Below are 144,179 nucleotides of genomic sequence, written 5' to 3' on the forward strand. Positions count from 1 at the left end.
AGAGTTAGAAATGTCGATGTGAGAGAAACATCAACCAGCTGCCTCTTGCAAACTCCCCCCACCCGCATTGGGGATGTGCCCACAAACAAGGTACATGCCCTTAACCGGAATCGAACCTGGGACCTTTCAGTCCACAGGCCGACGCTCTATCTGCTGAGCCAAACCGGTTTCGGCCACTCACTTTGTTTTTAAAGAAAAAATATATCTACAAAGACACAGACTAAAAGCTGATGAAGCTATGGTATGTAGTTGATGAGTTACAGGCAATTTTTATTTTCTTCTTGCTTGATATGTAATAAGAGAGAGAAAAAGATTAAAGAAAAAGAAAATGTGGGGGTCCCATTACCCTGCTCTAAAAAAAAAAAAAAAATTATCCTTTTCAGGTAAAATAATGGAGAGGTCACGAGGTGGAGGGTAAGACTGTCACCCATTTATCCTCCTAACTTTTTTTGTTTTAACATATTTTTTATTGGTTTCAGAGAGGGAGGGAGAGATAGAAACATCAGTGGTGAGAGAGAATCATTAATCAGCTGCCTCCTGCACTCCTCACACTCGGATTGAGCCTGCAACCCGGGCATGTGCCCTGACCAGGAATGGAATCACAACCTACTGGTTCACAGGTCAATGCTCAACCACTGAGCCACAGTGGCTGGGCCATTTTCTCTAGTTTTATAAGTTGCCTGCTGAAACTGCTTTCAGAATTTTTTTTTCATCTTTGAAGTTTTATTCTGAGGGTGATTTTCAAATTTTCAAAGTGATTAAGAGCCAGCTCTAAGGAAATTTTCCCAACGTTAGCTTAAAATGACAAATATATTTGTATGAGTTTGTAAGGGTCTTAAAACTGACTCAGAAATTTAATTAAAAAACACACACACACAAACAAAATAAGACAAACCCCAACCCAATTTCACCCAAGTGTTTGGGGACTTAATAGATATATTCTTTGAAGTCATTTAAAAGTATACAGTATGATGTTTTTAACATTCTGCAAACATTGTGTGTAATCCACTTTCTTATCTGGGCGGGTCTGAAATTTTATTGTATGGGGTAAAGAATTTAACAGCAATTCCTTGGGCTGCTTTAAACAATGTAATGAATACTATCAATTGAGTTTGTAAATACAAACCAGAAACTACCTAGATGCAGGCACTAATTTCGGGGAGCAGCTGCAGCAGGTGAATTTGGGCTTGGCCATTCACTCTCAGAAAGCCTGATAACCAGTCCTTTTCTGGAATCTGCAAATCACTTTCCATCTTTTCCGTGTGATCAGTGTCTTGCAAAGAAGTGCTTATCACAGCTCTGTGACGAATGCATTTCAACTATTCCCAGTCATATTTTCACTCAAAGAGTTTTGTCTCCATTTAGGTCCTCCCTCTCCCCTCCTCCCCAGGCCCCGGCCCGCCCCGCTCATAGATTTAGCTCCTGATTCCGTTGGCCCTCGGGCATTGAAACCTAATGAATGTCTCCAAAGCTCATTTAATACATACCACCACTTGCTCTGGATGCTCAGCGGGCGACACTGAATAAAGCCCAGGCGTCCACGTCCCCTGGTCTCAGGCGGGGTCCGGTGGTGACCAGATCCACGCGGGGAGACGAGGTACTGATGAGCTGGGGTGGCGTCCGGGGGTCACCCGGGCTCGTGGCCAACTGCCCATCTCCTCCGAGCGCCGGACACAGAGTTTGGGGTTTGCCTCTGGATGCTCCGGGACAGTTGAGTCCTTGCCCCGGGCCCAAGGGGATGGGATGGGGTTGGGGTGCGGTGGGTCCCGTGCGGAACTAGGTACCTGCGCTTCTCCGGGTGCGGGCTCCTCCCCGGGCTTATCCGGCGGGGCAGGCGCGCCACGCCTTCCGCCTCCCGCGGGCGCGGACCCCGGAGCCGGCGGAGCAGGGAGGAGCCGCTGCCCCGCGGCTCGCCCGGCCCAAGGCCCGAGGCGTGCATTTTGAATTGGTGTGTCCTTGTCCTGCGCTCTTCTCCTCGCCAATCGTCCCAGTTCGCCGATCGCTGCCCAGAGTTCCCGATCGAGACCCCAGGCCGGTGCCGCGCGCGTGAGTGCTGGGCGCGCGGAGGGCGCGCGGGGGAGAGGGGGCGGGAGGGGCTGTGGACCTCGGCCCTGGAAGGTCGTCTCCTGCTCGGCTTGGCTTTCCCACCAGGGACTGACCCGCCCGGGACTGATCCGAGTCTGTGGTTACAGACGGAGTGCCCAGCGCGCAGAAGGGGAGAGGGAGTCCAGGAGCTCTCGCCCGCGAGTGGGGGCTCTGGGGGAGGCAGCCTGGAGAGGAGACGGGAGGTTTGGGAGAAGCTTCCCGCTGGGAGGGCACAGGACACACGCCTGACGTCCTGGGAAGTAGGACCCGCTTCCTTAGCTCGCGCAGGGACTGTCTGGGCACTCATCCCTGCGGTTCTGTGAATGACTGTGAGTGCTCTGCCTCTGAGCACAGGGACCCTGAGATCCCAGCCCTGGAACTGCTGAGTGAGTGGTGACAGCCCTTTGGGATGCCAGTGGCTGGAAAGGTCAGTGGGTGTTGGAAAATAGAGAACTATTCAATTGAGATGACTAGTTTTTAATTAGTTTCTCGCGGTTTCATTTGAATAGGGAATTCACACTGCCTTTAAAAAACAAAACAAAACAAAAAACAAAACAACATGTGTTGCTGCAACAGATTCTGTGTGTAGTAATGTGTGTGAAGGGCCGGTTGGTAAAACTCTTGCCTTTCTCCAATTGTGTAGAGTTGATATCGGATAGATAAAAACTTGAGCATGGAAGTTACTGCAAGGTGGAAGAAAAGTGTGTTACTATTAGCACTTTAAGAGGGGTTAGCCAATATGGTGCTTTGTTTTTTCATATCTAGGACATAGAGTTGTTGTTTTTTTTCCAGTACTTTGGATGATTTGCTAAAGAGTTATTGAGCTCTCTTGTGTAATTCTTCTGAGGATAGTTTAATAATTAATTCCAAAGAGTTAACCAACTTATTACAATACTGATTAAAAATAATACAGAATAAAGGAAAATCATACAGAAAACTAGAAGACCAAAAAAGTTAGGTTGCAAATCCATCAAACAATTAAAATGCCTCCAGGGTTGCCAAGTTTCATTGTCTTCGCTAGTAGTGTTCATATACATAATTCCATTTTCAGATTCATAGTAACAGGTGTTTATTGGTCATCTTTGTTCCTGAGCCTGGGCATTCAGCAGGAGACCCCCCCCCCCCCCCCCCCCCCAGGCAGCACGGTCTTTTGCATCAAGTTAGTATTAAAACACACTTCCAGCCAAAATCTATTTCTGCATTTATTTATTAACCATCCATGAAGCAGTGGAGGTAGCACAAGTATTACAAATACAGCAGCTGGCAGTTACTGTGGGAGAGCACATAAAATGGACATGAACAACAGATCAAAGGACCCTACACAAATTCAGTTGTATCCCAAGACCATCAGTCACCGAATGCAATGAGGATGAAAGGGGAAACATACCAGGTCCTTAGGGAAGCTTTTCCTGGCACTTACTTCTTGTGTCAAACAAGGATGTGGAGGAGACGGAACCATGGCAGTGAGAGAGTATCGTGCATGCCCATCTGATAGTGCAAGCTAATGGTGCATTTTCTTGGACTGCTTGCTGTAGCTGTAATTTTCCTTACTCTAAAAACACTTGTTGGGTGCTAAGAAGGGCACACCCATGCTGCTGTTGAATGGTTTGGCATCCTTGGGGATAAATCTAAATTTTCTAGGGGGATAGGTGGATCTCATGTGCTTCAAATACTCTGTATTTAATCTCTGTCAAGGACTTTTGATAGACATTTGGCGACAGTTGAAAGCTATATCAAGTGGGGAGGTATATTCTGTGTTTTCTTACTGGGGCCAGGCCTGAGAACGTTTAGTAAAAATTAATGAACCCGAATGGCCATTCTCTCTATAGGATCTACAGGAAATTAAAGAGTATCCTTTAAGAAACCAGTTCTCAGTTTACTCCTGGATGTGCCTCAATAATTGGTAAAAGTGTCTGGATGACTTTAGTCTTACAGATTTTTGTGTGTGCGTGTGTGTGTGTGTGTGTGTGTGTGTTTAATTACTAACAGTTTTGTGAGATGTCATTCACAGATGATACAAAACACATATTTAAAGTACATAGTTTGTGAAACCATCACATTTTATTATCTTTCCCTTTAAAAATCCATTAGCAAGTAACTCCTTCTTCTCTTCATTGTTCCTCCCACCCCATTGTTTTTTAAAGTAGGTATTCTATTTCACTGGGAGGCTGTTAGAAAGTACATATAATCTTAGAGCCACAAAGTTGGCTTATTTATAGAGATAAATGAAATATTCAGAGTACTGTAACACTGAAAGTTAGTAGTTTAAATTAGGTGGATATGTGCGTGTAAAACAAAATTGCTGCTCCTGTCTTGATTTCAATGAAGAAGTTATGTTTTGGTGAGAAGGTAGAATAAAATCTTAGCAAAGTAGAAACGCTTTTGAATAAGGTTTCTTACACTTTTCTAATGCGGGTGAGGAAGAAACTTTCCTTTACCCTCAAGGTTCTCTTAGTTGACCTAATAACCAAATGAACATGAGAGAGATTAGCAAGAGAAAATAACCAAATTTAATAAATCTGTGTGGGAACCTCATACACATGAAAGAGTCAGAGACAGAAAGGTAACATCCTATATAATAAAAAGCTAATATGCAAATTGACTGAATGATGGAATGACCGGTCACTATGATGCACACTGACCACCAAGGGGTAGACAATCAACGCAGGAGCTGCCCCTTGGAGGTCAGTGCCCTCTCGCAGGAAGAGTGCTGCTTAGCCAGAAGCTGGTCTCACAGCCTCCTTGGCAGCACTAAGGACATCTGACTACTGGCTTAACAGAGAGCCGGCTAAGCATCAGCCAGACATTCCCGGAGGGCTCCAGGACTGTAAGAGGGTGCAGGCCGGGCTGAGGGACCCCCACTCAGTGCACAGGTTTCATGCACCTGGCCTCTAGTGGGTGTATAAGAAATTCTGAGTGAAATCCTTAGAGATAAAGTGCTTTTGGGTGATAAAGGGTCATTGCAGGAAGAACAGATGCTTAGTGAATTGAAGTTTGTCCTGCCCTATAGACAGGTCAAAAGAGGTTGTCTTTGATCATCTATTATTAAGTATGAGGAAGGCCTCTAATTCAAAATACTTTTTAAAAAATGTATTTGAAAGAGGAAGTGTGTGTGTATGAGAGAGAGAAACATTGATATTTTTTGTTACAGCTTACTTATATATTCATCAGTTGATTCTTATGTGTGCCCTGTCTAGGGATGGCACCTGCAATCTTGGTGTATTGGAATGACACCAAGGTCAAATTCTTATAGATAGTTCATGGAGGGGCGGAAGTTTCTCTTCTGCCAGACACAAAAGTTGCCTTTAACTCAAAACAATACAAGTACCTCAGAGGCACATCCTGGGGTAACTTGATCTGAACTTTCACATGATCATTTGCCCAATTCCTTTGGGCTAGGTCTTAGGCAGCTGTCATTTCACTGGCATTAAGTAGCTGTTATTTCACTGGTATTACGTTCTTTGTCAGCTGGAAGTTATAGGGCTTGGGGCCTTCTAGAGATTTCCACTTTTACTCCTCCCTCTGAAGCCACTGGAGGTGGGTGTCTTATAGGGAAAGAGGGGAGTGCTGAGAGGCACCCAAAGTTTGTACATGTCACAGAGGTATGCCTCTCTGCTTCGTCCTACACAGCCTGACCCTGTCTTCTCTATAATTCGTGATTATGCCAGACTAGTAGGAGAGAGTGTTAAGTGTGCTGACAACACTTAGTATTAATATCTGACCCGTCCCTGGGAATGGGAAAGACATTAAATTATTATCCTATTGTTAATAAATACCCTTCAATTGATCTTATTACATAAGTGTGCAGCCAGTGGAGTCATCACCTAGTAGAAGTGTAAAGACTTAGGATCTGATCCTACTAGGTCATAGTCTGCTCAGTAAAATGGAATGACTCAGCACAAGGTGTGAGGATCAAATGAGATCATACAGCTTTAGTATTGTTTGGAAACTATAAGATACTACCTCTATCTATCTTTTGCTATACAAACAATATATTAAATAAGTTATTTCAATATGCAATCAATTCACAATTATTATGAGCTATTTTACCTTCTTTTATTCATACTAAGTCTTCAAAATCTGGAATATATCCTACAGTTACTGCACATTTTAATTAGGACTGTCCGCATCTTAAGTGCTCAACAGGCACGTGTGATAATGGCTGCAGAATTGAGTAGCATGGGTCTCTGGGCATTAATTCATACAGTGATAGAAGTTGGTTTGGACAACGCCTTTTCCCCCCTGAAGATAATATATTTATACATGTGTCTCGTGCTTTTAATAACTTCTAACTTGTTTCTAATCCCTAACTCTTCTTAGTCAATGCAGAAAGAATAAAGTTTCAGGAAATTAAAAAACCTAGGAATTAATATTTGTTTATTATTTTGGTACATACCTGCAGTGGGCAAGGTCTACAGAGCTGAGTCTTATTTCTGCAAAATTGCCATCTGACTTTGATTTAAGATCTTTCTGTTTTATTTCTCTTGTTTAATAACATGGGAAGACTGTTACATGTCTTTTCAGTATACTGTATATGATAGTTACCTCGAATAAAATAGGTATACTTCAGAACCCATTAAGCAGTAGGCTCATTTTAGTTTAAAAATTGGATGGTATCATTTCAGTCACACTAAATCTAATAGTGCTATTGTTATCATGCCAAACCACTCACGCACTTGCATCTTGACTCTAAGCTAGGAGTAGGATCCATTTGGCACGTGCAGTGTTGATTTATGCCCAGATGTGATTAGCGATGTAGTGTCAGTTGGCCCATTCCAGTTGCTACTGCATAGGTCTCACTCCAGTTGCTAGTGTGTAGATCTGGCCTTGCCACTTAGCTGTTCTCTGCAAGTACAAACCACTCCTGTCCTTATTTCATAAATAGGTACATATCATCCCTGCACCCCAGCAGGATGTGATCCGTCTTTCCTCATAGACTGCCACCCCAACTCAGTGGTTACTTCAAGTGGCTTGAATTTTTCAGTAAAAACCATGTTGCTATCTTCTTCTCCCTCCATAATTTCTACCTGAAGCAGGAAGAGAACAGTCTACAAAACGTAAGCTTCCCGCTCTTACTTCCCTCTCAATGTGGTAGAGAGAGCCCCAAGTATTGGTTTTTAGGAGAAACTCACAACCGTCATATCATTTGAATTTCAGCCAAACATAAATATGCTAGATTAGAAAGAAAAATATGTTTTTGATGTGTTATCTTTTAGAAAACCATGCTTTTTTTAAGAATACATTTGGCAGTGACTGGGTTGTATAGCTCTTGATGAACAAGTTTTCTAGAACAAAGAAGGCATTTTAAGTCTCACATTACATTTCCCTTGTAAACATTCAAAAAATTGGCATTATTTTATTTAAAAAATTTTTTTTAGATTTATTAATAGTTGCAAAAAATAATATAGACCAGTGGTCAGCAAACTCATTAGTCAACAGAGCCAAATATCAACAGTATAATGATTGAAATTTCTTTTGAGAGCCAAATTTTTTAAACTTAAACTTCTTCTAATGCCACTTCTTCAAAATAGACTCGCCCAGGCCGTGGTATTTTGTGGAAGAGCCACACTCAAGGGGCCAAACAGACGCATGTGGCTCGTGAGCCACAGTTTGCTGACCACGGGTATAGAGAGTTCCTGAAATATTTTACAGTTATCAAAACTAATAGATTAACCTTGGTACCATGCTGGGACAATGTTAAATAAGCTGTAGACTTATTAGAATTTCACTGGTTTACACCATCCTTTTTCTGTTGACAATGTGATCTAGAATGTCATGTTGCATTTGATTGTTATACATCCTTAGTTTCCTTCACTCTGACAATGGCTCAACTTTCTGTTGTTTTTCATGACCTTGACACTCGTGAAGAATACTGATCAGTTATTTTATAGAATGTCCCTTGTGATGTTTTCTCATGATTAGATTGAGGTTCTGCATTTTGGGAAAAAGTAGCAGAAAATTCCAGTGAATTTATCCAGGTTACATGACATCTCATTACTGACACTAACCTTGCCAGGTTCCCAATGGAAAGTAGATATCTTGGGAGAGAAACTTAGAGTATGCAAATATCCTGTTTCTACTCAAACTTAAACTTGGATTATGCTAATATCGTGTTTCTCCTTCCTTCCTCCCTTCCTTCCTTCCTTCCTTCCTTCCTTCCTTCCTTCCTTCCTTCCTTCCTTCCTTCCTTTCCTCCTTTTCCTCCTCCTCCTCTTCCCCCTTCTTCTTCTTCTTCCTCTTCTTCTTCTTCTTCTTCTTCTTCTTCTTCTTCTTCTTCTTCTTCTTCTTCTTCTTCTTCTTCTTTTCTCTCTCTCTCTCTCTCTCTCTCTCTCTCTCTCTCTCTCTCTCTCTCTCTCTCTCTCTCTCTCGATTAGATGGTGGTTCTGCATTTTGGGAAAAAGTAGCAGAAAATTCCAGTGAATTTATCCAGGGTACATGACATAAGAAACCAAGATCTGGGCACCAGGTGTTCTATTGGAGTCACTTTGATCTTTTTAAGTTTAATAGATTTGTGACATAGGAAATGCATGTCCACAAAGAGGAGCAGTGCCTTTGATTTCAAACACTATGGAGGGTCTAATTGGTTGGGTTCAGTTTCTTATGGGAAAGAAAGAAATTTGGCAGGGTTTAGCATTTTTTTTCAAATGATGACCTATAAGTGCTTATAGAAGGAACAAAATGAACACATAATTTTTTATTTATTAGGCTCTTAAGAGAAAGTAGCCTCTTTAAAAAAAAAAAATCTGCTAGCTTAATTAAATTATATCCTGACTATTGGCTGAATAAATGTGAAGGGGAGATATGCCTAGGCCATATATTTGAAATGTGCTGTTAAGTTAAAAATGAAAATCCAAAGTGAGAGGCAACAAGCATTTATTTGAGACTCCAAAGAAGAGCTATTCTCCTAGCACTGATTTAGCAGAAATTTGAGTACCATTCTGATTAGGAGGTGAAGGCAAGAGATATTTATGAGGAAGGAAAGGAAAATAATTATATGTATAGAAAAAGGAATTTCTATAGGTGTAGAAAGCTACATAGTGAAGTGAATTCTAAAGAATAATAAAATAAGAAGATTGTCTTTCATTTTCAGTTCAGTAATCATGGTGTGTGCTTTCCAAACGGTTGTTTGTTTGGGATTTAAGGCTGCTTTGGGTCCAATCCAAAGGTTATTTTGCCAGTTTTAACACTGTAAAGGTTTGAGAAGTAAGATATATAAGGCACTTCCTCTGGGTTGGCAGCTCCAACTCCATTCTTCTTTTTGATAGAAACCTTTTCTTGCAAGCACCATTGATAGTCATCAGAAAGCAATACCAATCTATACTAATAAAAGCGTAGGTGGTGTCTCACCCTTGTGTCATCACAAGATGGCTCCCCATGTCATTACAAAATCAGGGGAGGGCAGTTGGGGTCGACCAAGCCAGCAGGGGAAAACAGTTGGGGGCAACCAGGCCAGCAGAGGAGGGCAGTTTGGGACAATTGGGCCAGCAGGAGAGGGCAGTTGAGGATGATTGGGCCGACAGGGGAGCAGTTAGGCTCAATCAGGCTGGCAGGGGGTCGGTTAGGAGGTGATCAGGGTGGCAGGCAGAAGCGGTTAGGAGCCAGCATTGTGAGAGGGATATCCGACTGCTGATTTCGGCCCGATCTCTGCCTAAACTGGCAGTCAGACATCCCTGAGGGGTCCCAGATTGGAGAGGGACAGACTAGGTTGAGGGACCCCCCCGACCCCCCAGTGCATGAATTTCATGCACCAGGTCTCTAGTTAGTTAATAAGAGGATTGCTCATCCTCATTGCTGGGAAGGCTCATGTCCATTCCCTGCACTTTTTACATGGGAGGGGAAATGGTTTTCCTAGGAGCCTTAGGCCACATTTGAGCAAATGGGCATGAGAACAGAGGAAGGCTTCATGTTCATGTCCCCTTAAGAACAAACATCTGTTGTTTTTGGAGGTTTCTCAGAGGAAGTTTCCTAAGTCTTAGCAATGATCTCAAAACGCTGAGCTCTGCCCTGCCAGTCTGGTTCAGTGGTTGAGTGTGATCCTATGTACCACGAGGTCACAGTTTGAATCCCAGTCAGAGCACGTGAAGAGGCAGCCAATCAATGATTCTCTCTCATCATTGCTGTTTCCATCTCTCTCTCTCCCTTCCTCTCTGAAATCAATTTTAAAAAATAAAAATAAAAGGGCCGAGTGAGAAGCAACAAGTATTTATTTGAGCCCCGAAAGAATAGCTGTCTGGCAGCACTGCTTCAGTCAGAAACCAGGTGGTGTTCTGATGTGGAGGTGAGGGCAAGAGGCATTTAGGAGAAAGGGAAAGGGTGTAATTGCATGATCAAAAGAAAGACATTTCTATGGGTGTTAATAAGCTAAGAAAGGAATTTCTATAGATGTAGACAAGCTAACATTCTGAAGTATGTTTTTAATTTTCAGTGGTGATGATGTCAGCTTCATTGTAAGCTTTTAAAACACAAGGTGTCTTCCCAAAATGTATACATACTTTAATAGCTGGTAGCTCAATTTTATTTTATTTAAAAAATATATATTTTATTGATTTTTTACAAAGAGGAAGGGAGAGGGATAGAGAGTTAGAAACATTGATGAGAAGAGAAACATCAAACAGCTGCTTCTTGCACACCCCCTACTGCGGGGATGTGCCTGCAACCAAGGTACATGCCCTTGACCAGAATTGAACCTGGGACCTTTCAGTCCACAGGTTGAGGCTCTATCCACTGAGCCAAACCGGTTAGGGCTGGTATTAAAACTGGGATTTTGCTGAAACCGGTTTGGCTCAGAGGATAGAGTGTCGCCCTATGGACTGAAAAGTCCCAGGTTCTCTTCCGGTCAAGGACATGTACCTTGGTTTCGGGCACATCCCCAGTAGGGAGTGTGCAGGAGGCAGCTGATGGGTGTTTCTCTCTCATCAATGTTTCTAACTATCTCTCTCCCTTATTCTCTGTAAAAAAAAAAAAAAAAAAAAAAAAAAAAAAAAAATCAATAAAATATATTTAAAAAAAACCCACACTGTGATTTTAAAATGAAATGTATTTTAAAAAACACTGCCTGTGTGATTTTTTAAAGTGTGTGTGTATACATTTCTTGGGGTCACCCTATGGTTGTTTGGAATACCATGTTTTAGGCCTAATCCAAAAGTGCCTTTGCCCAGTTTTAATACTCCAAAGGTCTGAGGAGGAAGACTATGTGAGGCAGTTCTTCTAGGATGACAGCACCAACTGCATTTTGAAGTGGCTCTGTTGATAATATTTTTTACCCAAGCATGAGTGTGTGGGCAGTTAGACGTGAGCAGATCGATGACCACAAGCAGGTATAGAAGGTCATCAGGGTGGGAAGACCTAGGTGCCTAGCAACAGGCAAAACTGGGAAAACGAGAACCTGTGCTCCACAGTAACCTTTCCTCCCTAGCATACTGCTGGTCACGTGGTTCAGACCCTTCCCTGACCTTTCCTCCCCTGGCTTGCCAATACCTTGGTGTTTTGATTATCCTTGCTTTGTAGCACAGCTTTACGTCAGGTGGTGTGATACCTCCAGCAAGGTTTTGTTCCCTCCCCCTCTCCCCCCCAAGGATTGCTTTGGCTATTTGGGGTCTTTTGTGGTTTTATAGAAATGTGATGACATTTTTGTCCTATTTAAAAAGAAACCATTGGGATTTCCACGGGGATTGCATTAAGTCTGTATATCCCTTTGGGTAATGTGATTACTTTGAGTTTTAAAAATTAAAACCATGTTTATTGAAGTTTTTCACATCACAAGCCTGTTCACAAGCTGTTAAGTTCATCTAATTTCTTTAAGAGAAATTAGATGAACTTAACCATTTTTAAAATTCATTTTAGAGAGAGGAAGGGAGAGAGAAGGTGGGGGAGGGAAGGAGAGAGAGAAATATCAATGTGATGTTCCTCATGTGCTCTGACCAGGGATTAAATCTGAAGCTTGGGCACGTGCCCTGACTGGGAACCTAACCCCGCCACCTGTTGGTTTGCTGGATTGACGCTCCAGCTAATTAAGCCACACTGGCCAGGGTTACCCTCATATCTCTTAAAGGGGCCTTTTGTAACTTCTTTAATGAAACATTTTTTAAAGTTTGTTTATAAATTTAATGCTCAAGTTTTTTGTCTGTTTTTCTCTTCTCCTCCTCCTCCTTCTTCTTCTTCTTCTTCTTCTTCTTCTTCTTCTTCTTCTTCTTCTTCTTCTTCTTCTTCTTCTTCTTCTTTATTGATTCTTAGAGACAAAGGAAGGGGAAAAAAGAGAGAAACATTGATGTGGGAGTGAAACGTCCATTGGCTTCCTCCTACACAACCCCCACTAGGGATGGAAACGGCAACCCAGGCCTGTGCCCTGACCAGGACTCTAGCCTGCAGCCCTTTGGTGCAGGGGGTGCCCAGCAGACTGAGCCACGCCAGCCAGGCCTAACACTCAGTTTCCGAATTCAGTTCTTTAACTATTTCACTATTGGTTTTCTTTTCTTAATTATTTTAATAATTAGTTAAGCATCTTTCCGAAACTTAAGTATACTCACCCATTAAGGAAATATTTTGTCCTCCCAAACAATTTTGGAATTTGTCTTCTTAGCTGATTGAAGGAGCATAACCACTAGTGATACTAGTGCCTGGAACTGCAGCTATAAATGCAGAGAAACTTTTCTAGTCCCTGACTGTCTGGCTAAGGCCCTTTTTGTAACCAAAAGTCATAAACTCTAAAATTAAAAAAGGCAACAACAACAACAAAAAACAAACCAACAACAACAACCAAAAAACATAGGATGAAGGTGGTCATGTAATCTGTCCCTGATCTTGAGTCAGATCATGATATACAATACTTTTCAAGCTAGACAAGTTTAACTCCTGCTTCATGACTCTGTAAAAATATATATTTTTATTGATTTCAGAGAGGAAGCGAGAGAGAGAGAGAGAGAGAGAGAGAGAGAGAGAGAGAGAGAGAAACATTAATGATAAGATAGAATCATTGATCGGCTGCTTCTGCACACCTCCTACTGGGGATCGAGCCCACAACCTGGGCATGTGCCCTTGGCTGGAATTGAACCTGGGACCCTTCAGTCCACAGGCTGACACTTTGTCCACTAAGCCAAACTAGCTAGGGCCCTGCTTCATGACTTTTAAGTAATTTTCATACCCTTCTTATTGACTTACTAGTGACCTGGTGCATGGATTCATGCACATTGAAAGGAAATTAATTAGAAGATGGCCAGTGAGGCGGGACCAGGCAAGAAGGGCCCAATATGCCCTGGAGCCAACCTCTCGCGGTCCCTCCCTGGCTGGCCGCACCTGGGGTGGCACCAGGGCTGCAAAGGCATCTGCGGAGTGAGAGGGGTCCCTCTGACAGGTGGGGTCCCTTGGCCTGGCCTGTGGGGACCGGGCTAAAACTGGCTCTCTGGCATCCCCTGAGGAGTCCCAGAGTGCAAGGGGGCATCTGCAAAGCTGCTGTCTTACAGGGTGTGGAATGTAAATGCAAGTGTGCAATAAACCAGATTCAGGGCCAACAGTGCCCCAGCAACAACATAACCCATGGTCGAAGGTGGAATCCTGTGGCCCCTCGAGGAATCAGGCTCCCTCCTCTCTGGTTTCCAGGTGCGTCACCTGAGAACCACTGTTGCCAAGTCACTGAAGCTTAGCAGCTCCCGCGTTGAGCATCTGCCTTCTGGTAGTCATTGTGCATCATAGCAACCAGTTGGACAGAGGGAAGGACAGTTATATATGCTACCCAATGTAGGAAGATTCCTACAACAGGGCTTCCTCCTGTGGTCGATACCCTGCCTGCTTCCCTCCTTTCTCTCCAGCTCTGCCTGTTTCCCTCCCTTCTCCCCCACCCCACTTGCTTCCCTTCCTTTTCTGCCATCCCTCTTGCTTGCTTCTCCACCGCTTTGCTCCCTTCTGCAGCGCTTGCCTTCTTTCTACACTGTCTTCAGTCTTCACACTGGCCTGGATATGCAAATTATCCACCATCTTAGTTGGGATAATTTGCATACTCATTCTGATTGGCTGGTGGGCGTGGCTTATGGACAGCAAAAGTATGGTTAATTTTTATGTTTCTCTTTTATTAGATAGGATGCACACACACATACACACACACACACTAGAGGCCCAATGCATGAAATTTGTGCACTGATGGGGGGGGGTGTTCCTCAGACCAGCCTGTGCCCTCTATCAGTCAGACATCCTCGTGGGCTGCAGGTCTAAACTGTCAGTTGGACATCCTTAGTGCTGCCATGGAGGCTGGGAGAGGCTCCTGCATTTGCCAGCCATGAGTCTGGCTTCTGGCTGAACGACATTCTCCCTGTGAGAGCGCACTGACCACCAGGGAGCAGCTCCTGTGTTGAGCATCTGCCCCCTGATGGTAAGTGCACGTCATAGCAACTGGTTGTTCAGCCGATTTGCATATTAGACTTTTATTATATAGGATGGATTAGATATTTAATTGAATCTAATTGTGGTGTATGCATTCATAGTTTGTCTGCCTCCCTAATGTGGGTTCTAAGATTGTTCTTTTCACAGGGATATGGGTTGCTCATTGGAAATAGATCTCTTTATTTCAGTGCAGTTTAAAATGGACTTATTAATTATAACTTTATAACTAATGTTAATAATATCTCTTATTGTTAATAATGTTAACAATAATTTATGTTAATAATATCTCTTACTGAATTCAGTATATCCAAAATATTTTTACTTATACATACAATCACTATAAAAATATTTCCATTATTTTTAATTAGAATATGATTATCAAATAACATTAGTTTTAGGTATACAACATACTGAGCCAATAATTACATGTATTGTGAAATGATCACCACAATAAGTCTAGTTAATATCCATCACCACATAGTTATAAGTTTTTCTTTTCTCGTGCTGAGAACTTTAAAGATCTCTTAAACCATTTTCAAACATATAATACAGTATTGTTAGCTATACTTACCCTGCTGCACATTACATCTGTAGGACTTATTTCTGTTATAACTGGAAGTTTGTAACAAGACGGACTATAAACTTATTGTTGCTTTTCTCTCTACAGTATGATGGACGCTCTCCCGATGACTTCCGGAACTTACCGAGTTGTTATCCCCATGTCACAAACAAACAGCGATGGCCTCCCCAGGACCACCCCCAAAGACCCGAAGACACTTCCTGAGGGAGCCGTGTTAAGTTTCCATAACATCTGCTACCGAGTAAAAGTGAAGAGTGGATTTCTACTTAATCGAAAAACAGTTGAGAAAGAAATACTGACGAATATCAAGTATGTGCCTGAACATTTGTTTATATTGCTTTGTTGACAGCAGTGAGCTCCACAGGTTTAGCCTAATGCAAGTACAGGTGCTATGGACATTTCTATATATGCCCCTATACCAGACACATGCTTTCATTTGTTTTCTTCAACTGGGAATGAAATAGTTGGATTGATGAGGGAAATGAGACATTTTGGGGGGGCTAGCAATCTGAATCTGTGCCATTAACCTAATGCATATTCTTTTTTTTTTCTTCTTCTTTTTTTTTTTTTTTTTTTTTTAATAAATATACAGAGAGGAAGGGAGAGGGATAGAGAGCTAGAAACATCGATGAGAGAGATACATCGACCAGCTGCCTCCTGCACAACCCCTAATGGGGATTTGCCTACAACCAACGTACATGCCCTTGACCGGAATCAAACCTGGGACCCTTCAGTCTGCAGACCGATGCTCTATCCACTGAGCCAAACCGGTTTCGGCCTAATGCATATTCTTATTAGCCTATAGTTTAGCCAGTGCCCCTTTAATTGTCTGGTCCTGCAAGACTTGTTTACTCCCATTTTTGAGAGATCATAAACCATCCCAGGCGGAGTTATCAGTGCTGATGCCAGGCCAGACCTTTAGTTGTGATCTCAAGGCCCCAGCACATGGGGCTCTTTAAGAACTTGCAAAGGGCACTGGAAAACCCAGTATTTGGAAGACAAAGGACCAGAGAACATATAAAAAGGGACAGCTTCCTCCATGTCATTGCTCTGAATTTTAATATATATATTTAATTTTTAAAGGAATAACCAAACTTTTTAAAATGGTTGTACCATGTGCATCAACTTTTGTTTGAGAAACTGAATAACTAATGTGTCATTTAAGCTTTTCTTGAGTAAGCCTTGTGGTTTACTGGGAAGAGGCCTGGGTGTGTGACTTGGCAACTTCCTGACTGCAGGGATAGAATTGTAATCTCTGTCTTCAATATTTTAACCTCTGAAATGAAAGATCTGTCACTATACTTTATGAGCCAGACACTTTAGCTGCTTATGCCCTTTTGATGTCCTTTATGTTCTAGAAATAAGAATCAGGAATTTGAAAGATAACATATTGTGAAAGTACTGTGGTTTTCAAATAGACTTCTTTTAAATGAGTGGCCTGTTCATTCAGTCATTTATTATCTATAACAATTTACCTAATGTTTTCCCGCATTATACAGACAGACAGAAACTATTTAAATACAAGAAAACTCTAGTTTAGCTTAAGTTATGCAGTGGAGATCCAGCATGATAGGATTTAGGGTCCAAATTAATATAACACTGTGATTTTCATTTTCTTCTTCCATCAACGAATTTATCGTGTGGTGGCAGAGTGAGGAGGGAGAGGAGAAAGGAATCTATTGGGACCACATATCTCTATTCTTTCACAGGAAACAGCCATGAGGATTGTTTGCGTTTTTCTGATTTCTTGAGAATTGAGCCCGATTCTTCCTCTCTGTGGAGTGGGGAGTGCATCTAGGTTTCTCGGACACCATGGCCTATGTGTTTTGTTCAGTTAGTGTGTGTGTTTGATGGGGGAAATAATTATTCCTGGATAAAACAAGCACTTTTTCTAGCTCTCTGAGACTGGAGGAGTGGTTATAAGAGCCCTTTGGCCAGGTATGGCCTCCAACCTGTGTAGAATCACATGCTTCTCATGTTTTCCTGATGTGTTTTATGGGATTGTGGCCTTTTCTGTCAGAAGCAGACAACTGCTCCTGGGAGGCTAGGAGATGACGAGAAGGGGAGGAAAGTTTTGCTTGTGGGCAGGGAAGAAAGAACAGGGACCTGGGGTTGGTTGAGTGGCGGAGAGGTAGGGGCTGTGTGGAGTTGATAGAACTTTCTTCACGCGGCAGCACACACTGTCAAGCCTACTTCCTTGTTGCTTTGTTGTATTGGTTAAAACCCTGACCAGGAAAATAAGGAGAGGTAGATAGTCACAAAGTCTTATCTTTTGCTACTTGCCTAGATAAAAGTGACTGACCTTGGGTTTTTAAAAAATCCTCACCTGAGCTGAGGACATGTTCACTGATTGAAGAGAGAGGAAAGGAGGGAGAGCGAGAGTGAGAGCCAGAGAGTGAGAGAGAGGAAGAAAAAAGGAAAGAGAGAGAGAGAGAGAGAGAGAGAGAGAGAGAGAGAGAGAGAGAGAGAGAGAGAGAGAGAGAGGAATGGAGGGAGGGAGGGAGAGGGAGAGAGGAAAGGAGGAAGGAAGGAAGGAAGGAAGGAAGGAAGGAAGGAAGGAAGGAAGGAAGGAAGGAAGGAAGGAAGGAATAAATCTGTTGCCTCCCAGGGATTGAACCCCTAATTTTTTTAGTATACAGGACAATGTTCTAACTATCTGAGCTACCTGCCCATGGCTGACTGATCTTTTTGAAAGCTGACACTTTTTTTGTAGAACATAATAGTCAAGAAAATGTTGGCCACTTCAGAATTTGTGCTTAAGTAGAAGGTAACACATATTTGAGTATGTGCAGGTTGAATGCATTTCAAATGGAGTATACATTTATCTTGTTTATGGTTTAGAGCTAGTATATTAGGAGCTAAATATCCTAAAATTGTCATATGTTTAAGACTTCATAATGTTTTTATGGTTCAATGGTATGCATTCTGCAATGCACAAGTTATCTTTATGTGCATTGTTGTGTTAATAAAAACTCAAGTCAAAACTACTTTTATATATGTACCAGTATAATTTTTTATTTTTTGATTATTGTTTACATACAATATTATCTTAGTTTCAGGGGTACAACCTAGTGATCGGACACTTATATACCTTAGGAAGTGATTGCCCTGATAAGTCTCATAGAGCATTAGCATTGTCTTGCTTATTCTATTTCTGGCTTAGACATCCAAGAGAAAGTTCATTTCTTTTATTCAATGTTGTGTTTCTAATTTTTCTCCTATCTGCTGGTTTCAACTAAACAGAGCTACTGAGATGGGAGAAAGGTTGTTCTCATTTATCCTATTTTTCAACTTTCTTTTGGTAGTACCGCCACCATTCACAATAGTAATAATATTTTACAAAAGCTGACGAAAAGCTAGATTTTTGTTTTTCCTTTGGACATATTATAATTTCACTTTTAGAACTAAATAGCCAGAACCTGATGTCCTCCGTGGAGGGAAGAAGATAAAAATCTGACAATGAGAATTCTAAAAGGTGAGATTTTTACTACCTCATCCAAAATCATTCTGTTATGCTTACTTTGTGTCCATACCTAGCATTTGGGGTTTTTCTCACCAATGTTGAAGATCTATAGAAAAAAAAAGTCCATTCCAATAGATGTTCATATCATATAGTCTTCAAGGAAAGTCATTATACTATTGGGAGATTTTTAAAATTAATAATTTATTTTGCAATAATTTCAAATGTAACCATTAGGGGAACATAACCCTTTTACCCAGATTCCCCACCTGTTAACATTTCACCACAATTTGCTAGTCATTTTATATATTAGATAATTCATTGTCATTAGCTTTTGAGAGCTGTCCGTACCCTGCTCTATTATTCCTAACTCCTCCAGTTCTGTTTTTCAGAAGTAAGGGCCCTCTCCTATGTAACCTCTCAGCCATTGTCTGAGTGGTTGCTAAGCCTCGTAATAGTTGCAGTGGTGAGTCCTTAGGGGCCGTTGGCCACCATGCTCTTCACATAGCAGACTGACCATCACATCATGTCTTCTCAGTCTCATCCAACCTGGTATTTTCCTGTCTCTCTCCAGTTGACTTAATTAATCCTCACCTGAAGGCATGTTTATATTGATTTTTAGACTGAACTGAAGAGAGAGAGAGAGAGAGAGAGAGAGAGAGAGAGAGAGAGAGAGAGAGAGAGAAACATTGATATGTTTCCTCCTCTATGCACTCCGACCAGGGCTCAAACCTGCAACTTAGGTATGTACCCTGACCAGGAATCGAACCAGAAACCTTTTGGTGAATGGGACTGCGCTCCAACCACCTGAGCCACCGGGCCAAGGCTGATGTTAATCTTGATTATCTGGTCATGCTGGTATCTGCCAGCTTTCCCCACAATGCCACCATTTTCCCCTATGTAAGTAATACATATTTTAAGGGGAGTTACCCTGACAATATTCCAAAACCCTATTTTTCATAAAACCTGAACTCACCAGCTTCAGTCCTTTTGATGTCTTTGGCCTGAGTGAGCAATAACTGTCACTGTAATAGTTTCCAAAGTGTGATTTTTTATTTTCATCTTGCTGTTCTGTGCAGATTAGTTTGCCTTCTACTAAAAGGGAAACTCACTGTTCTTCAGCTCTTCATTCATTTATTTATTTTAGTATAGACTCATGGATTATTATTATATTCAGTACTATCCAATAATAACATGTTATCATTGTTAATCTTGATAATGTTATTATTTCTGATTTGATCAGTGGGAGACCTTTCAAGGTAGGTTCTGCATTTTATTTTTTTAATAATTCATTCTTTTGACACATCCTCTAGAGTATTTTGTTGGCACAATAAGAAGTTCCAGACTCTCTGTACTTACTCCACCTGGTTCCTTTTTGTGAAGTTTTGCATTTACTAACTGAGATCTGGGTGTTTGGAGTGTTCGTTGGTATTGGGATGGCATAGTTTCTGGGCCTTCTCAGTGGACACACCTAGGGAACATATGTATGTATACATGGATATACACATCTAAACCTTTTTATATCTGTCTGTATATAGATCAAAACCCATGACCTCCAATTCTGATCTAATATCCTAGAGTTATTTCTATATTTCCATGTTTGTAAAGCATCTTCTCAAAAAACGAAAAACCTGACTCTCACTATTCTAATAACCTAAATGATTTGTTCAGTTTATATATATATATATATATATATATATATATATATATATATATATAGAGAGAGAGAGAGAGAGAGAGAGAGAGAGAGAGAGAGAGAGAGAGAGAGAGAGAACAATGACACACCAGTCTATGAGAGAGATATCAATCAATTGCCTCCCATATATGTGCTGACTAAGAATCGAATTGGCAACCTTTCGGTGCCCAGGACCATGCTCCAACCAACTGAAATATTCTGGCCAAGCCTCAGTCAATTTCCTGGTTCCTTAATATAAGCAAATCTCCTCATCCTCCAGCTGTTTCCTCTCTTCCTCCCACCTCCTTTTGTAGCCCAGGATCTTGGGTGCTGGCCATGGCTGCTCCTCCTCCCAGCACTTCTAGCACTTTCACGTTAAGAGGGGAGGTAAAGTCTAATAGAAATGACTGATGCATTATGTGAACATGATATAATAGGTAGGGGATGTACTAAGTTTTCTTTCCAGTCAGTGTGCCTATTTTCTATAACTTTTTTTGTACTTCTTATTTAAAAAAAAAAAAACAAAAAAAAAAACCATTTGGTTTTCCTATAAGTAATTATTTCTAAAAATGCAAAGACTCATTTACTCAACTGATTTTTTTAATCTTTATTGTTGAAAGTATTGCATATGTCCCCTTCCTCCCCACCCCCCCATTGATCCTTCTAGATTCACCTCCCTGTTGTCTGTGTCCATGGCTTATGCATACATGACCACAAGGTCTTTGGTTGATCACTTCCCACCACCCACTCATCCACCCACCCCTGCCTCCTCTTTGAGATTCCCTATTCTGTTCTATGCTTCTGTGTCTCTGGATCTATTTTGTTGGTTAGTTTATTTTTCATTTATTCAACTGATTTTTAATATCTGTTAGGAGTCTGATATTGTGCAAGCTTCTAGTGACAGAGGTATGTGCTCTGTCTCTGCAGCTTTCTAGTCCAGTGGGGATTCGGGCAACTAAAACACTTTACTGTGTTGTTCTGTGATGCAGGGATTAAGAGACATGGAAGCCACCACTCTAAATTGGAGGGCCAGGACCATGGGGAGAGAGAAAGTAGAGATTGTATGTGAGTGAGTGTGTGTGTGTGTTGGGGGTGGAGGGGGCGGTAGTGTAGGGAGGGAAGATGCTCCAAGCTCTGGGGATGCCATTGACTTCTCACCATTAAATGAGATTTACCATTATTCACTAAGATGCAATACATATAATAGGAATCCTGTAGCTAGGTTTTATTTTATGTATTCAATATTCTATGCATACTATGGGGTGGTGGTGAAAGAAGATGACACAGTTCTTGTTGCAAGGTTTTACAATATAATGAGGGAGACTTTGGGGTACATAAATGCTATATAAATCAATAAAGAAGGGTGGGGAATAGGCTTTGAAGGAGGGTGGGGTGGGGCAACAAGGGAATTGTAGACTATGGACTAGAACAGGTCAGCAAACTTTTTATGACAGTGAATATTTTCAGTGTGATGGGTCACACATGTGTGTTGTAACTACTCAGCTCTGTCACTGTAGCAGGAAAGCAGCCATAGACATAAATGGGCGAGTGCGGCTCTGTTCCACTAACACTTTGTTTTTGAAAATAGAAAACATGACCACCTGTAGTTTGCTGATCCCTGGACTAGAATGTAGAATCCAAAAGGGTTAGACCTTTCATTTTTTAAAAAAAATATAGGTATTTTACTGATTTTACACAGAGAGGAATTGAGAGGGATAGAGAATTAGAAACGTTGATGAGAGAGAAACATCGACCAGCTGCCTCTTGCACACCCCGCAATGGGGATGTGCCCACAACCAAGGTACATGCCCTTGACCGGATTCGAACCCGGGACCTTTCAGTCCACAAGCCGATGCTCCATCCACTGAGCCAAACAGGTTTTGGTAGAGACCTTTCAGTTGTAATGTTTATTGATTTTTAGAGAGAGAGAAAGGGAGAGGAAGAGAGAGAAATATTGATGTGAGAGTAAAACATCAATCAGCTGCCTCTTCCATGCCCTCTACTTTGGATAGAGCCTGCATCCTAGCCTGTGCCCTGATTGGAAATCGAACAGGTAACCTTTTGGTGCATGGGATGTGCCCAGCCAACTGAGCCACACCAGCCAGGGCTGGCTTATTCTGACCTCTGACCCATGTCCTAGAAGAGTGTCTTCTACACACATAGACACTGAATAGTTGTGTTGAGTGACTGGAGGGAGAATCAGCCACTGCTCCAAACCGGGACTCTTGCAGTTAGGATTGTCCATTGTTTTTTGTAATGCTAGGGTTTAGTGCCAAAGGAAGCCAACTGGGTTATGCAAAAATTCTTGGTCGTAGAACGCTCACATTGTCTTTTGAGTTAATCGTTTAGGATTGCTTGGTCTTTATTTGAGTAGATATTTTTAAAACCTGGAAAGGTTTTCTGGCAATGAAATCTTAGTGAGTAACAAGTTTATCTCTGGTCACAGTGCGTAGGTAGCTATCGATGCAGAAGGTACATGAAGAGCTATAGGTAAATGCATTTTGAAAGTTCACTCAACCATTAGTATGTTTTATTATATATCAGAGGGGAAATGCCATGAAAAGAATCAGATATTTTTCTGTTGTAGAGCTTGTTTCTGCTTTACCTAACTCATTGCATCTGTCCAATGTTTCAGTGAGAGGTACCTCAGTTAATGAGCAAAGTAGGAGGTAAATTTCCCCCTAGCACCCACCAGGCATTTTACACTCGTGACAGTTCCCGCACAATAGGCAGGCAGTTCTGCGGTCCTCCCGGACTGGAGGACTGGAGCCCTGAGCACAGCTGCACTGTGATATCTATCATCCAATGACAGCTGTATATCGTAGTATTTGCCCTGTGAAAGTCACCGTCTGGGCATGAAATCGCCTTCTGCTTTGCATCTTCCACTGGGCTAGATACTGGATTCTCTGGAGAGTAAATTATGATTTACCTACCAATTCCACAGACATTGAGTGTGGACATGAGTTGTTTTTTTTTTTTTTTTTTGGTGTGTGTGTGTGTGTGTGTGTGTGTGTGTGTGTGTGTGTGTTTTAAATACATTTTCATTGATTTCAGAGAGAAAGGGGGAGGGAGAGATAGAAACATCAATGATGAGAGAGAACCCTTGATTGGCTGCCTCCTGCATGCCCTCTACTGGGAATTGAGACCGAAACCCGGGATGTGCCCTTGACTGGAATTGAACCCAGGACACTTCAGTCTGCAGGCTGATGCTCTATTCACTGAGCCAAACCAGCTAGGGCGACGCCAGGGTTTTGAAAGGCCTTCCTCATTCCTCCATTTCAATCTGCCTGTGTAACTGTGGTGGACCTACTCTTCCTTCTCTTTACTCCAGTGAATTCTCCTTTCCATTCTACTGGTGACCTTCAGGGTTAAATTACATGTTTGTGTTCTTCCTGAGTCTCAGCACAGTCAACCCTTCATTAGTTTTATAAAAACTTATATTTATTATTGAAAGTATTACAGATATCTCTATTTTTGTCACCCATTGACCCATTCTCCCCCCCCCCCCCCAGGCCTTCACCACACTATTGTCTGTGTCCATGGGCTATGCATATATACATATAAGTTCTTTGGTTAATCTCTTCCCATTCCCCTCCCCATCCCCCTCCTTTCCTCTGTGATTCTTCAGTCTGTTCCATGCTCCCATGTCTCTGAATCTATATTGTTCGTCAGTTTGTTTTGTTTATTAGATTCCACATGTAAGTGAGAAGATGTGCTACTTGTCTTTCTCTGACTGGCTGTTTCACTCAGCGTAATACTCTCCAGGTCCCTCCATGCTGTCTCAAACGGAAGTGGAATTCACTTCAGCAGAGTTTGGAGCCTGCCAATATCTCCCTGTGGATACATTGCTTGTGGAGCTTATTGGATCCTGCTCTGTTGTCCTGTGACGCTGGCTACTGAGTTTATTGATTTTGGCCCTCTTTGGAAGGTCTCTGGTGCTGGCCAATGATAGACTCTATTTGTGGCTGGCCCCAAGTACCCTTTGGAGCTACCAGTGATCCACAGCTTGTGGCTCCCTCTGCTGGGGCTGAGTGTGCGTGGCAAGGACTGAGCTGTGCACCAAGGCCTGCTTTTCCTATTTTAGGGCCCAGAAGTATGTAACAAAGACTCAAAACACCCAGAGATCCACCTCTGCCTGCAGACTGATTGATTGTTAGTCTCTAAATGAACCTCAGGCTGTAGAGTAGACCCCAGCAGGGCAAAAACTCCCTTGAGGTGGGATGAACCAGTTTCCAGTGGGTGGGGCAATCACTTCCTTGCAGGCAAAAGGTGCAATGCTTTGAAAGCTCTCCTGAGAGAGATGGTTTCTGTGACTCGGGGGAATGACTCAGCCTAGAGATCCTGGCAGCTGTCCTCTCAGCTCTCTCTCCAGTCTCCTCACACAGCTCTAGTCCACTCTGCCCTCCCTCTGCTAGAGCCCAAGATGATGAGTGGCTGAAAACAAAATTTAGTGTATTGGCCCTATAAGGTAGTGCCTGCGTTTCTAGTCATCTCTCAGAACCCCTAGTGCTTTTCACAGCCAGATGTTATATGGGCACCTTTCCCAGGTTTGTTACTCTGGGCTGGGGAGCTCAGATTGGGGTTTTAGACCCCAGACTTCTCAGAGAAAACCCCCCACATCTGAGATATCAAGCTCTAGAACTTCAGCTGCTGCCTGTGAGAGCCCAGCCAGCCCATTTTTGCTTCTGCACTTCCTACCAATCTCTATGCGTCCTCCTTAGTTATACGGCTTCTATCCAGCTAGTCTTCAATTGGTTATTCAAGATGATTTTTCCATATTTTAGTTGTAATTCCAGCTTGGTCCAGGGAGAATGTCAGTGTAGCTTCCACTTAATGCGGAAACAAGGTGGGGGCGTTGGCTGCGGAGGAGTGAGGCGAAAATCCGCCTTCCGCCATCCGCCGAAGAAGTCGGGTCGTGGGCGGTGGCCAGCGCGCCTCGGAGACTCGTGCTTGCTTCTTTGCTTCCTTCTGCCTGTGCTGCTGCGTCGGCCTTCCGCCTCCGCCTCCTCCTCCGCCGCCTCCGCTCTCCTGGCCTCTTCTTCCCTCCTCCTCCTCCTCCTCCTCCTCTCCTCCTCCTCCTCCTCATGCTTCTTCTTCCTCCTTCTCTTTCTCCTTCTCCTTCTCCTCCTCCTCCTCCTCCTCCTCCTCCTCTTCCTTCTTTTTTTAAATACCTTCCTACTTTCTATTAGAATATTTCCTACCCACAAACATCTATGTAATTTGTTCAGAACACGCAGTGTCCACATTATGTCTGTACATCCTTAAAAGTCATCGCCAATAGAAAATAGTGTCTCCCATTTTGAAACTGAGAATTTTCCATTCTAATTACCTGAAACTTTGAAGAAAGAAAATGATGGATTTGGAGGGCATATGTTCAATTTTTACAATTGAATTAAGAATTTTGTGAGCATTAAGAACTGATAAGGTTTTCTTTTCAATAGCTGATGTGCTTTTTCTAGCCATTGAATTTCTACTTCCATTACATTGTTTTGATATTTGACTAGATTTGAGCAGTGAGAGCATTAATCCTGGTTGTTCTAGAAATCCATGTAGAACTTGAGTAGGTAGCAAATAATTATCATTTAACACTACTCAAGACCTGTGATGGACTTTATATTGTGTTAAGAGAAGTAAGCATCACAGATGTTTTGCCAGAATCTTTTACTTCAAGGAAACTTGAAAGTTTGTGTGTCCTTTTCCAAAAAGTATAAATAGTTTAGACAATAAATCCAAAGGAATTAAAGGGACCTGAGCCATTTTTTTTTCCTACAGATGCTGACTAGGGATGACATCCTTTGTTTACTAGATTTCTGTTAACAGTTTGCTTTCTTTTTCCTTTGTAAGTTTGTTTGTGCTTGTTTTCTGTTTTATTTCATCACCTTTCATGGAGTACATTTAATGCGGACTCTAAATTTTTAGAACTAGTTTTAAAAGGAACCAGTAAATCAGTCTGTTTCTGCATTTGCAGTGGGATCATGAGACCTGGCCTCAACGCCATTCTGGGACCCACAGGTGGAGGCAAATCTTCGTGAGTATAACAGAGTATCAGGAAGCTTTCCCTTTGTGGTTTCAATGTGCTTTTAAAGATCACTTTTATGAGGGCAGGTGTTAATTGAATATTTGCTGCATGTCTGGTCTGGGTCTAGGCACTGTGGCTCACACGCAGTTGTGCCAGCTGTGGTTCTGTCCTGAGGAGCAGGAAGTCTTAGGAGGTCAGCTTTACTAACAGGATGTGACGGGTCATGGCATACAGCTGTCATGTATGGTGTGAACTAATGAGGAGGAAAAGGAAGGGGATGACTTGAAAGTGAAGAGATGGAGACAAAGGCATAAGTGAAGACTAACATCTCAGCTAAAGGAGCACATTGCCGAGGTTGGGACCCAAACGTCAGGCAGCTTGGAGGACTGTGCAGCATCAGCTAACAGTGCATTTTTTTATTTTTTATTTATTTATTTATTTTTTATGTATGGGGGCTTTATTGTAGCAGAGTTAAAAAAAAAAAAAAAGGAAGTTAAGAATTAAAAAAAATATATATAATTAGAGTTAGACCTTAGACTTTTTTTTATTAGTTAATTTTCTAACTTGAGTGGAATTTCCATTCAGAATGGATGAGAGATACAGCCTGAGTTAAAGAGAAACACTCACCATTATGTCCTTTTATAGGTTGTTAGATGTCTTAGCTGCAAGGAAAGATCCGAAGGGATTATCTGGAGATGTTTTGATAAATGGAGCACCCCAAACTGCCAATTTCAAATGCAACTCAGGTTATGTGGTGCAAGTAAGTATTTGTGGATTTTCATTTTAGATTTCTCCTGTCTGGACAAGTGCCTTGGCCAGGTCTCCTGGTCCCACTGCTCAGCGTGCCTCCCACTGGTTACACAATATGAGCATAGAACCAACTTTATTTCAGCTATTTATAATCTCCCATAAAATGATATTACATGAAAAGGCAAGGAGAGTCTAGAATATGACCCCTATAAGTTCAATCATATCAATTCTAGTTGTCATATTCCCAAAAGACTCTGTTATACTTTTTCCCCTGCCTTTCCCTCTCTCCCTGCCCTAGCTTAGAAAGAAATTTTGTCAAAGCCTTGTATAAGGCAGTCTGGAAATGTCAGCTAGTAGTAGCCGTAATTACCTGTGTTCTCTTCGGCTGTACAGATAGGGAATGAGAATTATTCCATCAGGGTTTGCAGCTCTCTGAATATGGAGTTATTGGTATAATTTGTGTAATTACAAGTTTATCATTGGCTAGAACTTTCCCTCAGGCATGTTGTTCTTGTGGATTAAGTTGTGTATACTGAAGACTGATGGTACTAGAAAAGACATGATATATTTTGTTAAAAATGACATTTTGCCTTCAGGATGATGTTGTGATGGGAACTCTGACAGTGAGAGAAAATTTACAGTTCTCAGCAGCTCTTCGCCTTCCATCAACTATGAAGAATCATGAAAAGAACGAACGGATAAACAAGGTCATTCAAGAGTTAGGTCTGGCTAAAGTGGCAGATTCCAAGGTAAAGTGGAAACAATTGATGGTGTCATTCCCAGCAAGTAGGACTTCCCCTGTGTGGGTAGTGTCACTATTATTCAGAAGTTTCCTATAATGTGTGTGGCCAAAGTGGCTGCTTTCTGTAAGAAAAGCGACTAGTTACATAATATGAAGGTGGAAATTAGCCAGGAAAAGAAATTTTTAAAACGATTGAATCCTGGAGGTGAAGTGTGGGCTGGTATGTAAAAGTGTTCTTGCAAAGACTACATGTCCCTTCCCTTGATGACAGTGCTGGCTCCTCCCCCACACTAATTGTGTAAGTCCTGACTCATTCATTATGTTTCCTAACTTTCACTTTTTTGTTTTCTCTCCTCGACCCCTCCTTTTTTTTTTCTTTTTAGCTATTCTTCCTCTCTTCCTCCAGGAACTTTATTCTGTTGCCTTGAAGGTATATTTCTAGAATTCATAAATGACTAAAATCCCAGGGTTCTTGCTCTATATGTTTCACTTGGCTGTAATTTGGCTTTTTAAATAATCTTCAGTCAAATTAGTGTTTATTTCTCATTGGTGTAGCAGCCAACTTGTTTTCCTAACGCCTTTCTTTTGCAGGACACTTTGTCTCCCATCCCTCCCCCCTCTCTTCCTCTCTCTATTCCTTCTGTTAGGGTTTCTCACACACTGTCATGTGCTGGGCTCCCTTGGCTTTCATAGGTAACAGCTCTGGGCAAGAGAGACAAAAGTGGCTCCCTGTATGGGTTGTGCAGGATCAGGAAGGAGGGATAAGATGAGTGAGGGAATGATTTACAGGAAGACTGGCTGGAAGACACTTGAGGCTTTGGATGAAGATGAGCATTTCAGGCGGTCATGGCTCTAGTTCCCTCCCTTACTTAGAGGTCATGAAAATGGGGTATTCCGCTGGCTGCTGCTTCATCTGATGCTTTCAGTCTTCTATGTAAAGTGAATTTTGGAAGAATAAGTATGAGCAGCTACCATGCACCACTTATTTTTGTTTTGTGAGTGATTGGGTTCACCTTTTGGGGGCTCTGTCTTTCCACTAAGGTGCTTTCCTACCGTTACCTTTAGGCCATCATCACCTGAGTTCCTTGCCTGGATTTCCATAGAAATAAGTTGAAGGCAGTTATTCTCTTCCTTAAAATAAACTTATCAAATTGACTGAAATAATACATAAAAGAATGTTACAACTTTTATGAAATTGTAAACACAACAGAAATGTAGAGAGAATAGTCTGATTGCTATAGTTATGACATGATTGTAGTGTAATTAATATACTGGTGTGATTACCAATAACTAGATTTCCCAGTTGTTAACATCTTTTTTTCAGGAATGTGTTTAGCTTTTTATTTCTGAAATATTTTAAAGACAATTATGAATATCACATTTCACCCCTGAATTCTTATTATGCTTTATTTATTTACTTATTTGTTTGTAATCCTCAACCCAGGACATGTGGAGAGAGAGAGAGAGAAAGAGAGAGAATGAGTTATCAATGTGAGAGAAAGCATTGGTTGATTGCCTTCAGTACGTGCCCGACTGGATTCAAACCTGCAGTGCTTTGGTGCATAGGACTGTGCTCCAACCCACTGAGCCACTCTGGCCAGGCATCTTTTTAAAAAGGACATTTGCCTATATTACTGCAATACCATTATCAACTAACACAATTAAAATCTTAATATCACCTATGTAGAGCCCACCTTTTCCAATTATCTTTAAATTTACTTTATAGCTCCATTTTTTAATAGGATATAATCAAGGGCATGAGTAGCATGTGATTATTATCTCTTTGAAGACTCTTACTATGAGTTGTTTCCCACCTCCTGCCTCACCCAACCCTTCCTGCTCCTCCACCATACACAGTGGCGCTGACTGGTTTAAAAAACTGAGCCAGTCACCTGCCTTCGGAATTTGTCTGAAAGAATGAGTCAGGAATTTTGTGATGTGTTAAGAGTATAGATAGGGTCAGTTTGAGATGCCTTACGGTGATTTTAGAGGTGCTAATGTGGATGGTAGAAAGTGACCATCCGTATTAGCTGCCAAGGCCTAGCTTTTTAGTCCACTTGAGGACTTTTTTGGTGGGGGGAGAAAGAAAGGGGCATAAGGCTAATAATATATTATAGATGCTTTCACCTGTTCCTTTCCTATCTTTATTGTCCTTTGTCGATTGTGATTTCACTATGTCAGGGCCATGTCTTTAAGTTCTAACTTAGGATCTTAAAACAAATATTTGTCTTGATAAGGAACGTATAGAACTGTTGACAGCATGTGAGTGTTATCAGGCTAAGCCACATACCAAGTCTACACTGAGCCTCAGTTTACTTGTGTAATTAAAGAGAAACCTACCTCTTCTCCAAGATGCTCATTTACTTGCTGTTCAGAATGAATGAGGACATGAGACAAAGTGCCTCTTACAGGGTTGGCACATGTTAGCAGCTCAACAAACCATAGTGCCTGTGGTTGTTTTTGTTAATAATGATAACATTTGTGTGTTAGGTTGGAACTCAGTTTACTCGTGGTGTGTCTGGAGGAGAAAGAAAAAGGACTAGTATTGGGATGGAGCTTATTACCGATCCATCCATCTTGTTCCTGGATGAGCCCACAACTGGTTTAGACTCGAGCACAGCTAATGCTGTCCTTCTGCTCCTAAAGAGGTAAGCGCTATGGGAACATTGTTCCTATATTCATCCAACATAATACTATGTACCAGGTATTAATCTTGGTGCAGGGGATTCAGCGGTGAGCTCAACACAAACATTTCTCCCTTCTTTGTTGGAGGGGATCATTCAATTAGCAAATATAAGCATTTCAAGAAAAATGAAGCAGGGTAAGAATATAGGGAAGACTGATGTGCTGATGTGGTGGTGGTGGGAAGTGCTGTATTACATAGCAGGATGGTCAGGGAAGATGTGCCATATGAGCTGTGAGTGAGGTCTGGATATTGAGGAAGAGAGTTCTCATTGGAGGGAACAGCCAGTGGCACTGAGTTGACCAGTGGCCTTGACTAGGATGTTTGACTAGGATGGTAGGGGTGAGATGGTAAGAAGTGGGTGGATTCTAGATTTATTTTCAAGATAGAACCAACAGGATTGGCTCATGAAGTGGACATGGGATGTGATTATTGAGAATGATATATGATTTGGGGCCTGAACAATGAAAGATTGGAGTGAAAAGAATGGAATTTCCTTTAACCAAGAAAAAAGACTGTGGGAAGATCAGTTAGTAGACATTTCAAAAGTTAAGTTGTTAACATCTTTTTTTTTTTTTTTTTTTACATTAGTTTTTTTTTAAATTAAGTTTCAATCTTAGAGAAAAGTTCTAACATTGTGCAAAGAAATCTCATGTTCTTACATCAATTCCCCAACTCCAAACAACAGAGACACAACCCTCCCAGCCAGGAAGTCACATCGATGCTGTTCCCACCACCCAAACCATAGACTCTAGACTTCAGCAGCTGTCCTAGAAGTGTCTCTTTTCCTTTCTCTCTTAGATTCCTTTGAAGGAATACTCTTTCCTAAGCTTTTTCTCTGTCTTCCTTGCCTCTCATGTCCTTATCTGTCTTCGAGAATAGAGTACATTTCATAGGACACAGGCATCTTTCCCTTGTTGGAGAGCTCTAACCCAGTCTTTCTCAAGCTCCACAGTGCACACTGATCACTTGGGGTCTCGTTAAAATGCAGATTCTGTCTCCACAGCTCAGAGGTGGAGCCCAAGATTCTCCATTTCTAATTGGAGGTACTATTGCCGGTACTAGTGGTGCTCAGAACACACTTAGAGGAGCAAGGCTCTCACCACAGTCCACGCCCCTGCTTCCTTTACTGGCTCCTTTTGGCCTCCTGACTGAAGTTTCAGCTTCTGATTAAGGGGATTCATCCTGCACCGTCCCTTCCACCCCCCCCCTTTTTTTAAGAGAACATTTATTAATCTGGGTACAGTGAAACAAGAGATGGCTTAGGAGAGAAGAAGCAATAGGAGAGCCTAAATGGGGCTTCTTTGGCTCCCTGGTGAAGTTATGAAATGAGCCGAGGTGAGGCTGCTCTTGGCTCACCGAAAAGTCAGGAAAAGGGCCTTAGAGACAGGTTCAGGGGTTTGGCTGTCTGCTGTTCCTCTGGTTGCAAGTCCCACGGGGGCTCTCAGAGTTTAAAAAGGTAAAAGGTATGCACCAGAAAGGAGGGCATAGGTGTGCTTCAAGAAGGGCACTTGCATAGGCTTATTTTTTGATGCATTCTCTGTAGTTAGCTTCTCTTCACTCCTCAGTTCAACTTTGTAATGACACCAAATCACTTGCAGTTTTCTTTCTTTTTTTTTCTTTTTTAAGTTTTCTTAATAGACCTTGCCATTGCACGCTTTGTCCTCCATGTTCCTTCAGCTTGACTATACTTTCTCTTTTGTTGTGGCTTATTCCTGTTGGCCCCTTGACAGTATCTCACATCATCTTCAAACTGGGTTATAGTCTCCCATTTTGCTTCCCAGGAACACTTAGCTATTTTTATTCCATGTTGTATTGAAATGATTGATTTACTGACCTGATCCTTTTTGAGACAGAACAAACATGTACACATTGCTAGCATATACCCTGTTTTCCCGAAAATAAGACAGTGTCTTATATTAATTTTTTCTCCCAAAGTTGTGCTAGATCTTATTTTCAGGGGATGTCTTATCTTTCCATGCGCTAGGTCTTATTTTCGGAGGATGTCTTATTTTCGGGGAAACACGGTAGTAGGTACTTAGAAAATGCTTCAATTGAAGTGATCCTATATAATAAAAGGGTAATATGCAAATTGACCCTAAAGACTGCTTGACCAGTTACTATGAGGCACACTGATCACCGCACACTGGCGGTGGGGGGTGGGATGGGGGTAGGCAGCACCAGGATAAGGCCCCCACCCCACTGGTTGCCCCATACACAGAGGGTGACCCATGGTGGGGGCGGGGGCAGCAAGTGGGCAGGAACAGCTGACTTCTCAGTCCCTCCTCCCTGCCAGTAGGCTCCAATCACCCAATGGCAAACAGGGAACTGGGGATGGATTGTGGGGGGTGGGGGTAGGGTAGGGCCAGCTGCCAGCAGCCAGGGAAGATGGCCCTGACAGCAGTCCAGGCCTAGGGACTATTCCCACACATGAATTTTGTGCACCAGGACTCTAGTTCTATTAATAAAATACTTTTACTTATGATAACTTTTGAGTAGTACTTTTGGCCTTTGTTTCTTTGACACGTAAGTAATAAATCCTGTGTAAAGGCCAACAAATCCCAGCTCTGCCCCTTATCAACTATGACACCTGGGGCCAGCTGCTTAACCCTTTAGACTTTATCTGTAAAATGAAGGTTATAAGACTATTGGTACTATCAGTACTGCCTTATTATCTTGTAACAAGATTGTGAAAGTTCAGGTGAGTTTACCTATAAATATTTAAAAAGATATAGGAAGTGTTCAGTAATGTTAATTTTACTATTAGGACAGAATAATGAACACCAGCTTCTATAATATATTGATAGAAACAGGAGACTTCAGTAATCAATGAGAACGGGGCATACAACTATTGTTTTAATATTTAGCCCATAATAAGCTGTCATACTGGAACATACTTACAAGTTACCTGAGTGTTTAAAATATAGATTCCCTAGACCCAACAGGTCTTGGAAGACTGTCCAGAAATCTGCAGTTTTAATGTTCTAGTGGATTCTAGACCATTCATGGGACACACTTTAAGAAACATTATTCCTGAGTGAAGGTGGGTCTTCGGTTGTGGACTCTGAGTGGACCCTGCCTGGATGGCTGCAGTAGTTGTAGGGGGAGACCTCGAGCCCTGAGCGCATCTTTCCCAAACAGATTGAGGAACTAGGGCCACACCAGGGCCCTACAGAAAGCACTGGAGTTTGGAGCAGGGAGGAGCCCGAGGAAAAGCCAGAAGAGACCAGGACAGGCCCAGACGGCTACTCCTCCCAGCCCCTGAACCAAGATCCTGAACCAGAGGAGGTGCAGCTGGCACCAGCCGGGGATGGAGAAGATGTAGTTGCTGATATCCAGGATCAGAAAGAGGTCCTGGGGCTTTATTTGCCAGATCCATTGTTAGAAAGCAAGGCAGATGAGGGAGCTACAGCACTGAGCCACCACAGCTCTATTCCCATGAACCCAGAACACGTAGAGCTGGTGAAAGGGAGGCTGGCTGGATTAACCCTGCCTGCACCAGGAGCAACTGCCTGGGGTGGGGAGCCACAGGCACCCAGGAGAAGACATGGAACAGAAGACCCTCTAAGCCTGGCAGCATCCCCTTCCTGGAAGTGACCACCTTGGATGCTGCCTAGACCCTGTAGCCCAGACCGGCACCAGCACAGGACTGAACACATCCCTGGTTCCATCCTCCCTGTCTGCCTTTCCACATCAAGGCAAATCAAGACTCGTCAGAGACCCACTTTACTCCGTTCTGTACATATGGGGACATCAGTGCAAGCCCAACCCACTATAGCATGCATCACTCTGGAGAATGAAGCACCCTATGTACATACACACACAAAAAAGGAAAGAAAGAAAGAAGTAAAAAAAAGAAAGAAAAAAAAAAAGAGAGAAAGAGAGAAAAAGAAACTTTAGTCTTTCATAACAGGGTTGAATATAAATCCCTTACCTATCAGAGAGATAATATGAGATATGACGTTAGTATGAGAAAATTAAGTTGAACCAGGAAGAAATTAGCTAAAGGTAGGAATAAACTTTTTTTTTTTTTTTTTTTTTTTTTTGCTAACATGCAATATTTAGATGTTGAATGACTCATTATTTTCTCACTTTTACCTTAGGATGTCTAAACAGGGACGAACCATCATCTTCTCCATTCATCAGCCTCGTTATTCCATCTTCAAGTTGTTTGATAGCCTCACCTTATTGGCCTCAGGAAAAATGATGTTCCATGGGCCTGCTCAGGAGGCCTTGGGATACTTTGCATCAGCTGGTATGTTTGCCTTCTCATGCAGTGAGATCCTTCATTAATAGAATCCTGAAAGAGAGTGGAGGAAGTGGTCAGAATGCTGCTTCATCTTTGAGTAGAGATAACATGGATTCCACCACTCCAGACCATCTTTGGTCAGTTTGGTGAATTTGTCTTCATTTTGCACTACTGGCTTGTCATTTAGGTCTCTTTTTTGTCCTGTTTGAATATGCATGCATACTTTTGTATGTATAGGTCTACTTCTGCTGAACCTGTAACTGTTCTGCTTCCCAGCTCTAGTGTCCATTTCCTAACAGTTCAATATATTAGCCTCATAATCAGTTATTAATCTAATTGAACATTTTTGGAAAGTCCTAATACCGCCCTTTCCCCCTAAATCATTTGTCTTCTTATCCATATATATAATAGATCAAGCTGTGTAATTTTCCCCCTGTATGGGATATTGGTCTGCTTTTACAATATGAGGATTTATGGAGATGCTGCTTAATTTTGTAGTAACATTTGATAGAAGATTTAGTCTTTGAGTGGATATGAGTGACTTACCAATCAATGGAATAACTACTTCTGAGTCTTACTTTAATGGACCAATATTTCTGACAGTTCTGGGTTGCCTGGTTCTATTTCAGATGACAAGGTATAATTATTATTTTAGTTTTAAAATATATTTTTATTGATTTCAGAGAGGAATGGAGAATATAAAAAAATCAATGATGAGAGAGAATCATTGGTCAGCTGCCCTACAACTGGGGGTCGAGCCCACACCCAAGCATATACCCTGACCAGGAATCAAACCATGACCACCTGGTTCATATGTCGATGCTCAATCACTGAGCAATGCTGGCCTGGCTATAATTATTATTTTTTATGGCTCATGAAATCTGCTTCATTTTAGAAATATTTTGTATTATTATAGATGATGCTCTATGACCCTAACTGTAGTTTTAAATATTCCCTAGCTATCTTTCAAAAATTGTTTTTGTATAATTTCTGTTACTTAAAATCAAGGATACTTGGGTCGGGGATTGTAGGGGAGCTGAATCTGAGAGAAGACTATAGACCAAGTGGAGTTCAGAGGAACAGGCACAAGAAGTGAAGGTAAAGCATTCAGGTGTGCCATGCTGGGCACGTCCTCTTGAGAGTGCTGCTCTGGTGATTTGTTCTCTTTGCTGGAACTATAGCAGCAGAGGGGTAATAATTTGCACCTGAGTTTAGTAGGTGGTGAAGCAATCATTGCTAAAGTGGGTACTGGCATTCAGGTAGTCACTAGCTGATCCCAGAGAGCAGAACACACTCTTGGCTTCTCCCAAACACAGTCCTGCCATGCCTTAGTTGCCTTTGCATGTTGCCTTGTTTTAGTACAAGTTGCAGCTTTTTTTTTTTTTTCTTCTCTCTTTATTTTCAACATATATATTGTTTTTCTTGTTTGCCTGGATTGCCTTCTTCTGTAGGTCACCACTGTGAGCCCTATAATAACCCTGCTGACTTCTTCCTGGATGTCATTAATGGAGACTCCTCTGCTGTGGTATTAAACAGAGAGGTCAGAGATGGTGAAGGTAAGTGCATCTGTCAAGACTCACAGATTATTGCCTAATTGAACTGCCTGAAGTTCAACAGTATGGCAGCTCATTGAAAGTTTTGTGAATTGAAATAACTAATGCTGCCTTATACCAGTTGTCTTAATCCACTTGAGTTGTTGCAACAAGAATAACACAGGCTAGTTGGCTTAAACAACAGTCATTTATTTCTCACAGTTCAGGTGCTAGAAGTTTGTTGTCTGTTGGGGACCTAGGGCCTGGTTAATAGCTGGACTACCATCTCCTTGTGGCCCACATGGTGGAAGTAGGGAGGGGACTCTTTTAAAAGGGCACTAATCTCATTCATGAGGGCTCCACCCTCATGACCTAAACACTTCTCAAAGTCCCTACCTTCAAATAACATCACTTTTGGGATAGAGTTTTAGTATATACATTTTTGGTGAACACATGTGTTCAGTCTTTAGCATCAGCCAACACAGATTTTGTTTTCTATGAGTGCTGTGATATGATAGTGTCAGTTCTAAGGGGAGTTTTCATAAAAAAAAAAATAAGCTCATTTTTTAATACAGTGTTTTGAAAGAAGAAACTTAGCTACTTATGCATTTGCACATAGTAGAAAGCAGGGACCAGGCTTTATATTAAGAAATATAGCTCTCTCTGGTAAGATTTTTATTTTAAAAGAATCAAAGTACAAATATTATAGTTATCAGTAGGTTTGCTGTATCTATAAGTTTATGAAAGTAGTTGGAAATTAACTATTTTTCTAATGTGTAAAGCAATGACAGGTCTAATAATTTTATGTTTAAACTTATAATTGAGGTGTTAGGGAAAAATCCAAGAAACGGATTTCAGGAAAATGGCTAAATCAGTTATTTTGTTAATGTTTTCCCTCTGTCCATTTTTATTCCAAGTCAAGGAGATGGAAGAGGCTCCCAAGTCAGATAAGCCACTCATAGAAAAACTAGCTGAGTTTTATGTCAACTCCTCCTTCTTCAGAGAAACGAAAGCTGAGTTAGATCAACTCTCAGGGGGTCAGAAACAGAAGAAGAAGAGCGTAGCCTTCAAGGAGATCACCTACGCCACCTCCTTCTGTCATCAACTCAGATGGGTTTCCAAGCGTTCCTTCAAAAACTTATTGGGTAATCCCCAGGCCTCCATAGCTCAGGTAACCTGACATATTCTTCGAATTATGCTGTGAAATGCTCATCTGGTATAATCTATTGCAAATTATACTTATGTTCTGCCCTACACTTACACCTCACTCCATTTAGGATATGGAAATAGTCAATAGAATAAATAGTTTATTAAATTATTAGTTTAAAAAAAAGTTTAGTTTTTAACTGTGGATAACTTTTGTTTTTTTTTAGTGTTTTCTTTTTCCTACCTAATTCAGATATTTTGTTGATTTAGACAAGCTATAAAAGGTCATCTTTGTAAAAAATTTCTCCCCCCTTCCCAAAATGGTGAATTAAAGGAATAATTTAGCCATATTTGTGGTTTCCTGCTAGCTGCACACATTCATTCCTGATTTATTCAATAAGATCTTATTGATCACGTGAAGCATTTAGCAGTTTGTACACAGTAGTGAGCAAAATGGGTAAAAATAAAGTCCCTGCATACTTTCTTTTGAGGAGAGACAGCTATTAAACTCATACAGAAATAACTTATACACTGAGTGGCCAGATTATTATGTTCTCTAAATGCATAATAATCTGGCCACTCAGTGTGTATGTAGAGGCCTGGTGCATGAATTTGTGCATGGGTTGGGTCTGGCCAGCCTGGCCAGGGGGAGGGGACATGGGTGGTTGGCTAGCCTGCCTGCTGGCTGAACTCCTGGTCAAAGGGATAATTTGCATATTAGCCTTTTATTATACAGGATATACACTGAGTGGCCAGATTATTATGTGTTCAGAGATCATAATAATCTGGCCACTCAATGTATAGCATGGCAGGAGGAAGAGTGGGCCATGGAGGAAGTCTTAGCAGGTAAGAGAAGAAAGGAAGAGAGAGAGAAGGAAAGGAGAGGGGGAAGGAGAGAGAGGGGAGAGGGGATGGTTTGCATTTTAAATCAGGTGATCAGGGAAGCCTTCACCTGGATGTCAGTGAGTGCACCTGAGTGTGGGAGGGGCCGCCACTGTCTCGCAGGGGTCCTCAAACTTTTTAAAGTGGGGGCCAGATCACGGTCCCTCAGAGAGCTGGAGGGCCGGACTATATGAACTACTAATTCCTACTGTAACACCTTGGCTGCGCTCACTGCCCAAAAAACCTGGCGGGCCGGATCAGACTCCTCTGCAGGCCAGATGTGGCCCACGGGCCGTAGTTTGAAGACGCCTGGAAGGGACTGTGTGCAAATGCTTTTATATATATATTCTCACCTGAGGTCTAAAGAGAGAGAAAGAGATAGATGGGGGGTGTGGGGGCAGGAGAGATGTGTGTGTGTGTGAGAGAGAGATGTGTGAGAGAAACATTGATAGGTTGCCTTCCAGATGTGTCAACTAAGAATGGAAACTGCCATCTGAGTATGGGCCCTAACTGGGAATCAAACCATCAACACTTCACTTCACAGGACAACACTTCAGCCAACTGAGCCACACTGGCTAAGGTCAATTGCTGTTCCTTATCACTCATCTACATTTTGGGATTCTATTCTAGGAGAGCACTAGACACCTAAATTGTTTTGCAATGAATACAAAGGTAGTAAGCAAACTTGACTTCCACTAAATAAGGCTATTCATTGTCAGATTAAATTTCTCTTTATTAAGGTGAAATAATGTTCCTTTCGTCTTTGGGCTGGTGCTGTTGATAGTTGTTGATTATTACTCCTTTATAGTTTTTGTTATTCTTAAGCCCACTGTCATATAAAACCCTAGTATTTCTAGGTTTTTTTTCTAAGAAAAAAGATCTTAGAGAACTATTTTTGTTAATTTATTATCCATTATGGAATTTCTGTTCACTGCCTACAGATGATACATAGCTGGCCTTTATGAACCATTACTGACTATTTACCACATACACCATAATTTTTCTATTTCAGTACTGTTACCCTTTAAACATTAATACCGAGAGCCTCGATCCCTCTTTGAGATGTATTGCTAATTGCTCCGGATGTTTTTGTTATTTGGCCCTTCTGTCAGAACATGAGCACTTTTGTCTACTATCAACCAAGGGTAAATGTCTATTTTTTTTAGAGTGAATGTGATGTCATTTGGAAATAAGTCTGGTGAATCAGGTCAACCTGATTACTCAATGGTCAACAGTGAGACGCTGTAATGTAGGTCATTCTTTAGTGTGATTTACGCATCATATTTTTTTTACTTGGAAAATAGCTTCAATTTCTTTTGCCTCTAAAAGTGTTTTTAGGTGTCTTGTCCACATCATATATATGGCAGCTCTGGGCAGGGCGTGATTGGAGTGTGGAGCTATTTCTGCTATACCACGATTCCACATCTTCTGGTGCTAGGCTCCCTCAGCTGCAAACCCCAGGCCTAGTACTTCCAGGTCACATGCTCAGCCTATTTGCCTCCTCAGTCAACTCAGTTCCACAAAGTGAATTCTAACAATGTTCAGAGCCCTGGCAATCTCATAGAATAAGGACAGAACCTTGCCTCTCTGAGCATCTGATGGAGGAAGGGGGCGGGCAGGCAGGGAAGTACAGCTCTTGTTCAGATTTGTGAATACTGGAATATTAGCATAGGGCAGGAGTAGGCAAACCTTTTTTATAAGGACCAGACAGTGAATGTTTTAGGCTTTGCAGGCCATGTGGTCTTTGTGTCATGAAGTCAACTGCCATTTTAGAGAGAAAGCAGCCATAATAATTCATAAACAAATGAGAATGGCTGTGCTCCAATTAAACTATTTGTAGATATTGAGATTTGAATTTTCCAGAAATTTTATGTGTCAAAAATATGTTTCTCTCTTGGTTCAACAGTTAAAGATGGTAAAGCCATAGCTGGTTTGGCTCAGCACATAGAGCATCTGCCTGCTGACTAAAGGGTCCTGGGTTTGATTTTGGTCAAGAGCAGATGCCCGGATTGCAGGCTCAATCCCTAGTGGGGGGTGTGCAGGAAGAACCTAATCAACGATTCTCTCTCATCATCGATGTTTCTCTCTTTCCTCTCTCCCTTCCTCTCTGAAACCAACCTATAATAATAAAAGCATAATATGCTAATTAGAACAACTTTCCCGACAAGGCCGGGGCTTCGAGAGCCGAGGCAGCCACTGTGGCTGCCAGGGCTGAGCCCCTTGCATGACTTTCGTGCATAGGGTCTCTAGTTAAAATATGTTTTGTAAAAATTGTAAAAACTGCTGTCATCTCATGGACTGAACAGAAATTAGCTCTCTGACCCCCTAGTTTTGGGTTTTAAACTTGCATGTACGTCATTTGCTTCTCTAAGTGTTTGAATATTTATTTATCTATAAAAATGTTTTATGGCTTCCTGCTGATAAATCTTACAGCAATCTTACAGCTGTACTTAGGTTTGATCTAGTCATTTAAACTATTCAGACTTTGCCTCTGATAATGCATTTAACCATTGGTTGTATTTGGAAGATCTTGGACTGAATAAATTGTCTGTATGAGAAGATTTAATGTTCATTTAATTTGCCTAGGTTGTTCTGATCAAACCTATTTGAAAAGCATTATCATATCTCTTGGAGATTCATTATTTCTATAAGTATATTAAATATTTGACTTTGGATTATTTTCTGTAGTTTTGGCCATAAACATCCCTCAGAGCTTAGCTTGAGAGATGCTGGTAATACATTTGAACAAAGATGGAATCACACATGTGGGGGATTTTATTCTTATATATCTAAAGTAGAGGCCACATACACAGATACACAGGGTCTCTGCGTGTTTCATAGTGCAGCATGTTTATTTTCTGTTTTCTTTTTCTTAACACAAGAATGAATCATGTAGATGCTTTAAAATTAAATTAAATATAAAAGATAGAAAACATCCTAATGATAACATTGATAATGTGTTTGTATAAAATATCAAGTTTGAATGCAAAAGAAACAAAGCATGTGGAGTGGCCAGTTTAAAAGTCAGAATATTCTTAAAGTAGCACTGTGTGAAACTACAGACTTGTATACATGCTCATGCATACGTGTTGATACATCATCATCTGTTTTGGAAGCTTGATCTGTTCACACGAAGTACAATATTTTCTGAAGATAATTAAAACATGCCAGGGTGAAATATTTTGGTCAAATTTCGTATTAGCAATGGAATTTTTAAAGGACGTCTCTAACCATATTCTTTCCAGACTGTAGTCTTAACAAATCAGCCTTCACAGATCCTGGCCCTGTTCTCCAACTTGGTTTGCTCTAGACCTAGAGTGTGTTTGACAAGTTACTTCAAGTCGGATAGCATTGCACAGATGTAGGACTGAGATTTTTTTTTTAACTTTGAAGGTTTCAAGATACCTAGTGGGATATTTTCTTTTGATGATTGTTTCTTATCTTTTATAGTTAATATAATTTTAATTTTTCCCCCAATATAAAATAGAGGCCACATACACAGATATGTGGACAGGGTCTCTGCGTGTTTCATAGTGCAACATATTTATTTTCTGTTTTATCCATTGCTTATAGACATGTCCATATGAGACATTATTTTTAGTCTTAAGAACAGCAGTGATGTTTATCCATACTTCTTAGAACTCATCAAACGGACTAAGTGAAGGCAGTGAGAGTGGGAAAGGATCGCAGCTTAGTTCTACACTGGGAGCTGTGGGCCCTAAGGGCCGTGGCTGCTGGAGAAGCAGTGACAGGAGAACAGTAATGGAAGCACTTGGTGCCCTCAGGGAAAGCTGGCCGAGGGCCTTGTTGACAGTGACAACGCGTTTTTCCCTGCAGGATGGAGACTCCCCTGGGTAGGAAAGGCGGTGCCCCGCTTACCCGACTTCCTAAAGGAGCGAGATCCCATTGTTATAAATGTTTCTATGTGTGCTTTAGAGGTTATATTTGTTTTTAATGCTAAGAATAAAGATATCCTGTTTTCACTTAAACCTCTTGAAATATTATAAAACAATGAGTGTTCACTAGTACAGAAGTTGAGAGTTCAGGCCAGAACGCTTAGCCACTTGAATTTTATTTTCCTCCCCCAACGATGTGCTAGATGCGTGCACTGTTCTCTGGTCTCAGGTGCATTCCCGGGCCCAGCAGCCTGAACGGGCCCTGAACTGGCAGTGCCTGGGAGCTCCCAGAGGAATCCAGCTTCTCCAGTGGTCTCCTTCCTTCTCCTTCAGTCTCCCCAACAACAGATATATTATTTTAGTTTTCATTTAGAAGGTGGCCTAATAGCATACACTGTTTTATATTTTCCCAAGAACTTTGGTCAAGCCATTTAAAGTGTCTATTTTAATGGAGTGAGTTGCTCCCATAGCCGTATATATTTGTAATAATAAATGGTGTGCTACGTTTTTTACCTTTCATTGAAACTCTTCTCTCTTTTTGAAAAGATAATCGTAACAGTTATCCTGGGACTGGTCATAGGTGCCATTTTCTATGATCTAAAAAATGACCCTACAGGAATCCAGAACAGGTAAGAACATTTGGATCTTGGCTTTGAAAAGTGCTACTGCTTATTCTAAGGTAATGAAAATCCATTAGGAATTTGAATTTCAGACAAATTCAAGATGAATTGACAAGTAGGGTAAGTCAGTGAGTTGAAAACTGTGTGGAAGGCTTGATTTTTCTCTCTATATAGTGGTAAAAAGTACAGAACATAAAGTTTACCCTCTTGTCCAGCTCTAGGTATGCAATTCAGTGACATTAATTTCATTCACATTGTTGTGCAGTCACCACCATCCAATATCAGAACTTTTTCCCATATTCCCAAAGAGACTCTCTACCCTCATTGAACAGTTCCGACCCGCCTGAATTTGACGATTGTGGGTATCTCATATAAGTGTATTATACAGTATCTGTCCTTGGTGATTGGCTTATTTCCCTTAGCATAATATCTTCAAGGTTCATCCATGCTGTAGCCTGTGTCACAATTTCTTCCCTTTAAAGGCTGAATAATATACCTTTGGTAATGTTTTGTTTACTTGTTTTATTCGCCACATTTTGTTTATTCATTTATCTTTCCATGGAGATATGGACAGATTCTACCTTTTGGCGGCTGTGAAAATTGTTGCTATGAACATGGGTGTTTAAGTAAATATCTGTTTGAGTCTCTGCTTTCAATTCTTTTGGATATATACTTAGAAGTGGAGTTATTAGATAATTTCATAATTCTATTTTTTTTTTTTGAGACACTGCCATTCTCTTTTCTCCTGCACTATTTTGAATTTCTACCAGCAGTGCACAGGTATTGCAAAATTTCTCCCCAACCAGGTCTACACTTGTTATTTATTTATTTATTTATTTATTTATTTATTTATTTATTTATTGTGTGTGTGTGTGTGTGTGTGTGTGTGTGTGTGATTTTTATTTCATTGTTATTTTTGTCATTTCTCCTCCTCCCCCATTATAATAACCACCCTAATTGGTTGAATTTGTATCTCTTTGTGGTTTTAATTTGCATTTCCCTAGTGATTAGTGATGCTGAGCATTTTTTCATGTGGTTTTTGGCCTTTTATATATCTGCTTTGGGAAAATGCTTACTCAAGCCATTTGCCCATTTTTTAATTGGATGTTTTTATTGTTGATCTGGCTATTAACCCCTTACCAGATATAAATTTGCAAATATATTTTCCCATTCTGTTGGTTATTTGTTGATAGTGTTTCTTGATACATACAATTTTAAATTTTCTCTTAGTCTAGTTTATCTATTTGTTAGTTTTTCTGGTAGTACTGGTCCATCGGTGCCTGACCCATTCTCTGGAGATTGGACCTGCAGGACTTCTCAGGGAGTGGCTGCCGCTGGGCAGTGGGCTGCTGGGAGAAGTCTGTCAGCTGCATGGCGCTCCCACTGTGGGAGCACAGTGACCACCAGGGGGCAGCTCTTGCATTGAGCGTCTGCCCCTGGTGGTCAGTGTGCATGATAGTGACCAGTTGTTTCTATCTTTCCAGTTGTTAGGTCGCTTAGAATTTTATATATATAGGTTATTGGTGGTAAAGAAAATGAGTATTATCTATAGACTCTTTGTTTCTGGGGTTGTACCCTTGGATTTACATAATATGCCACTTCCTCTCTTAGTTTCAACTGGCATCCTTAATGTTAATTAAATTGTTTGGTCATAACAGGGAAGCCCAACCAACACTGTTTCAGGTGTGTTGACATGCTTTTGTAACATTTATATTGTTACCAAAGGGTAGATAAACTGAGCACTTTCCTTTTTTAGACCTTTATTACTTTACTGAGAGAGATTTGCTTTTATTTTGAGCTCATTGGAAAGCGTGCTGGCAGCGGGTTGTCCAGGATAATACAAAGGTTCTTCTGACGGCTGTTTGGTGAATGTATATAAGGAGGGATTGCTAGAGATGTCACTCCACTCTTCCATTTTGCATCCTCAGTTCCTTCTTTGCTTTAAAAAGCCACTAATAGAGGCCTTAAACTTTTGCAGGCTTTACTTGACTATTTCTCTGTTAATGCATTAGGATGGTACTTGTGTTTTTGTTGGTGGTAGCATTTTGTGACCTAGGTAATCATCACCTTGGCTGCCATAACATAGAACCACAGACTGAATGGGTTAAACAACAGAAATTTATTTCTTAAAATGAAAGGGGGGGGGGGGAATTTAAGCTTTGTAAAAAAAAATAATAATAATAAAAATTATTTCTTACAATTCTGGAGATTTGGGTGCCAGGATGATCAGTGTCTGATGAGGGCCCTCTTTCTGCTTCCTGCCTCCCTGCTAAGACCTGGCATGGCACAGAGAGCTCTGATGTCTCCCCCTTTTGTTCTCCGGGCACTTATCTTGTCATGAGGGACCTCCCCCATGACTTCATCTAAATTTGATCCCCTTCTAAAGATGTCACCTTTAAATATCATTACTTTGAGGACTTCAACATAGGTATTTGGGAAAGACACTTCAATCCATGGCAACCTAGGGCTGTGAATTTGAGGCACCGCTGTGGAAACAGTGAGATGGGGAGAGACTTGTGGGGACTCATACGTCCCTCCCCTCACTGTTTAATTTGAACAGTTGTTTAACATTTATCATGTGAGGAAACAGTTCAGCAGGAATGATCTAAGGACGTGTAGTTGACGCAGTGCTCCTTCCCCTTCTCTCCCCGCAGAGCTGGGGTGCTCTTCTTCCTCACCACCAACCAGTGTTTCAGCAGTATCACGGCCGTGGAGCTCTTCGTGGTGGAGAAGAAGCTCTTCATGTGAGTGTGTCTGTTCCGGGGAGGGCGCTGTGCAGTGTCAGGGCTGGTGATCAATCTGGTCACGTCCAGAAGTGGCCACGGATTGGTCCCTGGGGATTACCAGTGTTCATTGAGGAAAAGCAGTCCATGGCTGGGAGAGAAATGATGGGAGCAAGGGGAAAAGGAGTTTAAAGATTAGGGTGTGGCTGCAAAGACAAATGGTACAGAGAATGCAAGAGACAGAGGCTGAAAAGGATCTTTTGTTTTAGCAAATAAGAAGTCAGGAGCACCTTCACAAGAAAAGTTTGAGAGGCTCAGTAGAAAGAAGGTAGTGGTTTAAATTGTAAATTGAAGAGGGGGAAGTAAAATTGACCAAGAATACAGACCGAGCCTAGCCCTCAATGGAAGGGAGGATGGAAGAGCCTGAGGCATCAGGTTTGTTTCTCGTGTTTTTCCAAGTGGGAAGAGATTTGCCCATATTTACAAGCTGGAGGAAAGGAACTGTAAGAGAGGGAGAGAATGAAGTTTGTGGAAAAGTTTGGACCCAACGGAGGAGGATGTCAAGAAGAGGAGGCTGACTAGGTCTTCTCTGGGGAGAAAACAGGATTTGATAGCTGGAAGTTGGGAGGTATGATCATTGAAGGAACAAGTGCCATGTGTTTTTCATCATGAGAATGGAAGGAGAAGGTTTAGTGACCAGAAACTCTACTTGGCGTGTGAGGAGAATAGCAGCACCACCTTCTTCATAGTCAGAAGTGGGGAGAAAGCAAAGCATGCGTGACCACTGAGATCAGCTACTGAAGTTCTTTTTCTAGGAACCCAGAGTCGGAGGAGAGGGAAGAGATGCAGAATGTGTTACCTGGAGTGGCGTCCTGAGGGCAAAGTGGGCGGCATTTGGAGGGAATTCTGGAATGAGGAGAGGGGTCCTTGCACAGAGCTCTTGGGAGCCATGTCCCAGAGGAGGCGTGCCCTTGAGGAGGTGCTGATGCTGACTGGGGAAGGTGGTGGGCTAGCCTGGAGGAGGTGAGAAGCTGTAGTTGTTAGACCCCTGCTGGCTGCAGCAATCAGGACAGCAAATGGTTTTAACATCCGGCCTATGCCTTCTTAAACTAAAGTGGGATGCATGGTGTGTATTTTTTGTTTTTTAGGCATGAATATATCAGTGGATACTACAGGGTGTCATCTTATTTCTTTGGGAAACTCCTATCTGATTTACTGCCGATGAGGATGATACCAAGTGTTATATTTACTTGTATAACATACTTCTTGTTAGGTAAGCAATAAGATAATAATTATATTTCTGTACTCTTGGATGTGAAAGGAAGCTAATTTCTTTTTGCAAATATATATATATATATATATATATATATATATATATATATATATATATATATATATTTATTTATTTTTGGACAGAGCACTATAGGACAAGATCCACTGATTGAGTTTAAGCCTCCATTTTACAAATAAAGGGTGTGCCATAAACAATTGGGCATAGAACCTGGATATTCAGCTTTTGATTAATATTCTGTGGCTGCTCCAATATCATATACAATATAGTGTAGGACCCGTAATAGTGCCCCATTATAGCTTATGCAGTAGATTTAACCCCATCCCCAATCTCAAGCGCCGTGGTATTTGTCTCAGAGACCTGGGTTCTGGCAGCACTCCCTCAGAGAGTGGCACTCCTGGGAGGTCATGAGGTCCTGATCTCCCAGTTTCTTCACAGTCACTGTTACAGCAAACGGTGAGGAATGTGGTGATGTCTCTGGGGAAAGCATGTGCTCTTGACAAGGCTCCTTCTCAGGAGAAGGCAGTAGGATTCTGGCCAGGTGTGTAGCCTCCAGCCTTCCACCTCAGGCTCTCAGAAATTGGTAATAATTGTACAACAGGGAGCACAGGTTTTATGTTGTAATGAGCTCGTGCAATAATATAAAAAAGAAAATGAAATCGCTCTGTACAGTTATATGGGGGACAAGGAAATTGGTGAGTCAGGGTAGTTGTTGGATAGAGAATGAACTTTTCATTCTGATAACTGTTTTTCAAAATATTTGCATTTTAAGCAATTCCCAATGCACAGGGAACTACTGGTAGGCAGTTGGATTAACCTCCTCTTTCCTTCCTAAGGATTGAAACCGAAGGCAGAGGCTTTCTTCATCATGATGTTTTCCCTTGCCATGGTTGCTTATGCGGCCAGTTCTATGGCACTGGCCATAGCAGCAGGTCAGAGTGTGGTATCCATAGCAACCCTTCTCATGACCATCTCCTTTGTGTTTATGATGGTAAGTAGGAACTGTGCTTCTCTGAGAAGCAATTATTTGCCCTCATTCCTTCCCAAAAGTTTACCTGTTATAACCTGCTTTGAGACTCTTAGCTTTAAGGAAGCCATATATTAATATATAACTTATATTAGAGAATGTACCATAGTTTTTTCAACCTTGCTCAGCCTTTTTTTGCTACTATTCTAGTCTAGTTACTATAACTTTAGCTAACATGTTTTTATAAGTAAGATTTTAAAAGATGCTTCTTGGTGACATACATGGAAACCTTGATGACTCAGAACCTCAAAACCAGAAAAGTATTTTTTATTTTCTTTTTTAATTCTCACCCAGAAATGAGGGGAAGTAGGGGGAGAGAGGAGGGAGGGAGGGAGGGAGGGAGGGAGGGAGGGAGAGAGAGAGAGAGAGAGAGAGAGAGAGAGAGAGAGAGAGAGGGAGAGAGAGAGAGAGAGAGAGAGAGAGAGAGAGAGAGAGAGAGAGAGAGAGAGAGAGAGAGAGACTGGTTGACTCCCACACTCTCCCTGACCTGGGCAGGGGATGGAACCTGCAACTGAGGTTCCTTGACTGGGAATTGAACAGGCATTCCTTTGGTCCATGGGTCAACACTCTAACCACCTAGCCAAACTGGTCAGGGCAAAACCAGAAAAACGTTGATTGGAAGATTCCCTCATAGAAATGGCAGGTTCGTTGCATGTGCTGGTGTTAGAGAAGTGCTGGCTTGTTTCCCCAGCAGCAAGAGGGTTTGTTTGGACCAAATACTTTCCAAGGGAGAAGCTAAGCTCCATGAGAAATAGAACATTCTGTGTGGCATTGGTCCCTCCTCTATTTTGAAAAGGAGTGTTTTAAAAATAGTGAAATATTCCAAAGTCCACATAATACTAGGTCCCCTCCTTTCTTAACATTCTCTTATAGCAATATATTTCTGGTTACCTTTTTTTTTTTTTTAATGGTTACTTAATACTAATCTTACATGCCCTAACTTTTGCATAGGTGAAGAGAACCATTTAGTACAGCGATTTTCAACAGGTGTGCTATTAAAGGCACAATGGTGTGATGCAAGAATTTTTACAACATGTAATACCTGACTATTTAGTTAGGGGCACTGACCTCTTTTCCCTTAGCCTGTCAAGTAAAAAAATGAAAACAGCCAACACAACAATACCTATCCAGTGTGAATGAATCAAAATTATACCTGTTTTTTTGTGTGTGTGTCAGATAGGCAAAAAAAAAAAAAAAAAAATGACATATTTTTGGTGTGCCACAGGATTTTAAAACTTAGTTTACTAGTATATGTGCCATGAAATGAAGAAAAAAAAAAAAAAAAGGTGGTAAATTGCTGAGTTAGCACATTTCCCCATATGTAAAACAGGAGCACTTAGCCTATTTACTTACTGCATGAATCCTTTTTGCTAGAGTTAGGAGTAGATGTCTTGAAAAAATTGTAAATAGCATAGTCTAACCATTGAAAACTACCAATCTAAACATTATTGAGAAAGTGATAAACCTTGCACAATTTTCCTATATGTCATCCAATAAATGAAATATATTTTGCCTTGGCTGGTGTGGTTAAATGGTTATAGTGTCAACCTGTACATTGAAGGTTGTAAGTTCAATCCCTGCCCATGGTTGACTTATATAGAACTTTTAAAACCACATATAAAATTTATTTTACTGGGAGATGTTATATACTGAACACTTGGTTAAAGCAAGTTAAAAAATGTGGCCCTAACCAATTTTTCTCAGTGGTTAAAGTGCTGGCCTGTGGACTGAAGGGTCTGGGGTTTGATTCTGGTCAAGGGGACATACCTTAATTGCAGGCTCGATCCCTGTTCCCAGTAGGGGCATGTGTCTCTCTCACATTGATGTTTCTTGTCTCTCTCCCTCCCTTCCACTCTCTCTAAAAAATCAGTGGGGAAAAAATGTTCTCAGATGAGGAATAACAACAACAAAAATGTAGTCACACTAACTCATTGTCCTTGTTATGCACCACATCCAGAGTGCCAGTTAGGAGAAGTTCTATATGAACCTCTTTTTATGTAGCCATCTCTTCCTGGAATGGTCCTTCTTCGGTCTCCATGGTAATACTACTTTTGGTATCTTTAAATGAAAGTATTGATCATATTTTATGCTGCAGCTTGCCACTTTATATCTAAGCTTTGGATTATTTTTAAACACCCATTGTAAACCCCAAATTCTTCCTAAAGTCACTTGGAGATAGAATGCAAACCCTGGGAATCAGAGAGCTTACTGTGTTAGGGAAGGATAGGGGCCAGCAGGTGCTCAGGACACATTCTGGTGTGTCCATTGGTGGGAACATGGCGGTTGCATCATTACAACAGTCAGGACCGTGGGCCTTCCATGGTGTGCTGTTACAGAGAGAGTGAAAGCCTCGGCAATTAACGATCTCCCAATTCAATGAAACATAGATACGTTGTCATTCCTTCACAACCACAAACAGCCTCAGCTTAGAGAGGAATACACATGCAAGAGGGACATGGTAAGTCTTTAGAGTAATGGAAAGAATTTCAAGAAAGCATTGGCCTTAGCAGAAATGTCTCCAGGGCTGTAGGGGATGAGAGCGGTAAGCTTTAGAATCCATGACATCACTCCACCCGTTCTGACTGCTGGGGTTTTCTCTTGCAGATATTTTCAGGGCTGTTGGTCAATCTCACAACCATTGTGCCTTGGCTCTCATGGCTGCAGTACTTGAGCATTCCTCGGTACGGCTACGCGGTAAGTTCTCGTCTGTCCCTGTGGCTGGCCTATTGTTCCCACGCTGGGGACAAGCAGAATGAAGCCTGACCACCTCACGCCCCCAGACTTGGCTTTCCTGCATGAGGGAGGGGAAGGGTGGGGAGATAACTCATGCTGAAGCAGGAAGATTGACCAATTGATGTAAAAAGTGTTGGTTTTCAGTTCAGTAACAAAATGAGAGGATGGGAGCCTAGACTACATTTTGTTTTTCTAGACTCCATATTTTATATTGCAAGGGAAATTAAAAAACAACAGCAAACAAACCAAGACCACATATTCATAGCTATTATTGGTTTTAGAATCTAACTCCAATGAACACTGTCTTAATATAGTATAATTGAGTTTCAACTCCCAAGAATTACAACTGGTTTTGATTAAAACAAACAAGGACAACACAAAAGATGTAACCATAAATTAACAACTGTCACTGAGAACCATTGTATCATTTTAGTGTTTTGGGTTATAACACTGGGGAGCGGAGGAGGGTGCCAAAGGTCTTCCCTGTTTGCCAAGTACTTTATTTCCTTTGTGTTAGAAGCCAAAATGTTAACCATAGGCCTCTTGAATACCAGGGACAATCGTTTTAGCTGCTCTGGTGTGGCAAAGACTGAATGTGAAGCTTGGTTTGTTTTCAGAAATAATAAAGAGTTAAACTAGGAGGATGGGATGGTGATAATTCTTTGGAAACTTTGAAATTCAAACCTGTTTACCTTGCCTGTTTCCCCTGGTGTTATAGGCTCTGCAGTATAATGAATTTTTGGGACTAAACTTCTGCCCGGGAGTCAATGTCACAGCAAATAACACCTGTGACTTTGCAACGTAAGTGACGCGTTTGGTTGCTGTGTGGTGCAGTGTGATGGAGAAAGGCCACTGGGCTGAGCTGGTATGAGTCCTTTCAGGGACACTGGCCTAGGAGAGCAGATGCCCTCAAAGTGAAAGGAGAGACCCTAAGTCAGTGTTTCCCAAACTTCTCTCATGATGAGAATCATCTGGTGGAGTTGTTAAAATACAGATTCCTGAATCCCAACTAAGAAGTGCTAAACTAGAATTTTTGGGAACATATAGGTAAAATAGTATACTTAACTAGTGCTCTAAGTATACAATTTTGTTCCCCAAAATTCTAAGCTTAGAGCACTAGTTAAATATATAATTTTACCTATATGTTCCCAAAAATTCTAAGCTTAGAGCACTAGTTAAGTATACAATTTTACCTATATGTTCCCAAAAATTCTAAGCTTAAGAATTCCTAGAAGTAATGGGCGTGGGAAATGATTTCTGGAGGTAAAGGAAGAACCTTTGGAGTTTGGGAGTAAGGAAGCTAATGGTAACATGCAATTATAATACATGTAACATATAAACTACGTGCTAATTGTTTATGTTATCAATTAGGCTTCTATGGACAGTAGGCTATTGATAGTCACATTTTGGGGGAGTCTAGTTATACGTGGATTATTGACTGTGCATGGGGGGGGGGGGGTTAGCGTTTCTAACCCCACATTGTTCAGGGGTCAACTGTATTGACCGGAAGCCTGTAGGGAGGAAGAGGAAGTTTCTTTTTCCTGTCTAAGCCTCTCTTTTGATCTGGGTGTGACATTTTTCAAAACTGCTCCATTCCAGGAGTCACACAGCAATGGTGCCAGACAATAACGGTGGCTGTTATGTTTAGTACCAGGTGCTGCTCTAACCCGTGGCAGGGCTCCTCCTTCCTGCTCTCCAGCTTCCACCGAGGCCTCACCTGATCACTGGGCCTGCGGTGTGTCCTGTAGCTGAGCGTCTGCCAGGCTCATCCCGGTCTCTGTCCCAGAGCTGACGGAATGTGATTGTCAGGAAGCCCTCCCCAACCTCTTTTCCTGGTTCTGGGATTCTGAGCCTGCGTTCCTTTGTGTGGCTGATTTGTGGGGAATGAGTTCTATAAAGAGCCTCGATGGTGTTTGTAAGGGCCTGCGTGTTATCTGTTAAAGCGGAGGATTTCCCTTTCAGGAGCAAGTGAAAATGTACTTAAACATTTCCGCCCTTGAAGAGAGCAGCTTCCTATTGTAGATTGGGAGCTGAATGAATCTTGAGAGGATAGCAACTTGGTTCAAAGTGTGAGCTGGCGGACTTGGCCAAGTTCCTTAAACCTTAGTCTCTTCATCTTTTGAATGTGTATCATATCCACCCCACTGAGTTGTTTCAGGGATTAAGTAAACTGTTATATGCAGGTTGCCTACCATGGTAGCTAGCAGAATTGTAAGTACTCATTGGCTGTTACCTAATAAGTATGAAGTGATACTTTTTTTAAGACTTAGGAACGTATAGGATTCTTTTAACTAAGGAACAGCAAAAATATTGAATAAAATTGGGCAGATAAAAATGCAGTCATATTCCTTTCTGTTCCATTTCAGATGTACTGGAGAAGAATACTTGGAAAAACAGGGCATCAATCTCTCACCTTGGGGCATGTGGCAGAATCACGTAGCCTTGGCATGCATGATCGTTATCTTCCTTGCAATTGCCTACCTAAAATTGCTATTTCTTAAAAAATTTACTTAAATTTATTTTGAATGTACATGTTGTATCTATACATTAAAAAGAGCATCTTGACTTATGTATTCAATGAATTTGTTTGGTGTCTTTTCATTTGCCATCGTATTATGTTCAGCCAAAATTGTTTCCAAAAGAAAGCATTATAGAAATCACAGTGAGCTGAATTGTACACGAAATAACCCGTCATTAACTAGTGGTACTAGAGGCCTGGTGCACAAATTTGTGCACGTTGTGGGAAGGGGGGGAGTGGGAGGTTGGCTGGCAGCTCTGAGGAGGGAACCAGCCCTTGGCCCCCCTGGGAAAGGGGCCATGTCTGCTGCTACCCAGGCCTGGTTCTCTGTCCTAGCCCAGGGCCCAGATAGGGTTGGGAGAGGAGGCAAAGGTCACCAGGCCGGATACAGAAGGAATGATGCCGGATGCTACTGCCGCCCTTCCACCACATGGTTCCCTGCCTCCCCCCTTCTTCCCTCACTACTGCAGGGGGCAGCCCCCTGGGAAGGGAAAGGATGGGCGCGAGATAAACCCTTGTGTCAAGGGCTGACTTTTAATAGATTGTAGTGAGGGAGCTGCTCTGCTATGTACGAAACCCTAACCCAGAAGCAGGTTGTCTGTGAATGGTTTAGCACCAAGGGCCGATGGGGGCCATCCGGCCAGGGGGAGGGACCATGGGCGGTTGGCTAGTCACAGGAGGTTGGCTGTGGGAGGGCACTGACCTCCAGAGAGCAGCTTCTGCGTTCAGCGTCTGCCCCCTGGTAGTCAGTGGGCATCATAGTGAGTAGACTGGTTGTTCAGTCTAAGGGTCATGTAGGCATATATATATAATGTTATAATGTGCTGTTTGTTCATCTTGTTAGACAATAACTACAGGGGAGAAATCTAGTTTAATTAACTGACCTAAAAAAATAATTGAATTCTAGCCTGGCCAGTATGGTTCTGTGGTTGAGTTTTGATCTATGAACCAGGAGGTCATGGTTCAATTCCTAGTCAGGGCACATGCCTGGGTTGTAGGCTCAATCCTCAGTAGGGTGCATGCAGGAGGCAGCCAATGATTCTCTCATCATTGATATTTCTATCTCTCCTTCTAACTTTCTGCTCTGAAGTCAACAAAAACGTATTTTTAAAGAATTGCATGCTAGAAACCCATTACAAGTCATTAATATCTGTTAGTAGTTTACTCATCTTTTAACTGTAATAGGTGTGCCAATTGCCCTCCAGCTTCAATATGATATGAATCTATGCCATACTACCTAATAAAAGGGTAGTATGCAAATTAACCATCACTCCATCACAAAGATGGTGGCACCTATAGCCACAAGATAACGGCACCCCGTCCTCTCAGCCTTGGCAAAGTCCCCCAGTCCTGCGGGGAGCTGGGGAGGCCACTGAAAGCGGGCAGCAGGAGTGGCCTGGTGGAATGCTTGCTTCGTTGTGTCTGAGATGAGGCGTGTTCCATGCCCAGCCATGGATGGGCCCCTGGGCTGCAGAGAGCTTCTGGGCAGCTGGTGTGGAGCAGCCAGACCCCGCAGAAAGCTACTGGCACATGGATTTGTGCACAGGGCTACTAAGTTATTTAATAAATAAGAAATAAATGTATTGATGCTGTAGTGAAAGTATGAAATCTAAACAATGTTGGAAAATCCTAGTGTTACTTATAGGGTAAAAAACCCATTATGAAGAAAAAAAAGCTTTGATAAGCCTTGAAAGGTTAGTAGAACTTACTGAGATTTCTCTGTATGGGTTTTACTCAACATGATGCCATCTGCCACTTAGTCACTTTGAGATCCAGAAATCAGTGATTGCGTTGGTCATTGCTGTCAGGAGAGGCTAGATTTGACTATTACAGAAGGGGCAAATTCACAGAGGTACCTTGGGGTTTCCATGTCCCATGTTTACAGTAAACAGGCAATCCAAACAACCACAGCCTGGAAAAGGACAAAGAACTTTGAGCCCTCGGCAAAGACGAAGTGGATTATCACGGCAGGCGAGCAGCTGTATACAGCTGGAGCTCTGGCCAAAATTGAGGGAACTCTGGAAAGGCCAGGAGAGGAAAGATGCGACGTAATTATGGCCTTGTGACAAGCAGTGGCAACGGGACTCACTGGTTCCACTAACCGTCCTGTGATCTGTTTTCTAGAGATTATAGCTGGCTTCCCTCAATTCAAAAAGTCCAGAGTAGACTTAATGTGGGCATGAGTGGGTGGATAAAGCAGATTCTTTTGGTGCTCTGTGTCGTATCTCCTCTGCACCTCTGACTTCGATTACAGCTGTGTTCAAGCAACAGAAATCCCTTCACTTTTCTGCTTAAGGCCTTCTCCAAAACTGAAAGAACCTGCTTGGCTGAGGGCAAGCATAGCCTGAAAATGCAGCTGTTAATACCTCAGGGAAACCCCTCAACTGTGAGGGGTTGGGGACAACAGACAAATGCCCAGCTTTATGTTCTCCAGAGAGGGGGTTGTGGGAGGCATTTCATGGTGTTGTCATAGGTGGAATTGAGCTCTTATCGCCTATAGGGCAACTTCAACCACACACCTGTGTTCTGGCATTTCCTCCTTCCCTGGCTGTTTCCTATTCCAGGTTCCTGGTATCACCTCGCAAGCAAACTACCTGAACTCAGGTTCTTGGTTTTTCTTGTAAAGGAACACCAACGGAAACACATTTCCATTAGACCAGAAATAAGACCAGCATATCTACTATCACTGCTATTGTCCCACATGACACTGTCCTTATTTATAAATGAGCTGGCCTTCTACATAGAAAACCCCAACAGTCAATACAGAATCTATTAGAGCTTGCAAAGGGTGTGATATGGAAAATAAATTGATAAAAATTAGTAATTTTCTGCTAGATCAACAATAACCAACTAGAAAATAGAGTGGAAAAAAAGATTCTGTGCATAGCAGCAATAAAGCCATATTAAAGAATATATAAGATCTTAATGAAATTTTAAGAAACACTTAAAAGGATAGGAAGTTCTGAATAAATAGAGTCATGTTTGTGATATTGTAAAATGTCAGTTCTCCCCAAACTAATCAATAAATTCAATGCAATTTCTATTAAATTTCAGGGGGACTTTTTTTCTCCACCCTCCCGCACTCCCAGGAACCCCAAATTTATTCTAACAGATCCATATGGGATAACAAAGGTTCCCCAAAATAGCTTAGTCAATTTTGAAAAAAGAAAAAATTTTTAAAAGGCCTATGAGGAGACCACATATGAAAAACAACACATACAATGACAATACAAATTGTTATGCAGGAACATTCAGAAATGGGTATAACAGACTAAAGACTTAAAAAATAGACACATACAAGTATTGATAAAACTGGTTAATTATAAGGAGAAAAATACTGGTGAACCTTATTCAAAGTTACTTGTAAAATATATTAGATGTGAAAGGTTAGACTGTAAATTTAATAAATAAAAGTTCGTGATCTTGTAAAGGTCTCCGTAAGACTCCCAAACTCAATAAAACTAAATGAATAAATTGATTTTACTATATTAAAAAACTAGGAAACACTGACAAAGTTATCAGTTGGATGAGAGATATTAATGAAATGCAAAACTGGTAAGGGATTAATACTTAAACCATAGGAGGAAATTTTGCCAATCAACAAAAGACCTTGACCCAGTGGAAAAATAGGCAATGAATGAAAACATACTTGTTTCCCATTAGATCACAGTGTAAGGTTTTAAAGTGTTATTAGAAAATTTACAAAAAGAGAAACAAAAATGTTGAATAACTATAAGGGGATGTTTAAACTCATTAATGAGGAATCAGATAAAGGCAAAACAACATGAGACCTCACTTTAAAACCATTCCATTTACAAAGACTAGGAAGCTAGGCGGCACCAGTGCTGGTGAGGATGTGGACAAAAGTGGTACTCGTGCATGTAGTGGAATGTAGACTGGTGCCATCTTTCTGAAGAGCCATGTGTTCTGGGTAAAATTAAATATTTGTATACCTGGGACCCAGGACTCCAACTCCTGTTACATACCCACTGAGAAGTCATGAAAAGTCAATAAGAGAATTAGGTACAGAGATTTCGAAGTAGAAATAGTAGAGCCAACCCTTCATTATAGGAATGCAAAACTAAAATGTGGTGGCTGCACACTAGGAAATACTACACAGCCATCATAATAACCCATTAGAGGTGTATGCTAAAGAAGAAATAGTTGTTGATCATGTTGTTAGACATGAAAAGAGAAGATACCTTTGTCAAAGTCTAAGCCTTTATTATTAACCTCGTGGCAAAAGGCAGACTACCCAACTGCTTCGACTTAGGAAACAGACAACTCTTACATCTGCTTTTATATCAAGTCTTTATTAGGAAGTAAAGTGCTCAGTAATACACATTAATGCAATTCTCAATTGTTAAGAGACACCTGCGTAAGTAACATCTTTTTAATAATATTAATATAAAGGGAAGATAGGAGAGGGATGAGGAGGGAATTCTCCATGACTAAATAAGAAAAGAAAAAAATGTAACTGAGGGGTAATAGGAGAGAATTTTGCAGAAGAAATGAAAAACAATATAACAGTAACTATCATAAAAGACTCTCTAGTGACCATAATTCATATATGGCACGTGGTCAATACACATGGATACCACATAATGGCTGCACTTCAAATTGAAGTTTGTTTACATGTAACAACATGGTACACATACATAAATACATACACTCGCTCTCCCTGGAACGCAAACTTTAGTACCGAGTAATCAAGGGCTTGGTGTAGTTAGAACACGGAAATACAGGCGAAGATGAAGCCATGGGAAATAACTGTTCCAGAAACCCAGTGTGTATCACCTCTATGGCAGCCAGCTTAGAAAGGTTTGCTGCTGTTTTCTTTGAAGATTGGACTGACACATTCTACCAATTAATTGGACTGACACAGCATGGGGATTAAAATACTGAATTAAAAAACAGGCCTCTCTTCTATTCTCCTAGGAAGTTTTTCACCAGTACTGTATTCTCTCTTGCTTGTCCCATTAGCTCTCAAAAGGTCATCTTACTCAAGACTTTTCAAAAATAAGATTTTTATTTTTTATTGAGAACTAGATTTCTTCCCCATTAATTTGGTAAGATGCTCTCCCAATGAAAAAACAAGCCCTCTCTGGTTTGGCTCAGTGAATAGAGCACCAGCCTCCAGACTGAAGGTTCCCGGGTTTGATTCTAGTCACGAGCACGTGCCTAGGGTTACAGATGGGATCCCCAGCAGGGGGGTGCAGGAAGCAGCCGATCAATGATTCTCTTTCATCATTGATGTTTCTATTTCTCTCTCCCTCTTCTTTCCTCTCTAAAATCAATACAAATATATTAAAAACAAAAACAAACAAACAAACAAAAACCCAAACTACTGTAAAATCAAACTTTGGCTGATACTTTCTGTTAATGGGCGAACTTTCAATACGAAAAACTCCATTTCATAAAATTGAGCTCCATGTAGAGTACACATCCTAGGTTGGAAATACAGGTCAAGAGCATTTGAGTTCTGTATTCTTAAAATAGTACACAATGTACACTTTAGTTTTATAATATATTTATATGAATTTCATCACTCCCTTAAAATTTTGTTTAAAATGAACATATTTACTACAAATTTCAGTACTAACTAAACAATTTCATAAGCGGTTCTTCCTAGATTAGTTGCAACATTACTTTCAGTGGCAAATAAGTTGAGCCATATGGAAAAGAGAATATATAGTAAGTCTTTATATTAAATTAATTATTAGAAACAGTTGAACATAGTGAAGGCTCCTTCTAATTCTCCTTTGTTAAGTCTGAGAAGACATTTTAACCCATAGTTGATCTTTGGGGTTTCATGCAGCTCATTTCAAATGGGAGAAAAATAGTGTAAAAACTAAGTAAAACAGTTATTCCCAAAGACATTAGATATGATAAAAGAACAAAAAGCACAGAATTCCATATTTATCTGAACCATTCATACATATTGTAGCATAATGACTACATATCCATTCTATGTTTTGGAGTTCTTTTCCAGCCTGTCCTTTAGAAAAATTTACCCCAGGAAGGTAGTTGAAATAAAAGGCTCCTTTATTAAAAAAAAAAAAAAAATCTATATATTATATTAAGCCCATGAGCCAAGTTTGAGTGGGAAGGAATGCCCCTAGTTTCCCTTCACACACTGGGCTAAAACGACAATACTGACTTGTGATTAGTTTAAAAGGCAACTTCATTGTCATTTGAGAAGACTCAGTTGTGGTACCAAGTGAGTATACCACTTCTTAAACTTTACAGAGACTTTTTTTTTAATGTACTCAATATTTACACCTAATTACTTAAATGAGTAAAAAAAAAAAAAAAAAAATCTTCTTTGGTCCATGGGCAAAGTTGATTTAAAATAAATTAAAGTGCAGAAGAATTAACAATTGATCACAATGACAAATATCACGTGCTGGTCAGGGCATATAAATACAGCAGGTCCTGGAATAAAGTCGTTTTATTATTAATGTTTACGCTGTGGGAACATAACTCTTGCTTATGTCAATTAGCCTGTGGTAAAATTGGTTTCATTGTATTTTGTTTCACCACAGTTCCAAGAACCGACCCATGACGTTAAGTGAGGACTTACTGCAGTAACCTTGCAATGTCCATTCAGGAAGCCACCTGCTCACCTGTTGGAAACACATTTGCTAACACACACCCTACACGTGCATATTGGAACTCCCGTTTCCACCCGAGCCTTCCATTCCTTCTGTAGACTGAGAGGAAGAAGGGCGGGAGCTTCTGGGGTGAGGCTGACCATTTAGTCCCACGGGAGTGCCTAAGCCGTGACTTATTTGGGAAGCTGCATCATCGGATTCCCAGCGTTCCAACTCTTCACGCACTAGCCGTTCCATCTGTTCCCTGTGGATTTCACTCTCACGACCCAGTCTTTCATCCTAATAAGGAAAAAAGAAACCGGGAAGTTAGGGATGCATATTCTCTCTCTCTTTTTTCTAATCCTTACCCGAGGATATGTTTTTTAATTGCTTTGTAAGAGAGAGAGAGGGAGAGAGAGAGAGAGAGAGAAAGAGAGAGAGAGAAACAGAGAGAGAGAGAGAGAAACAGAGAGAGAGAGAGAGAAACAGAGAGAGAAACACTGATTGGTTGTCTCCCAACCAGGTATCAGACCTGCAACCTTTTGGTGCATTGGATGATGCTTCAGCCAATGAGCCACACCAGCCAGGCACTGATGGGTATTCTTGTACATAGATATTGTCTTAGGAAATTTGGTGATCAAGTAATCTGTTTGTAATTAGGTATGTCTGGAGATTTAAAACATATAACAATTCTTAGTTACTACAGTAACTTCTTTGCTTAATTTTTTTTTTTTTTTTTTTTAATGCTCATCCTTTCAATCTTCCTTCTGCTTTTCTGTAACTTTCAAAGCTTTTGTAATAAGCAAATTTATACTGGGAGGGAAATCACCAAATTAGTTTTTTGTTTTGTTTTTTATTATTTATCATCGGTAGTATTACATATATCTCCCATTTCCCCCCCATAACCCCCCTCCTATCTCCTATCCACCCCCTCAGGTCTTCACTACCCTATTGCCCATGTCCATGGGCTATGCATATAAATTCTTTCATTTGGTGTGGCTCAATGGTTGAGCATCAACCTATGAACCAGGAGGTCATGGTTCAATTCCCAGTCAGGGCACATGCCTCGGTTGTGGGCTTGAATCCCAGGGGGGTGAGGACAGGAGGCAGCCGATTGTTGTTTCCCTCTCATCAATTGATGTTTCTTTCTCTCTCTCCTTCTCCCTTCATCTCTGAAATTAAAGACAAAAGTGTATTTAAAGCGCAGACAGCTTGTCTCAGTGGTTGAAAGTCGACCTATGAATCAGGATGTCAAAGTTCGATTCCCTGTCAGGGCACACGCCTGGCTTGTGGGCTTAATCCCGTGTGAGGTGTGCAATGAAGCAGCTGATCAGTGATTCTCTTTTGCTTAATTTTACCATCCACTGATGTGATGGCAGGACCATCAGTGTGTGAAGTATTAAGAAAGTAACACCTCTAGATTATCGTTTGATATGCATTGATCTGCAGTATGGAGATCACGAAACCTCCCTGATTAAAAGGGGTACATATTATAATTACCCTAATGTTGTAGACATCAGACTTACCTCGGCCACTCCGTCCAGCAGTCTTCCCAGCACTTCCCTTCTCTTCAGTTTGGCGCGCTCCATGATCTCCAGCTTCACTATCACAGCATCGATCTTGGACACGATGCTGCCGATGGAGTGCTCCATGCGGTCCACTCGTCTCACCAGGCTGCAGAAAACCACACAAAGTCACCTGGTGCTGCTATCTTTCCGGCTCAGTTTGCTTTTCAAATGGAAGTGTTAAGATTTCTTTTTCTTCAGCAATATGATAATTTGAAACTTTTGCCAAGTAGTCTCAACCTTTAGAGATGAACTCTCATACATTGCTGGTGGGAGTGCTAACTGGCACAACTTTTCAATAAGGTGGCATTGTATTAGAAGTCCTAAAAATGTATGCCTACCTTCTATTCAGATATTCCACTTTTGAAAACTTTCTAAAGAAAATAATTAAGCAGCCTGGCCAGTGTGACTCAGTGGTTGAGTGTTGTCGACCCATGAACCAGGTCGTGGTTCAATCCCTAGTCAGGGTACATACCCGCATTATGGGCTGGATCCCTAGTAGGAGTGTGCAGGAGGCAGCTAATTGATTATTCTCTCTTATTGATATTTCTATCTCTCTCCCTCTCCCTTTCTCTTTGAAATCAATAAAAAACATACTTAAAATATATATAATTTATCATATGTATAATTTTTGGCTACCAGGATATTCAGTATAGTTCTGCTTATTAATAGTGGGTCATTGAAAAATTTGGGAACCCTCGAAGGCTCTTTTCCCACATTACATTATTACATTAGACAGTAGATTACTTAAGCCCTAGCCGGTTTGGTTCAATGGAGAGTCAGCCTCTGGACTGAAAGGTCCTGGGTTTGATTCTGGTCAAGGACATGTACCTCAGTTGCAGGCTGCCCCTAGTTCATGCCTGTTCCAGGCACGTGCAAGAGGCAACCAATTGATGTGCTTCTCTCACATCAATATTTCTCTCTGTCTTTCCCTCTCTCTTCCACTCTAAAAAAATCAATGGAAAAATATCCTCAGTGAGGGTTAAAAATAAATAATTCATCTATATAGTAGACTCTAAGGAGACATCAGAAATTATATTCTGAATAAATACTTAATGAAATGGAATGATGTTCACAATATATTAAGTAAACAAAGCAGTTAGAAAATAGTATATTCACTTATGCCCCCATTGTTTTTGAATAAATAAAATGCTATGAATCCTTAAAAAAATAAGTAGGAAACAACTGGAATGGTGGCATGAGGGCTCTGTAGGCCCTCTCTTCAGTGAAATAACCATAACTATTGAATACTATTTAAAATGTTTTTAATTTCTGAAAATTTCTTAAGAACACAGAGCAAATAAAGAAGCATTCAAGGCAATCCATGAGATGTCAGTAAGGAGAGTGAGAGTCTGTGACACCTGAGGCACACGCTGCTCCATCTCACCTGCCCCCAGCTCCGTGGGACAGAAGCACCATTCTTGGTGGGAGGGTCAGAGGACACAGGGCTCTCTCCCCTGAGATCCCAGTGGAGAGCTACAGTATCTCCAGGGAAGAGGCAGGTTGTCAGCATTTCTCATCCCATGTTTCCACTCAAAATCCATGTTTTAGAAGCTCTGATCCAGGCCAAGAGCAGCTAACTATCATATAAGGCTCTTTTCCCACATCTAATAATGGAGACTGGTCACTTCATGAGATCAACAAAGGAAACTATTCACCAGCTAGTTTACCAGAGAGAACCAGGGAAGGAGACAGCTAAAGACTGGCCTCAAAATTTACCTCTCAAAGGGGCCTGAATTTAATAAGACTGTAGAGCAATTTACATCCCGAGGCATCATTGAAAACAATAGACCAATCAGCCAACAATCAGTGGAACCTAAGAGATGGAAGTGATATCAGCAGAGGCAGAGGCTTGACAGAGAATCAGGGAAAGACCAGGAGAGCCCTGCTCGAACCAGACTTCCCAGGATGCCAGGGCGCCCCGCCGGGCTGTGGCCTCTGAGAAGCAGCGTCAGAGGCTTCACACGTAAAGACAGGCTATGCTGCTGGCCTGATCTCCCACTAAACAGCAACAGAAACACATCCTGGAGGAAGGAGAATTAGGACCCAGAGTTTCTGTAATGTTATTTAATATCTTTAGTTTTCAAAAAAAAAAAAAATTATGAGACAAAGAAACATAAAAATGTGACCATATATAGGGGGGTAGGGTGGGGGGGAGGCAACAGAAAAGGCTTTGATAGACTTAGTAGACAGAGTTCAAAGTAGCTATCATAAATATATTCAAAAACTAAAGGAAATCGTGCTTAAAGAAATAAAAGACCATAGGATGTCATTGTCTTATCAAATAGAGAATATCAATAAAGCGATGGAGATTATTGAAAAGAGCCAAACAGAAATTCTGGAGTTGAAAAGTACAACCCATTAAATGAAACAATTCATTAGAGAGTCTCAACAGTAGATTTCAAACTGCAGAAGAAAGAACCATGAACTTTAAGGTGGGTAGAAAAGATGCAATCTGAAGAACAGAGAGAAAAAAGAATGAAGAAAAATGAACAGAGCCTAAGAAAAATGTGGAATACCATTAAGCACCTCAACACACACAATACATGGAAAGGAGAGAGGAAAGGAGCAGTAAAATGTCTGAACACCTTACTAAATTTTATGGAAATCTTACACATTTAAGAAGCTTAATAAACATCAGGTAGGATAGCTGCAAAGGGATACATACGCAAGTATATCATAGTAAAAATACTGAAAAATAAAGACAAAGGAAAAATCTTGAAAGCAGCAAGAGAAAAATATTTGTCACATACAGGGGGACCTCAGTAAGGTTAACAGCTATCTTTTCATCTGAAACAATAGAGGCCAGAAATAAATAAAAGTAAAATAAAAAATATTCCTTGATCAATGAATACTGAGAGAATCCATGCAAGCAGGCCTGCTTTAGAAGAGATACTAAAGGAGTTCTGTAACCTGAAAGCAAGTGATCCCAGACAGTACTGTAATTATAATTTTCATGAAAAAACAAAGACCACTGGTAAAGGTAATTATGTAACTAATAGAGTCCCAGTGCATGAAATTCGTGCACAAGGGGAGGGGACTCCTCAGCCTGGCCTGCACCCTCTCCAATCCGGGACTCCTCAGAGGATGTCCAATTGCTGGAAGTTGGGCAGCCCTCTTGCAATCCCGGACTGCTGACTCTTAACTTCTTGCCCGCCTACCTGCCTGATCACCCCTAACTGCCCTCCCTGGCTGGCCTGATCTCCCCCTAACTGCCTTCCCCTACTGGCCTGATCTTCCCTAACCACCTCTGCCTTTGCCCCCACCACCATGGCTTTGTCCAGAAGGATGTCTGGAAGATGTCGGGTCTAATTAGCATATTACCCTCTTATTAGTATAGATACAGGGCAGTATAAATTCATAGTTTCCTCCTTTTTCTCTTAACTGATTTAAAAAAGCAACAGTACAAGACAGATGTACATAACATAAATGCCCTAGTGCATTTGATAATAATGGGACAAAGGAGGTGGGTCAGAGCCACGTTGTATGGCAATGCCTTTATACTTACACTTGAAACTCTTCGTAAGAAACCCCACTGGAGATGCTTCCTCTCCTTCTAGAGCTGTGCCCACTGTCTTCATCGTCCTCCTCCTCGGAGTCGTCCAGGCTTCGTGGGAAACTCCTGCTGCTCATGGGACGTGGCAAAGAGCTGTGATCCAAGTCCAGGTCCTCCTAAAGAAATGGGGCCAGTGAGCTTCACCCAAGACTTGGACCAATGAGAAATGGGCATGTGCCATTTACCTCTGGTTTCTCTGTGGCTCACACCAGACTGAAATTCCCACACTCTGTAATTTCATGCATTGGCAAGTTTTCAAAACAGATTTTAATTACCAGTGAGGAGTTAAGTTGTTTTTTGGACAAGAAAGAACATAGAAAAAGTGAATGAAGAAATATACCCCTTTTCATGAAAGATAACCCATTTAATAGATACAACGTAGGAAAGATATAATCTCAGAATAAAGATTTGGCTAAATACAGTCTATAAAAACTGTACTCTTTGTCTTCTTGTTCACATTTCACTATGATTGGTAGTTTTTCACCTCATGGTACTCTTCTGTGGAGCAGCATTGAGAAATCACTCTTCTATACTATCTTCTCATAGGAAAATGACTTTTATGTTTAACATGCACCTTCATTCTTTGTACCTCAATTACCATCTATTGTTTAACCATTTATTTTTAAAGTTCACATTAAATTTTAACCTATTTTTTATTATAAAAGGCCATGTCGATTTACTTTTAATAGTTTAATAAATATTCAACTAGAAGGCAGCTCTTTTATTTTAAATGTTAATTTGAAGAGTAACTAATTTTATATCTCCTAAGAAATATTCCTCCCATCCCTTCTCTCATGAACATTGTGAAATAGGAAACTAGTCGTTTTTCTCTTTTCAAGTTCATTATTAGAAAATTTAGGGCCAAATCTGTAGCCCAACTGTAATAAGCATATGTGTTATTATGGAATGCTTTTTTAGCTTCATTTATAGTCTAGTTTTATATTTTACTTTTGTTTTGCCTCATTCTTCTTCTTTTTTTTTTTTTTACATATATGCTAACTTATTACATTTTAATATATTATCGTGTTATATATTCTTGTTGGAATAAGAATATATTCCAACAATATGGTACTAATACATAAAGTGGAGAGAGAGAGAGAGAGATTGATTCAGTAACCCACTACTTCATATGGTGTCTGAAATATCATGGGTGCTCAATCAAAGCATGTTCTCCTAAACTTAACCCACCCTCTCCTTTTCCAAGTCATCTCTCATCTGCTGGTGTTCATGCTCAGTCAGCTCCTGGTCTCCATCTTGGTCGTACTTTGTGAAGATTGCCTCAATCTCTGCATCAGTATGGCCCTTCCTGAAATGATCAAGAGGTTACAGATGAACTCATTCACCTACATGGTCCATTCACCCCAACACAGAGAAAACAAAATACAGGGAAGAAAGGAGAAATTGCTGGATTGGGGACAGTCCTCCTTTTATAATATGCTCCAGGAAGACACCCACCGCTGGGAAAAAGTGTCTCTATGAGTTCTTAGGCCAGGGATACCCTTTTCCTCAAGAATGTATCTTTACATGAGGAACTCTCCAGGCCCTCAGAAAGTCTGATTCTCACCCTTTGAGATCCTGTCGAAGTTCATCAAAGTTTAACTTGCCTCCCCCTTGCCGCAGACTCTCTGAAATGTCATCCACAGTATTTCTTCTTAGTCTTAGTTTGACCAAGGCTTTATGGTAGCCCTGTTGAAAAAAAAAAACAAAAAACATTTAGCTGAGTGCATTCTCCTTTTGCATTTGCTTCACATTCAATTTACTGAAACCCGGCACAGCGCTGGATGTAAGTTGGCCACTCAACAAGTATGTGTTGAATAAATGAATAAGGGATGTATCTTGAGTTTTCTATAAAACTCTTTTGGAAGAATCATAAGGAAAAAGATAGGGTCTTTCAGTAAATCAAAAGAACTAAGCATCTTTTGCTTATATGAGAATGAAAGTTTAGGTTATAGAAATGAAACTCAGCACGTTTCTTAGCTTTCTGCCTCAGAATACTAGGTATGTGCAACAGTTCTTAAGACTACTGAGGGCCCAGCTGGCATGGCTCAGTGGTTGAGTATGAACCAGGAGGTCACAGTTTGATTCCCAGTCAGGGCACATGGCCAGGTTGAAGGCTCATTCCCCATGTGGGGTGTGTGGAAGGCAGCTGATTGATGGTGATTCTCATCATTGATGTCTCTTTCTCTCACTCTCTCCTCCTCTCTGAAATCAATAATAATAATAATAATAATAAAATACTGAGGAACCTGAGTTATAAGTTGTTTATTTTCTGTTATCTCATAGTAATTTCTTATATATGTGTGTGTGTGTGTGTGTGTGTGTGTGTATGTGTGTGTGTATTTTTTATTTCAGTAAAATGTGGAAGTGGATTTTTCATTAATAAACTACAGGCAGACTTTGCTTTGCACTATAGTGCAGGACTGTGAAATGACCATGCAAGTTCAAACTATACAAAGTAAGGTTAATAATCAACAGGAAAAATTATGATTGCTCCATGACCTTTAAGTCTTTTTGTCAAACATTAAAAGCTCCTTTAGTGTTGGCTATAAAGTCACAGAAGCATTTAAAAATAAAATAAAATGAATGTTTATTTACTACATTCAAATGTAAAATATTAGAAACATTTCAAAATCAAAGTGTTTTATTTCTTTGTAAAAAATGTATTCTAAAACTTTCTGAATCACAATGTCATATAGCCCTCTCTTATCCAGTGGACCTCAATGTAGCGATTTCAATGATCCCTCCCAAAGGGGCCCCCTTTCTGAGTGGAAGATTCGACTCAGCGTGTGGCAGCTCCATAGACTGTGATGGTGAATATTCCCACAAATCAAATATGATGAGTGGACACTCCCCAAAATTGCTTTTACTGAATATTTGGGTAGCCAGGCCAGTGAGGACCAAGATAAAAGCTGATCACTTCAAAGTCAGAGGTGCTCTGAATAAAACAAATTAAAATTTTACTCGGTCCAAAGGGCAGGAAAAGAAGCTAACCACCCTGAACATCTCAGAATTGGGTATCTTTTATTGCATATATGAGAAGAACAGTGTGATTTACACTGCAACTTATTTCCATAATGGCACTCTGGGACACAAAAGAATTAATTAAGTTCCAGATTCTTAGAGGCATCTCAACTGTTCACTTTGAACAGTTCATATTAAGTTACTGAATGCAGAATGCGCTAGAACTGTCTCTTCCTATCCAAATAAAACAAGCTCCTCTTACCATATGCAGTCTTTTGAATGGCTAAAGGGCATATGCTATGACTCAGCACAACAGCTATGTGATCTTGGACCTGTGTTACATCCTCCCTAGGGTGTGGGTATCAGCAATCAATTGACATAGCTGTCATCAGATATAAATAACAACATATTATATGTAAAGTAATTAGCATTGTATTGTGGGGGTTCAGAACAAGTCACCCCAAAATATACCTCTGTGGTACACAGATTGTTTTGAACTAAAGGCAACTTTAGCCACAGATGCAAGAGAAACTTCTGACCTTCCCTTAACTATCCAGAAGAACTTGAATTGGGAGCCTTGCCCTTAATAAGCAATTATCTGAGATAAACACCTTTGGCCTGTCTACAGGACAGCATCGACTTCTATTTACTAAGCATTTGCTCTTATCATCCTGCAATGACAGCTGACGCCTCCAAGGCACCTTACATCATTTGTAGCTCAGAAATGTCTTGTACACCCAAGCTTCTATCTCCATGCTCCATGTTTCTGTCTCTGAACCTCTTGTGCATGTGAAGTTTCTGATTCTCATTTATATGAGATTCCCATAAATATAATATATAAATAAATATATATTAATTGTTTAAAATATTCTTCTTCTTATATATATATATATTCATATATTTATTGATTTTTAAGAGGAAGGAAGAGGAAGAGAGAGAAATATCAATGACAAGAATCATTGATCGGCTGCTTCCTGCACGCCTCCTACTGGGGATCGAGCCTGCAACCTGGGCACGTGCCATTGAAAGGAATCAAACCTGGGACCCTTCGGTCCACAGGCCAATGCTCTATCCACTGAGCCAAATAAGTGAGGGCTACTCATGTATATTTTAGATTTGGTTATTTTCTCTTGCTATCTGTTTCAGGCAGAAGAGCTGAGGGTGGAGGAGAGTTCCTTCCTCTCCCACAGCTGGCGCTGTGAGCAGGATGGACTCAGGGCTGGGACCCCGCACTCCCCGCGAGGCTGCTGCAGACGAGGAGTTCCTGGAGAGTCTCACAGGTAAGGGTTATGCCAGGTAAGGGTTATGCCCGGTAAGGGTTATCTCAGGTAAGGGTTCTTACCATACTGGTACACTCCCAGATCTCCTTCTGTAGGATCTGGTTGAAGCAAGAACGGTGAGAAACTTTTTCTCTCTTTTAAATTCATATTGGCAGAAGAAAATATCTGTTAAACTAGTTTCTTAGAGAAGCGATTCTTGGTTATTTGGTGGGTATCCAAGGTTTTGTTTTTCTCTTTCTCTGTCTGATTTCTCTCAATTTGTCTTGTTATTTGTCCTAAGAATGTGGCCTTATGACAAGTGAAAGAACTTTCTCTCCGGCTCTACCACCCAGAGGGTGCGCTTGCCAAAGTGCACCTTGCTCTCTATTCAGCCAAGACCAGCTCTCCAGGGAGTTTGCTGTATCTTTTTGCTGACTCAGGCTATAATTACATCAAAAGAATATGAAAATGTAAGAATTGATAAGATTATTGAAACTGGAATTTTAAAATAAGCTTTATGTTTAAAAAAAGTTAGGTAAACTCTAATTGATTGCATCTCCTTTATCTGAGTGCAGGATGGAAGCAGACACTGTCTCACCGGGGAGCTGGGACATGAAGCTGTCTGTTCTTTCGTGTGACTATCAGAGAAAAAGACTCCATAAGTTAGTAACCTTTGTGCCCTCTTGGGTCCACAGAATTGTTTAGTACTGCCAGATATATTTACTCTTTGTCCCAACTGAACCCTAACAAGATATCTGAAAGGACTTGAATTTTTTATCAGAAGTTTAGTCAAATTAGCTTGACTGGAATGGCTCAGTGGTTGAGCGTTGACATAAGAACCAAGAGGTCATGGTTTGATTCCTGGTCAGGGCACATGCCTGTAGGCTCAACCCCCAATGGGGGTGTGCAGGAGGCAGCCAATCAATGATTCTCTCTCATTATTGATGTTTCTATCTATCTCTTTCTCCCTTACTCTCTAAAATTAGTAAAAATATATTTTTAAAAAAAAGAAATTTAGTCAAATTAGAAACTAATGTCAGAACCTAATAAGAATTTTTAAGAAATTATTCTGAGCCCTTTCCTAAGGTAAAATAAAACTATGCACACAGAGGGAAAGAAGCAAATTAGGAATCATGTAATTAGGTAGGCCAACTTAAGTTATAGACAAATTTTTGAGAGCAATTGTTCTTATCTTACAAATTTTTGTGAAGCCAGAAATGCAGCTCTAGAAGAAGTTCAAAGCCCAGTTATCTTTATAGTCCACATTTCCTGAGGCTGAAGAGAAAAAAGGAAGACTAGATGCTTTTGAAAGCACAAACTGCTTCTCTGGCTCCAAGGCTTCCTTGCAAAAGACATATGAATCTTAAGTGCTTTCTCCACAAAAATTAGTAAGAAAAAGCTTTAGCTTTCTAGAAGGGTAACCTTAATTTACTAGTATTCTGCCAGAAAAAGAGTTGGACCCATCTGTTCCTTTACATGATCTTATCTGTTTTTCTCTTTCTCTGTCTGATTTCTCTCAATTTGTCTTGTTATTTGTCCTAAGAATGTGGCCTTTGTAGTTTTACAATGAAGACTAGAAGGTTCTTCTCCATGCCTGTTTGTATGTTCATGTATGTGTGTGGCCTTTTCTCCCTCTGGATGATATTGTTAGTGTGGTTAGTGTGTGTGTGTGTAATATTTGATTAAATTTCTTTTAAAAAAAATATATTTTGTACAGAGAGGAAGGGAGAGAGATAGAGCTAGAAACATTGATGAAAGAGTCATTGATCAGCTGCCTCTTGCACACCCCCCACTGAGGATATGCCCGCAACCAAGGTACATGCCCTTGACCAGAATCGAACCCGGGACCCTTCAGTCCGCAGGCCAACGCTCTATCCACTGAGCCAAACCGGTTTCGGCATATTTGACTAAATTTCTGATCAAATATTTATTAAAAAAAAAAAAAAAAAAAAAAAAAATATATATATATATATATATATATATATAATTTTAAATTGGCGTAAACAAGCATTTATATGAGAATTCTCAAAAAAAATCTCAAAAAAAATCAGTAGTTCTCTCTCATCAATGTTTCTATCTCTCTATCCCTCTACTTTCCTCTACCACTAAAAATCAATAAAACATATTTAGAAAAAGAAACATTAATTAGTGAACATGCCTTTACCAAATTTTGCTTTTTATTATAGAGGAACTAAAGATAATTGGGTTTATTGTTTTGTGCCCCATTGAAATAATTTGTGCTGAGAGAGAGAGAGAAATTAATGTGCTAAAAAATATCAATCTAAAAAAAAAGATACTGGTATGGCAGTTTGCAATTGCTTCCTAGTTTTAACTAGAAATTAAAGTTTTTAAAAGTTAAGAATTCTAATATATGTGATTAAACAAAAAAATTAAAAATAGAGAAAACAAACTATACACAAGAAAAATTGACATGTACTGGCTTTGAAAAATAGTAGAAGATATGGAGATATATTTTTGAAGGAATTTTGCCCTAAAGTGAGGCCATTGTTTCAGAATGAAAGAGAGGAAAAAGAGAACAAAAATAATGTAAAAAGAAATCTTGAGAAACCATATTTCTTGTGTGGTCAAGCTGAACAAGACTGAAATAAATCTAATCAAGAAAGTAAATTTAAATAGCAAAAGTAAGCTGATGCAAAACTAGATTTTCTCTCTCTGCTAAAAATGATTATTGGTTTGCTACTAATGCTGTGAAAAACTTTTATGCCTAGCAAACAAAGATTCTGTTGTTTTATCAAATAATTTTCTGTTTTATACTGTCTTAATAGGGTCCTCTATTATTAAAAAAAACCACAAACAAAACTGTATATCCTTAACAATGAGAACTATCGATATGTTTTGCTAAGAATCGTGGAAATTCTGTATTTGTCTTTGAAATCTTGTATTGCCATTTTTGGTTAAATGGGTAATTAAGTATTGTTTCATAATGATTTTCTTATCCTACTTAGTCAAATATCCAAACCTTTTGATACACTTTGACAAACTTCCCAAAATTTAAATTATAAACAGATTCTCAGCCTGGGAATCCAGAAGGGAATGCCTCGAAATATTTGTTTTCACTCCTTACAAAGAGCTATAATTAGGCTTATTTTGGTGTGTTGAAATTACAAGGGAAGCATTGCCAAATTGGAAATAATATTAAGCATTCTTTATGTTGTATTTGTACGTGTTATAAGTGTTCCAGAAATTATGTGAGATTCCTGGAAATCTAAGATGTCCTGGCATAAAGTATCTGTCATCAAAATTGAGTGGCACATTAAAACAACTTAACTTGATTTCTGTCAGACTGTGGCAAATGGGGATGGAATTCATGCCGTTCCTGCAAACATGGCCCCTCATTGCCAGACCTTTGCCATCCTGATACTTAACACGGAAATAGTCTACCCTGAGCCAGAAACATCGTGATGGCTAAACAATGGACATGAACTTCTCTGAATTATGACAGACCCTATGGACCCTATTACCCTTGATTATCAGGCAAGGTTGAGAGAACTCACGAAAAAGCTGGTGCCAGCCAGAACAAGTTTAATTGCATAGGACTGAATAAATTGCTGAAAATGGTTATACTTCTTATGACTTTTTTGTTTGAAATTTTGCTTTTAAACTTTTTGTTTTCCAGATGAAAGGACACTTATTTCTCTAAAACCACCTCTGATTAGCACTTGGCAAATTGTACTTTTGTAAGCAATATTGAATACATACATTTCTCCTTACCTGATCCCCCCAGCACTTAGAGAAACTCTTGATAAGTATTTTTATTTTCAGGACAATATGGTTATTTGCATAAATTCAATAAGAACCTGTTCTCTTTATAATAGGACACAAATGGAAACTGGTTTTCTTACCAAGACTTTGAATGGGATGTCTTATTTAAGAGAGACATGCATATGACCAGACAGCTTTAAAGAATAAAGATTGAAAAAAAACAATAATTAAGATTGACTTATGGAAGCCAATGAAAACACTTGGAAATATTGACCTGGTACTTTGCTTTCATGGTTTCCAGCAGCATTTCCATGTGAGTAAAGAATGTCACTTCTCAGCAGGTATAGGAACCTCAGGATATTTTGGGGACCTTGAGAAAAGAGAAACTCACCCAAACCTGTAGGTATTGCAGGGAACACCTGATGGCAGGTATTTCCCTTGGCTTTTTTTGGCCTTGAGAGGTCTTTTTTAAATTCAATCTGAAGATTCTTTATGAAAAATTCCAGCAAAGCAGATTTAAAAGAGTCTATGAGGGTAATAATTATTCTTGCTGGGCTTATACAAATAATCAAGCCACATTTGTTGAAGGTAGATTCATTTTTCAAATAAATTAGTCTTAATTTGGCTATCTTTGGTAAAAATGAGTGATAAGAAATTATGTTGCAATAGAAACTATAATATACCTTTATGGGTATTAGACTTTATGGGATTAGATTCTAGTATTGCTCATTGACTCCTCCCCCCCCTCCCACCTTGGGAAACTGCTTTATTTACCAAACAGGCCTAAAATAAGAACATGAATGACAAGCCTTTGGGAATGTGGGAAAGCTGGCTCTTGGGGACCCATGTGTGAAGCCCAGGCAACCAAGCAGAGGCCTGAAGGAGGGCTGGATGTGTGAGGGGGACCTAAAATTTGAACTTTTAGGTCCAATTTCTTGCTGCCCCCACAGCTGTCCTGAGGCTGAGCTTTCCATTTCTTCTGTTTGGCAGCATGCTCAGCCACCATGTCACTAAAGTCTTCCTTCTCCACTTGTGTCTGCTGCTCCCTTACATGCTCCTCATACTTCTGGGTCATGGCCATGCTCTAACTCTTCAGATGACGCCCCTCGTACCCGCTGGGGCTTTTTCTTCTTCTTTTGGTTCAGATACTTCCGGTTTTTCTCTTTTTTTTTTTTTTTGGATATGGACACAGTCTTCCTCAGTCTTTGATGCTGATTGGCCCAGGGATGAGCGTGTGTCTGTTTCCATTTCCTCATCCTCCAGTTGAGAGTTCATCTCTTCCTGGCAGCTCTCTTTTCGCTGCAGGATCTTTTCCAAAGCCTGGGGGGGGGGGGTCTTGGGGCCCACCGAGGGGTCATTCATCTCTCTGTTCTCATCTCCAAGGGTTGCTGGGGGACCACGAGGCCAGGGAACCGGGGCCCCCATTGGCAAAACAGCAGGAGTGGGGCCCACTGGAGCAGCAACTTGAGGACCCAGAGGAGTGGGAATGCCCATTTGGTCCATGTCTTGTGGGGGTTGAGGCACTGGGCTGCCTGTCTTGGCAATCTCCTGCTGCTGTTCCTGCTCCAGTAGCACAGCTGCCTGCTTCTGCTGCACCAAGAGCTCATGGTTCCTTCAGTGAATGACCTCCCTGCTGCTTGCCGCGCTCCTCTTGCTGCACCAACAAAGCTGCCTGCCTCTGCAACGGCTTCAGCCACTCCTCCTCTGACAACGCCACAGGCTCACCCACACCGAGAGGCTGCGGGGCCCCAAGTTTGGTGGGTGGGGTCTAACTGCCACAGGAAAAACAAGGCCAAGGCCAGGTGGAGGTGGTGGAGGAAGCTGCAGAGGGGGTAGGCCCATGGGTGGTGGCGGCATCAGAATCCCAGTGAGCTGTGCTGACATGGGAGGGGGAGCTGCTTTGTCCCCATCTCCACCCTCTTAGAACCGGCGATTCAGTACAATACCAGTCTGGCCGGTATAGCTCTCTAGCCGTTCCACCAGCTCCTCCCGACTCCCTGCTCGGATCAGAGCTGCGATCTCTGCCAGTTTGGCCTGAAGCTCCTGGGCAGCCCAGGCGCCATAGTGATCAGGACGTGGCGGTGGCGGCGGCTGCAGCTCTCCTTTGGGAGGCTCCGGGTGCTCAGCCGCCGTCTTAGCAGCAGCAAGGCGCGCCTCATTGACTTTTTAAAAATTGAATATTCTGGGGTGACAATGGTTGAAATGATACAGGTTTCAGGCGCACAATTCTATAATACATTATCTGCATATTGTATTGTGTGCTCACCACCCCACTCACTGCTCAATGACTTCTGAGTTTTTAAATTGTTCTACCCAAACTGGGTTGGATCTGGAATTTTTCTAGTTTTCTTTGTTGGAGGACTGGCGACAGAATGTTATCAGCTTTCTTAAATACTTTGCTGCAATCCTCCAAACTATCATTTTCATTTTCTCACCCTTAAACTTGTAAGTATTGAGAATGAAAACTGCCCTTTTCCAACACCACGCAGGCTAACGTGGGACAACGTGAAGTAAACTTCGGAGATATCACCAAGGCAGCTCATGTCTAGACAATCTCCATGCCCATTGTAAAGAGATCGCCAGAGACATTCAGACTGCAGACCAGAGAATCTATCAGATTATAAGTGCCTGTCTTCACTCCATCTGAGGATGACTGGAGGCAGACAGCTAGAAATCTTCTTGGCTGCCTGCCTACAGACTCAGAAACTGGGATTATAGTCCGCTCGCATCATTGACATTTGTTGGTGCGTGTTTTTTTTCTTTGTTTCCATAGAGATGTCTCTTATGAAACAATTGACTGCTTGTGCCACGGGCTTCACTTTGGGAGCCCACCTGCATCACCGCCTCCGGAAATGAGACAGGGCTGTTTCCCTGAACTGAGCTTTTCTCAAGATGGAGGCTGGCTTAATGAGACGCAGAACCACCTACCAACCCAACTTCTGGAGTGTGAACTATCCAGGGAAGTTTCAGAGAAGAAGACTATGAGGGTTCAGAATGAGTCACAAGAGAAACGTCTACCCCTTCCTTAATTACCTAGAAGAACCTTAATTAGGGGCCTTGCCCATAATGAGCAATTATTTGAGATAATGAATAATTATTAGAGATACCTTTTGACCAATCTATAGGGCAGAACAAACTTGTATTTACTAAACATCTACTCTTCCTGCAATGACCCTTTGAGGCTCTTAAGGCACTTTAGACAGACTTGAGCAGAGCAAGGACAATGGGCCAGGGACAGAAAGTCACCTGAGTGGAAGGCCCCAGGTGCCTGGCAAAGGACAACTGTAGGGTGGAACCTTGCCCCCAGGGTGACCTTTCCACTCCTAGCATACCATTGGTCAAGCATATTGCTTGGACCCGCTGACTTTTCCTCCCCAGAGATAACATCGAGGCCTCAGTGGTATTTCAGCCCCAAGCTCAGAATAGCAGCAAAACCAGACCACTGACCCTGTGGCTGACCTCCGAACCAGCTGCTCTGACTAGTCACCCCTGTGCTGACACTGACTAATCCCTCAGTGGAGACTGAAAGGACACACCTGGAAAGCTGCTGAACATTCTATTAAGATCTTCCCCTGGGACCTCCCCTAAAATCTCCACCCTTACAGCTGAGGACCCAGAGGCTCCCTCCTGATAGCAGGCCTGCGCCTTTCTCTTCCACTCCCCCACCCCAGGCTCTTTACCCTTACCTTCTCTATTCCCAAGCTCCAAGGGCCCTTCCTTCACCTTTATAACTTGTTTTCTAAGCCCGTTTCTTCTATGAATTACTTCTTCCACCTCTTTGATTTTATAAATAAATATAGTCTTGTTGTTTGAGTCTTGGCTCTGAATTCTTCCCTAGCCAGAACTCAAGTACTGAGGTTGCTGAACTCAGATCCAGTCTGACCCCACAGATCTAACACCTGGTGCCATTCCCACTGCCTACCACATACCTCTTTGGATTCAGCTTTCAGAATGTATTTTGCACCCATGTTCCTGTTAGAGTCACCGGAGAAGGAATACACGAGGCCAAAGTGGTCGGGGATTATACATGTATTAGGTCATCTGGAGATCAGATGGGCTGAGTCCCCAAATGGCACCAGCAGCCAGAGACTGGACAGTCAGAGGTTTTAAAGGCAGGGTTTTTAGGCGGGAATTTTCTGGGCAGTCCGGGTCCTGGGCAAGTCCGGAGGAGAAAGATAATGGTCTCAGCAAATGGAATGTGGTCTAAGCAAAAAGGTATGTCGGTTATGAAGTGGTCTAAAGGTCAGTTCCCAGGGGAGGGATACGGTATAGATTCAATTATTTGATCAGACCTAAGTTACCTTTCTATCTCTGAACATCTCCTGCATGTGGGGGTCTCTGACTCTCTCATGTATATGGGGTTCCCGTACGTATGTATATATTAAATTTGGTTATTTTCTCTCGTTATCTATGCTTGTCTATTTGATTACTAGACTAGGCAGAAGATTCAGAAAATTTGTTCCTCTACCACAGTGTTTATTATAAGAATGGAAAAGTATTATTATTACTGCTGTTGTTATTGTAGTGATTTTCAATAGTGAAAGGATCCCAGTTGGTCTAATGGTTTGTGAGCTCAGGAATGTGGTTGATGGATAGTTAAACTCTCTGAGGCAAACTCAGAAGTGACTGGATCCATTATGTCCATGGCAGGGTATGTAGTGCAGCTCTTTCTCTTTGTGGGAAGAGGGAGCAGATTCAGTGCATTGTGAACACTGCTCGTCGTCTTCTTGTATAACCAGTATGAAGTGAGCATCTTCTCTATGTCTTGGCGAGTTACCACAATCCTTTCTTAATATGGGCCAGTTACCAATATTTTATCCTTGGCACTTTTAATGTTGTAAAATACTGGCAAAAGTTTCTTTAATGGGAAGTTTTGTTTTGTTTTGTTTTTTGTTGTTTGTTTTTTCCAGTGCCACTTCCTCTGAGACATTTTCATTCCTTATGTCGCAATCACTTTTCTCATTTACGCTGATAAATTTGCCTTCACTAAGTTATTTCCGCTGCATCTCTCAAATGGTAGCAGTGAGAATCCCACGGCCAGCTACTTGTTTCTTCTATAAACCGTTGCACTTGTTTTGATTTTCATGTCTAGTATTATCATTCTTCCTCTCTCTGCTATACTTTCATCTTTGCTGGCTCATTCTCTCTTTCAATTGTTCTCTTTTCATAAAAGGTCACATGATTTATCACTGGAAGATAAGGAAGCAACACAACTACATGTTTTGTGAGTGAACTGAATAGCAGACCCTCAGCGACTGAACCGAGACTTGGCGAAAAGTGAGGTATTTGGTCACTGACCAGACTGCACATCTGTTATTTACGCAACCATCTGTAGTGAAGTTTGCACTTTATACCATTACTCACAATTATTATACTGTGATAACTGCAAGTGAAGTTTATACATTATGTTCTTAGTCAATATGCTGTGATAAATGAAAATTGAACTGTGTTGAGAGGTTGGTGTTATTTAACCAAAGTAATTGGTGTTTATGCATATCAGAACAAACATGCAAAGTGAGCACTGCTTGCATAAATCCAAGAGATTTGCTAAAATACCATCACCTGTTATGCAAAATTCAGGATAATAAAAATCTTAGGTCCCACCCATTGGACTCTATTTTAAAAAGGGGAAGTTCTCTGTTACAACAGGATTCACAGACAACATAGTCCTATGGCTTAAACCAACAGAAGGGGAGCCACTGTTCTGAGCAAAATGAAGTTAGGTAACAAGCTGTGAACTTTGGATGCAGTCATTTGTTGTTGCTTTAAACCAAGTCAAGAAGTCATATTGAGAAGAACAAAACTGCCCAACGTTCCTGTTATTTAAGGGCCTTTTATTTAACAATCAAACACTTCCTGAGAGGGTGGATAACTGAAAGTTCTCATGCCCTTAGGCTGTGGCCTTCCGCCAAGGATCTTCCCCTCGGACTATTTCACAACTTCTTCCGAAGGCCAAGGATAAAGGGAGAATGAACTACAGGCACGTTTCCTTTTTTAAAATTGTAATTAAGATCTAGAAAGTGGAAATGTCTTTATAATCTTTCAGTTTATTCTGAATTCTGAGTCTGAAAGTGAGAGCCAACTAGAGGAGGTTTCAAAACAAAGGGAACAAAACCAGATTGAGAATTTAACTCTGGGGGATTAAAGTATTTAAATCCAAGCTAGCAGTGTATCAATCTCTATCTCCAAAAACACTTAAATTATTCCTATAATATAGCAACCTACTCTTTATTTTAAACAATGACAACTTATTAATATTGATTTGGAAATATGGCTGAGACAATGATTATTTTATGTAGAAAACAAAACAATTCTGAGAATTAGGGCTTATCATACCTTTCTGATAAGATCTGAGAGTTCCATTTCAGCTTTCTGTTGAGCCAAATCAGATTTCACTTCAGAGTAAGTGTCATTGATGATGGCCAAGAACATATTCTGTTTGTAAATCAAAGGAAAGTTGAGGTTTAAATAGCTACCTAAATGTATTTTGTAAATAATCCAATCTTTGATACTGCCATTTTGTTCATCATTTTTAGAAAACAATTTGCTGTCTTAAGAAGTCACAAATTAATAGTTTTGCTACCATATTGTTTGGGAAAATTATTTCTTCAATGAAGTTATGCCAAAAGAAAATGTGACATTTTCTTACTTACAAAACCATATATTGTGATGTATTTTGAAAAAAGAGACAAGAATGAAATACAACAAAATATTAATGTATCTAACTATGAATGGAGGGATTATTTTATTATTTTCTTTATGTATATTCTCTATATTTTTTATTTGACATAAATTATTTGGTGTGAAGAACTCTAAAACAGCTCTTCAAATTTCAACAGTCCACATAGACAAGTGAAATTCTATGCTTATGCCAGATATTGCTATATAATATCATTTGAGATTTACAGAAGATAGAAGAGTTAAAAAGATCTTCGCAAATAGGAATATGGTAAGTGTAGTAAGAAGATAGTCAAGAAAAGCTTAATGGACAAGGCAGACTTTGGAGTAAAGCAAACTTGGGTTATGAACTTGGCATTGCTAAGACTGTTCAAATTTTCTAATCTTCATTTTAAAATGTATTTATGTTAATAAAATGGGAGAAATAATACTATCTCCTCTACATATTTGTTGTAAGGATTAATGAGATAATCTATTGTAAAGTATCCAGAGACAGGGCCTAATGTCTGGTGCTACGTAATTTATAGTTATTATTATTCAGTAATAATCCATTTTCCTGACTTTTCCCTTCCCCAGTATAATGGTTTGCTTATATTTTCAACACCTGTTTCCAACAGATTTTCTGGAAACACTGTACCCAGTTGATTAGGTCCTTCCTTTGTTTTTCCTTTTTAGCACGTAACTATGATTTGTAACTATAGAATTGTGTGAGTGTTTTTGTTTTCCCTACAAGTTTATGGGGTCTTCATGATGGCAGGGTTGGGCTCTATTTTCCTAACCACTGCCTGGAATACGGTGGTTCAGTAAATATTTATTGTACGATTGAGGAATGAACAAATGAGAGCACTATTATTCGAATGGATTTTAATGGGCTACTAAATTGCTACGAATTAAGGAGGAATATTGTTTAAGATTCTGCAGCAGAAATGAGAATAGGATATAGAAATCACATAAGTTCCTGGCTTAAGGCTCAATTCCAAGGGCAGGCAGTTGTAGTAGGAATAACATCTCCCACCTCTCCTTTTCAATCTGGGCATCTGATGTTTTATTTTTGTTTCCAAATGGCTGTTACCTAAAACCTAAAAATGTATTAGCTGAAGTGGATTAAAATGTGCATCCTCTGAAGAGATTTAAAAAATTGGGAAGTGGCTGAGAAAGGCTTTTGGAGGTGTGGGAAGAGGAAGTTCACCCTTCTCTCCATCCTGTCTCACAAGGATGTTGGAGTCTTTCCCTGTGGATGACGGGGCTTTTGCTTTCTGCCTCAGCTGGGCCACCTCACACCAATGTGGCTTCTTGTTAACAGGGGCAATAAATCAACACCTGGCCTTCATCTCAGAAAGGTGGCCAACACTGCACTTAGCTTGTCATTCCCATAAAAAAATAAAAGTTTTGTATTGACAGTAGCCTCCCCTCTGTTTGGGGGCTGGGGACAGGGTAGGGAGAGCAATTTTTGTGTGTGTAGTAATACAAAAAATTATTTTAGTGTAAAGAAAAAAAAAACTAAGTGTTTCTTGTCATGTTCTCGCAATCGGTCTGATAAAGTGATGGAATAATTTAGAAGGTGCTGTCTACTGGAGGACAACATTCAAGCAAGTCCACGCTGAGGCATTTCTACTTGCCACAGTCATGTCCCTCACTTGGCTGACCAACATACGAAGAAAACTTAGGTGGCCTGAAGTCAACTATAGGTCACTGCAGAACTCTCAACTCCTGGTTTTGTTTTCTGAGAAGACATTTAGGGATTCAGATGTTCCAGAATTCAAAGTACTAGCAATGTTAGAGAGAAAGAAAGGCTTACTTTTTCCTCTATTTTTTCACTCTTTAATATATAATAAGAAGGAGAAACTTAAGAGGCTCAGTTAAAAAGTAATCGCAGTATATGCATACAGCAAGATACAAATGAGCTTGCATGATATTCCTGACTCTTCAGTTTTATTAAAATACGTCTAATTCTCACTCAGTAAATACTATATACTTAACCACTAAGGACCTGGTCCAGCTCTGGAGATATTACACTTAATTACTGAGTCTTATACAAAGAATCTTTATAAAATCCATTTAAAGCAAAAACAGTTTCATTTTCTTAAGATGATGGTTGATGTGAGGAATCTTTAAATGTTAAGTGTTTAAACGAAAAAATACCCAATGCCTAAGTTAAACTAACTTAATTTTTTCTTAGTAGAATAGACAAATAAATGTACAGATGTTAAATGAAGAACAAAATGTCTTTTAAAAAATCCTAATTAGCTTAAGACAAAATGACAAGAATGTTAATTTGTACCAAATCAAGAGAATAAACAAATATCTTTGAATATATTTTTTCAAGCAGTTTCCATACATTGTTAGATTTAGTCTCTAGGTATGCTAAATATGAGTAAATGAAAGTAAAATATCTTGACAAGCAATGATTCACTCAAATATTACTCTTGACATACTGGATCTAGTTTGCTTAGTCAGTTCCTCTTTTTTAAACAGAAGAGAGAGAGAAATGCCAAGTCATGTTAGCAAATGACCACGAAAAGCTGATGTTTGTGTTAACAAAGCATGTGAGGAAGTATAGTCTACTTTTTAGGCAAAGCATTATTTTAAGTAACTGTATAAATTTGCACTGGATCTATATTTTTCCTTGAATAGACATTATTATCTATCTATAGTTAGATAAATGAAAATCCATGGAAAAGGTATTTGGTGAAGACTTAAAACTGTAAAGCAAAGACAAATAAAATAAAATAAAATAAAATAAAATAAAATAAAATATGATTTATAATACCCACATTTTTCTACTTCCTGAGATTAAAAAAAAAAAAATGATAGGGAATAGAGTGTAGAGAAAAGAAAAGATGGTGATTTATGAAATTTAAATCACATCACTCTAAATAAAAGCATACATACCAAAAGAATGAAGAACATAAAGAATACAAATGTAGTGAAATAAAGTGGTCCCAAAACTCGATTAGCTTCCTCAATCTCTGCGAAGTTGATATCACCCAAAATGATACGGAATTGAGTGAAGCTATAAACACAAAACAAAACAACAAACACCACAAAACAAAAACAAAGAATGTACGGCATTGAAGCAATATTTCTTAAAAGACGATTTCAGGCATTTTTTTCAGTGTAGATAATTGTCAAATAACAGAAAACTGTCAATCCTTTTGGAATATTCTTGCTACTTATATGAGCAATTGAAGCCTTCTGGAATAAAAGTAATTCTTTCACGCTAAATATTATTTCAATTTGGTTAATAAAATATAATAATTATTATTGGATAATTTATAAGGCAATGGGCTATATGAATTTAATACATAATTTAGGTAAAACATGGTAACCCTAAACCTTCACAATGGCCATCTGGGTCTGAATTTAAAATCTCTTAACAAAAAAAAAAAAAAAAAAAAATTTTTTTGAAGGAGAGCCAAAATTTTATGTCTCAAAGATCCAACATTCTGATACACACTCAAAGTGGGGGCCAGAGTGGCCATGTGTTACCAAAACTGGGTCTTCATTAGTAAAATCATTTTCATTCCTGACTTTTATCAAACAGCAACATTAAAGAGGGGCCCCAATGTGCAAAGCCTTATTAACTTCAATTATCATGATCATCTCTTTTCCTGACTCCTTTCTAAATGGAATGGAAATCTGATACTGGCTACTTTTCTTGTTTTTAATATCATATTTGAGAACTTCGGAAAAAGACAGAAAATTCTTGTACTGAGTTTCTCTGAGAATATTAGAAATACTATTTTTTCCTTAAGAAAATAACTTGATGTTTAAAACATATGGCAACAATATTGACTAGGAATAAAAATATAGGCAAATGGTCTCTTAAAAGCTACCATCTGCATGTGGCGCTAAGAAGACCTTGATCTTGGAACAGCGTTAATTTACTACTGTTCTAACTAAAATGTCTCACTATGATATGAGCTGTTACCTCAAGCATCAGCATTTCAGAATGTATGGTCATCTTTGCATTGGTGGGTCAATGCTCTGGGAAAGAGATTTAATTCTGATTTTAAATAACTACCTTTAAACTATGGGTTAAACAGCAACCATGAAGACTTATCCTTTATCCCTGAGAAGGCAGTGACATCCCTGGTTAAACTTTTCTTCTTAATGTCACATATACTTACATACACTCTTGGAAAGTGCTGAAGTCATCAATCTGAGTGCCAAAGACGAGGTATGCCAACTGAGCATAGGCTAAGAAAATAATGAAGAACATAATTGCGAAACCAAAGAGGTCTTTGGCACACCGAGACATGGTTGTGGAGAGCTGACTCATGGTCCTGTTGAAGTTGATGAATTTGAAGAGCTGTAAAAGACAAGAAGGGTATGAACAGATGAATGGGCATGTACAGCCAACAGAACATTATTCAGCCTCACAAATGAATGAAATGTTGATACATGTTGCAACATGAATGAATGCTGAAAATATTATCTGAATTAAAAGAAAAGTAATTTGCTTTTTTTTTTTTTTTCAAATCTAGCAAATTCTATTTTCTCATTCAAAAAGTATTTTGCCCACCATGCGCCAGGCACAATTCTTGGAGCTGGGAGTATAGCAGTGAACAGAACAAAGCTCCTCGTTTTAGTTACACTTACCTGGTGGTTAAAATACAGTAAATTGTAATTAAAATGACTAGTGGTAATTTTCTCTCAAGGAAGTTTCAAATAAAAGAGAGAAAACCTCCCACAAATAAAAACTAGTTAAAAAAAAAAAAAAAAAGAAAGAAAGAAAGAAAGAGAGAGAGAGAGAGAGAGAGAGAGAGAGACCTCCAAGAAATACTTCAATTATTAACTGTCATTTATTGCTCATTGTGGGGGAGGGCTTAAGTAGACCACCTCAAATCTTAACAGTGACCAAAACATTGGTAGACTATCTCAGGAGTCAGCGGGGGCTTGGGGTCAGAATTTGAACCCAGCTCTGTCTGACTGCAAAGCCATACAAAGCATTTCTGTAGACAAGGCAGTGAGGATGGCTGCCCGGGTTGAGCAGTTCACAGCCCAGAGGACATGGCCACCTGCACAGCTCTATACAGAAGAACACTGGGAAGATACAAAGAAGCTGAGCCACGACCCTGCCTGAAAGAATGTAATGGTTCTTAAAAGCTTTGGGGGCAAGATATTTACAGCTGAAGCATTAACTAAGCCACCCAGAATGTTACTTCAAGACCTCTTAGAAACTGTTTCTGGCCACATCAAAATGTTATCAGGCTGTTGTAAACACATTATTGAATACAATCTCTATTAGTATCTCTATGAGTGCTGCCCAATAAAACTTTCTGTGATGATGAAAATGTTTTCTATTTCCAGTGTCCAATGCAGTAGCTACTAGCCACATACAGACTCCGTGCACTTCAGAATGTGGCTCGCCCTGACTGATTTGGCTCAGTGGATAGTGTTGGCTTATGGACTGAAGGCTCCCAGGTTTGATTCAGGTCAGGGCACATGCTCGGGTTGTGGGCTTGATCCCCAATGGGTGGTGTGCAGGTGGCAGCCTATCAGTGATGATTCTCTTTCATCATTGATATTTCTATCTCTTTCTCCTTCTCCCTTCCTCTCTGAAATCAATAAAAATAAATTTTTTAAAATGTGACTAGGGTGATCAAGAAACTGAATGTTTACCTGTATATGATTTTGATTAATTTAAACTTAAATTGGCACTGGTGAGAGGCTGGCAGCTGTCCTGCAATGACAGAAATTTCTGGCATCTCTAGAACTAAGGCTTATTGTATATGATGAAATGTCCTACCCTTTCACATGCATGGAAATGCACATTATGTCTTGGGAAAAGAAGGAAGTGAGAGGTTAAGGAACTGCTCAGAAGTGCTTGTTCCAACCTCAATTCTGGGTAAAGCTTCCCTATGTCCTCTCCCTGGAAAAGAGGCAATCGCTCTAGAGGCATTCATTTCCAATCAGTATGTCTGCCCCCTCTCTCCGTTCCTCTTAGTTCCTTTTCCTTCATCTGGTCACATCTATATCCGGGTGACCTGTCCCTGTTAAAGTAGCCTGGACTCCAGCCCAGCTGCCATACTGAAAAGGCCTCTATTGCTTCTGTTAAAACTTACAGGGACAGGTCTTGCAAGAGCTCAGGTAGCAGGGAGCATCATTCACAGCAAGAGGAATGATCAAATGAGTCCCATTAGTTTACTTCAAAATATGGAGCAGCTTTGGCTGCCAATTTGAATTTGGCCACAAAAGCAAATTTATCCAATGTTTTGTGAGATTCGTGTTAATAAAAAGAAGGAAACATGTTATTAAAAATCCAGAACATGAAATTCATACATTACCTTAATCCAGACAAAAAATACTATGACCGCAGCTATATTGTTGAACTGTATTTGCCAGTATGCCAGATGCTCAAAGTTGGGGAAGGTATTTTGATCTTCCAGGAACTGTAACAGCACCTCCACGCTTGATGTTCTGTGTATGTTAATTCCTATAGCCATCACTGATAGCTGCAAAACAAAAGACTTCTCGATTATTACAGCATTTTAGAAATAGACAACAAATGTACATTTCCATGTATGTGAAAGGTTAGGGCATTTCATCATATACAGTTAGCCTTAGTTCTAGAGATGCAGCGACTAGTTTATTTCTCTCTGCCGTTGTATTAATTCTAGGGACCAACATTTTTCTCACCCAATTGCACTCACAAATGTCACTCACATAACAGGAAAGTGTTGAGCACAGCAACACAGTATATTGCTTCTTGCACTCCTCTAGTTAGGAACAGAAATCCAATGAACAAACAGAATTTAAGTGCACTAACTCTGTCCTCAAAGTACGCATACTCTAGTTCAAGACCAAATATATACACAAAAACCTACTCAGGAATTGCCATCACACAACCTAAGGTGAAGAGTGATAGAAATATTAAGGAAAGAATGAGCATGGCCTTATAAGAGGGAGGGAATGATGTCAGAGATGGCTCAAGAAAGTTTGCAGTGGGAATACATGGGCTTGTTTCTGTCCCTTAACATATGACCAACAACTTTTCACACATACTTGGTCCTGGGCTATAAAACCATATCTGAGGGGACACTGGGCCCTACATTCGCATCCATCATCACTGGAGGGCATGTACCTGTGGGAAGTGCTAGTGATGTAACCATCACCCCTTGCTCTCATGTGAAGTCTGAGTCCATGGCAAGTGGTTGTGACGGGTGGTGTAACCCTTGCTGCCCATTCTCCCTTTCTTCTCATGGATGATCATGGTCATTGACCACTTCATTAGTTCTTCTTCTTCTTTTTTTTTTTTAATAGGTTTTTATTGATTTCAGAGAGAGGAAGGTGAGAGGGATAAAAACATCAATGATGAGAATCATCAATCGGTTGCCTTCTGAACCCTTTCTCCTTCCCCAATGGGGATCAAGCCCATGACCCGGGCATGTGCCCTGACCAGGAAACAAACTATGACATCCTAGTTCATGGATTGATGCTCAACCACTGAGCAACCCTGGCTGGGCCATTAGCCCTTTTTGAGAGGTCAACCAGATCATGGTCCCAGGGGATTATCATATCAAAGATCTGCCTGGCAGCCAGTAAGATTGGCAAAGCCAATCTCACCACCTTCCTTTTCTTCTTTATGAAAGAATTCTAGAACCAGTCTTGTATTTCTGTACTGAGGAATATTTTCTTTGAGCTCTCTGGATATACTGAGAATGTTTTTCTCCTTGGACTTAGCTGAAATGGATGAAAAATAAGTTGGGGGAAGTGCTGACTAACTGACTCAAACACACTCCAAACAGTGTGTTCTTCATCCAGTGTTTCACTCTGTACAAGACAAATGTTTATAAACATATGGATCATGTCGTCATTTATATAATGTCAATATCATATCAACATACTAAATTCCCCTGAGACTTTTCCTTCAAAATAGGGAAAGAAAGAAAAAAGATTTTGTGAACATTTGGGTTGTTATGTCTTTCTTGAGTATTCTTTGGAATTCTCATCTTTATTTACAAAAGAGTGTTCTCTTTTTACCATAATATAAGTTTCACAAGAGCAGGGGTTCCGGTTATCTTACTCATTCCTATGTCCCTAACATCTAGAACAGTACCAGATGGATAGGAGGTATTCAGAAAATATTTCAAGTTTCAGTTGGACTTTTTCAAGTCAGATGGGCAAGCAAATTTGGGCCAGATCAAACAAAAAAGCATTGGCTCCTTTCATAGGGTTCAAGGTCTAATGGAACACAGGGCATGTGTGGAGGGTGGAGGGGAGGGGAAATAACAGAAAGTCTGCCTTATTTTCACTGAGTCAGGAAAGGTTTGAAGAAGTGAGATTCCACTAGCCCTACCTTTTATTTTTTAAAGCACACTGTTTGAAGTGTCGCCTTGGCAGTACTGAGAGTTAGGAAAAATATGAACAGCAGCACAGTGAAGCAAGTTTTCAAAGAAATACTTGCAAAACATTGTGGCTGCTGAGCCAAAGAAACCATTTTAATTTCCATGATATCATCAGCTGTTTTTTCCAGTGGTCTCCAAAGTGGGGATGAGACAATTCACTGAAGTTGGGAGGAAATTATTAAAACTTCAAGGCAGGTGACAAGAAACTGTTAGAATCTTTAAATTTGATATTGTGTATTTTTTACAAATGTACCCTTTATGTCCACACACACACACACACATACACTTCATAGATAATTACAGCACGTTACAATACACTATCAAAGTTTTTAGTGACAGATGAACATAATCACGAAGGGCTGAATGCCACTGACTACCCTTTTGTTGACATTGGAGTAATGTAATAAAAAAGGAGACTGATATTAATTAGATAAAATTACATGTACCTTTCTACCATTATCAACAACGACATAAATATAAATATGTTCATATTTTATATTGACCATACCAGGAGGTCACGGTTCAAATCCCGGTCAGGGTACATGCCTGGGTTGCAGGCTCGATCCCCTGTAGGGACATGCAGGAGGCAGCCGATCAATGATTCTCTTTCATCTTTGATGTTTCTATCTTTCTCTCCCACTCTCCCTTCCTCTCAGAAATCAAAACATAAAAAAATAAAAATAAATCTCCTTTTAATCAAAGCCATTATCCTTCTTTTAAAGAGATTAGCTATATTATCTGATCCCGTGTCAGCTTTATTTCCTTTCTCCTATCTCTAACTCCTTTCTTTTCCCATTTCATCCTGCCTTCTGTATTCTCTTTTCTCTTACATGTTCATGTAAGAATTATTGTTCTAGAAATGATAGCACCTCACCTTCATTAGAAAAAAGGAAACTGTCTGAGTTCACTGAGAAAATAAAGGAAATCTTGATTTGGGGTAAAGTGCAGGTTCATGTCAAACATTCTTGGGAATCATCTGCTCTGGAAGACCCTGAGCAGTCTCCGATCCTTGAAACAGTGTTTGTGCTAAGGGAACAGCTGCTCATTTGTTTATTGGAAATTCCCTGGAGACTGTGTCAATGAGAGAAAAATGTGGATCCTTGATTTGCTGATATTCTCCTAAAACTTCTCTCTCTTCCTCTCCCTTCCTCTGAAATAAAAAATATATTTAAAAAAGGAAGTTATAATAGAGTCATGGGCAGGCAAGTCTTGACTCTGTCCTAACTCTTATGATTTCTTACACCTCATACAGAAAACCTTGCTGGCAATGTATTTTGCACACCGTAAGCTACTTGCAGAAAAATATAAACTGGGGCGAGATTTCCTCTGCGACCCAAACTAAGTCAGGCTGTTTCTTCTTGCATTTGTGCAGAAAAATGTCTATTAATTTTTACTAGTTGAAGAAAAAGATCATTAGCAAAAAATAGAATCAATATCACCAAAGACTTTCCTTCCCCCCATCTCATGGCATGGCAAAGGCAAATATAAATTATTGCTATTTTTGTTATTAGTGTGGCTGAGAGGTTATTGCAAAGGGGTTACTCATGCAAAGTGAGGACAGAATGAGTAACACTGGAGTTGATGTAGCAGGAGGTTTCAGATTCTCCTTCAGGAATATCTAGGTGCACAACGCTGAGGAGACAACTCTCGTTAATGTGTCTTTATCACGCAGATGGATATTTGGTGTGGTTCTCGAACCTACCACAACGATCACAACATCCAGACAATTCCAGAAACTCCTGAAATAGTGTAGCTTGTGGATGCGAATCTCCAATATCTCTTCCACCACATAGTAGAGGATAAAGAAACAGAAGATAATCTCACAGGCTGCCAGGAAGAAATCGAAAGTCGTGACATATCGGATCAGCTTCACAGGCTGAAATTGCCAAGATGGAATCACACCGCCTGTTGCTGGGAATTCAACCAATAACCTGCAGTGTAATAAGAACAATTAAGACAGCAATGATAACATATGAATGCACCTGGGACAGTCCATCCATCTATTTTGTCCTTGCACTGGAAGGTAATCCAATTGCAATCACATGTCACCCCGAACTAGCGGCAAATGTTTATTTATCAAAGCCAATGACTCCAGACTTGCAGAATTTTATATAATAAAATGTAAAGATTTCCCAAGACCTCTCAGACTTAAAGAGATTATTCCTCCTCAATCTCCCTTTTACCTCTCTGAGTTTTACACTTTGAAAATGCTGTCTATACCTTTTTTTGTGTGTGATGTACAAGTTAAATAACAAACAAGCCTTTCTAGGCCTTTTATTAAATGCAGGTCATTCTATCCACATGTGTCAAACACAAGGCCCTTGGGCCAAATCCGTCCCGCCAGGCCTTGCAATGTGGCCCGCACTGCGCTGTCATCACTGCACTCCGCTGCGTTTCCATCACAATGACAGTTTATGACTGTTCAGTAAACCATTCGGCCCGCAATTTAGGCTGGATTTTAGATTTTGGCCCCTTCTCTGATTGAGTTCGACACCCCTATATTAGACAATGAAGAACATAAGAAGTATAAGTCATGCACTCAAAGTATGTATGTTCGGGCTGAGAATTGTATGTCTTGTTCATATACAAGAAGAGGGATGGAGTTTCCCATTCGTTCATTGAGTAACACTAACTAGCACTGAATAACTTATCCCGGGGGTACTTTTTGCTTCCCTTCCCAAAGCCTTACAGCAAGCATGTCAAACTCAAAGGCTAACACGGGCCAAATAAACAAGGTTTAAGTTTCTGTGGGCCGCAAAAGAACAACGTAGGTTTATTTTGAAAAGTATAGTATAAAAGAAGAGAACAAGAGCCATGATAAAATGAATGTTTTCTTCCTGACACTTGGCCTCTCTTCTCTGCTATATCTTTCCTACTTCAGGGGAAATCGTGTTTGCAGGGATTCCTTCCAAAACTGACCCAAGGTGAGTGTCAGTAATTCTGGATCTGGCAGGAGACTTATTTCCTTTCATAATTCTAAGTAACAGCTCACACCGTTGTATTGGCTGGGCTGCAGAAATATTCATTGTGGGCAGCATGTGGCCTGTGGGCCAGGAGTTTGACATGCTTGCCTTACAGCAAACAGGTGCTCAGTGAATGCCTGACTCCCCATATCCCCCATGTCTACTGAAGACATTGATCTCTAGGGGAAGCATAATTAAATTGAGGATGTTTCCTGCCAAACTGCCATTTTGTAGGTGTCACACGGAGAAAATTAAATGACTCCCTTAATGGCATAGCCTCTTTATCACACTAGAAACAGGATCGCTACTTCCTTAATTCTAAGACTTTTAAAGGACCTTTAGTCAGCATCAGGCATAACCACTTCTCCCATTACAGGATGGGTGAGCACACGGAGAGCCTGAGCATACAAGACTCACACAGGAGCAATAACCCAGTACGGGCAGCAAATTAGAATTGATCGTAGTCTTCTACTTTTTTCTTGACTATTTGAAACTCAAGAGAGCAATACTGAAAAGAAGAGCTTCATGACAGCCTCAGCACAAATTCATTAGGGCAGGAAGTAGCCTCTGAGGCGAGTCTCACCCCACATCTGTCCCCCCCTCCCCACAATGTAGACAACAGTAAAGGGAAATGAAGTAATATTCACTCCTAAAATACGGGAAGTGAAAGACATATGCAAGACTTTCTCTAAATAGGTAATTCCTTAAAAGTCAACCAGACTGTCTGCCTATTTCTGTCCTCTTCCCATCCTTGATGGAATCACTAAAACATGAAATAAAAGTTGTGATTTTCATTCATTTCTCTGATATTACTTTCTGAAAAAGTTGTTAAACAGAAGGAATGGGGAAAATGCAAACTGGCCATGTAATGCAGAGTTGAGTTTAGCCTAAAAAATGATAACAAAATAAGGATAGTATAGAATCCATCCTTATTTGGTGAGTAAATATACGTGCACGTAATTTATGTTGGCGGCGTTTGGGTGCTGGCAGCATGTCGTTCACCAGCATGATTAAAGTGGGTGAACCCCAAATCCCGTTGCCTATTCTACTTTTCTTTTTTATAGTACGTATTACCTTCTAATATACGCTTTAACTTATTTGTTTCTTTTGTTTATTGTTAATTGTCTATTACCTGTCTTGAGGTTGAATGCAAGCTCTTTATCGTCTTCATTGAAGTGTCCCAAAAGCCTAGAACAGTGCCTGGCACCACATTAAATGCTAAATAAATGTCCGCTGAATGAATGTATGAACAAGAGGCCCCAGACAAGTGAGTGGGATCTTTGTCAGCGTCCTCAGTGCCACTTAAGTAGTTATGATTGCAATGTCACAGGATTTATAGAAGGAACTTTGTGTGCCTTTGGTGAGTCTTGAGCAGAAGTAAGTACCTGAGTATCCTATTGAGCCCAGAAATAGCTCCTACCATTGTGCTCATGTTCTAATAGCAGGGGTATCATCTGAGAATGGGAAACTCAGGGAAATGAGTCAAGATTTGATGGCTGGGGATCCTGGTCAGGGAGCATAGAGCGTTAATAAGCCTCACAAGGGCTAAAAATATATGTTAATAAAACAATGCTGTTGGCATGAACTTGGACCAGACTTAAGATTATTCCCTCCCAATAAGACTTCGTTATCCCAATAAGACTTCAGTTTTCACTCCTCCCTCTCTATCAGCTCAGATACTTAACACTGTCACTTTGCCAACTTCAGGCAACAGTTTTCTGACCTATCTCCAGACTAGGATGTACCTACAAATCCATGAAAACGGGAGGGCTGAGTGGCCTTGGTACATACCTGATCACACAGAACAGATTAATGTTGGCGTTGTACACTGAAAAGTCAATAAAAGTTGCCCTGGTTCCTCGATCTAGCCAGACATTTTTCTTGAGACTAGCAATCTGAGTGGCTGTTTCCTCTCTTGTTCTTGACAAATCCAGGTAATAGCCAGCTCCACTGTAAGTTGCGATCATTCCCCAGTGGCTACTCCCATTCAAGTCTTTTTCGCTCGTGTAGATCCAACTAATTAAAAAACAAAATGAAAACAAAATCATGTAAAACCAGTGGAAGACTTGTGGTAATTACGAAGATGGCTGGTTCCTGGTAAGAGAGTATGCAATAATAAAAATATATATATATGTCTTACCGAGCTGAGTAAGGTGCTTGATATGGCATTCATAAGTGTTCTCTTATTTAATTGTCATAGAGTTATTACTCCCATTTTAGAGATGAGGGCCCTGGGGCTTAATGAGATTCAACTTAAGTCTCAGAGCTTTTGAGGGCAGAGTCAGGAACCTAGATCATGACTGTCTGTCTCCAGACCCTGAGCTATAGCCCTTAGAGTTCATATGGCTGCCTTCCCTGGGTACCTGTACCCTGGGACTAGATGACACAGGTGGGTGGGAAAGGCATCTTCAAGCTGGAGCCAGGCAGGGCTAGAGAAGTGCAAGGCACTCAAGCTAGCAGTTCAGTGTGGCTTATGTATGATGAGAACTCAAGTTCAGTGTCACTCACAGAAGTCAAGACTGTGGAGGGCAAGCATGGAGTCACCGGAAAGAAGGTTTCTAAGAGACTCAGAACAGGGTTAGTCTGGTGGCAGCAGGAAGGACTGGTGCAGTGAACAATAAGAGCTCATGTGTAGCAAAGAGTTCATGGAGCAGGTCCAAGATGGCCTTTCCTTAGGAAGACCAGTCTGCAGGGTTGAACTTGGCTGACATCTGGACCTTGACCGATAAATAGATCCCTGCACTGATAACAAACTCTCCCTGACTGGCAGGAGTGGCTCACTGTGCCCGAGCTGTCTGTACATACAAAGTGGCTTAGGCTAAACATTTGCTTTCCTCCTGGGAGTCTGGGGTTTTGGTATGTGCCAGGCAGAGGGTGCTTATGTGACCAGCACCCAGTTAACACCTTGGGTATCTACGAGCTTCTCTGACAGATAACATTTCACACGTGTTGTTACACATGGTTACTGGAGGGATGAAAACCATCCGATGTGAGGCTACTGGGAGGAGACTTTTGGAAGCCTGCCCTTTGTTTCATCTGAACTTTGCCCCATGTGCCTGCCCACACCATCTGCTGTTTTTGCTTTATGAGCCTTTCACTGCAATAAACAATAAACCTTAGCCATGCATATGAGAATATGCTGAGTGCTGTGAATCCCTCCAGTGAATCACTGGACCTGGGGGTGGTCCTGGACCTGCCCAGCTCAGTAAGCAGTCCCTGCAGTAACCAAGTGATGATCAGGCCTGAACCAGAGCGGTGATGGTGGAAAGGAGAAGGAAAGACAGACAGTGTCTCCACTGCAGTGACTGTCAACAGAACCTGCCAACTGATTTGTGTTAGAGAGTGGGAGTTTTTAAGCACTACTGAGGCTGTGGACTATGCCCCAGATAGAGTTTTCAGTACTGACACCAGACCAGGCCTTGAGATACGGTCTCATGGCCCCTTCCCAGCACGTAGGCCTTCTTTCATAGATCACTGTCAGCTTTCTGAAGAACAGACCCTGTAAACAACATAGTCATCAATGGCATGAATCTTAAGTTGCTTGAGAAAAACTGTTTTGTCTTGGATTACTTGTTCTGTAAAAACAGGATGTGGTTATAGGTTTAAAAGTGGTCCTGCACAAAGGGTCGCTGCTGCCCTCTGGACTCCCTGCGTGGAGAAAGGCAGAGGAGTCGCTGGTCAGCTGGCCAGCTGGCCAGGCTCCCTAAATTTTAATTGGTCTGGACTCCAGTGGTCGTTCACTTGTGTTCACTCCACAACAATTTGGAAACTGGGGCAAGTGACAGGGGATATCTCAAAAATGACTCTTCACTCTCTTTGGGGATAATGTGACGATGGTGGTGCCAGCAACAGGAGGAAGAGCAAATCTAGTAAGAAAGGGATGAGTTCAGTTTGGGGCATATTGAACTATAGCAGCTGGTGGGACATATAAAAGAATATAGATTTGTCTCTGTCCCTAGAATGTAAGCTCTGTGAAGACAGGGCATTTGATTCTGTTTTGTTTACTGCTGCTACTCCGGGGCATTGTTAGAAAAGGAAGACCTCACCTGGAACATGCGAGACACATGGTGACAGCGTATGTGTTGAAGAGATGATGAATCATCAAATAGAGATGAGAGTGCAAACCATCTGAATTTCAAGGGAAAGAATATAAAGAAAGAGTATACAGAAAGAAAAGACAAATCTGAATATAGAACCTTGGAGTAAGACAGAACAGGGGAGAAAAGGAGGGGTTACAGAATTAAGAGAGCCCAAGTTCAGTGTCACTCACAGAAGTCAAAAGAACAAGTTATCAACACTGGCCTACTCCGCAGAGAGGTTGACCAGGATGAAGACTGAGAACTGATCAGTGGATTTGTTAACTAGAGGTCATTGGTGGCTTCCAAGAGAGATCTCAAAAGAAGGGTTTTGAGCTTTGAGGGGTGACTCAATACTAAAGAAGTGGAGGTGGCAGTGAAGACTATTCTTTAGGAAGTCTAGAGTTGAAGGGAAGGAGAAATGGGAGTAACCTGAGAATCTGGCAGGATCAAGGGGCAACTTAGGTACAACAAGAAAGATCCACTTCAGGAGTCCACACTTAGTGGAAATCCCTTACACATCCATGCATCCAGTAGGCACTTACTGAGCATCTTTCCAGTCCAGGCACTATTGAAGGGTTTAAAAATACAGCAGTGAACAAAACAGAGTCCTTGCCTCTAAGAAGATGAAGACAGATGAGGAGCTGCAGGCGGCAAGAAGCCACCTTAACAATAATACTGACATGAAGGAAGAAAACACAGGCTTTGGTCAGGCTGGTTAAAACCCAGCGTGGTGCCATTTACTAGCTGTGGCCCTTTGGGTAAGCGAGCCTGTTTGTTCATCTGTACAATGGAGATGATCCCTATTTCAGAGTTGCTTTGTGAAGAGTCATAAAACCATTTCTTAAATAGCATCTGGCATGGAGTCCTGGTTGCACATGTTTCTCTTATTTATGACATGAGGTCTAGTTAAATAATGGAAACGGTACCATAGCTTAAGGGCACATTTATGCTTCGCAGGAACTAGAAAAAGGAGCTTTGGAAAGGGAAATCACTATCATAAAAAAGTCTTTTGAATTTAGTCCCTTTACTCTAAATCTCTGATTTTTACTAATTTCTTGTGGACCCTGATATTAAGCAGGGTGTGCATTAAATGACAAAGAATATGATCACAGAAAAGGTGTTTTTACCCCCACTGTGTATGAACAAATCTGGATTCTAGGAGCCTCAGTTTCCAGAAAAGGGGTCTAGATGAATGGTCAGAATTAGCTTAGAAAAGCTAAGATGGCAGTTCTCACCACAGTAATTCACCCAGGTCAGTGACCCCAGAGGCCCAGCTTGGGAAACCCTGAGAGTTCTCGTTTCTTTTCTTTTCTTTAAGGTTTAAATATATTTTATTGATTTTTTACAGAGAGGAAGGGAGAGGAATAGAAAGCTAGAAACATCGATGAGAGAGAAACATTGACCAGCTGCCTCCTGCACACCCCCTACCAGGGATATGCCCGCAACCAAGGTACATGCCCTTGACCGGAATCGAACCTGAGATCTTTCAGTCCACAGACCGACGCTCTATCCACTGAGCCAAACCAGTTTTGGCTAAGGTTTAAATACATTTCACTTTTATTGACTTTGAGAGAGAGAGAAAGAGAGAGATAGAAATACCTAGGAGAGAGAAAAATCATTGCCTGGCTGCCTTCTGTACGTCTCCCACTAGGGATTGAGCTTGAAACCTAGGCATGTGCCCTGACTGAATCAAACCAGCAACCTCCTGGCTCATGGGTTGACACCCAACCATCAAGCCACACTGGCTGGGCCTCATTTCTTTATGATCACTACAGTAATTCTAAAAATAATGAATGTCCTTAATACACAAGATGTTTTAATTACGTTTGCCAAAGAGCACACCAAATAAATTCCCTGTAAATATACACATTACAAATATACATTCAAAATCATAAACACATTTGAGAAGACAGAAAAACTGCCTCACAGGCTTATTACCCATTTTAAATAATTGCATTCTGAACAAACATTGATTTGTAAGCACTCATAAAAAAAAAAAACACTTCTACACCAGAAAATTTCCTAGAAATAACGCAGCGGATGATACTACTGGCTCTATAAAAATAAGATCCAGGCATCTCATCAGAAACTGCCAAAGGCCCAGTAGCTTCTTTCTCATAAACCATATGGTCAGAGATTTAGCCTTTTGAAAAATATTATTTCGAAGCCGAAAGGGGGTAAAAAGTAGAGAAATCAAAGGTTAGTTTGGCCACAACCTTAAATATACACATTGAAGAGTTTGTTAGGGCATCTTCTTAGGTGAAGGAGTTAGAGAATGAATGAATGAATGAATGAGCAAATGAACGAATGAACAAATGAAGAATGAATGAATGTCGGTGAGAGGCCAGGGCACACGGCCATGAGCCAGAAACACTTACGCGGTTCCATTCCTTGGACCAAATGGAGCCCTGTCTTCACTACTGACAGAGTAGACATCATAGCACTCTTTAATCTCATCTCTCAAGTCCTGGGGGATAGAACAGGATCCATTCCTGACTTTGAGTTGCCGTATCCGTGGCACCCCTAACAGGAGGTTCTCGTAGTAGATGAAGCTTCGGTTGTCAGCTTCAGTCCCGTCGCCGGGCTGTGTCTTCCAGTACAGCCCATCCAATAAGGCGCCTTCTGTGAACTGAAAGCACAGGGAACATTTTTGAAAAGCTCCAAGCTCCGTGGCTGCCTTGCTCCTTCCCGGAATGTGTGCATGACCAACAGTGTGGTACTCTGTGAACACAGCAGAGTGACAAGGGTAGGTTTTGCTGTCAGAGGGATTTAAGTTGGATTTTACTCCATCATTTGCTAGTTGGGAGGCCTGGGTTCCTGGGCTCTTGCACTGGTAAGTACATCTTTTTTATTTTCTTTTAAAATTATTATTTCATTTTTGTTAATACTTATCCAGGGATACTTTCTCATTGATTTTCAGGGAGAGTAGAAAAGAAAGAGAGACAGAGAAAAACACCGATTTGAGAGAAACAGAGCCCGGAAGGGGGAGGAGCCTGCAATCAAGGTATGTGCCCTTGACCAGAATCGAACCCAGGACCCTTTGCTCCGCAGGCTGAAGTTCTATCCATTCGGCCAAACCAGGTAGGGCAATGGACATCTTTTGTATAGTCACTACATCGATTTGAAAGGGGACGGTCTGGCTCTCAACAAACATACAAATATAAGGTTCAGATCCCAAAGAGGCTTAACCCATAGGGATTACCCTGCAGTTTTCACTTCACAGAATAAACAGGAACCAATAAATCCAATCTTTTCATATTTTTAGGTTTTGTTCTAGGTTTTGGAGGTTTATGTTTTTATTCCACAAATGGTTATCAAATGAAAGTGTCCAGTGAGGTAAATCCATGAAACCATTACATTTTATGATTATAATTTTTCTTATGGCAACACTTTTTACTGGCTTTAGATGGGATTTGCCTTTTATTATGACTATTGGCCATTCTCACTAGATTCCTGTGAGAATCACTTTGGCTATAGTTAATATTTAATATATAGACTATTTTCCTTATCAGGCTTTATAAATGAGATATATTCAAGGCACTTACAGTGTTACAGATGTTTGAACTTAAATTTTTTTTTTAAGTTTTAAAATTTTAAGTTTTATTGGGTTAAGACCTTTTTCTGTGTACCATAAATGTATTTTCAGAAAAAGATAAAACACAGGTTGACTGGTTTTCTGATGTTATATGCATATTAAACAATAGTCTTCAAATATATAAAAGCTACATTAAATAGTATACTTTTTCAGTCTTGATAGAATTGGAATTAATGCTTAAAATGGATAAGTGTATACAGATGTTTCATATATTATAGGATAAATATATAAATTAAATTTTTCTATATACAACTAAATCTGAGAGTTGGGGTAGTAATATAAAGATGAATTTTGTGCAATGCGTTTCTGTAAATGCTTTTCAAAATATTTGTTTTTGGCAGTGTTTTGTTTGCTGCCACCTAATTGCTAGGGTGCTATTGTTGAAAGCTTTAATTTTAAAATTGCAAGTGATATTTCAAATGAGTAATAAACAGTACATTTCTTTTTAAAAAAAAAACACAGAACACCTCACAAATTTGAGTGTCATCCTTGTGTAGGGCCATGCTAATTTTCTCTGCAGCATTCCACAGAACCATAGGTACACAGTGGGTGCTTACTAAACGAAAACTCTGATTTTTGCTTTAGGACTGAAGGTGGAGGGTGTGGAGGGAACTGTTTACATAAATCCACAGCCATGATCAACTTCACTTTCCCTGATTAAAAGTTAATAATTAATCACCATGCTTCAAAACGTGTTTGGAAAGGAAAAGACTATAGTTTTGATTACTATTCTGCCATCTGGTGGATCTTTTAATTGTTTGGATCATTTTCTAAATGGTGAACTCTTCAACCCTGCCCAACGCTGCTTTTTTTTTTTTTTTTTTTTAGAGCTTAGCATTTATTATCCTTGAATTCTGTGATCTGTGAGATGTTTCTTATTAATTTGCTTATCGGAAAGACATCTACCCATTCCCAGTGTCTTATCTGATGATCAACAGAGATAAACTGATTTGCCTAGGAAAATATTCGTATTACGCAAGTGTGGTTTTGGATGCCAAATATTTTCAGGATTTAAAACAGGTTCCTGTGATCCAGTTTCCTCTATCTTTATTAAAATAAACAGCTCTGATCCCCGGGTTTTTATAAGGATTTTAGATAGTATCTCCTCAGGAAGAAATAATCATTTTCTTCCCAATCCTGTACTGCCCCCTCACGCACAATTTCTGTACATTCTGAGCCCTGTATCTTCCAGATTACTTGGATGCTTCCCCTATGGTATCATTCCTTGCTTATCCTCTTCCACCACACTGGAATCTGTGACAATTTGGGAAGGGCTGGGTTTAATTTTACTTTAGAGATCTTTGAAAGAATGTGCCTGCAGGCACTGGTCTAGGGTACTTGCCATCATCAACAAAGACACACACATACACACACAAAGAGCAAGAAAAAGCAACTAAATTTTACACCATGGGCCTTATATCCTAAGAGATACTCAACAGATAGTTACTGGATCATGAACGACTGCATGAATGATAAGCCTGGTGAAGAAGTGCCCTTCAGGCTAAAATAAAGCGTGTACGTTTCTTACTCCCCGGCTATGGGAAATTCACCTGAACCAAACGGAGATTCGTTTACAACCTGGGGAACGTTAGTACTTACCTTGTATGGCTACTATGGCGATTAGATACGTTAAGATATGAAACAGTGTGATGCGAGGCTACATCCTTCTAGCCACCCGCGTGGCAGGCCCTGCAAAGGCTGCTTTCACTTATGAACTAAATGAACAATTACCAGGGACAGAGAGGAACTTTCAAAGCCATTGGTAAATACCTTCCAGAAGTCTTCCACTGAAGAAAGCGTTTTAAAGTTGGTTTTCTCCGCCTTGGACACGGGGGTGTCGAGGAAGAGCTGTGACATGACGCGTGTGTAGTAGTACACACTGGAGCTCATCATCCCGTAGGTCACTGCAACACAGAGAGAGCCCAGTGAGCTGCCTGGCTCCCACGCTCCTGGTGGGCGGTACACACCCTCGTCCCCTTCCCTCTCATTCTGGGGCACTCCCTGGATCCCAGGTTTAGAAAAGAAAGAAACTAACGTTGACACGTGGAAAACAAAACTGGCTGAGTCCTGGGCACTGAATTAAGATCAGGCGCTTCTATTTGACATTTGGGAATTCCAGCCTGCCTCTTCGCCTTCATCTCTCAGCGCTTCTGGGACGCTCATCTGCCCAGGTCCCCGCAGAGGCCACGCCGAGCTCGGCCCACGGCTGCGCACGTGCCACGGACTCTCCCGGCAAGAACGCGGGCAGGCCGTGTCTGCTTGTCTCCAGGTCAGCTCTCCATTCTTCCTGCCCTGCTCTGTGAGTGCCCCGGGGCTGACCCCCATAGACCGTGCCACACTGGGTCCCTGGCCAATACGGGGCTGAACAGGTTTGGAGGGAGAGAATGTCTCCCCTCCTCCCCTCCTCTCCATCCCCTCCCCACCTGGATGAAGTCTGTCAGGCGACTCTCGAAGCTCGGCCATGGCTCCTGGGGAAATTCTTTTCCCACAGCCACACTAGGTTCCTGCCATGCCATTCCCTCCCCTTCTCCTCAGTGCCCCACGTCTCCTTGTTCTTCTCCACCACTCTGCCACACCTCTACAAACAGTCCCTTCACTAAACTCTCTAGTCACCACTTCAAGGTTTTCACCTCTGCCCCTTCAGGTTGCTGACAGGGACAGCCACATCTAGCTCCCACCTATCAAATCTTGTTTGAAACCCTCTAAACTCAAGCTCCATCCTGGCCACGAGGGCTGGCTGATTTTACCAGCCCATTCTGAAAAGTCCTGGAGGAAGGTGGGAGGGTAACTTACAGGCTTAGCAGGCCACAGATCAGGGTTTGAATCTTGGTTGTGCCTCTTACTTGCTATGTAACCTGGCAAGTTGCTAAAACTTTCTGAGCTTAAGTTCTCAATGAGCTATTCCACAGGATTTTTTGGTGCTTCAATAAAAATAATAACTAAAAATTATCTAATTCAGTCCAATAATGGTGGTTCATCCTCCCTAATCAGATTGTTATAACATATCTATTAAAACTGTCAGCACTTCAATGAATACTATCTTATTCTGGACTCTGATGATTGCAGGTGTAATATGCTATAATTCCTATAAATAGCAGACACAAAGCTTCCAGAGGAAACACATTTTATACTTCTTTTGACCACAGTTCTCAACACCCAGCCGATGAATAATGCTTAGCTAATTTTATAATAACCTCAAGCTTCATAAAATGCATTTAAAACCTTGTTTTAAATGATTTGGGATTAAATGATATTTAGTAAAATCTCTCTCTCACATAATTCCTTTTCCACCTGAGCATCACAGAAAATTTAGATTATTAAAAGAGAGGAGTGGAGAATAGCGACCTAAACAAAAGTCCATGTCAAGCATCCATGGGAGCAGGAAACATGCCTAATCCACATGGCGTGTGTCTGTAGTCACATAACATCTGACTGTGAAAAGCGGCAGGGCTGCTATCTGCCTGCCAGTGAGAGATGGATGGAAATGCAGGCACCCTCTTAAAGAACAACATACAAAATTTCATATGCAGCCACTCACCTTGGGCTCTGGAAGAGGGAGGGCAGAGTGGACAGCAGCTGTGTGAGCAGAAGCCAGGTTTGGGGGCTCTGGAATTGGAGCTCAGAGGGCAGCCAGCCCAGTTTCCCATGCTGAGTTAATCTCTCACTCTGTAGAGGACATCTTTCTCCAGTGAGCCTTGCTATCCAGGCGATATTTGCCTGGGGGGAAGGCTGTGGGAAGACCTCTTGCCCCACCTTGTGGTCAATAGCCTGAGGCTAATAAGAACTGAGTGTCAATGAGAGGGCAGGCAGGGTTTCTGGAGGCTTTGAGTTTTTGCCTGATGTAATCTGAGGCCTGGGGCTAGGAAAAGCAGATGCTGGTGCACACCTTGATCCTTTCCAAAGGAATATAGCCCCAGCAGAGGGAGCCACAAGCTATGGATTGCTGATAGCTCCAAAACAAGAGTACTCACAACCAGTCACAAACAGTGTTTGACATTATCCTGTACTAGAGATTGGGAGTTGTAGCAGATTTACCTAATACACAGACTCAGACCCAGACAAACAGCAAAAATTGAAAGACAAGAAGACCAGCCCCAAATGAAAGAACAAGATAATTCTCCAGAAGAAGAGATAAATGAAATGGAGATAAGACATTTATCAGACATAATGTTCAAAATAATGATGACAAAGATGCTCAACAGCTTGAGAAAAGATACAGTAACTATGAAGAATGGCATAGCACTAATAAAGAACACAGTGGAAGGAGTACACAGAAGATTAGGGGAAGCTGAAGGTTGGATCAGTGAATTAGAAGACAGGGTAGAAAAAAAATCACTTAATCCAAGAACCAAAAATAAGAAATGATTAAAAAATAGGAGGCCAGCTTAGCTGTGGGACAATATGAAACATAATAGGTGTGCCATAAGGCGAAGAAAGTGAACAAGGGATAGAGAACATGTTTGAAGAAATAATGGCAGAAAACTTCCCTAACCTGGAAGGACTTGGAGAGTATTATGCTAAGTGAAATAAGAGAGTCAGAGAAAGACTAATATCACATGATCTCATGCATATGCAAAGTTATGCAAGTTCAGGAGGTACAGAGAGTCCCAAGCAAGAAGAACCCAAATGGGCTTATGCCTAGACACATCATAATTAAAACGCCCCAAATTAAAGACAAAGAGAGAATCTTAAAGGCAGCAAGAGAAAAAGCAATTTGTTACCAACAAAGGAGCACCCATAAGGCTGTCAGCCGATTTTTCATCAGAAACTCTATAAGCCAGAAGGGAATGGCATGAAGCATTCAAGATAAAGAAAAGCAAGATTCTGAAACCAGGATTACGATATCCAGCAAGGATATCATTCAAAATAGATGGTGAAATAAAGAGCTTCCCAGAAAAAAAAAAAAAGGGTGTGTGTGTGTGTTGGGGGGGGAACTAAAGGAGTTTGTCACCACCAAACCAGCACTGCAAGAAATGCTAAAGGGACTGCTGTATGAGAAGAAAGAGAGAGAGAGAGAGAGAGAGAGAGAGAGAGAGAGAGAGAGAGGGAAAGAAAGCGAGCGAGAGAAATGGAACTACATCAAAATAAAAAGCTTCTCCATAGCAAAAGAAGCCATCAACAAAACAAAAAGGGAGCCCACTGTATGGGAGACCATATTTGACAGTGATACATCTGATAAAGGGTTAATATTCAAAATATATAAGGAACTCATACAACTTATCAAAAGGAAGACAAACAATCCAATTAAAAAATGAGCAAAAGACTTAAATGGACGCTTCTCCAAAGGTCACAAGACCTATGAAAAAATAGTCAAAGTCACTGATCATCAGAGAGATACAAATTAAAACAATGAGTTATGACCTTACACTTGTCAGAATGGCTACCATCAACAAAGAACAAGTCCTAGTGAGGGTTTCCTCGAAAAATTAAATATGAAACTGCCATTTGACCCAGTGATTCCACTTCTAGGAATATATTCTAAGAAACCTTAAGCACCAATCAGAAAGAATATATGCACCCCTGTACCCCTGTGTTCATAGGAGCACAATTTACAATAGCTAAGATCTGGAAATAGCCCAAGTGCCCAGCAGTAGATGAATGCATAAAAAACCTGTTGTATATTTTTACCGTGGAATACTATGCAGCAGTAAAAAAGAAGAATCTCTTACCCTTTGAGACAGCATGGGGGGAGGGGGACCTGGAGAGTACTGTGCTAAGTGAAATAAGCGAGTCAGAGAAAGACAAGTATCACATGATCTCACTCATATGTGGAATCTAATGAACAAAATAAACAGTTGAACAAAATAGATTTAGAGACATAGGAGCATGGAACAGACTGTGGAATCTCACAGGGAAGGTGAGTGGGTGGGTGGGAAGAGATCAACCAAAGATCTTGTATGCATATATGCATAATCCATGGACACAGATAATAAGGTGGTGAAAGCCTGGGGTGGGAATCTGGGGGTGGGCTATATGGGGGTAAATGGGAAAAAAGGGAACATATGTAATATTTTCAACAATAAAGATTTTAAAAAAGTAATAAGACACTCCTTCCTAACAAATAACTAATAATTAGTAAGAAAAAAACCAACAAGAAGACGTATTAGATAGATGGATGTTGTTCATATAGACATACTTTTTAGCTTAATAACTTATTTTATCTTAAATTCCCAATTGGATGGGCAAAGTTTCAGAAAATGTAAGAAGTCATCCCCAGCTAAAGCTCAATAAGAGCTTACTAGTATTAGTAAGAATCAGTGTGGAGATATGAAATAAATCAATATTCAATTTCTTAAAATTATAAATATTGAAATTTTGATGTTTCTTTAACTTTTATGTTCAACTCACAAATCTTTCTATTTTTTTTTAATCTAGTAAATAATAATTGTTTTTAAGGAAGCTTTCAGCATCCAGTCAATTACATTCAAGGGGGTCAATTTTAATGTAATCTGAATGGCATTATCCAAGTACTGATTACATTTTTATTCTTTCCATTTAAATAGAAAGGGTCTCTTTCTAAGGTTGGTGCGAATTTTTAAGCATTTCCAAGTGTACCCTATAAAAATGAACTCTTTTTCTGGAGGAATACATAAGAGGTTCTGGTGGTCACAAATCCGTTTCCTTATCTGTTCTCATAAAGGGCTTTAGAGCTACAGAACTCTATCACCCAACACTCTTTAAATTCAAAGGATAAATCCATTGACCGGCACTTTGAGACAAATGGTTTCTAAGACTCACTTCTGGCTAAGGCTTCCCTCCCATCCCCTCGCAGAGGATGCGGGGATATATTGAAAGAAGAGAGGAAAAATACAGAGATTGGTCTGCAGTAAGTTTCCTGTAGAGTAAAAATCTGGTGATTACTGAAGAATGAAGGCATTCACACCTCACATCTAAATATGAAAGGAAGGGACTATATTACATATGCCCATAAAAGCAATATTAGGTGACATTGTAGTTTCTGAAAGTTACATTAGGGAAGTCATTTTTCTAATTATTGTTAAGAAATCTAATGCAAAAAAACCCTTTTACTTGGTTTCTTTGTATGGTGGCAGGTTACCACTTGCTTCTCAGCGTGAAAATGGTCAGCACTGGCAATGAACTGGCCAATCAGATAACGCTGAATTTTAATTAATGTTTACTGGAGAAGAGAGAAGAGAGTTTTACCAAGTTCTAAATTGGAATTGAAAACAGAGCAGAGGACCTTCTAAATTAACCCTTGTGGTGCATAGACGATTCCTTTTAACTACGGTTTTGACGGGTCAAACACTCCCAAACCTTTTCCTCCACTGGAAGGAAACGTTCTACTCACAGACACACAGGACGATGAGAAAGAGGAGGTAGGTGGCCAGCTCCCGCAAAACGCTTTTCAGGTACTTCTCTCGGTTCGTGTTGCTTTCCTCCATAAGTCTTGTTCCCCAGAGACCTTTAAAGTAATAATAATAAAAGATGTCTTTTTTCTTTTTCTTTTTAACCTTATGAATGGCAAAGGAAAAACATAAAATAGATAGTATAACCTTTAAGGGAGACTCTCCCATCTATTTTTTTTTTTTTTTAGCATGCTCTGAATGTAACTGGGAAATTGTTTTAGCAGGAGTACGTTGTAAAAATTTAGCCAGACAACAGGAAATGAGGGCAGCTTACGAGAGAGATTAAGTCACTGCATGTACATCAGATCTTCCTATATGGTAAAACTTAGTACATGAGGAAACTACATTGCAAATGATACCTCTTAAGTCACCCCTGAGGAAAAGAAGTCCTGGTTGGAGCATCATTTCCCTTATTGGAACATCTATCAAGCTTCTAACACACTGGCCTAAAATCTCTGCCTTCTGCCCTTTGTTTAAAAAAAAAAAAAAAAAAAAAAAAAAAAAATATATATATATATATATATATATATATATATATATATATATAATTGATTTTTTTTACAGAGAGGAAGGGAGAGGGATAGAGAGTCAGAAACATTGATGAGAGAGAAACATAGACCAGCTGCCTCCTGCACACCCCCTACTAAGGATGTGCCCGCAACCAAGGTACATGCCCCTGACCAGAATCGAACCCGGGACCCTTCAGTCCACAGGCCTATGTTCTATCCACTGAGCCAAACCGGTTTCGGCTGCCTTTTGTCCTTTCAAGGAACTGTAGTGACCGACTACACCAAACATGCTTAGTTTAACAGATTTTTAATGTGCCCATTAACATACACGCTTCAAATAAAAAGCAACAACGTAGCTGACTTCTCTCTTTGGAGAGTAAAATCAGCGACCATGTTCCATATTTTCGCAGATGGAAAAAGTGTTGGGCAGGCTGAGCAGAGATGACATAACCTCCGCGAGCTTGCTGGAGAGAGTTACTGCCGTTTGGGGCTGGCAGACAGCCGGGGTGGCCGTCCAAACCCCTCATTAATGAATGATGTGGTCAAGTCACATTGCCGGTTACTCGGAAGAGCCTTAAATGTTTTCCCAAAAAGGACAGACTCCCCAGTCCTTCCAGTTAGATTAGGCTGGCTGCTGATGGAAGCCAACCTGGCCCCTGGCTGCCTTACACTTTTATTCCACAGACTTTAACCCCTTCTGTCCCTGGGGTTCACACCAGCCAGCCACACAGAGAACAGAGGACAAACGGTGTATGGCCTTCCACTGCGAAGAAATGACTTCATCGCTGGTGTTTATGTATTCTTAAGTCTTGTAATAATACATTAGTTCTGCTCCTAAATTTGAGCACTTCATTTCCTTTCATTCCCCCCCCCCCCCAAATTTCCTTTAGGAAAATCAGCGTCTGAATTCAAAGACACTGTGTTACGCATCACAGATTTCACCACGCTGAAAGTGGAGCATAACTTATGACCAGGTTCACTCCTGCCAAGATCTGGTAGTTGTCAGGGAATTACTCACCCCGAAGAAATGCAGCAAGCAGAATGTTTGTTCGCTGAAACTATCGTATTAAAGAATTATTACAAATTTATATGACATGGAAAATTACAACTCGGAATAACACAGAGGCAGCCAACTGTTCGGCGCAGTAGCCCTGGACACAACCACACCGTTTCTTTGGGTAGATTTCCTTGGGAGGCCAAGATATACACTTAAGTAGAGACTGTCAGTCTCTTTATCATCAGGAAAGATTGTGGCCTGGCCTCCAGGGGACAGTGATTTCACTCTTTCCTATGGTTTATAAACAGTTACACATTAAGGAACAATCATGGTTCTTAATATTTACAAATCGTACTGCTTGACCTGCAAACAGAAAAACCAAACTCCTTTCAAATTTTACTCAAAGGAAACTTGCAATGCTCTATGGCAATGAAAGCCCTAGCCCAGTGGTCGGCAAACTCATTAGTCAACAGAGCCAAATATCAACTGTACAACGATTGAAATTTCTTTTGAGAGCCAAATTTTTTAAAACTTGAACTTCTTCTAACGCTGCTTCCTCAAAGCAGGTCGTGGTATTCTGTGGAAGAGCCACACTCAAGGGGCCAAAGAGCCGGATGTGGCTCGAAAGCCGAAGTTTGCCAACCACAGCCTAGCCCTTAGATGAAACATTTAAAAAAAAAAAAAAAAAAAGTCTTTTTATTTATCGAGTAAGCTCTTATATATTATCTTTTTATGCATTTACTTTTCATAAATGACTCTAGCTCCTCAAAAAAATTTCATGAATTGCCCCACTGGATGTGAAGGTTGGGTCTATCTCTCTCAGGGTCCAGGGACCTCTTTACATTCTGATGGATGAGAAACGGCTGCATCCACAAAAAGAAAAAGAAAAAAAAAAGTGGCTGTTGCCACCTCCTTCCCATGTTTACAGTGCTAACAGAGTAAGAATGGTTAAACTTGGCATTCACATCCTAAATGACAGCACTCTTCAAACTCAATTGTTGTCTTTTCCCACAATGCCCCCCCACTGTGGAGGGAGTGCCTGTCCAGCACTCCAGGCACCCATGGCCAGTACATAAGGTGTCAGCAGCTGTTAGGGAGAGCGTGACATGAGGGGTGGACATGTGTTTAAGAGGGTGCTGAGTTAATGGCAGAACCCCAAGTTGGAGCACATCATTCAGACAGTGTCTATTCCCTTGTGCAGTGTCATTGATATGAATATGGAGGAACTCAGACATAGATAATGCAAAGCACAAAGCATGTGCCAAACATAAACAACTGATTTTTGAGAGAGAAAAAAAAGCCATCTTTGCATTTATTTTATCCAAATACTTCCAAACTCTTTTTATCTTGCAATATATAAAAAAAATATCAGCGAGAATGATCTAATGAACTCTAATGTATCTCTCACCCAGCTTCAACTATTATCAACTCAACACCAATCTTGATTCATCTATACCAGGTGTGGGGGACCTTTTTTCTGCCAAGGGCCCTTTAGATATTTATAACATCATTCTCCAGTCATACAAAATGATCAACTTAAAAATTAGCCTGCTATATTAGGTCAAACATTTAATTAGTATCTCACCCCTAATGCCTTGGCAGGGCCAGAACAAACGGTTTCGCTGGCTCTGTACGGCCCACCGGCTGGCGATCCCCATCCCTGTTCTAAATCCTCACCCATCCCTCTCTATTAAACCTAATCCCAGCTTTCCTATCATTTCATCTGTAAGTATTACAGTTCCATGGTGAAAAGATTCAGTGTGGATCTTTTGCCTCACATTAACCCTGTCCCATCAGAAATACACCAAAGCCGATGACTTTATTGATTATGACAAGGTACAATGTAGGGATTTGGAGTCAGCGTTGTGTTCAAATGAGGGCTCAGCCACTCATGAGCTGAGGCCTTCCCTAATGTCATGAGCCTCCAATTCCTCGTCTGAAAATGGAAGAACAGTACTTCTTTGCAGGATTGCTCTGGGAAGAGAAATAAGTGTAAAACATGTGGTGGTTGGGACAGGCCTGTCTATGCTCCAGAAACAGGTCTATCTATAAAATGCCCTCCTTCCAAAGCCTAAGTGTCAGAGTGGGGTATGGACTTTGAGTTCATTCTGAACAGTCTGACTAAATGCTCACGGCATCTATAATAATAAAAGGGTAATATGCTAATTAGACTGGACGCCTTCCAGACGTCATTCTGGTCGTCCTTCCTGACAAAGTTGGGGCTGGAGGGAAACCAGCCTGGTCAGGGTGCCTGCCAGTAGCCAAAGGAGGGAAACCAGCCGGGTCCGGGTGTCTGAGGGAAGCTGGTGCTGGCACTTGGGAGAAGGAAGGCCTATTCTTGCACAAATTTTCTTGCATCAGGTCTCTAGTTTATATAATAAAAGAATCCTGTTTTTGTGCCCATGTGGGCCTTGTTTAGAAAGATAAATACAATCCTCCCTAATATTCACTGGAATCATGGGGGCACCTTCCGAAAGAGAAGTGACTTTGTATTACGATTGGTCCACTTTTCAAATAGTCAGTTGCTGCCTTCTATCACATTGGCCCCTGAACCTCTCCAGAGGTGCAGACAAGTATACGCCACAGCTCCTCCCAGTTCCGACCTGCAGATTCCATAGACAATCATGCTCACGTAGCTCCAACTGGGATTTTTCTTTTTTCCTATAAACCTATTTGACCTGTTTAGGTTAAAGATACCAAGCATGAACATGGGTTTCACTCTAGAACAGGCTCTTTTCTGAACTCTCATGGGGAGGTGGTCCATAATTCTGATGGTTTCTGTCCATTTAATTTAACTTCCTTCCATCCAGTTCACATGCCCTTGTTGTACCTTTTATCATCGTCTTGGTTAGACCACTCCATACCTGTTCTCCCAGCAAACAGTGCTATCCACTTTACCCTACTCTCTACATTCTTGCTAGAATCATCTTTAGATTGACAAGTGATCATATCAGCCCATTGCCTGAAGCCCCCATTGGCTTTAATTGTCCTCAAGAAAAAGTATCCAAGAGCTACTGGCTTGCTTGATCTTACTTCTGCTATTTGTCCCTTGTCCGTCCCCGTCTGCCCCCTGCCTTCCTTCAAAACATAACGTGTAACCTGTTTCACCTCCTCTGGCCTTTCTGGGTTGAGCTGGTCCTCTCCTCTTTGCGTCCCCCCCCCCCCCCCCCCCCATCTGGAACCTGCCACTGCAATTATTTACTTACATCTCTGTTTCCCTTACTGAACTCAGAGCTCCTTGAGTTGGATTATTGTATTATTCATCTCTGTATCCTTAATACCAAGCACAAAGCAGACTCTTCATAAACGTTGGCTGCATAAATTCTGTTACCAGCATAACTTTATCAGAGAGTAGTAACCCTCCAGAGAAAATAATCCTTACAGCAATGAAAATACAAAATCTCATTTATGCAAATAAAAACGGAAAAGGACAAATTGATGAAGTGAGGTTTAGATTAAAATAAAGAGAAAATCACAATAGCCAAAAGATGAAAACAAAATATGGTACATACAACAGAATATTATTTAGATATCAAAAGGAATGAAGTTTGGATGGTTAAACCTTCAAAGCATTATACTAAGGTAGTGGTTGGCAAACTCATTAGTCAACAGAGCCAAATATCAACAGTACAACGATTGAAATTTATTTTGAGAACCAAAAACCGACTTTCGCATGGGCCATGAAGTTTCAATCGCACTATATGTGTGGGCCCGCATGTGGCTCGAGAGCCACGGTTTGCCGACCACTGTACTAAGGGAATAAGCCAGACATGAAAGGACAAGCACTGTATGATTCCACCAAAACCTGAATACTGAAATTCAGAGACAAAAAGTAGAATAGAGATTAGCAGGGGCAGGAGGAGGGAAGATGAGGAGTTATTGCTGAACTAGAGGCCTGGTGCATGAAATTCATGCATGGGGGTGAAGGGGGGTTCCTTAGCCGGACCTGCACCCTCTCCAATCCTGGACATCAGTCTTGCAATCTGGGACTGCTGGCTCCTAACTGCTCACCTGCCTGCCTAATCTCCCCTAACCACTCTGCCTGCCTGCCTGATCACCCCTAACCACCTCTGCCTGCTGGCCTGATCGCCCCTAACCGCCTCTGCCTTGGCCCCCACCACCTTGGCTTGGTCTGGAAGGAGGACCTGACAACCGGAAGATGTCCAGTCTATCAGGTCTAATTAGCATATTACCCTTTTATTAGTATAGAAGGGTAGAGTTTCTGTTTGGGATGATGAGAAAATTCTGGAAGTGGATAGTGATGTGACAACATAGTGAATGGGAAAGGAGGTATTACTTGTTATAGCAGCTTAGCCTGCCCTAACCAATACAGCTAGTACTTTATGATTTCTCAAAAAAGAAAAAAGAAAAAAAGCATACCAGTAGATCTCTAAAATAATAAGCAGAAAATGACTTTAACAAGTTGGTACACAAATTTACCCAGAAAACACATTCAACGTTGGAAATTCAGAAAATTGAATAGTTCATGTAGAGTATCAAATTGTATCTTTGCACTGAAAAGAGTTTGCTAAGATGAAAAGAAAACAAGATCATTGGGGGTACCTCTAAGTTTGGGGCAGTCTTTAAATTTTTCAGCCATCCTTCACTTCCTTCGGTCCAGGCCCTCAGCACCGCGTTAGCCCTGGCTGCCTCTTCCCTGGTCCCCATCTTTCTGCCTCCCTCTGACAGCTCTCCCACACAGCACACTGCCTGACTCATGGTCCTTTGCAGCAAGTTCTGTTCTTGCTCAGAAACTTTCAACTACTTCTGAATATTAAGAGATAAATTCTTAATTCCTTAGTTAGGCTCAATGTTTCCCAGAGCCAGTCTTCAAACATATCTTCTTTACCATGATATTACTTCTGCTAGGAAGATCGATCTGGCTACTGTTCCAGGAGGGAAAATGACCATTTGTTGTCCATCTTGGATTCATGTCATTAAACAACACAAAGGTATGTTGAAGCTAAAACGTTGAACTCTTCCATTTTATTAAAATATATTTTTATTGACTTCAGAGAGGAAGGGACAGGGAGAGAGTGATAGAAACATCGGTGATGACAGAGAATCATTGATCGACTGCCTCCTGCATGCCCTACACTGGGGATCGAGCCCACAACCCAGGCATGTGCCCTGCCTGGGAATCGAACCATGACCTCCTGGTTTATAGGCTGATGCTCAACCACTGAGCCATGTCCGCGGGGCAAACTCTTCCATTTCATGATCAAGCACCTGAGGCCCAGGAAGCCTGGGTGAGTTGTCTAAAGTCACAAAGACAGGAGACCTCCAGGGAAGCTCCTGACCACTCCAAACTTGAGTAACCTCTCCTACCTTCAGAAATTGAAGGCTGCTTTCTGTTCTGATCCTACGGCACTACTTACATAATGCATATGAGATTTTTTTCATTGGTATCCCAAGAGGGAAAGAAAAACTCATTCATGGTTATTTATTTTACTTTTCTGGGTTTGTGTATAGGAAAATGGTAATATGCTATTTTAGTTTATTTCTTTTTTGTAGCACCTAGCCAAGTATTAGTTTCACAGTAGGTGCTAAGTATTTAACAAATGTCATTTATTTAACAAGTGACAAGAATGCCAGTCATCATTCTTCATAAAGTAACACTTATCCTAAAATTTTCTATAAGATTTTTTTGAGCCTGCTCTCCTAATTAGACCATTGATTGGTAATATATGATTTAAATATGAGCTTATTCACTGTACATTTTCTGAAAGTTTTGTTTAAAAGAAGTTAACTCATATATACACTCATATAAATATATCTATATTTTCATTTTATTATATTCCATTAATTTATTCAAAGAAGGTTAAATGTGTTATCAAATGCTTACTCGAGTTAAAAGGATCATGATTTACCGTTACATATTAACTTATAAGAAACTTTATTCTCACTTCAGTGAGTATTTTTAAAAGTACGTTTACAACAATGTAAAATAATCCAGTTGGCCCTTGAACAACAAGGATTTGAACTGAGCAGGTCCACTTATACTGGGATTTTTTTCAAAATCCGGTCCAAACCCAGTTGTTCAAGGGTCAACTCTGCGGTTGGGACTTGGCACGTGCAGAGGACTGACTGTCGTTATAAGAGGTCAGTTCCCCCAACCTCCTGCTTGTTTAAGGGTCAACTGTATATAATTTGTCTGAATACAGATTTGAACCTTAAAACGTATTAGTTTTTTAATAATCACACCAGTTATTAAAAAAGGACCTTTCATTTTTCTACCATGCTCTGAATCAAATTAACTATCAAAAGCACTAATGTAAAAGAAGTAGCAAAAATGTACACTTTTTAGAATTTCTGATTTAATTTATGAAGTACTCACAAAATGGGAGAGACTTGTTAAACATTTCCCACGTCTCATCTCATTTAATCCTCCAAAGTCAAGAACTAAATATTAGGATTATCTCTTTTAAACAATAAATGCAAAAGGTGGGGATCAGAGAGGTTTAGCAATTTGCTCAAGGTCACGACGAAGCCAATGCGTGGAGTCTATATGTAGGTCTGACTTGATCTTAATCATGTTCTTATGAGAACACCTGGGTGGTTTTTTTGTGCAAGATTTTCAAAACTGACAGAAAGATTAGAGAAGGGAAGGGAATTTTTCAAAAGAAGGGAGAATGGAAGCTCTTAAAAGTGGAGATTAAAATAATTTGGATGGTAAGAACAAATGCAACTCTTTTTTCCAAGGATGCCTCTGACAAAACTGCAAAATAAAAAGGATCCCCATCTGCTCTTGGAAAATGTGTGTCCTCCTAATGGACACTGGCAAGTTTGAAAATTCCTTTTCTGTCTAAGCTGGGTGCACTGAACAACCAACACATTTACAAACAGCTGGTATCTGGTGACTTCACTGTTTGGTTGGAATTTCAAAGAACATTAATTTAGTTATTTAAACACATACTTCCAAGATTGTTTTTTTGTTTTTTTGTTTTTAAACAATGTAACTTTTTTTTTACAACTGTTTTAGGAAAATGCCTAGAATTAGAAATGGTCAAGTAACTGTTTTCAAAGATATTATTTTATTCGATCTGCGGTGTTCTCAACAGCACCACTCCCAGAAACAACCACACACACATCAAAACAACATCAATGACAACCCAACGACACTCCTCCCACAGCTGGGGGAAGACTGGGCTGTTACCCTTTCAAGGACCGGATGACCAGCAAGGAGGGATCCGGATCTGTGGGTACCAATACAGAACTTCGCTTCTAATTTAGTGACATTAGCAAGGACACAGCGTAACCACACTTAGGTCCACTATTCATTTTCCCCTCTACAGTTAAAAAAAAAAAATTATATATATATATATATATATATATATATATATATATATATATATATATATATATATATCCTCAGATGTATCCTTTCCCTTTAATATGGCTTTCACTTATTTCCAATTTTTTCCCTCTGGAAGAAGGAGGATCCAATACATTTGCACAGGGAAGGGAACAGTGGAATCGGGCGCTGGGTACCGGAAACAGAGCAGAGTTGGCAGAAGCGGAGAAGGTGTTTGCGAGGGAGGTGGGGATGGATGCGCCGCCCCCCCCCCCCCCCGAAAGCAGCCCCGGGGGCCCCCGCCCGGCGGGTGGGTGGGCGCATCGGCCGCAGCCCGGCGCGCTCTTACCTCGCAGCCCGCGCACCAGCCTCTCCGCCCAGGCCACTCGCGGCGGCTGCCCGTCCAGCGGGAGGTGGCGATGCAGCGGGTCCCCGCCGCCCGCCGGGCTGGGGTTCGGGGGGCTCCGGTCCTCTCGCCGCCGCCGCCGCCCGCTCGGGTGGCCCGCGCCGGGGTAGCCCCCGAGTCCCCGGCCCCGGGCGCCCCCGGAGCTCACGGCAGAGGAGGCGGCAGACCGCCGGCTGCCCGGGCGCCACTCCACGTCCATCTCCACCACCATTCCCCCTTCCTCCCCCTCCACCTCCTCCTCCTCCTCGTCCTCCTCGGCCTCGAAGCCCGGGTTGTCGCGGCTCCACGCCTGCCGCGAGCAGGACGAGAGCGGCGGGGACGGCGAGGCCGAGGCGCCGGCCGGGGGGTCCCGCGCGGCCGCCTGGCGGATGCGCTCCATCTCCATCTCCAGGCCCCGCGGCTCGCGGAGGCCGCCCGGGGCCGCCAGGCCGGCTCCCCCGGCCGCGCCGCCCGCCGCCGGCCGGCCCGGGCGCGGCGCTCGGGGCGCGGGCGGCTGCGGGGCGGCCCCCGGCGGCTGCGGCTGCACGCGGCTCGCGTTCACCATCGCGCTCACTGGTGCCCCGAGCGCCTCCGCCCCGAGCGGCCGCCCGCCGCAGGAGCCATGTTCCTTTCTTCCCGGGCCGCCCGCCGCTCCCCGCCCCCGGCCTCCCGCAGCCCCGCGTCCCCCGCCCGCCCGGAGCTCCGGCCGCCTCCCCCTCGCCCGCCTCTCCTCTCCTCTCCCTGCGGCGGGGCGCGCGGCGGGGGAGGCGCGAGGGAGCCGCCCCCGAGGCCGGCGCGCAGGGCGAGCGGCGCCCGGGCCCCGTTCCCAGCGGAGCCGCCGGAGTCCAGCGCGCCCCGCATTCCTTTCGGGTGAAAGGCCCGGGCGGGACCGAGCCGCTCACCCGCCCACCCGCCCGCCGCAGGCCGGTGGGAAAAGGGCTGCTGGAGCTGTCACTGCCGGCGTGACCCTGAGATCATGCTGGGATGCTTGGGTCCCCATTAACTCCCAGCCACCACCACCACTACCACTTCCACTACTACTACCACTACTACTTCTTCTACTTCTCCTCCTCCTCCTCCTTCTTCTATGTTTTAAAAATATAATATTTAAAAGAAATATGATTTTAATATATTCAATTGAGAAAAAGATATCTTTTTTTTTAATTTATTGATTAAGGTATCACATATTTGTCCTCATTCCCCTCATTCTCATCCCCCTTCCCACATATGCCCAGCCACTTCTGTCTCGATTTACCAAATTAGGGGGTGGAGGAGGTGGTGGAGGAGAGAGGGAGAGAGGAAGGGAGGAGGGAGGGAGGGAGGGAGGGAGGGAGGGAGGGAGAGAGAGAGAGAGAGAGAGAGAGAGAGAGAGAGAGAGAGAGAGAGAGAGAAAAGGATGGTGTGAAGTAGGGAAACCAGCCTGAGCTGGTCTGCAACATGGGCACAGAAAGCTTTGCTTCCTTTGAAAACTATCAACAAACTACCAATGTTGACTTTCTTGGCTTTTTACGACCCTCCTCTCCTGTCTTCTGTTTCTTTTTAGATCGTTTCTTCAATCTGCTGGCTCCTCTCTCCATCCATTGTGGATTGGGCCTTGGGACTCTCAGATCTATGATGCTCATTCCCCACACCCCTACAGGGGCCAGCACTGGCCTCTGAGTCACAGAATCTCACATCAGGCCCTACCTAGGCCCAGAACTTCATTCTCATTCCACGAATCACATTCAGCTCTATTCCCTGCAACTGTCTGAAACTTAACCTATTCCAAACTAGTTAATGCATTTCCAGTAGGGATCTGAGGCATTGTTGTCCTCCCCACTTTTCAAGCTCCACCCACTTCAGGATATCCTATCTCTTCTCAGCCCACACCTCATCTTCCCCAAATCTTCTTACTTGTGCCCCATAAATGTCTCTCGTAGGACCTCTGTTTTCTCATTCTGGTTGCTAATGTTTTAATCCAGGGCCCTTAGGTCTTGTTCTGTTCCACACTGAACAATGTATCTGTCTGTCCATCCCACCTCCATCCTCTACTTCAGGGGCTCCACTGTTTCCAAATTATATTACAGAACCAAAGCTGCTCATGGCACCTTGATGCCGAGACACTTCTAGGGCTTCTGACAGCTTAAAGGATAAAAGTTAATTTCCATAGTTTGGCTTAGTAAATTTTCATAATTGGCTCCTGTATTTGTCTGCTAGTACTGCCAACTGGGTGGCTTAAATGACAGAAATGTATTTCCTCACAATGTATGTACTGGAAGTCTGAGATCAAGGTGTCGGCAGGATTAGTTTCTCCTGAAGCCTCTTTCCTTGGCTTGGGGAGGGCGTTTTTCCTCCACTATTTTCACATGGGCTTTTCTCTGTGTCAGTGTCTTAATCTCCTCTTCATATAGGACACGAGTCCTATTAGCATCTTTCCTATGACTTCATGTTCATGCAATTACCTTAAAATATACGTATATGTGTGTGTATGTATAAAAAAGTATATTGTTTGATTTTAGAGAGAAAGGGAGAGATAGAAACATCAATGAGAGAGAAACATCGTTCAGCTGCCTCCTGCACGGCCCCCACTGGGTATCAAGTCTGCAACCAGGTATGTGCCCTGACCTGGAATCGAACCAGTAACCTCGTGGTTAATGGGTGGATGCTCAACCACTGAGACACACCAGCCAGACACTCAATTACTTAAAGACAAACAAACAAAAAAAAAACCCCTCTCTATCTGCAGTCTGATTCTGAAGTGCTGGGGTTAGGACTTCAACATATGGACTATTGATGGAGACAAGCTGATTGAGCTCAGAACAACTTCCCACCTACTTTTCTAGCATGGTTTCCCCTCCCGTACCACTTGCAACATCCTTTGTTGGTTCCCTGTGAATACAAGAATATGCTAGGTGTATTTAGGTAATTGTGGCTACCTATCTCCTGATCCTGCTAGGTATCTGTCTTCTGTGTAAGGCAGGGCTGCTGGGTCTGGAGCACAGGCATGGCTCATGCTGGTCATCAGTTCATCCTGAAGACATTTCCTGTGCACTGAATTACACACTGGGCATATGAAGCAGAATATGAAATAGCTCCTGCATACATGAGGAGACAGACAAATAAACCACGAATAACTAGGTCAGGGTTATGATGCCTGTAATCCAGACTCTCCAAAGATGCCGAGGCCCTGTACAGCACCTCAGACTGCGTGGTCCATGGGTTCTGAGCCGACACATGGCCAGCAGAGCACTGGGCCTGAAAAGAGAGCACAGAACCTGAGCCGAAGGGTCCTGCTGGGAAACAGATCTAGTGCTTTAAAGACGGGATCACAAGGTTATCAGCCTCACCAGCCGCACTTGTTAAGAATGTAGATTCTGGATCCCCACTCTAACCTTATTGGTTCAGAATCTCCAGGATTTCAGGCTGAAATTCTGAATCTTCTCAGAGGATTCTGGGGCATCTTGAGTTTTAGAAGCACCAAGATGTTCCAAACGGATGGGCTTTCATGAAACATCTGCCCCATGTTTCTAGTGTTTCATTGGAAACGTCAGTGGTCCTTGAGTCAGACGTACTCTTCGACTTGTGCCTACAAGTGCTGATTCAGAGCCTGCCCTGCCACGTCGTGCTGTGTGACCTTGGGCAAATTGTTTTTCTTCCTGAGCCTATAAAAATGGAAATAGAGTGTTCAGGTCATAGGGTTGTTGGGAGAAATAAATGAATTAATTCAGGCAAGGCATGTGGAATAGTGCCTGGCACATGGTAAATACTCAAGTGTTAGCTATTACTAATTCTTATCTCTTAATAATGATAAAATTGAGCATTTGGAAGTCTTTGTCTCAACCAAAGTATGATCTTCTTGAGGACAGAGGCTCCATGCCCAGCATAAAAGATTTCATGACGAGTATTTCCTCTTTAAAAAAAAAAAAAAAAAAAAAAAATATATATATATATATATATATATATATATATATATATATATGTTTTTATTGATTTTAGAAAGGAAGGGAGAAAGAGAGATAGAAGTATCAATGATGAGAGAGAATAATTGATCAGCTGCCTCTTGCCTTCTCCCTGACAGGGAATCCTAGCATGACCTGCTGGTTCGTAGGTCGATGCTCAATCACTGAGCCACACCAGCTGGGCCATCAAACATAATTCTTGAGAAACTACTGTGCACCAGGCATACTAGGAGAGAGCGCTGTCAATGAAAAACTCTGAGGATTTGTCAAGGAAATGAACGGATCTGATCAGGTGCCACCATTTTCAGTCACACACAGCTAAATCTTTGACAAAGGACAGGGTTTCCTAATTCTTCTTGTAGAGTTCCTTTTAACTTTTACATACCAGCACCGTACCTCTGGGCCCAAAGGCCCTGGGAAGAGCTCAAGCCCACGTGGAGCTATAACAAAGTGACTGCTAAAAATGATATTTTCAGGTTTGTGATATTTGTTCCCAATGACTTTTTGATTGCTGTAGTTCAAGGTTTAGAAGACAGCCGGTTATTGCTTAGTGTGTTTATTGTTTGTTTGTTATTACTATTTTTTTGCTAGTAGGTTTATAGTCCATAGACCTATGGAAGAGAATACTGAATGAGAAAACAATAATATCAAGGAATAATAGAATAAAGCAGATTAATTTAATTACTATCAATTTTTGGGTTCAAATTCTTCACTTTTACTGTGCATAGTAAATAGCATCATTAATTTAGTTAGAATATACTAAACAAAACAAAACACTAATTGGACAGATCCTTTGGGGAGTTATAATCTCATTGGAGCGATAACATGCTTAGTCTAAGTAAAAGTAGACAGCAGAATATAATTTAGTGTCAGGTCAGTAGTGAAGGCTTTCAACACAAGAGGGGGTTGAGAAGAGAGACTGGTGTGGGAGGGGAAGGTACATAGGGTCAGATCAAGGTAGGCCCCAGAGGTAGGTTAAAAAGCATTTTGCAATTAATAATAATGTTTTTTTTTTTTACAGTGTAAATTACTTAAAACAAAGCCTGAATGATTCTCCTTAAGACTATATCTTTCTCTTGAAAAGAAGTCAGGTTGATTGAACATATATCCACACATACATAATTCAGAATTAGTTGAGTGCTTACCCACAAGTTTAATTATAAATCATTGCAAGACGTGAGATTTTAAAAAATTCACAGCAATACTTGGGTAGTATAATTTGGTCCATTGTGTTCTAAACCTTACATTTCAGGAGTTTCACTATTAATTTCAATCTTAGTCTTTATAAAACCTTCACCAGCCACCCAATATGTTTCTAGTGCAAATAACTCTCGATATTTTTCTGGCTCTTGTTTTCGTTTGTGCTTTTACCTGACACTTTTTTTTCTTTTTTTTTTCTCTTCAGAGCTCCTAGGTTTTGTTGAAGCAAGCCTTGAGGCTGTAAATTTCTTTCTGTATCCACAGACTTCCTTTAATATTCATCTTAAAACTCTATTTCTGCCCTAGCTGGTTTGGCTCAGAGAATAGAGTGTTGGCCTGTGTACTGAAGGGACCTGGGTTTCATTCCAGTCAAGGGCACATGCCCTGGTTGTGGGTTCCCTCCTTAGTAGGGGTGTGCAAGAAGCCACTGATCAATGATTCTCTCTCATCATTGATGTTTCTGTCTCTCTTCTTCTTCCTTCCCCTTTGAAATCAATAAAAATATTTTAAAAACCTCTGTTTCTCATGCAGAGTTTTCCCTTATTAGATAGGATATGTACAAACTCATTTTTTTTTAAATCTGGTTGCCACATCATTCTGCCATATTAGAGACTTTAATAATCTATAGGAACTGAAGTACCACGTGGGACAGATAATAGTATGGGTGCTATTTGGCTTTATTTTATCCGTGTACTAGGTTCTTCTGGGGACATGCTATACAAACTCTGCCTTTTAGTCTCAGTGCCACTGTGGACACTCAAGAAAGCTATTTTAAAAGGCAATTTTAAAAACAGCCTAGTCTCTTTAATATTTAGTATTCTGCACACGGGTGACTTCTGTATTATTGCAATACCCCATTTGTTTCCTGTTTTGCTTTTATTTTCCAGTGTAAACCAACGAAGTAGGCATAAGCTGAAGAACCATTTGTTCCCACAGATTCCACCTTCAAAAGGAGTCTCTTGCATGTGTGGTGTTGCTTAGTAACCCACCCAAACAAACATGTCTCTCCTCCCCACCCTCATTCTTATTTATTCAAGGACATGGTAAAATAAAATGTTACCACTTGACATCTGAAATTATTAGAAGAAAATTTGATGTTTTGGGCTTTCTAAGAACTGCTCATCACAGAAAAGCTCTTACTTTATTTCTTACTTTGCTGCTGTACTCACACGAGGCTAAGATTTGTGCTGTTCTTCTTCATGCCTGGAGTTTGGTTTGGCTATGTCCCCACCTCCGTGAGGGTTACTGTGCATCAGTCAGCTGGCACTGTGATTTTGATGGCCTAACCTCTCATCTGTTTCCTTCTTTAAACAACGAGGTTAAGTATTGACCTTGCAAATTCCCACGTAATTTTTGTTGAAGAGACAATAAAGGAATATGAATACATTCACCAAGCACTTACAAAGTGTCCAATAGATGCCAGACACCATGTTAGATTCTAGGGGGTGGGGGGCAAAGATAAGACATGATTCCTACCTTCAAGGGAATCAAGGCTTGTAAGTAAGTCCAGGATGCCCGGGAGCACCCTGATACCATTCCAAAGCCCTCTGCAACACCTTGAAAAGTCGTAGGAATCTTTCTAGATTTAGGCATCATCTTCCTCTGAGAACTTCCTTAGCCATGAGCCTCCTCTCCAGATTGAAGTTACTTGCCCCTCTATCCCATAAACCTTTACCACAACACTGATCACCTCCCATTGAAATGATCGGTTAACATTGTTTTTCTGAGTAGCATGCAAGCTCCTGGAGAGCAGAGACTATGGCTTGTTTGGTTTGTTGTTTCGCAGCTCATCAGACAACTTTTCCAGGGGACCACCCTCTCCCATTCGGACTCCGGACTCCGTTCTGGTATGCCTCAGCTGTGGCTGACAACGTTACTAGGTGATTATGGAACTCAGCGTTGGCCAACCAGAGCATCATGTCTGGTCGGCCGTTGTGAGTGGCACTTAGGAACAGACACAAAATCTGGTTTTGTTCAACGGAAATCAGGACAGTACTTTTTTTTCTGAATTGTTGGAAAAGGAAAGCTTTTCTTCCCACTAGCTTTGGAGTTGTAAGGATGTAAGTCTAGACAAGCTGGCAGCCAAAACTTTGATGCTCAGGGGAAAAGTGGAGCCAATAATACATATACAAAAAGTAGGGAAAATGTGAAGACTAGAAGTACACCAAAACTGAACTAATGGTAATGTTTAGGTGGCCATGCTATAGAAGAACATTTTTATCCTTTGTCATATCCTAGTTTTGTTAGATGCAGGTATGATATTTATTATCTATATCTGTATCCAAGTTTTAAATTTTTTGGAATAATGTAGGGCCAAGAACAGAGCTCTTTGGAATACTGTGTGAGGCTTTTTGTCTACCAACTCAGATTTATTCAATAATACTACTTGGGTATAGTTGTTTAAAAGTTTTGACAACAACTGTATTTTGACTAGCCCAGATTTTCCAAAAGGATATAAATTTTTTTAAATGCCATTTGATGCCAATATGAATAAAGTTACAGCATCCTCAGATCTACCAGACTTTATACAATACCTGTTTAATACCCATCTAGCCAATTTCCAATATGATTATGGTGCAAAAGAAGTCCATGCCTGTAAGAAGCTTGTAATTAGCTTGCGGAGATAAACTTCTTTCTTTCTTAGTATCTCCCCATTCACAACACAGAACAGGCAAAGGGCCTGAGCTGAAATGTATATTGGGTGGGTTTACTCTGCCTCCTATTTCTGTGCAGTCAGTCTAAGAACACAGCCTGTGGTAAGCACCAAGCAGCCCGGGAAGGCTTTGTTGTTTAAAGAAGAGTCCAGAGTCTTGTCTGGAGATTCTGATTCATTGTGTATTAGGTGGAGACCAGGAGATGAAGAAAGGCCTGGTTCAGATAACATCACTAAGTGAAGTTAGAGCTCCCCCTGGACTTCATTAACCAGAGATTTTACTTTTTTTATGAATTACTTTTAGGTTAGGGTTTCAGTCCCCTGCAATGGAAATAGGTTTGAGTAGACGTGGATCATGTATCTGTAAGAGTTGTGTTAGTAATACGGTATGCATTAGAAGGTGTATGAACACATGACTGGGCCAAGTAGACTCACTAAGGCATACGGGGTGGCTAGCTTAGCCTCCCACTCTGAAAGGGTTAGAGCACATGTGTCAAACACAAGGCCCGAGGGCCAAATCCGTCCCGCCAGGCCTTGCAATGTGGCCCGCACCGCGCTGTCATCACTGCACTCCGCTGCGTTTCCATCACAATGACAGTTTATGACTGTTCAGAAAACCATTCGGCCCGCGATTTAGGCTGGATTTTAGATTTTGGCCCCTTCTCTGATTGAGTTCGACACCCCTAGGTTAGAGAATAGAGACTTTGGAGGATGCTGAACCCTACTTTTTCTTTTCAATATTATTACATTTACACTTTGAAAACTTTGATGCAAATAATATTCCAAAAAGCCTTTAAAAAATATATTTTTAGTTGAAGGGATTGACAAGTACAGCTTGGTAGTTATAGAATAGTCATGGGGATGTAAAGTACAGCACAGGGAGTATAATCAATAATATTGTAATAACTATGTATGATGCCAATTGGGTACTGGAAGTATTGGGGAAAACACTTCATAAAGTATATCATTGTCTAACCACTAGTATGCTATACACCTAAAATTAATACAAAATAATATTGATTGTAAACTGTCATCGAAAAAATACAAAACTGTTTTGTTATTTCTTGAGTATTTACTAAATAGTAGATAGTAGAAGTTTACAATTTTGATACAGTCCAATTTGTGAACTTTTTATTTTGTGGATTGTATTTTTGATGTCATATTTTAAATCCTTTGCTTCACCCAGTGCCATGAATATTTTCTCCTATATTTGCTTCTAGAAGTTTTGTAATTTCAGGTTTTACATTTGGCATATAATTTATTTTGAGGTAATTTAGTATTTGGTGTGAGATATGGACTGAAGTTTGTTTCCTTTCTCTCTCTCTCTGTCTCTCTCTCTGTCTCTCTCTCTCTCTGTCTCTCTGTCTCTCTTTTTCTCTCTTCTCCTTCCTCTCTCCTTCCCTCCCTCCCTTCCTTTCTTCCTTCAATGGATATCCAACTATTTCAGCACCATTAGTTGAAAAAACTATACTTTCCCTATTAAGTCATCCTTGAACCATTTTGAAGCTCATCCTATCTAATAAAGAGGATATATGCTAATAGACTGTCTCATCCTCAAAGATGGTGGCGCCCACAGCCACAAGATGGCAGTGCCCAGTCCCCTCAGCCCTGCCAGGGTGGCAGGCACAAGGCAAGGCTGGGACTGCCCCCAGGTGGGCCTGGCCACTCTGTGTGCCTGCCTCCAGAGCCCACAGTTCCCTCAGTCCCCCAGCTACCGGGATGGCAAGCCTTGGTCGGACCTGCTGACAGTGGCAGCAGCAAAGGTGTGATGGGGAGCCTCCTGCCCCTGAGGGCTCCTGGACTGTGAGAGGGGGCAGGCTAGGCTGAGGGAAACCCCTCCAGTGCATTAATTTTCAAGCACCAGGCCTCTAGTTTAACCATTATTGTCAGTTTACTTCTGAATGCTCTGTTGTATTTCTTTGATTTGTGTGTTTAATCTTTTCCAAATACCACCCTGCTTTGGTTATAGTAGCTTTTCTCACATTCTTTCTCATTGGCCGCATAAGGTATTTTAAATTTATAAAAATGTTTAATTTTATTTAATGACTCTTTCTGGTCATTTCCTTACTTTGGCCTGACCTATAAAAGACTACTCACAAGTTTATGAGAGTGATAGTAAGGTATGCTGAATTTCTGTCTGAATGATATTTAGAAAATATCTACAAATGTAAATTTTAGTATCAGCTGTCACTTTCTAAAATGAAGTAAACGTGGTTATGGACGCCACCATCTTTGAAAGCAGGGCAGTCAATTAGCAATTTCATCTTTGGCTCTTCTTCTGAAAGATAAGAATATTAGCAAATGTATACACTCTACAAGCAAACAATTTTTAAAATTAATAACTTACATTATTAAAGTCTGTGAACACATTTTTCTTAAATAATAAATATAATATTTTATGTTATATATCTAAATATATTCAGTACTCATTACCAGCATTTTTAAAGCATGTATTCCCCTGCCTTGAGTTATTTCTTTTGATTCAATCCTTTTGGGATATATGTGTTTTTATTAAAACATTTTTATAGGTTTTTAAAAGAAGGACTCATTAATGCCTCATGAATCCCAGATTCTGAAGAAAATTGAGAATGTCTTCTTTTGCCATAAACATAAAACAAGTGGGCTAGGCATTTGGTTTAATCTTTTTTTTTTTTTTTTTTTTTTTTTTTTTTTTTTGCGTATTCTTTTTTTCCCCCCTTGGTTTTAGCATTCTGGAAAAGTTCCTTTACCTTCCTCTGTCATTAAATGTTGCTATGGAGAAATAGGCCAGATTAAACACACTTTTTTTTTTCTCCTCTCTCTGCCTCGGCATATGGCTTGATTTTTCTGCTCCAAAATTACCTGGCCAAGGAGGGTGATTTTTATTTCTTATTTTTTACTAGAGGCCCAGAGCACAAATTCGTGCACAGGTGGGGTCTGGTTGGCCTGTTCGCAATCACAGGGGATGAGGGTTGGGCCTGTCAGGAGGAGGAGATGGTATAAGGTTGGCCCAATCAGAGCTGGGTTGGCTGGGGAGAGGGGCTGCAGGCGATGGGTCAGTGGGCCCTGCCCACAATTGGGGGGCCAGCTGGGAGCATGGCTGGCCATGGGGAAAGGCTGTGGGCCAGCTGGCTCCACCTCTAAATGGGGTGGAGGGGCTGATTGGGGGCTAGTCGCCTGGGGGAGGAGCCATAGGTGGTTGGCTGGCCCACCCTGCCTCTGATCAGAGTGGGGGGACCAATCAGGGGTGGAGCTGGCTGGGGGGAGGGGCCACAGGCCGAACAGGGTGGTGGGGGCCCATTGGGAGCATGATTGGGATAGGGAGGCTGATCTGGGGTGGGGCCCGGTGGGGGGAGGGGCTACAGGAGGTTGGCTGGCCATCTCTGCCTATTGGGGGAGTGACCTGGAGGGGGCGTGACCTGGAGGGGGGCTGGCTGGGCTGAGGGGCTGTGAGTCATTTGGAATGGGAGAGGCCAATCAGGGGCATGGCCAGCTGCGGGGAGGGGCAGCGGGAGGCTGGTTGCAGTAGGTGTCATAGCGACCTGCTATTCTGGTCCTTATGGCATTCCAGACACTGGCTTTTTATATATATAGCTTATCCTGCTGCAAGAAACAACTTTGTTCTGATCATTCTGCATACTTATTTTTTCTGGGAAATATTGTACAGGCTTAATCAGGAAATTCAATTTTTCATTTATTTTAGGAAAGTGTTTAAAAAATAATCTAGAAATACTCTGTTTTATTTGTTTTGGTCTTCTAATTAGGAATACAGATTCTGAATATGTTGAAGATACTGTGTTTGGTTTCTGTATTATCTCCTTTTTAATAGTCTTTCTTTTTGCCATTTTCTATTTCTCTTTTCAATAGGAGCTTTTTAAAATTATGCCCTCTATATTATTCTACCTTTTGTGTTTTTATAGTCTGAAATGTGGCTTTTTGTTTATCTAATTATGTATTTTAAATCTTTAATTTCTCCTGTGAATTCTGCTGGCTCCATTTTCATTTCTCCATGGTCATATAGTATTTTAGTTGATCCTTTTCAATGTTCTTTTAAGTTAAAATTATTTTTAAATTCTTTTTTAAAAAATATGATTTTATTGATTTCAGAGAGGAAGGGAGAGGGAGACAGAAGCATCAATGATGAGAGAGAATTGTTGATCAGCTGCCTCCTCTGAGGGGAATCCAACTGTGACCTCTGATCACAGCTCAATGCTCAACTACTGGGTTTATGTTAAAATTAGTTTTAAAGAATATCAGTTCTTGGCCCTGATAGAGAAACAGGGACAGAATTACCCATTTACTTTAAGCAAATACAAAAAACAGTCCAAGTTTATGAAGAACTAGAGGCCCAGTGCACAAATTCTTGTTCCAGTGGGGTCCCTCAGCCTGGTTTGCAGGATTGGGTCAAAACTGTCTCTCTGACATCCCCTGAGGGGTCCCAGATTGTGAGAGGGTGTAGGCCAGGCTGAGGGCCCCCACCAGTGCACAATTGGGGCTGGGAGGGACCTGGGAGGTTGACCAGTTGGGGAGGGACCATGAGAGGGCTCCAGGCATGTCTGGCCTGTCTCACTCATTCCCGATTGGCCGGATCCAAGTAGCAAGCTAATCTATTAATTGGAGCCCCTGGTGGTCAGTCCATGTCATAGCGACTGATCAACTGGCTGACTGCCCCCTGGTGGTCAGTGCCCATATAGTGATCAGTTGAGTGGCCTTAGCATAACATTAGCATATTATGCTGTGATTGGTTGAATGGACAACCAGATACTTAGTATATTAGGCTTTTATTATATAGGATGGTTTTCAAACATTGGCAGTGATAAATAATAATTCTTTTTAAAAACTTATTTTCATAAACATAGGAAAATGTTTTCATAGATTTGCCTCCCTCCTTCTCACCCCCCCTCTTTGCCCTTCTTCCCTCTGGCCATCACCATACTGTTTCCTGTGTCTACGGGTTATAGATACATATTCTTTGGCTAATGCCTTCACCTTCTTTCATCCAGTCCTCCCAGTGCCCTCCCCCCTACCAGCTGTCAGTCTGTCCCATGTATCCATGCCTCTGTTTCTATTCATCAGTTTATTTTTGTTCATTAGATTCCACATATGAGTGAGATCATATGGTATTTTTCTTTCTATGACAGGCTTATTTCACTAACATAACACTCCCCAGGTCCATCCATGCTGTCACAAAAGTAAAGAGTTCCTTCTTTTTTTTTTATGGCTGTGTAGTATTCCATTGTGTCAATGTACCAGAGCTTTTTATCTCCTGGTGGACCTTTGGGATCTTTCCAGATCTTGGCTATTGTAAACAACACTGGAATGAACATGGAAATGTACATATTCTTTTGAATTGGTGTCTAAGGATTCCTCGGACGTATTCCCAGAAGTGGGATTGCTGGGTCAAAAAGCATTTCTTGAAAGAAGAAAAGCAAACTATATGAACCTTATGGTTTCTCCAGTAATTCCCTAGAACTGGGCTCCTCTATGGTAGTGTAGTCCCCCTCAGTTGAGAAGACAGAGTAAGTTGAGAATCTGGGGAGGCTAAGGAGGATAGAATTTGGAGTACCAGAGAACTAACTTCATAGAAAAAGAACTCCAAAGAGATTTCCACCAAGTTGCTCTGGAGGCTTCAGAGCCTGCATAGGCAGAGGAAACAAGTGGGAATATTCCCGATGCTCTCTCAGAATGGGGAATTTTTCAAGTTCTCAACATCAAAAGTAAAGAAACCTTGTTGTATATGGGGCATTTGATAGAATACTCAGAAGGCAAATAATGCCTTAGTAGTTAGACCAAATTAGCCTAGTGTAAAATGTGGTCTGGTCTTTATAACTCCTGGTCAAATTCGCTTGTTCAGTATGTCATCTATTTCCTAAATGAATCCAAGTGATCTTAGTTGATATGTTAAAAATTTTCACTGCTATTATGTCACAGCCCCATTTAAAGACTGTAAAGCAGTTACAGGTTTACAATAAAAAATAAGAGATTAGCCCGGCTGCCATGGTTCAGTGGTTGAATATTCACCTATGAGCAAGGAGGTCATGGTTCAATTCCCAGTCAGGGTACATGTTTGGGTTGCAGGCTCAGTCCCCAGTAGTGGGTGTGCAGGAGGCAGCCCATCAATAATTTTCTCTCATCATTGATGTCTCTATCCCTCTCTCACTCTCCCTTCCTATCTCTGGAATCAATAAAAACATATTTTAAAATGCGAAGTTACAGAGAGTTCCCATATAACTCCTATATACATGAATAGCTTCCTTGATTATCAGCATCCCTATCAAAGTGGCTATCTATCTTATCTAATAAAAAAGTAATATGCAAATTGACCATCACTCCAACACACAAGATGGCTGCCCCCATGTGGACACAAGATGGCTGCCATAAATGGCCAGCGGGGGAGGGCAGTTAGGGGTGACCAGGCTGGCAGAGGAGGGAAGTTGGGGGTGACTGGGCCTGTAGGGAAGGGCATTTTGGGGGGATCCAAGCCTGCAGGGGAGAACAGTTGGTGGGGGGACCAGGCCTGCAGGGGAGGACAATTAGGGGTGGCCAGGCATGCACGGGAGGGCAGTTAGGGGCAATCAGGCTGGAAGGGGAGCAGGTAGGCATCAATCAGGCTGGCAGGGAAGTGGTAAGGGGATGATCAGGCTGGCAGGTAGAAGCAGTTAGTGGCAGTCAGAAAGTCAGGCAGGCAAGCAGTTGGGAGTGAGCAGTCAGACATCCCTCGAGGGGTCCCAGATTGGATAGGGTGCAGGCTGAGCTGAGGGACACCCCCACCCCCATGCTCAAATTTCATGCACTGGGCCTCTAGTATTTGTTATAATTGATAAACCTATATTGACACAGCATTATCACCTAAGATTGCTTTGGCAGATGTTTACAGATGCACTCCTAAATATTTTATTGTACATCCCTTAAGAATAAGGATATTTACTTTCACAAACATGACACAATCATCACACCTAAAACTTAACAATAATTATACAATATCATCTAATATACTGTGTACTTTCAAATGACCATAATTGTCCCCCAAATGTGTTTTATAGTTGTCTTTTTCAATCCAGGGGCAATCAAAGTTTATGAATTATCCTTGGTTATGACTTTTTTTTGTAAGATTGACAGATTTAGAAAATAAAAATAATGGGTTCTCAATTAATTTAAGCATCAGATAAGCAATGAATCATCTTCCAGTATAATATGCCCCATGCTTATACATAAAGATAATTTGTTGTTTGTTTGAAATTCAACCGAGTGTCCTATATTTTAACTGAAACCTTACTTTTAGGAAAGTCCAAACCAGTGTTATCATAGAGTAACTCAAATTCTATCAATAGGTTTGTTTGTTTTCTTACAATTTGATTATGTTAAACATTTTCTTACAAATATATTTCACAAGTGATGATGCACTTTTCTTATTGCATCACATTAGAAGGCTCATATCCAGCAATCCCATTAATGAACCAATCTCTCTAGTTAAAAGCATCTTCTTCCTCTGGAATTAGTGATTTATGGTATGGTCTTCTGAGACCAGATAAGTATCCTATTCCCAATAACCTTCTGGGCAATGATTTTAACATTCATTAGTGATTATTTCCTGATTCAGTATTACACTGCAAATTGCAAAATGACTTTTCTAATTTTATTATTCCTTCTACATTTGTCATTAATGGGCCTTCTTCTGTAAAGAAGAGTATTTCTTTTATGCTTTCTCTTCTCTTATAGTATCACTAAACACTCATGAATTTTTAAAAATTCAATTAGGAATAATCCATTCATGCCATTATTCTTCTTGTTTTCCAACTATTTCATTTTGGCCAATGGAAGTCGCCTTCAAGTCTGCTCTTTGGTTCTTTAGCTATGACCCCATTTTGTTTTTGAGTGCTTCCTTGTATTCTATCATTAAAGAGATTTTCCAGACTCATTTTTTTTTACTTATTTTGTTCATGGACAGGAATCAGCCACTTCCCCAGAGACTGTGACAGCTACCAGTTTACTGCTGTCCTGCTCAGAATCCATTGAGTCTGCCCCGCTTTGCAACACTGGAGTTGGACTTTGCAAACATGGAAGGCACCTGGCAAGCTTTGACAGTAGAGGGCGCTGGAGGGACACTGCGGGAAACAGGGTTGGGGCTGGTGAGTGTCCTCTCTTCTAGCTCCTTCTATGGAGCGGCTGCCTGTGAGGTGAGGTGATGTGTATGCAGAACACTCAGTGGTGCTCACTCTCTGGCTAGCTTTGCTGGCACCTGGCAGGCAGTTTCCTGCTCCTCAGTCAAGGCCCACGGTTTCCTGCTTTGCCAGCCTCAGTCTACTGGCACTCCTGTGGGAAGTGACCTGCTTGCCAACTTCAACCCACCAGCTGTGGACCAGCTCTTACCCAGGACAACAGCAAACTTCTCTGCCATCCTCTGGGCTGCAGCAACACCCTCTTTCCAAATTGTTCCTTTTGTGGGTACTCTCAGTCCAACAATATATTTTTAAAAAAATATATTTTATTAATTTTTCACAGAGAGAAGGAGAGAGGGATAGAGAGTTAGAAACATCAATGAGAGAGAATCATCGATCAGCTGCCTCTTGTACACCCCCTACTGGGGATGTGCCCGCAACCAAGGTACATGCCCTTGCCCGGAATCGAACCCGGGACCTTTCAGTCCGCAGGCCAACACTTTATCCACTGAGCCAGTTTCAGCTGTTAACAATTCTTTACGTTAAATTTTCCTTATTCATATTACTGGTGTGTGTCCCCTCTTCTAAGTGAAGTCTGACTGAGAATACATGGAGTGATCCTTGAATGGTACCACCACTCAAACATACAGTTTCTGGATTAACCTGGTCCTGCCTTTGGACTTGAGCACAGTGCTGAGCCACTTGCCAATGGGAAATGGGAAGCTGGTGTTTTCTGGCAGGCAGAGAAAAGACAGTTAATGAGGCGGTTACCTGTGGTTGGTTATGATGAGGTGCCAATTGAAGCAAGCACATGGGGAACCCAAAGGGTCTCTGCTCTTGACTAATGATGGCTACAAGGATGGTGTTATCTTTTCTGTTCAGGCTACTATAGCACAAATACCAAAAGACTTGGGTGCCTTATAAATAAGAAATATTAACTTCTCATAGTTCAAGGCATCAGTAGATTAGGCATCTGGTGAGGGCCTACTCTTTGGATCACAGATGGCCATCTTACTCTGTCCTCCCATGGTGGAAGGGGTGAAGGGACTTTAGGGGGCTCTCTTATATGAACATTAATCCTATTCATGAGCACTCCACCCTCATGATCTAATGGCTTCCCATAGGTCCCTCCTCCAAATCCCCTCACATTGGGCGTTAGACTTTTTTCACATATGAATTTTAGTCTATAGCAGGTGATAAGGTTGAGTCTCCTTGTCGAAAACTTTCCCCACACCCTGATTAACTCCCTCATATATTTGTTTAATATTTGTTTATAGTTTCTTTGGAGATTATTTAGATGTATGGTGTGAGCTATGGATCCAATTTTATCTTTTTCTGAGTGGATGTCCAGTTACTCAGCATCATTTATTTAAAAGTCCATCTTCTCCCACGTGATCTTAAATGCCATCCAGCAATTTCCACAGGTATGTGGGTCTATTTCTGAACCTATATTCTCGTTACTCTCTCTACTCATTTGCCAGTAACACAGTTGTTGTTGTTTTTTTTATTAGAGACATTTTATAGCCTGATTTAACATTTTCTAGGGCTAGTACTTCCTTATTGCTTTTATTTTTCAAAAATTTCCTTTATATTATTGTATGTTTATTTTTCCATATGAGCTTTAGAATTAGTTTGCATAGCTCTAGGTAAAACTTTTATTTTCATTGGAATCACATTACTTGGGGAGAATTGCCATCTTTATGATGTTGAATTGTTCTATAGGAGCAAAGCACAGGAGTTTTTCACACATTTTCTAATATAATTTTGGCACATTTCCTATTAAGTTTTTATCTTTTTTGATTTCTATATTAAACTAGAGGCCTGGTGCACAAAATTTGTTCACAGATGTGTGTGTGTGTGTGTGTGTGTGTGTGTGTATGTGTGTGCATGTGACCCTCAGCCCAGCCTGCACCCTTTCCAATCTGGGACCCCTCAAGGGATATACCATTGGGATCAGGCCTAAATGGGCAGTCTGACATCCCTCTCACAATCCAGGACTGCTGACACCTAACGCTCGCCTGCCTGCCTGATTGCCCCTTAAGTACTCCCATGCCAGCCTGATAGATGCCTAACTGCTCTCCTGCCACCCTGATTGCCCCTCAACTGCCCTTCGCTGGTGGCCTGGTCACCCCTAACTGCCCTCCCCTGCAGGCCATCTTGTGGTGGCCATCTTGTATCCACATGGGGGGAGCCATCTTTGACTACATGGGGGCATCCATTTTGTATGTTGGAGTGACGGTCAATTTGCATATTACAGTACTCTTTTATTAGATAGGATGACATTATAACTTTTAAATGGTTATTGCTTGTATTTTTTGTGTATGTGTTTTTAGGTAACTTTCATATTACACTACCCTATAGACCTTGTTACTTGTTATTTTTAGTACTGATTCTTTGTTTTTCTAAGTGTAGTATTATATAATCTATATAATATAATTTAATTCTTTCTCTGTTCATATACATGTAAATAGTTATGATTTGTCTTGTTCTGGAGTTTAACTGGAATTCCTTTAAAGTTTCTCCATTAAATATGATGCTGGTTTACAAGCTGAGATATGAAGTATTTCATTGTGCTAAGGAAGTATCCTTTAATGCTCATTTTATTTTTATGAACTTAAGAATACTCATCCTTCTTGTGTTTGTGCCTCTGCCACCAGGAAGACATGCCCTGGGTAGTTGCTAGTCCCAGTTAGAGAGACACATAGAGCAGACCTGAATCCATCCTGCAGTCTAAAGCTCAGCTATCCCTGCTACCCACAGACTCATGAGTGATTAAAAGAAAAATAGTTGATGTTATAATCCACTAAGATATTGGGAGTGTTTGTTATTCATTTTCACAGTAATAACTGACTTATACAAAGTCCTTTTTTAATAACCTATAGATCTAATCAAAAGATATCTTTCTTCTTAATCTAACTATATGGTGAATTATAGGAATAAATTTACTAATATTAAAGCATCATTGTCTAATAATACTTTTCTCACTTTGATTATTATGCATTTAAAAATATATACATTTTTATTGATTTCAGAGAGGAATGGAGAGAAAGAGAGAGATAGAAACATCAATGATGAGAGAGAATAATGTGCCTTTGACTGGAATTGAACACAGGACACTTCAGTCCTCAGGCTGACACTCTATCCACTGAATAAAACCAGCTAGGGCTATTATGTATTATTTACATTTGATTTTTGATCCTATTTGTTGGCATTTTATTCAAGACTTTTACAAAAATATGTTTTTATTGATGAGAGAGAGAGAGACAGAAAGAGAGAGAAAGGAAGGCGAGAGGGAGAGAGGGAAACATGGGCTGCATCCTGTATACTCGCTACTGGGAATTGAGCCGGAAACCTGGGAATTTGCCTTGACCAAGAATTGAACCATGCCTACTTGGTTCATAGGTTGATGCTCAACCACTGTGCTATACCAGCCAGTGTATTCATTACTTATTTATTGCTAGTCATGAGTGAGAATGCTTTAAAGTTTTTTTGTGTGTGTTTGCAATATTTACCAGTTTTAGTATCACAATTTCATAAAGATCATTTGACAGTTTTCCTTCTCTGCTACAACTTAAATGGTATTGGGATATCTAGTCATTGAAAGTTTGCTAGAATTCCCCTGTAAAATAGTTTGGGTCTAGATTTTACAGTTAGTTTTTTTTTTTAATCATATTTTATCTTTACAGAAATATATTTATGCTTTCATGTGTAGCAAAGTCAATTTTGGTAAATTGTATTTTCCTAGAAAATAATCCAATTCATTTTAGATTTTTCATTTGTTTTGTATAGTGCAAAGTAGTCTTTTTCAATTTTTATTTTTTATTGTTTTAAAAGAATATTTTTTATTGATTTTAGAGAGGAAGGGAGAGGGAGAGAGAGAAATAGAAACATCAATGATGAAAGAGAATCATTGATTGGCTGCCTCCTGCATGCCTCACACTGGGAATTGAGCCCATAACCTAGGTGTATACCCTGACTAGGAATTGAACTGTGACCTCCTGGTTCATAGGTTGGCACTCAACCACTGAGCCACGCTGGCCGGGCTTAATTATTTTTTAAATTTCTTGTTTCATTGATTATTTCCTCCTTTAAAAAAAAAAATATATATATATATTTGTGATTTCTGCCTTTCTCTTTTTATTGGTTTAGCTAGTGATTTATCTATTTTATTGATTTCTTTTTTTTTTTTTTTAAGAATCAGCATTTTGATTTATTAATTTTTACTGTGTTTTTTTCTTTCTGTTCTCTACCTCATTCTTTTTGTTTTCAACTTTATTTTTCTTTTTTTATACATTTGCTTTACTTTATTGGCTTTTTTGCTTTTTAAGATGGAGCTTAATGTATTGATTTTTATCCTTTTTTGTTATTGTTGCTGCTGCTGCAAGAATTAAGGCTATGGATTTTCTGTGATCACTCTATTGATTTTATGTTTTCATTATGATTCTTTTTTAAAAAAAGAAATTTACACAATTAAAATTCACCACTTTGTCCTGAGAGTTGCTTAACAGAAAAATTTTAAAGTTCCAAATGGAATTTCTAGTTTTAGAAAGAGCAGAGGGTAAAACAGGGACATAAAGATGCTTGCTCCACTTTAGGTTTGCAAAACTTTTCATTTTGAATGAAATTGATAAATTTGATTTTTACCTGAAACTGCACTAAAAGTTTTTCCATTGCAAGGTACTATTTATTTCCTGTGAGTGATCAGAATAGGTTTGGAACCTACCCAAGTTTCCAACCAAGGACACAAAAACAATAGATTTACTGAGCAAATGTAAATGGAGTGATGAGAAATAATAAAATTCACGTGTGAGTGCATCTAGGAATTTTGTTAGCTTTTATTTATTTAATTAATTAATTAATTAAAAAATCTTTATTGTTGAAAGTATTACATTGTCCCCTCTTTTCTCTCATTGACCCTCTCTAGCCCGTCCCTCCCCTTCCTTACCCCAGTAGGCTTTTGATAGCTTCTATATCAGCTTTGTAAAAAATTTAAAAATTCTGCTTTCACTCAGTGGAAGCAGCTTAAAGAGCCCTGCATGGTTGGAAGCTTTCTGGCTGAATATCCATCCTCACTTGATGGATATTCAAGTGGGGATGGATATTCCTAACACCTGTTTCCTTGGTTAGGAACTTAGCTCAATCCGGAACCTGTACTGTTGGTGCAGGAGTTCCTAGATTGTTCTCTACTATGTCCAGCACATTCATTAAAATGGTTACATCTGTTAGTTGTTGAGCAACTCTGGGAAACCAAATACAGGGAGAACAATGTCTTCACCAAACTCTCATTGTATTTGAGATAAAAGATTTATTCATGTAAACAAAAATAATCACAACAAAATGTACACTAATTTGAAAAACAATTATAGTGACTAAATTTTATATTCTCTTATGCCTGTGTAAAAGTATTTTGTTTACTTCTGCAAAAAGCATGTTCTTTGCTTCTACATAAATTTCTATTTGTAAAAGAACATTACATTAAAATACAGTGTTAATTTGCATTACTTATATGGAGAGAACATAGACTAAATCCTGAAGATTTTAGTTTACAAAGTTGTTACATGAAGCCACACACTAAACTACTGATTAAAAACATTATCTATTTCCAGATTCACATGCATATACATTCACCACCTAAGCTGAGAAATAGGCGTTTCATATTGTCTCCCACCTTGTTATAATGTATTTTTCCCTTTTAACTAAAACCAGAAAATTGTATTTTTCTTTTTTTTTAATTGGCCTCAGATGATGCACTTTCTATTTCATGAGAAATGCGAAATTTGAGATGTTTATCTTGTTCCTCGCTCTGAGGGTGTGAGGCCAGCTTGTCTTCATAGCTATGAAATTCTCGGCTGTGGATCTCATGGCTGACTCTGGAATTTTCCTGACTATCAATCCCATCAGAATGCTCCTTGCTCACATCCATTGCCTTCAGCTTATGTTCTTTGGCAAGCTCGTGGCTGTGGGTTTCCACACTGTGGTCATCCAGCTGACGTGTTTCCCGGCTGTCCTTCCCACGGCTGTCCCAATCAGAAGCCACGGGCAAGCCCTGGGCAACAAGGACGGCCCTGTGTGCATCATCCATCTCATCGCTTTCCATGTGTGACGTAAGGTCTTCCTCTGTAGCATCAGGATACTGAATCAGAGCACAAATGGAAGAAGAATTAAATGACAGCCAGGAAGAGGCACATTGTAAGTCTTTCCTGCTCTCAGACTTTTAGGCCAATTTATACTGAAAACTGTCTAAATTTGGCTGAAGTAAAAAATAATACTAGCATGTTACTTTACATTTCACCAAGCCCTTTCATGTGTTATCTCCTTTGGTGTAATAGGTACATCAATGATATATGAGATGAAACCTATGAGTAGGTCTCCTTATCTCTGTTTTACGTAGGAAACGTGAATTGGAAGTTAAAAAGTAAAGTGAGTGGTGGCTATGTATCAGATCCAGATCTTTTGACTATAGATTCAATGTAATTTGCAACTCGACCATTCCTCTTAGGTATTTAACTTCAAAATGTGACCATTGTATAAGTAATTGCTGTTTTTCAAAGTCTCCTTTTAATCTAAAAAAAAAGTGAATAGGATAAATGCTTTACCACCAGAATTTGGGGGAAAATAGCATTGTGATTGAGAGACAAAATTAGAGAAATTATGTGGATTGAAATATAAAAAACAAACACACACACACACCAATGAAAAAAAGTCTCATAGTCAGTGGTCATAAAATAATAATAATGCTTGCTGAATGAATAAATGCGTGAATGAATAAGTGAATATGCAGACTCTGGTTCATAGAATTGGGCTCCAATCATAACCATCCAATAGGTTTGTTAAAGGGCTTACCTGGACTCCAGATCTGTATAACTTCTTAGATTTTAACCTCAGTCCATAAGCCACACTATCACCTCGGCCATCATTTGTGTCTATTGTGGGGACAGCTGGAGTGGGAAAAGGGGTTCCAGGAAAGTCAGTGGGAAAATCCGTGACCATTTCATCAGATTCATCAGAATGGTGAGACTCGTCAGAAGTGTCAGGGTCATCCGTAGGATCTGAGTCATCTGAGTCATTTGAGTCGACGGAGTCTTGGCTATCCACATGGTCATCGTCATCATCATCGTCCACATCATCTGTGTGGTCCTGGCTTTCATTGGACTTACTTGGGAGAGTCTAAAAACCAAGATGGCCAGAAAACTAGTGTAAGTGTTTTAATTTTCCCTTAGTCTTTACAGTCCATTAGTCTTTTACTGTCTTTCTTTTATTTAGTTGCAGGATCTCTGCATCCACAACAATGCACTCAATGGCTTTTAAGAGCTAAAGTGAGCTCCTTCCAATTTCTTTTTTAACAAGGATAAATGGAATCATAATTAAAATATTTTTCTTGATTTCCCATAAAAATTATTTTTCTAGGTAATTTCAAGTAATATATATATGAGTATAATATTTATATTGATAATTTTTTTTTCTGGTTGACATTAGACATTATTTTATAGGCCAAATTCAATAATGCAATAAATACAGATACATAATTTTTTGTGATATTATCTTTTGTATGAGAAGTGAAAATCCTCAGGAGATCAGAGCATCATCATGCAGCAAAACCTAAAATCACCTCCTTATTATCATGGATCATCAAAAAGGGACTGTTACACATGTCTGTAAAGTGAAGTTCAGATCTGTCAATTGAATTAGCCAGTTAATGTCTATTAAATTTCCAATTAGCAAACATAGTGGGTCATTTATCTAACTTAGCTTGCTAGCAAATCTTAGTATATTCAAACAGAATCTTAAGGAAAATAAACTTATTTCTTTGCTTAGCAAATATATTACTAGTTCTAATAAAAAAAAAATCCTCATTAACAGCCCTAATAATAGTTACCAAGTAAACCATTATGTTAGGAACAGAAATGTTCCTAGAGGCAAAATCTTAGGTTTATAGGCATTTATTAGATGTTAAAATATCTTAAATCAATTGTAAGAGGCTCAGTATTTCAAATAACAGACATTAGTAAACATTTCCTGCCACACTATACTTATCAGAAAAAATCTGGCATTTCTGGCATTTAGTAAATACATATTTTACTGGAAAATTTGTTCATGGAATTTTGTTAGAATCAAACTCAGGTAATGCCATTGGGAGAAAGAACGGCTTCTTTGTCTCTCCATGGCATGGTGGGCCTCTGACTCAAAGGGAGAACTCACCTCTTGTTTGAAGTCATCAGTTTCTTCAGAGGACACAGTGTTCTGAAGAAGGAAAGGCATATCAGTATACAGCATACATGCTCAACCTTTTTATTTAAAAGTTAGCCCTTCTCATCCAAAGCAGTGTTATTGTTGGTGAATGATTTAAAGGGGAAAGAGTCAACATGTCAGATTAGTTGGTGTCCTGAGCTTGCACAGGCATGAGGACCTACTTAACCAGCCCAGGGGTCTGGTTGGTGGCTATATATGTTTTGTTGTTCTTTAATTGAAAGACATACAATTTTTTGAAAATAATTTAAATTTAAAAATACCTGTGGTGCTAGGAGATTCTGCTTCTGAGATGGGTCAGGCTTTAGCCATGCAGCTACCGCATCTGGGTGTTTGCTATAAAGCTATATAAAAGAAAGATGTATATTTGTCATTATTAAAAAAACCCCACAACAACACGTAAAGATCTCTAAGTGATACACTTAAAAAACAACTATACTTCACCAATACTGACAGATAAGAGTAATATGCATGTATATATTCAACCAGAGCCTTAGATATCCCTTTTCTAACTTATTTTTTCTTGCAGATTCATTTATCAAACTCTTACATAGCACTTGCTGTGGGCCAGGCACCCTTCCAAAGTGATTTACATGTTTTCATTCATGTAATCCTCTCAACCCCCTATGAGATGGATATCATTCTTGTTTCCATGTTGCAGAACAGGAGAGAGTAAGCCACACTGAAGTTAATCCATCACACTGGCTCTCCACACTGATCTTAACACGGAGCTCCCCTGTTCTATGGCTTCTGGCTGAAATTTCCTCTCAGATAAAGTACAACTAAAACAGAGGTGCCCTTAATGTGCATTGATCTTCAAGGTCTCCTCTACTATGGGGCTCTTTAAATTTAATTAAAGTTAAGTGGAAGTTTTTGTTTTCTCAGTTGCACTAGCTCCATTTTAAATGTTTAATACCTCATGAGTCTAATGGCTATCTTGTTGGACGGTGAGGAAAAAAATATTAACATCATCTCACCAAAGTTATATTGCTATAGGGAGCCAAAGACATGCATGCAGTGCCCTCTGATTTTTAGCCCAGTTATTTATTGGGACAATGATGACGATATGCTAGTACAGAGGAGGGAAACTGCTCTGAATGCATGCCACCAGATGGGCTGTATTGCTCAAGGAAGTCAGTGAGAATGAGAGCCCTGAGGGTTCCATAGAGCTCTTTCTGCAGCCATGAGGGTGGTTGGGGGTTTGGGGGGAGAAGAGAAAGGAGGAGATCAGTCATCGCTTTGCACTTCTCCATGGCTGGCTGCAGCCAGAGCAGCTTCAGGCTGGGCTTCTCTGAAAGGTTTGCTTTACAAAGGTACAAAAAAACGACTGGTCTAGATGAGTTCAACGTTTCCCTGTTTCTTTAAAAAAACACATTAATGTAAGTATTATACAGAAACATGTTATACTACAGATTTTACAAATATGTCTATTTCCTGATTATACAGGTAATGCAGGTTTAGGGAGAATGTATTTATAGGTTAAATTTATAACTTACAAAAGTAATATGGAGAAAATGACACCAAGTAAAATAGACTAAAACCCACCCAGTGATCATAACCCTCACAGATAACCAGTGTTCATTGTCAAAGGTGTCTCCCTACAGACTTCCCATATTTCCTGCTAGGTCTCATGTCTAGGACTCTAGAAGGTTGAGCTCTTCACTCATCTCCCAAATATCATTTAATAACGTATACTGCCATGGCTTCGTGTGTCATATATGTCTTTTGTTAAAAAGACATTATTATTATTATTATTATTATTATTATTATTATTTTTGCTTCAAATAGTGTGACCTCTCTCTTCTCTGAAAATGTTAATTTCTATGGCTTATTGTTGTAATTCAAACAATATTTGTGTTCTTGAATCACTTGGGAAACAGACACCTACACACACGTACTTGCACACTCAACCACATGCAACAATACCTCTCTTAGTATCTTCATTAAGCAATCTAATTACAGTGACTTCAGGAAACTCTATATGGCCTTTATTCTGTTTGTCTAAATTGAACCCTGTGTCTTTTTGTCCAGGCTCCTCAGGACAATGCCCATTTGTTGTTTTCCTGGCACAGTTTCACCTATTGTGGAGGGACAGGTACCTCTATGGCGCGGGTCAAATGATTATAATAAAGAGTTTGAATTGGTCCTATGTTTGGTTAGAGGACTGTGATCTAAAGTCAGCTGACAAGCCTAATAGATACAAAAAGCATAACAGACTTTCTTTTTATAATGGGCTTCTTGGCAAATATCTTAGGACATACTGTGAATATTGCAGTTATGTAAACTGTCTAATACACGAGACCCATTTTAAATTAAGCCTTCCACTAAGTAAAAACAAGGGTAGGATTTTCTACTTCTAGAACAGTATGTTGACTTGTGGAAGAAAAAAAAAATCAGAGAACGAATTTTACACAAATAATAATGGCATAGAACACTATTTAAGTGTACAAAAAATCTAGTTCAGTGTGTGGAACACATATTTGTTAAAAATTATACTGGGTGTGGCACTAGCCTAAGTTGACAGGCGGTCAATTTCTTATAAATTAAAAGTCTTGGCTCTGATAATAAGTAAAATTGTAACAGATATGTTTATAGTGCTTCTTGAAACAGCTGCATAAATAATTTAATTCTATGCTAAATCTAAAAGATGCTTACCTGTCTTTCTTCAGAGCTGCCAGAGTCAGCATGTTTAACCTTTGAAACAGAAAAGATGAAGAAAGATTACAACGTGAATGGGTGCCCAGCACCTGGGGGCATCCCATTAACTCATTTTGAGAAATTTTTCTTAAGATTCAGCTGTACTCACTGGAAAGGCGTAAGTGGTGGCCAAGAAGCCGAAGAAAATCACTGCAATTCTCATGGTGGTTTTTCCTGCAAAATATTCTGTAATGAATATTTGACCTCTTCGCAGGTTAAAACAGTGATACCTTATTATTCTACCATATTACAAAATAATCACAAATAAAATACATTTTTTGGTAGAATATTTCTTATTTCCTAGAGGAACTTTTTCTTTTTATATTTATGGTCCTTTTGATTTGATATTTGTAATGCTACCTCTATTCTCCATCTTTCCCATTGGGCAAAGGAGAAAGGAAGTTTACAAGTCTATATTTATTCAGCTTTTAAATTAAGAGTCCCAGAGATCACACCATTAGTTCCTGACATTGCCAGCTATCTAAACCTAAACACAGACCAACAGTAATTTAATTAAAATAACATTATAGTGTGGGACTTTTACTTTTCAGAAAAGAAAAACACAAGAGCAATAAAATAAAACTATGAAAGAAATTTGCTTTCTCCATTTTTTTTCAGCATGCATTTCAAATGTGACTTAGAACTTAAATTATTAAAAAGGTGCTACTTGGGTGCAACAAAGCTATTTCTAAAATTAGTTATTCTAGAAATTTGAAACAAAAAAGGAAACATTGAAAATAGCAGCTTTCTTATTTGCAATAAGTCTGCATAATGTCATACAGGTTTTTGGTGAACATTTTAATAGGTAAATACAGAGAAGTAAAAAAAAAAAAAAAATCAGAAAATTTCCCACCTTGAAAATAGTATAAACCAAATAATTAAAAACAGCATTCTCATCAGCTTACATTAGCACCGAAGATCCTTTTCCTTTGAAATGCCTCCACAATCATCTATCCATTTAAAATGATATGGGTATAATCTCCCTCAGGGGCATAGAATTGTACTTTTTTTCTTTTCCTTTTCTAATTGGAAGAGATAGTATCATTTCTTTTGAGGACCAAATGGAAGGATTTTTAGGTTATATATTGACTGGCTTTCAAAATAGCTGGTCTGCAGGAGAGCTGCTATGTAGCTAGCAGGCTTATTCAAAAGACTAAAATAATTTAAAGATGATGAACAAACAGCATTACAGTGACACTCTTTTCCTCACAACTTGACCTTCCCCATGAACGAAGCTGAAGGTACAGGACAGCAGCAGCAGGAGAGCTCACTGCAGGCTTACCTGGGTCTGCTGCTGGCTGAGAAGGCTGCCCCTGATCTTGGAGGAGAGTCCAGTCCAGATGGTGCTGCACTCCTTGTCTCCTCCTCTTGCTGCTGACAACCAGGAGCTCCCAGTATTTAAATGCTGCTCCAGACACATCCCCCGCCCCCAGCACAGAGAGGCGGAGAGATGTGTCATGAGGTTTTTCGCCACTGCCCAACCCACTTGCTCCCACACTTCCCCCTCTGGTTTTGTGGTACACACCACACACACACACACACACACACACACACACACACACGCTGGAGTTAAAGCATTACTTCTCTACAATGTCATTAACTGGCATTTTCATTTATGGGAATGACATTCAGCATCATGAAAGGGCACCTTGGAGTCCCATTAAGAAAAGGGGGAAAATGACTAGTTCTTACCAAGACTTTTCTGAATTAGAAGAAAAACGGTTAATATAAAACCAGTCCCAAATAAAATGAAATAGAACGGGGGTTGTTTATTTCAGTTTAAAAAAGACATTAACCTTTGAAACGGAACTAAATGCAACTAAATCTGCCCCGCCGTTTTATTAATTTAAGAGCTGCAAGGCTGTTGTTCAGGCGTACCAAGTCTCAGGTATCCTCCCCCCATCCTTTAGTCGGGCTTGGTTTTGTGATGTCAAGTGTGAAGCAGCTTGTCATTCAGACAAATGGCGTTAGAGACACGAAAGTCCATGGAGTTGGACTTAACAATGAATGACCTTACAAGGACGTGTGTTTTTGTTGCACTGTTTGAATTGATTAAAGCTGATTAACCTGATAACTTGTTACATAAAAGAGAGGCGACTTACTTCAGATGCTACAGAAGAAAAGTGGTTTCCGAGAGCAGGGTGATTGCTTGAGAGGGCTGCTTCGGGGGCCAGAGAGCGGCTTTGAATCCCACTCCGCCCCTCCCTAGCTGTGTGACCTCCGTCGACCTACACCTGCCTCCTCATCTGTCACAAGCACATACTGCTACCTAGGGCACAGGGGTTTTAGAGGCTTACATTAATTAGTTTGTGGAAAACAAAAATACTTGGCACGTATGATAGGCATACTTTAAACACTGTGTGTGTGAACTGTGACTGAACTCTAGGAGCAGCAAGTCTTGGTGACTTGCAGTGTCTTCAGATGAAACGGGTTATTAGAATAAGACTA

General features: G+C 40.8%; 3 protein-coding genes, 1 non-coding gene and 2 pseudogenes across 5 annotated transcripts; 2 read left to right on the forward strand and 4 right to left on the reverse strand.

Annotated features, from left to right (window-relative positions):
• The first annotated feature begins 1,582 nt into the window (after window positions 1-1,582).
• Window positions 1,583-53,043, forward strand: ABCG2 (ATP binding cassette subfamily G member 2 (Junior blood group)). 2 transcript variants are annotated; one of them, XM_045570859.1, is made up of 16 exons: window positions 1,583-1,597; window positions 15,125-15,346; window positions 26,141-26,200; window positions 26,837-26,951; window positions 27,538-27,690; window positions 30,174-30,331; window positions 34,470-34,621; window positions 36,067-36,171; window positions 37,065-37,318; window positions 42,618-42,700; window positions 45,346-45,435; window positions 46,563-46,687; window positions 47,542-47,696; window positions 50,337-50,426; window positions 51,184-51,266; window positions 52,832-53,043. In XM_045570859.1, the coding sequence occupies exons 2-16, from the start codon at window positions 15,126-15,128 to the stop codon at window positions 52,977-52,979; spliced, it is 1,992 nt and encodes a 663-aa protein (XP_045426815.1). In that variant the 5' UTR covers window positions 1,583-1,597; window position 15,125; the 3' UTR covers window positions 52,980-53,043. The 2 variants fall into 2 exon arrangements, with proteins under 2 accessions (XP_045426815.1, XP_036310626.2); XM_036454733.2 differs by lacking the exon at window positions 1,583-1,597 and adding an exon at window positions 1,786-2,046.
• Window positions 33,306-34,203, forward strand: LOC118729812 (annotated as a pseudogene).
• A 4,234-nt stretch (window positions 53,044-57,277) lies between the features above and the next one.
• PKD2 (polycystin 2, transient receptor potential cation channel) lies at window positions 57,278-115,530 on the reverse strand. Its single transcript, XM_036454239.2, has 15 exons — window positions 114,823-115,530; window positions 105,616-105,729; window positions 100,077-100,210; window positions 97,090-97,340; window positions 92,424-92,648; window positions 89,372-89,600; window positions 85,609-85,776; window positions 83,449-83,630; window positions 82,211-82,331; window positions 78,977-79,075; window positions 66,262-66,383; window positions 65,886-66,003; window positions 64,650-64,813; window positions 61,103-61,250; window positions 57,278-59,876 (listed from the first exon to the last, which is right to left on the reverse strand). The coding sequence occupies exons 1-15, from the start codon at window positions 115,421-115,423 to the stop codon at window positions 59,640-59,642; spliced, it is 2,913 nt and encodes a 970-aa protein (XP_036310132.1). The 5' UTR covers window positions 115,424-115,530; the 3' UTR covers window positions 57,278-59,639.
• On the reverse strand, window positions 98,759-98,859 carry LOC118710134 (annotated as a pseudogene).
• A 7,107-nt stretch (window positions 115,531-122,637) lies between the features above and the next one.
• Window positions 122,638-122,769, reverse strand: LOC118710635. Its single transcript, XR_004985471.1, has one exon. It is a non-coding gene; the product is annotated as a small nucleolar RNA SNORA51 (small nucleolar RNA).
• Window positions 122,770-136,075: 13,306 nt separating this feature from the next.
• SPP1 (secreted phosphoprotein 1) lies at window positions 136,076-143,159 on the reverse strand. Its single transcript, XM_036456960.2, has 7 exons — window positions 143,014-143,159; window positions 141,841-141,905; window positions 141,690-141,728; window positions 139,298-139,378; window positions 138,987-139,028; window positions 137,631-137,954; window positions 136,076-136,920 (listed from the first exon to the last, which is right to left on the reverse strand). The coding sequence occupies exons 2-7, from the start codon at window positions 141,892-141,894 to the stop codon at window positions 136,516-136,518; spliced, it is 945 nt and encodes a 314-aa protein (XP_036312853.1). The 5' UTR covers window positions 141,895-141,905; window positions 143,014-143,159; the 3' UTR covers window positions 136,076-136,515.
• Window positions 143,160-144,179: the final 1,020 nt, after the last annotated feature.

This window comes from Pipistrellus kuhlii, unplaced genomic scaffold (assembly GCF_014108245.1).
Source record: "Pipistrellus kuhlii isolate mPipKuh1 unplaced genomic scaffold, mPipKuh1.p scaffold_m20_p_1, whole genome shotgun sequence".
NCBI lineage: Eukaryota > Metazoa > Chordata > Mammalia > Chiroptera > Vespertilionidae > Pipistrellus > Pipistrellus kuhlii.

Coding starts and splice junctions, on each gene's coding strand:
- ABCG2 (XM_045570859.1), top strand. CDS start 15,126: ATGATGGACGCTCTCCCGATGACTTCCGGAACTTACCGAGTTGTTATC. Junction 36,172..37,064: donor AGAGGTCAGAGATGGTGAAG/GTAAGTGCATCT, acceptor TTTTATTCCAAG/TCAAGGAGATGGAAGAGGCT. Junction 45,436..46,562: donor GTGGAGAAGAAGCTCTTCAT/GTGAGTGTGTCT, acceptor TTTGTTTTTTAG/GCATGAATATATCAGTGGAT.
- PKD2 (XM_036454239.2), bottom strand. CDS start 115,423: ATGGTGAACGCGAGCCGCGTGCAGCCGCAGCCGCCGGGGGCCGCCCCG. Junction 89,601..92,423: donor AATCTGTTCTGTGTGATCAG/GTATGTACCAAG, acceptor ATTACACTGCAG/GTTATTGGTTGAATTCCCAG. Junction 66,384..78,976: donor TCTCAGATCTTATCAGAAAG/GTATGATAAGCC, acceptor TTTTTTCAACAG/GGCTACCATAAAGCCTTGGT.
- SPP1 (XM_036456960.2), bottom strand. CDS start 141,894: ATGAGAATTGCAGTGATTTTCTTCGGCTTCTTGGCCACCACTTACGCC. Junction 137,955..138,986: donor CTGATGACTTCAAACAAGAG/GTGAGTTCTCCC, acceptor CTTGGTTTTTAG/ACTCTCCCAAGTAAGTCCAA. Junction 136,921..137,630: donor TATACAGATCTGGAGTCCAG/GTAAGCCCTTTA, acceptor GCTCTGATTCAG/TATCCTGATGCTACAGAGGA.